Genomic DNA, 126,677 nt, shown 5'->3' with positions numbered 1-126,677 from the left:
TCATGATTCAGCTTCTTGAAATAGACTCATGCAGGTTCAGGAGACTCATGTGACAGCTGGAGGCAGCTTCCTCCTCTGAGACTTCACCCAGCCAACCACAACCCATGTGGCATTGCGTCTCTTTAACCCCCTCAGCCATTCATTAAGTCTCATTCTCCCAGCTTGGACAAAGAGCTGCAAATTTGTCTTTTCTTTTGCTACAAATTACTGCATTTTACATCACAAACCAGAAATTGCTCTTTGATGTTTGGCTTCACAAGCTGTTTGCTGTTATTGGATATGTGAACGCAGACACACAACAGATTGCTGGGTACATAAATGTTCGTAAAGGTGATCATTCATGTTGAAACAAGTTGCCTGCATACATCATTTAAGCAGTGTCTTTGTTTGAAATTCAGCTGTACCACTGCTATATACCCAAATCAGTGTAGTGCAGTACTGCTGTACAGAACAGTTTGTGTAGCTGCTCAGATCATTGGCAGAGGTCGACTGAGGCACAGTGCCACGTGGCTCATAGTGGGCTAATTAAAGTGCTGCAGTCTCAGAGCAGGCACCATGGCATGCTCACTTTCTGTGTTTCTTCTTAAATCAGTGGTTCACAAATGCAGTCTTTGTGGGTGTTGATCTCTTTCCAGAGGCTCCTTGTTTCTGAAGATGTGTTTGAACAGAACCTTTAGCAGTGCTGATCTGATGTTTGTTGTCAGTATCATAAATACTTGAGCCTTGTTTGTTTCTTAGTGTTGTTTGAAATAAATTTCATCGTGTGTTTTAAGTGTTTTTATGGACACAAGGGCAGAATATAAAGCAAGGAATATCAGTGAGAGAAATACTGTTTTGTTTCATGGGGGAGGTATTAAAAAACAGTTACTGTAGTATCAGATGTTATAGTTTTTATTCATGCTGTTACAACAATATGTAATTATGGTAACTTACTAGGAAGTGAAATGTAAAGGAAACTATGCCAAGATGTTATATGATAAAATGATTTTTCATTTTGTTGTGATTTTTAATGTTGTTTTACTTTCATGACGTCGTACTAAGTGATTGTGTGATTTGACTCCTCACTCATACTAACTGTCATACTCATTCATGGACATTTATGCGTACCCCTGTGAAGAGCAAAGGAAAAGAGTTTGAGAAAGTCAACAACAGAGTGATACTGCGTCTGTTCATTTTGTTCCGTCTCAGGTTCAGCTTTTTGTGTCATGGTTCTGCTTTCACCAAAATCCCTTTTAAAGGCAAAAAGATAAACACAAAATGCCACGTGTGTTGATTTGTGATCTATGAATTCCTTTACTTGTTCTTCCCACTTATTGTAGTGTTTTTTTAAACTGTTCAAACCAGGTCTCAGCTGGTCTCAGTGCACGCGTGACTTTCTCTTTCCTAACCACTTAGATGACTTCCCCTGTGGAATACAACCAAATGTGAACAAGTTTTCATAGTGAGTGTGCCAGAACAGAAGTGGACCTCCCTGCGTTCTGTTGTTCTTGCAGCTGAACTACATATACAGCCTGTAGCCGCTCTTCACCATCATCGTGTGAGATCTGAGCCCTGCCTATAATCTCATGCTTTGCTGCGGCTTCACGAGGGGGTGATGTGCCGCAGAGCAGCCTGCTGGGTGCCTCACACACAATCATTAGATTAACTACACAAACACAAACCACTGCTGTGCAAGTAGTGGTTCCAAGTGCCAACTCTGCCTGAGATGTGTTGCTCAGAAACACTGTTGTGCCACAGAGCGAATGAAATGGGAGGCATGGTCTAAATGAAGGAATAATCTAAAGTCCCACCAAAATAAAAGACTGGCAGTGTCAGGTAGAGCACCACAATATGTTTTTTAAGATGATAATTCCCACTTGTAAGTTTTGAGTGACAGTCTTTCTCTCACAAATGAAAAGCTGAATTAGTATGTAATTTAACCTCAAGTGCCTTACTTAGTCTGGTGTGACCATTGCTTATGGTGGCTAATGTTAGTGAACTTCAGGTAAATATTGCTGTCTTATGGACATGGCTTGCTGACCTTATGACTCTTGCTGCTGTTGTTATAATGGTATAGAATTTTAGCCAACACTAACTTAGCATTATTCCATTTTGGTCACTCATGTTTGACGATAATGATTTGAAGCAGGTGCAGGTGCTGACCAACAGCAGCCTGTAACAGCCAACGGCCAGTGTCACCAAACAAGCTTCGATCACGTTCTTCTCGTGTGTTTTGTATTACTCATGTGATTTGAATGAACGTGAAAATTCTGCTCATGTCATAAAAGGGGGGAAAAAAAAAGGCGAAAGTCAGTCACATATTTAAAGTATATGCTATGTAATGTGACAAGGGGCAGCTGTGAGAGTTTCCAGTGTTTGTATGTGTTCATCAGTGGGAATGAGGTTGGAAACAACCATAAAACATGGGTTAGCTCAGGCTCCCTGGGAAAAGATGGGAAACCCAGTTGGTGTGTAATCTTTTTAGATCTTTTTTAAATCGACTGAGGGAAGCAATGGAGTCTACATGCTTTTGGGATCAGACTCTCAGACTTGCGTACGGCACTGTAAACTGCTTGAATTGTTGTTGAGTCATTTGTCATTTTGTTTTTATTTTTATGGGAAATATGAAAAATAATCTCATCTTTTTATAATCTTATTAACTATATAGTCGGTTAAATAAGGGAATCTCGTTTAACAAGTTAGCACATTCCCCAAATCCTCTGCAGAGACTGTAACATTAATCTTTATCTTTGGTCTACAATAGAAAAATCTGCTGTCAAATAACCATGCCTCAAATAACCATACAGTTTGTCAGTCTGACGTTTATTCTTTAACTACCATTACCAAGTACTGTTAAAGGCGCAATACCGTGATACAACCAGATTTCATCTGATGTTACCGATGTTAAACAGGTAAAGAACAAACAAGTGGAAATATTTTTCATAATAACATTAACAATACAAAACACAGCCACACAGGGACAAGTTTCAATTCAAAAGTACATTAAAATTCTGCATAAATTAGAGACCTAAAGAACAATATTCCAGAGAGGTAATATAAAACTGTACATGACAATACATTTGCAATACATTACAATATTTATTCAAAAAAGTGAAATAGCACCATGAAATAAAAAATTCTCATTCAAGACCAAAAACCGCACAGTTGTAACAGGAAATACTGCATTCGTAATGTGAACAGTGAAAGCACAGGAAGCACGCACAGCGTTTTGTTGACAGTCTATTTCCTGGGTTGATATTATATGAATGACAGCCTGGTGGTGTGCTGTAATAGCAAAGAGTTGTTGTTCTCACGTGCCTTCATGTCATTACTTTCTCAACTGTGGTTACATTTTGATCAAGGCAATTAAATTTGTTACAAAATTTAAGACACATTTGTAAAATTGTTAACTACTCTATGTTTTGTCATGGTGACAAGTTTCTTGAGATGGCCTCCTTTGTTTTTTTTTTCTACTTTTTGTCTTCTCTTTATACATTTGTCCTTAAATCTCTCTTCTATTTTTGATTTTCTATCAGGAACAGTCACTGCTGATGACAATCAGTCCTGGGATCCTAATCAATCATATTTGCATGAAGTCCCTCCCATAACATCCCAGTTTCCCACCCTCCTCCCTCTGACCCTCGTCTTTCTATTTACTGGCATGTCATTGTCATTCAACCTCCTTCCCCTGCCATGTTGAGGTGTGGTGAGGAGTTGTACAGTTGCTCTGTCATTAAATCTATGTGTTCCTTAATTCACAGGAAGTTGTTGGAGATCTGGCGTTGGTGGTCAAACAAGTCCTCCACCTCTGCGCTGTAAGCATCACCTGATGGAGGTAGACAAAGAGGAGATGTTGAAAACATGGCTACAAAAACAGGAAGTATTGAGATTTAGAAACAGAGAGGAAGTATGTGCACTGAAAACGTCTCCACACTCTACCTGCGTGGCATCCAAACATGTAAACTCGTGCTCCATCGTACTTGCACCGACAGCGCATCACATTGTTCTGGAAATCAGACTCAGCCATGTCTAAGGAAGGATTGACCTCCACCTGTGAACGAGAAGGGACTCGAGATGAGATGCTGCAGCATTCAAGTCACATCAATCAAGTCCTCATCACGGTTGCACATAGTCCCCAGCTGATCAGACAGGCTTTATTTAAGGACTTTCAACAAATGTAAAGACTGCTAAATAAACTGTCATGATAAATGTCATGAAATGTACTCCAGTTCTACTGCTGTTCTTTTGCTATGTGGAAAAGTACCCATGTATTGATAGATGCACTGTCTTCGCCATCTCCATTTCAAGGCTTGTGCAGACAAGTCTGCCCCCATCTCCACACCTTCATCCTGGCAATTGAACCACTTGCAGAAGCAGCTATAGCATCCCAGCTTGTCTTACCTGATGTAATCTATGGCCACATACATTGTATTTCCTTGTATGCAGATGATATTCTATTATATTTGTCAACAGGAAAAGTTTCCTTTAAGCATATACTTATCCTTTTAAAGCATTCTAAAGACATCTCTAGATATAAAATCATTGTTCAGCATCCAATCAAATACCCCTCAACACTACAGCCAAATGCATCCCCCCTCCAGCTGAACTGTCAATGATTCCTTTACCTATCTGGGAATAAAGATTCATCCCACCACACAAAAATCTATTTGAGAAAAATTTGAAAATACCATCTATAATTATCAACTAGTATGTTAGCAGGGTTGGATATCAACCATAATAGTTCAACTTGCTGTTGTTTCCATAGAAGTCATTTGGAGTTCAAAGAAATGTGGTCTATCATAAATATGACACAACTATGTGGCTCAACAACTGTGGTTATAACCACAAGGTTAATCACAGAACTTATTTTACACCTTACAAACGCGATAAAATCTGCTTGACCACTAACCATTGCTGTGGTAATATGTGAGAATATTCTTCCAGATGTTTTGGGAGTGCCCCATTGTCTCACTTTTTTGGAAATTCGTTCATTCCACATTGAAAGATTTACTACAACATGACTGTGTTTCAGACCTGACTATGTGTCGATATCAATCTCCTGTCTGAATGCTAAATATTATGTCAGAGCCAGGAGATGGTTATCTTGGAAACAGGAGAAAACTGCATCTGTCCAAAGTAGGAAAAATCAGCCTACAGGCAGCTCTACGGGGGGTTACTGTGCACAGGAGTATTGCATGGTTGGGAGGCCGGAGTCTTCGCTGGTTAAGTTGACAAAGTTTGTGTTTAAGTCTAGACCATGAATTCTGCAAGACGTGTATTTTAATAAAGTAAGGGAACAAATGAGAAAGTAACACTTCACTTCAGACAGCTGGGAAACAACTGGTTTACCACCGGGCCAACTGAGAAGCCACAGGATTATTGTCCTCTCCTTTTCTATACAGATCATAATGTATAAATTTGGGGTTCAAGTGATGCATGACATCACTTTCCACTGTTATCTCCATGCAGGAGAAAAGAGGGCCAGAGATGCAGATGACAGTTTTGGGTTTGGACTTAAGTTGCAGCCTATCATTAGACTGTAGCCACGGTTGGTTGCCATGGTTTGTTGTTTTCCACCCTGTCTGCCTGCCTGCACCATATATAAGAAAAGCACACAAATGAATTTTCCTGATGCACACATCAAACAGATAACCTGACCACATATTCAACAAAGCAGCCCCATTTAATTTTTTTAAGTACAGTATAAATTTTGTGGTTTCAATTTTATTTACAGTCAAAGGTCCAAGATGTAAAATATTCATAAATCACCATTCATTTTCATTATATTTTCAGCCAGATAGTGTGTCCAGAACTTCATATATTTTTAATATTGCATGTTCAGTGCAGCCAATGATTTCAACACATATTTTATAGTCCCGGTGTAAAACACCATATTAACTTGGTGGCAGCTGATGTCCTTTTAAAAACCCTTGTAATAATGTGAAACAAAGGGCCCACAGCCTGTTTTACAGAACAATGAAAGGTCGTCACTGTCATGTAAAAGACTGCAAGGTCGTGCATGTGATTTTTAAATGGCAGAGCAATCAGGAGCAATCAAGCTGAGGTGACTCAATGGCTTAAATGTATGGTCTTAAAAATGGCTGCCACCCTGCGATCCTTGGTGAAGACTCAAAGAAACACCCAGCTGCATGAAAGGCGAGCGAGCATCTGCGCCCTCCCTCCATCTCTCACTTCTTACACAAATTTATGAGCAGCTCAACTACTGTTGAACCACAACCCTGACCACAAAGTGCTGCTGGGTCACGTTGTCGTGGTAACAGTGGATCTCTGCTTTATGACATGTGTGTGGCTTTATCTCTTAAGACGTGGCTTGTCACATGCATCCAGGCTCATAGAGCGCTGACGGACCACACCTGCATGCACGCACGCATGCAAGGCAAACTGATTTTATGTAAACACTCAAAAAATAATTACACACTGTAAACATCATTGCAGCTTGTTGCCACTAAGCTGTCAGGAAAAAATAGAACAAATGACACAGAGGATAGATGAGTAGGTCCCCACAGAAGATTGGATGTCTAGAAACAGATGAGACACTTGATGTCGAACCAACAAACTCAGCTTTTAAACATAAAACTGGGTCTGTACAAATGTAAAATGCTGACAGAGCTGCTCCACTGCCAATTAGCCTGTACTCTCTGAAAGGGTGGACTAATAGCAGGTCTACTTTCTATATAAATCCAGACTAAATTCACTTTCCTTAAATAGACACACACCCTTGAAACTGCATACATGCTGTACACCTGAAACAGCCAAGACCCATTTACTGAAATTATAGTCTTTTATCACATCTTTTATCTCATGTGTGCCTTCAGATGTTGAAACACCAATCCCTGTGTTTGCTCTGTTTTTTCTTTCTTTCTTTTTTTTTCCACTTTCAGGCCTGATCCAAGAGGTTGTGTAAACGATTAAGATGATGCCACTTCACCATGAAGATTGAAGGGCGGATTATTTTTTTTCTCTGCATTTTTATTGAACTAGCCATTTCACAATTAACTCTACAGACATCTGCAGCTGTTTGTGATAGAATCAGGTGGAATTTCCTTAGTTAGAAAATAAGCCTCCTTACCTGGAAGATGTATTCACCGGGTCGTATGTCTGTAATGTCGATCCACTGGCAGTCAATATCGTGGCGGTAGGTGTCCCAGCATCCCACTGAGATACCCTGCTGTCCCATGTTATAACAGGCATACCGCTTATGGATACCTGGTAGAAAAACAGTTGCAAACACATGAAGAGAGAGATAAAAAGAGAAGACTCTGATGTGTAAATTTTCTTGACTGTCAGTCGTTGTGGACTGACAGCCTGAAATTATAACAAAATGATTTAAAAACCAGATCTTTTTTAAGGAACTTTCAAGTGAACAGAAAGGATCTAAACTGCATAAAGCTGTCTGGGTTTTGTGAAGCCAAGATCAATTTAGGCTTGGCCTCTGATCTTACAGCCTGCCACTGACTTTGAATGCTCATTATGGGATTTCAGCTTTGCACTTTTATGTATTCTTGATTCCGTTGTTTGTCACGAATCTGCTCCCCTTTCCAGATTTCCCTCAAAAAGCCCACTTATGTAGCATTAATCTCTAATTTGTCTTACCGTCAGGGCAGTAGGTGTCCTCCAGACAGAAGCTGGCTTTGTGACCCTCAGCCACCTTGGACCCATTGAGGGTCAGCAGATCATAGTGGGTGAACACCTCAATGCTGTGGTAGTGCCTGAGGATTGGATCAGGATGGCAAGGTTAAAGGCAAGACATGTTGAATTTGCTGCTCTTTTTGTTGTTTACAAATTCTCACCAACATCATGCTGTGAAAAAAAAAGGTTTATTTGAAATACAGCAGCCATAAATCTGACTGCTTTTTTTTGAAGGCGTCAAACTGACATGGACAACATCTGTAAAAACACAAGTGGGCAGATAGATATCAGTGTGGTGTCACTCTTTCTCTCATTACAGAACCATTCACAGAACAGACTCTACCAAAAGCTAAAGGTCAAACCATGTGTTTGCTGGTTGGGGAGGTAGTGATTGAGTTGCGGCTAAGAGAGACACCAAGCTGTGCCTCCCGTTTTGGGACACAGAACCACAACCGCTGAGATAAGAAGCCAGGCTGCATGAGTGCAGTCATGGCTCTAACTGTAACAACTGGGTGACCAGTGAGGAGATGTTTATTGTAAACATCATTTTGGAGGAGAGAAAAAAAAAAAGATTGTGTTTATTGCGTTAAATAACAGACTTTTGTATGTGTTTGGTTATTTATAGTCCATGTTTCAAAAATATCACTGCACTGTGCTGCACCCAGTGATCACATTGCACTTGCAGTTCGTCTTTGCTTGCAGACTTTGAATTTTTTGCAGCAACTTTCTTAAAGGCTTCTTTTTCTTGTGCCAGCTCCTAACGATGCCCAGTCCTGTGCCATGGAGGAGACTATGCAGCTTTTCTGTTCCAACCAAACCCTGCAGCAGCTAAAATCACCACATAGTTACTCCCTACCTGGTTGCAGGCGTAAAGTGAGCAGCTGCTGTTGCAAATTAAACCCTGAAAGCATCCTGTGAGTGACACAGCTGCTGGGAGCAAACACTGTTATGGGGCCTTCCTCCTCCCAGTCTTACCTGTGACACTGGTGCCACGTCCAGCTCTCTCTAGTGGCTCGGGGTCGGAAGTCAGCGCGGCCCAAGTTCATGATACGGGAGGAGAAGCGCAGCAGGCGGCGGTGTCCATACGGCCAGTTCATCCTGGCGGCAGAGGAGGACAGGCAATTCTCCTCATTAGCACAGGTGAGCAGGTGGAGGGGTCGGTCCTCCAGGTAGGCCGTCTCTTGGACAAGCTGGGCATCCAGGACAAGGTCAGGAGCAGCTATGAGAGGTCAATACTCAGAGTTAATTTCACTCCCACTGCGCAAAATATGCGATTGTGCTGAAATGTTTCTGTTTTTGGACTCACTTTCTACACACGTGACTCCTGCAGCTCTACCATCTCCTCCTCTGGGACAGTACACATTTGTGTTTCTGCGACACTGCTGGATGGACATCTCTGTGCCGATGCAGTGAGTTCCACTCAGAACCACGTCAGCAGCATCTGTAGAACCAGGCCAGTACCAGGTCTCCTGCACAGAGACAAGAAGAGAACAAATTCACACAACAAATCATTAGAGCTCATTTGTGCAGCTGTGGAATAACGACCGCAGGACATGACAAATGTCACAGCTGAAGGTCCATAGCAGCCTCTGCTATAAACTAAGAAACCCCATTTTTTTATAGGAACTATCAGTACACATTATCACATTTTCCACTCTTTTTCACAATTTTGAAAGTGCCTGTTAAATGTTCCCAGAAGCCCCCCTCAAAACACACTCACGCTGCCCTTTCCATGCACAGTTCTATTTTCAGTTTGTTTGCTCTGTGAATTTCTTCCGATCTCTCCTCGCCTCACTTTCCCTCTTTTATTTTCGGTGTGCTGGAAGTGGACGTTTGAGAAGCCTGTAATTACCTCAGGCCTCGGTAATAACACAGCACAGACACACAAACAGCAGGACGGAGAGAGAGAGCGAGTGAGAGGAGAAAATATAGACGCACACTGAACAAAAGTCTCGAGAATGAGAGGATGAAGCAGAAACTTGCAAAAAACACCAACAGACCTGTTTCTGCTGTTTACCTGATGAGCTCTTGAGGCGAAACCCAAGCCCAGCTGTCGGCAGACCACCATGGCCTCGTTGATGCCCCAGTTCTCACTGCAGACGGCTCCCCAACGCCTCACACCCCCAACCTCCATTAGCACCTCCACACGGCCCTCTGATGGCTCTCTGCCTCCTGCCAGACGCACCTGAAGGTTCAGGGAGGAGACAGTGTTTTCTTGTCAGTCCAGAAATACTGTTAAATGCCCGTCTGTGGATAGGTGTGCATGTTTCCATGTGTTTCTCACCGTGGCCTGCATGCCGGTGTTGGGGACATTGCAGCGGACCGCTACATCCTGGGTATGTTTGCAGGTGTAAAGTGGCACCGGTCTGTGGGGACAGTCTGTGATTGACTTCTCCCTGCCTGTACACTGCACACTGTTCATGTGGATGGGACCAGTACCTACAAGGGCATGGAGCTTCAGTTGAGTGATTCACATATGTTTTACCAACCATAAGCCACATGCAAAAAGACAGCCTACTCACACACATACGGTACATAAAAGATTCTAAAACCTGATGGCTCTTTAGCCACAGATGTCCACAGAGTGGGATTAAGAGCCCAGACATGTTCGGGGCCTGTGATGTGGCTCTGAAACTGAGCTTAGCCAGAGAGCTCTCTCTACGCTGAACACCAGGGCCACACTTTATGAACAAAAATAGATACCAAAAATTGCAAAATGGAAGAAAATCTTTGAACACATCTATGTTTGCGTAGGTGTGTGAGGCGCAGGCTAAAGCCTTAAAAAACCCTGTAATTTGGCCTTAAATAGCTAATGATGTCATCAAGTCTAGCTGCACTACCCACAAGCCTTCACATTACTCCTGCAACACACAGATTCATCTCCTCTATGCTATGTATTCACACAACTCTGGTAGACTGGCCTGAGGCATTAAAAGCCACAATGCTTCATTTTGCCATTTAACCATGTTCATTATTCAGACACAACAGCAGAATAGCACCTACTTTAACAGAGCCCTAAAAGTAACACTCCAGCGGTTTCCATGAATTACATCATTAAGTAAAATAGAATGAAGGAAATGCACCCACCATTATAGGACATGCTATGTGCTCATTTGGGCAGAAAGATAATGGGAGGAAATTAACGTGATTACAGAGTCAGTGCAGGAAAAAAAAAACAAAACAAAAAAAAAACGAGTGTGTGAAAGTGGGGTCTTTGTCCCAGAAAAATGTTTAACTCTGTTACTGCTAGATGGTTTAGCCGCTATTTTTTCGTGGCCACAACAAAAGCAGTGCCAAAGTAATCACAATCTTTCAGAGCGTTTGGTCCTGCTCAGCGCTGATTGCCTGACATCCTGGTTTCAAAGCTGCGCTGACTTTTCACATACAGCAGGTTTATTTTGACAGCAGCACATGCCATTGTTTTGTCGCTGGAACCTCCAAGCATAGTTTACACTCGTGTAATTGGTCATGGGTAGAGTTCCTCAACAATCAGCATCTGCGATAGAAGTAGACGTCAGGGTGTAAACATTTTCTCTGGGTTTATTTGTGTGCTCGGACCCATGGTTCTTGGAGTGCTGCGTTTTGCTGAGTGTTTAGTCTAAAGGGTCGCTCAGCTGAAGTGATCATGCTCAGAATGCATGATGAACCCTGATACAGAGTCTGGAACAGTCAATATCAGATCAGTAGCCAGGGGTCTTTTTTATACTTATTATAAAATTATTAAAGATGTCCATGAGGGCAAGAGGACGAATAAAAACCCAGTTATAGCTTTGTTTAAACATGACCTCACTTCACGGTGAATAAAGCTACATAAATACATCACTGGAAAGCAGCACAAAGATTACAAAGTGCAGTTTGACATTATGTACACATGTTTATGTGTCCTGTCTTACCCTGTCCCAGCTGAGCCTTGGTGAGGGCCTCTTTGGCAGTGCCAAAGCCAAGCTCTCTGCACACCACACTGGCTGCGTTGATGTCCCACAGGTGGTCACAAATGGTACCCCACTTCCCCTCCCTGAGCACCTCAACACGGCCCTCCCCAAGACGGGACCCTGCCTTCAGGCGCACGACGGGCTGGAAAGAGAAAGGGAAAGTTACACCTTTAAAGCCTGTCTGCACTTTCAGCTGCATTTCCAGATTTAACAGCTGTACCAGTAAAACAGATTTCAGCCTAATAATGAAATTCATTTCACATATTTTTGTTCATTGTTATTTTCTAATAATGATAATAATGAACTTTATTTGTATTGCACCCTTCATACAAGAAATGCTGCTCGAAGTGCTTTACAACAAAGAAACCACAGTAAAGTTAGAAACAGAGTACATAGAATACATAAAATCAACTAAAATAGAACATTTGAAATAAAGTGCAGCAGTGCATAAGCTTGAAGCAAAGCCAAAGGTTTCAGGCCTGTAACAGGAAGTCTTCAGCAGTCAAAGGCTAAAGTAAAGAGATAAATTTTGAAAATATTCAGGGAGCTGGTTTCCCTGATATTTATAGGCAGCGCGTTCAAGAGCTAAGAGTGTAATTGACAATGGCTGCATCTCTGATGTTCTTTTGGCTGTTGCTCTAAACCTGATGATCGCAGTGTTCTTGAAGGCAAATAGTGATCAAGGGAGTTAGCAATGTAGCTTGGTCCTAGACCATTAAGGGCTTTGTATACAGCAGGAGGAACTTAAAATCAACTGTGAATGTTACAGGAAGCCAGTGCGAGACAACTTTTTAGTCTTATTTGCTTTTCTTGCTGAGAGTTCAATGAAAAGATCTTCTTAGCTTATCTTAGCATAGCAAATAGACCAGGAGCAGAGTGAAACAGCTAGCCGAGCTAATCACAAAACAAAGTAACAAAACCCACCTTCCAGCACCTTCCATGATATCTAATTGATTTAATTTATACTCAAACAGATGTAAGCTGTGTGTCTTTAGGTGTCACTTTTTCCCTTTGGTTATTCCTTATAGAATTGAGGGTGTAAGAGCAGATGGTGTAATAAGCTGTACAGTTTTTAAAGCCCCTTGAGGGCTTGTAATTGTGTTTTGCAATTCTGGGCCACATAAATAACACTGACTTGACTGGACTTGATCTTTATACTATAGATAATTGTTCAACTATTCTTCAACTATTTAGCTTACACGCATATTTGAGTGTGGTGTCAACTGTCTCATCTAACTCTCTGCAAGAAAACAAATTATAGCTCCTAAGATATCAAACTATTTCTTTCATTTTCACACATTTGTTCACAATTTGTATTTTTTCAACTCCCCCTCCACACTCACCGGCACAGCAGGTGGTGCTGGTGCTCTGCCATAGCGTGTGAACTGGGATCCAGGGATACAGCGGACCACAGCGTGCATGCCACCGCTGCATGGGACGTCACTCCTGGGGATTGACAGCTGTGCCTGGCACTGTGCCAGAGAGACCTCCACACCCTGACACTGCACCTTCTCCACCCAGTAGCCCTTCTTACTGATCTGGGTCCTCAGCCTGGGGCAGAGAGATGTTTGTGATCTGTTACTTCTGATCTTTGATGCACAAGTTATGAAGTCCTTCAAAGTGCAGATTTTACCTGGAGGATGGATCGGCTAACTTGGAGTCCCACAGTTTCCTGAGAGAAAGAGGACATTACATTATTGATTTGTTTTAAATTACATTACATCTGTGCATCTTTACATCCAACAAACCAAACAACCAGGCATCCTACAGTATTCCCTCCTCCTGTGCTCCTCCCTCCTCAGCCATCCTTTCTTCTCTTCCTTGACATCCCTACTCTGTCTATCAAACCTTGAATAAACAAATTGAAAGCTATGAAGGAGACACAACATGCCGGAAAGGGCATGTGTGTCTTTGGATAAACATAGCCCTTGTGTAAGTGATGGCACTGAGAAAGAGAGAGCAAGATTGACAATAATGGATCACATAATTTCCTCTTTCTTCCTGTCTTTCCTCTAAAACCACCACTTTCTTGTCATGATTTTTTTTTTGTATCTATTTTTTTTAAGATCTATTCATGGGTATTTCTGTTTCAGTGTTTGTCTATATGTCTACAGCGAGTGTCTGGTTTGGCGGATCCATGGGGAAAAAAACTAAAAATATGAATAAGCCACCATACATTAATCCCTGCAGGAAGTCTTATTGAGGTCTGCCAACTGCAACAGGCTTTTCTAGACTGTGTCTAGTTTCATGGGTATTACTTTAACCTAAAGTCAAATCCTAAAGGGAAACAGTGTCCATATACAAAATGAGCCCTCTTCACCTTCACACACACACACACACACACACACACACACACACACACACACACACACACACACACACACACACACACACACCATGCTAAAGCCTAAAAAAAAAAGAAAAAAGAAGAAGTGAGAATTCAATAAAAAGAATGATTCACACACCAGGCACAGTCTGGGAAGTGTCCCTCTGAGACATACACACACACACACACACACACACACACACACACACACACACACACACACACACACGCACACACACACACACACACACACACACACATTAGAGCTGACCACTTGCATTGGCCAACGTGACCACAGACAGGTGCAGCGTGACTGACGCCCTTCATGAGTGTGCCTGAATTACATGAGTCAGAACACCGAGTATAGACAGGAGGAGAGTTTACTGAACAACCAGATTCATGATGCAATTAAATATTTGGCAAACTAAAACAGGAGATGTTCCCTCTCCAGGAGAACCCCAGTATCCTGGTATTCCACAGGTTATCCTGCACACTCCCATCGTGAGATGAGAAATGTGTTTGAGGCTGGAAGGGCCTACAAGGAAACCCGCAAAAGGAACCCTGAATCAGACAGACTACTGTATGGAACATGTGCACAACAAATAATTTACAATCAGGCCAGACAGTGAGGGGCAAACTGTGTATATATGATTTCTCTCACAATAATAGAAATTTCCGTCCACAGATAAACTTACATATCATTATTTTGTGATGTTTGCTGCAGTCTAGCAGTGAGCAGTGGAGAAATGTAATTTAGACAGCCAGTCTGGTCCAGACAAATGGTTTCCTCTGGTAGATACATTTGTTTCTTTTCCTCTTCCACAATGAGTGCACACAAAGTAGTGAAATCCGCAAAGAACCACTAAATCCTTGACTCTGTCTTTGCTGTAGCTGCACTGGAAATATCTTAAACCTGCAGAAACAGTTTATTTCATGGCCACTTGTGTTGTCAGCACAGCACTGACAGCGTGACCTTTTAAACTGATATGACAAGCTAGCAGTTAACTAACTAACAGTTGCTTAATTACGCATCTAGAAGACATGAAGCAACTTAATCATTCATCTGGAATCATGTTTCTATCCACCTGATGGATATGAGCGCAGCGTTAACTCTATTCTGGCTCTCTTTCTGGTCACCACCAACTTCTGAGGGCAATATTTGGCTTTTTAGTTGCTAAATGCTGCACTATGTTAACCAACTAGTCGCTGACTGTATCTGTGAGCTGAGCTTGCAGCACACAGTCAATTTGTAGGAGTTTTTTGAAGAAAACAATTATGCTGCTGCTGATGGTTGATGTGATCAGTGAGGGTGAACCTAAATGTTAAAGATGCTAAAACAGCCTGTGGAGCTGAGGAGAACTGCAGTTTTTAGTGACGGTCTCTGTGGGACTTTCACTATGAGCTATTAATATAACATTTCATTTTCGTAATATATTCATTTAAAAATATTGATTAGCGCAGCTTTGAATACACTTGTCAGGCACTACATGTTAGAGGAAAACATTCTACTTTTTACTCCAGCTGGAGTTACTAGTTGCTATTTAGTTGCCACTAAATTTTACATAATATTGCAGCTAGTATCTCTCTTAATATCTGTTTTTTTTTTTTACTTCATTCATGTCTCCCTTCAAATATTTCCTTCCTTCTTTCCTACTTTCCCTCTGTTCTTTCTCTCTCTCTCTTTTCTCTTTTTTGCGTCTTTTCTCTCTCACTGTTTTCTTCATTCTTCCATTTTTCTTCCCTGCCTTCCTTCTATTGCCCTTGCCTTGTCTCTAAAACTGGAGATACCACCTCTGTGAGGGAACAAGTGATAAATCTTCACGACAGAATGGATGTCTGTGTTTCAGGGTAAATTTCGCTTGTGCTGATGAGATGTGAGAGATCCTTCATGCATACATATGTAATGTATGTATATGTGAGTTATATATGAGTGTGTATTTGTTTGTGTCTTGTATATGTGCGTATGCGAGCCCTATCTGTGCATGTTTGCACATTTTAAAATGTTTCATAACTTGGTGATAAATCAAAATGAGAGAGACAGACTCTGAGGGGGTGTTAGTTCATGGTTTGGAGGAGGTGGAGGGGGGGAGTGAATACTACCCATATAATTGCCTGCTCTGCTTGGCAGTGTCTGCTGTGCGGTCGAGCAGTATCATGTTGGTTCACACACACCAGACATGGAAATATGCACGTACATATCAACTTTCCCTGCCTTGCCTCTGTAAAAACAGAGCTCTTTAAAACCCCAGCATTGTTACCAAACGTTATGACTGCATGCTGGGAAACAAGGCAGTGATGTAAGACTGGAGCCTCTGTGCACTGGGCAACTTTTATGAGCATCTCCTAACTTCACAGGAAGAGGAAAAGCATGTTTGTTTGGCTTTCACTGACACATTTCAGTTGTCCTGCTGAGAGTCAGATCACAGTGGATGTAGCTGTTTGGTTGAGTTGAGGCTCGCTCACTCTTACGAGGAGATTTAAAGGAAGGGAATCACAGCATCAAGCTTCAGGCGCAACATTCAGGTTGACCGCAGCGCTGCTGAATCCTTCAGCCAGGAGAGGACTTTCTTACTTCTCAGGATCTTCAGCTCAATGCCAGTTTTTTTTTTATGCAACCCTGACCACACAATGCCATAAGCCACACTGGAGAGAGGAGCTGACTGTCAGGAAAGCACAGATAACCTGTTATTATACTGCATGAATGCAAAGCTGCCTAACTGGAACGGTTGGCTCACTCAGGAGAGAGCAGGTTGCCACACTGACTCCACAACACCCTCTAGACAATCCCATCAACCTCCATGGAACGAAAACTCAAAGGGGTCATAATGATGTACTTTCCATGAAATGTGGGTCTTAGTATAATTGCCACAAAGGCATAACAAGTCTTTTAAAAAAGCTGTAACTGAGGAGGGGAGACGGAGCGGGGGGTTAAAGTAATTGAGCTGAAGACGTTAGTGTCAGCCTCAAAGAGAGTGTAGATGTGATGAAACAAGGGAGCTGGAAAATGGCTTTAGCACTTGCTTTTTGTAAGCACGGCAAAGTGGGGGAGTATTTAAACATCTGTAAAAATGCGCTGAGCAACTTAACAGGCTGAAACAAAGCCAGTCGCACCAAAAAAACAACCACATGGCCAGAGAGGGAAGTGCTGACACAGCGATGGGTGTGCAGCAGGTTCAGTCAAGAGAATATTCTAGATTAGAGGATCTCTCGGGCCGTAATTACAGCTCTTCTAGTGGCCACAAACCCCAAAGAAGAGCAGGCATGGGACACTGCCAGCACAGTGGGTAGCAGCAGTAAGATGCTATGTGACTGTTATCATGTGTGGATCAATATAGGCCCAAACATGAGTGTACAGCCACGCTATGTGGCTCTGTGAGGCTGTACTTAGGCACAGCAGCGCTTTCAGCAGAATCATGCTCGCATGCTCACAGTGACAATGCTAAAATGCTGATGTTTAGCTTTTAGAATGTTTACCATATTCACCATTGTATGTTGCTCAGAGTCCAGCTGAGGCTGATGGGAATGGCAGCAGGTATCTTGTTGCAAACCAAAGTATTGGACAAAGTTCAATTTTGACCTGATGATGGCACTGGATGAAAAGTGAGGGGAGTTATTACAATTCACCCTGAGGAGAACAAGAACGTCTGTACCATATTTCATGGCACTCCATCCAATAGTTGTTGAGATATTTCACTCAAAAACAGAAACATCAACCTCAAATTTTGAGTCCATCTGTCCAAGAAATGTTGAGATGTGAATGGGCTTTATCCTCTGGGGACCACGAACATCCAAACAAAACCAAAACAGACATCACCATCCCGAGAGGCGTGCTGCTCGCATGGCTAAAAATGGCGAGTATCACTAAGTACATACAACACAATTTCAACCTCACGAACATTTTCAAAAGGACTCCAACATAACTATCTGCTTTGAAATACATGATCCCATGCGGCACCAAAGATCCACCTCTTGTTGCTGGTTATTTCTGTTAAAAAACACCCATCAGCTGTTTACTGCTGGACGAAAATGACTGCTGCATTCGTCTCCCACGTACCAGGGTGGAGGTTGACAAAAAACAAACAACATTCTCTGGCCTGGTCCAGTCTTTACACAGGCTGCTGCTTGGGTTCTTGGCACAGAAACATGGTGCTTCTCCACACAACTCTGAGGTGTTTTTTCAGCGTTGTTGTCCACATTAGCATTAGATTTAGAAAGTTGGCAGGACGGACAAGCAGACTTGGCCCGATTCTTGATCAAATCTTTGCTCCGTCTGTGACTTTAAAGGGCTCCTGTTTTGAGCAAAAGGATGTGAGGACAAATAGGGTCAAAGTTTCTCACATCACTGCAGCTGAATATCACGGCTCCAAAGAAGCTTTAAGAGATAAGATAATACGAGAGAGAGTTATTCATTGCTAGGCTGTGGCTGTGGTGGTGAACAGGGCAGCTGAGGAGAGGCAGTCTGTATGCTGCTGCCGAGCAGAGCATAACACAAGGGGTAATTATTGGCGACATGGAGAGACAGATGGTGCAGGGCAGGCTAGCGGTCAGTACAGTCGTCCTGTTAGCCAAGCCATAAAAAGACCTCTGTGGGCAGACAGACGGACACACAGAGGGTTGTGTTCACGTGTGCACAAGTATGTGTGTGTTTGCGTGTTTATTTGCGTATGCTTGTGGATCTTGTACATTGTTTATGCAAGGGCTCGTAAGAGGCTGCGCGATGAGGTTCGACGGAGGGACCTATTAGCGTGTGTGTGAGTGAGGTATTGGGGTTTTGATGGTATGTTTGTAATGGCTTTGAAGGTTTGTGTAGGTGCTCCAGTGGGTATTTATGGCTAAAGTTGGACGGATGAGTTGGATTTATGGAGACAAAATAAGCACGACAACCTGACATTATTAGTTGAGTAAATGATTTGTGTTTGAGGGACAATAAAAGAGCTCTGAAAACATATAACAAATAGAAAGCTGAAGTTTCTTTTCCGACCGGGCCTCTAGCTTTTATAACTCAATGAATTTTTTGTCTATATGCTAAACTATGACTGGAGTACAGAGCACAATATTAGCACATTGTAAATTAACAAAAAACACACAATGATTGTTTTGTTGGGATTCAACAGCTGCAGCTCACATGCAGCTGTAGCATTAGCACTTTTTTGCACATCTGGCAGATGTGGAGAAACTGTCTAATTCATTTAGAGTCATGTCTCTATCCACCTGATGAATCCCAGTCAAATATTCCAGTATGGTTTGGGCTCCACCAACTCCAGAGGGAAATATCTGGCTGTTTAGCAGTGAATGCTTCACGATGTTCACCAGCGTCATGTCGCTGCTAACTTTGTCTATCTACTCTTTGGTTTTGAAAGGTTGTCTAAAGTGAGGTTTTTGAGTGAGATTTTGCTGAAAAGAATAGAGAAAAGAGGTGATGATTATCTGCAGGTTTTGTTGCAACACAAATATATTGAGCTATTGATGCTAGCCAAGGTCTGTTCTACTTAACTACAAGACATGTCACTGCTTAGACCTAATCACAATGATGCTAAGGTATAAAACCTATGAATTTATTTTGTGATTTAATGATATTGATATTGATATTGATATTGATATTGATAGAGACATGCAAAGAGATTAAATTGCCTCAATAAGAAGTGAGTCCTCAGACTTTCAAAGATTCCACTGTGCAACAGAAAGTGCTGCTGCATGCAGGTTTCAGTGGGGGTTTCTTAATTATATAAGATTAGAAACCATGTAAGGGAGGTTTCATGTAAAGACACACACCATAATGATGATGATAATCTTGTAGTCTGGATCTGACATTAATAACATACTCTCTGAGACTATTTTAAAGGTCTGCATTGAGGCCCACTCAGCCAATGGGGCAGACAGACCTGGCGGACGGCCGGACTCGGCCAATGCCACACTGGACATGTCAGGCCAAGTGTGGTTGTACTAATGACAGTAGTTGTGGTTAACCTCTACTACAGGGGGTTAGGGGTGGGGTTGGGGGAATGGAACAGCAATCCAAGCATGGGGCCACCTAATCTGTGAAGGGATGTGCATGCCACCACACTTTTCCATCCCTTTCATAATACACACACACACACACACACACACACACACACACACACACACACACACACACACACACACACACACACACACACACACACACACACAGAGTCATCTGTTATGCACTTTTAGGGACATTACATAGACTTATATTCATTTCTTTGAGACTTACCCTAACCATAACCTACCCTAACCTCTCCTTTCCAAACCCTAACCCCTAACCCTAACCCTTAGCGTAACCTTAACCTAAACCTAAACCTAAACCTTTGCCCTAACCTCAACCAAATATTTGATGATTTATGTTATGGGGACTTGTTTGGTCCCCATAAGGAGGGCAGGTCCCCACAATATAACTGTGTACACAGATTTATGTCCCCACAACATGTGTAATGCACACACACACACGCACGCACGCACGCACGCACGCACGCACGCACGCACGCACGCACGCACGCACGCACGCACGCACACACACACACACACACACACACGCACACACACAGTGTTTCTGTCTGCTTTCTCCTCTGTTACTCTGCCATGGCCGCTCTCACATACTCACCTGTAAGCATTTCGGTCAAACGCTTCTGCAGCTGGAAATCCTAACATGCCACAGGCGACACGGCTGCTGCTGAGGTCCCAGCCATGGCTGCACACATGACGCCACCTCCCAGCATGCTTCACTTCCAGCACGCCTTCTGTCACCAGACCGCCATGGTTGCTGGACAGCACAGGCCGTAGACGGATCTCCTCCAAGTGAACTGATCCCTGTCCATGACAAAACAAAAAATGTAAAAGTGATTAATAATTCAGTATGGCACTGCTTTATCCTGGAAAAAAAAGCTTTTTCAATGCCAGAAGACAGAGATGGATCCTTGTCACACTTTCTGAAGGCTTCACCCTCAACCCACATGAACCAAGCTTTTGTCATGCACACTAAAACAGAATTAACTTATGTCAATAAACAAGACATTGTTTAACTATATATCTGCAGACAGCACGCAATCGAGAGAAGAATAACATGGTAAGATGACATGCTATGTCTCTAATCATCACACTCTCTAATCATCCACATTATGTACTGCAGGCAGCAGGAAGGAAACCAACAGAAAACAGAGTTTGTTTAATGTGTCAGAATATGTGTCATGATGATTACAAAATGGTAAAGAAAGTGTAAACTCTGCAAGTTGAAAGGAAAGTAAGGTAAACACAAGTGATAAATGTCTTGCAGTTTGCTTTCATCTGAGTTTCTTGCACGTTTGAAGAGTCTGGGCTGTAGATCTTCTGGTGGTTGGGTGCTAAACTTAAAGTCCTGCTGCTGCATAAGAACTGGATCTGGAGAAGGTCTGGTTTTAGGTTTGTCTCTAATTATACATGTCCACTGGCCTGTGGCTCCACAAATGACATGTATGGGACTCTGTATAAAGCTAGATTGGGCCACTTTTTTGGTGTGTACTAGAGGTTGTGTGTGTCTGTGTGTGTGTGTGTTATTACCTGCGTGAAGTGCGCATCAGTCTCCACTCCCATGTCTGGATAAACAGGCTCTGGTTCAACATGGTTCCCACTGAGCTGCTGATTCCTGTCACTCCTCCGCTCTGACTGGAGTTGAGAATGAGGCTGGGACCGCCTGTCTACCTGTCCCCCTGCCTCTCGTCCTGCTGCTTGTGGACTGTTCCTTGCTGCCTCCTGTCTCTGCCTGTAGGACCCACCATTTGCCAGACGTGGAGGTAGTGAGTGCCCTTGTGGCAGAGCTGAGCTAATCTGCGGGACTACTCTGGAACCGCCGCGACCCCGTCGCAAGATCTGGATCTCATGGCCGTTTTCCTGTGGGGAGATGTTGTTGCGACGGGAAGATGTTGGGTTGCGATGGAGGGCGATCTCATGGCCTCTTGCAGAGGAAGCTGGGACTGAAGGTGGAGCTGGAGGGGACACAGACTGTGGTGGGTTTCTCGGTCTTGGCTGGCTTGGCTGTTGCCTGGAGGATGGAGCCCCCTCCAAGGAGACCTGTGGGTAACCAGGTCTCCTTTCTGGGCTGCAAATGACCCCCAGGTCCTCAGCATGGGTGCAGTCATTGATTCCCCAACCATTGGAGCGACAGTCTGCAATGGAGAACTCTGTGCCCTTGCAGCGCACATTGTCCAACCAGATCAAACCTAACAGCAAGAAAGGTGGTAAGTGATTGAATTAAAAGAAATAAAAACTTTCTAAGTGACGTGTTGAAGACTAACGGCCATTGGTTGGACATACCTCGGCCCTCGCCAAACTTAGCACTGTGCGCCCAGGTAAAGCCTCGCTTGAAGCCCATCTGTCTGCACACTACGTTGGCCAGGTTAAGATCCACCTCGTCATCACACACCGTGCCCCATGCGCCATTATAGAACACTTCAACGCGTCCCTCATTTGCATTGCGCCGGCCCACGCCTGCAAGACGCACAAGCACCTCCTGGGCAGACAGCTGAGGGGGGTAGTGGAGTAGCAGGAAGAGGAGTGTGGACAGGGAGCTGAGGAACAGCATCCTGGAGGGAAAAAAAGCAGGATGATGGGAATGAAATATAAGTGGTGTGGGAAATGAGCAGCAAAGCAGTACAGAGAATAGAGATGATGTACATATAAAGCTTGAGCACCTAAATATATATGCACATGTTGCCACAAAAATCCCAAAAATCACGCAAAGTCATGAAACTCACATTCCATACTCTGACAAAACATGTAATTAGAAAATTCTCTTCTAACCCTAATGGGACATTCCACTGTAAAATGAAAGATTGATAGGTGTTTTTTATCTTCTTAAATAATCAGAGTCATTTAAAGGACAGTCAGATGCTTGAGAAACACTGTGAAAACGGAGCCCAGTCAGGGCACAGGGAGCAATAACCAAAGCTAAAAGTAGCCTCTGCATCCAGCCAACGGAAACTTTGGCTTTCCACAAACCCTCAAGCTTAGCTGCATGCATTTAGCCAACAGACACAAAAGCAAATAAACACCATCATAAAAATGTTCTCACACATAAATAAAGCAGAAGGTCTGTGCCTGTGAGAGACGTTTTGGTTAATGAGCAATGATTAATTCATCCTCGGACCACCCCTACAATGTTCTCTTCTAACAGAGGGGAAGAAACTGGAGAGATAAGCAGATCTGAGAGGTGAACCTTATAGTCAATTCAAGCACCCATGGGTGACAGTCAAATTCCATTCCTTTCCATGTCTACACACAATACAAGAAAACATGTGTAAATAAAAGCAATAATTCAGATTGTTGGATGAGATCAGGCAGCTGCAGGGATGAAATTAATGATGAATTATGGAGAAAAAATGGACTGAGGCAAAGGATGAAGTAAGGAGAAGAAAGAAAATTGCTGCTGTAGAACTCACCTATCTGTTGATCTCAGCTTGGAGTCACCAGGAGAAAGAAGGGAGCGAGCACTGGAGGAAAGGAAGGCAGTGCGTTCGCTCCTGCTGTCTCTCTATTCTCCTTTTCCCTCCCTCCTTCGTTTTCTGTCACTCCCTCAGATCTGCCACTTCATTCAACCCTCCCATTTTCTTTATTTATACAACTTTTTTTCTCCTTTTCATGGGGTCACGTTTGTCCTTTCCATCATATATCAAAGAAAATGTGCAAAATGAAAAGCAACCATGGGAATCAATGAAAACACAGAGGAGAGGCATTCAAAACATAATATGTGATTTTTTTCTTTCTCCAATTGTCAAATCAGACAACAGAGATTGGGATGATTTGGGGATAATTTGCGCATCCAGACACAGACTTGTTAACACTTGTTTTTTCACACACAACGTGTCGCCATTCTGCAGCAGGTAGTTCAAATCAGCCTCTTTCTCACGGGACGGTCACATGGTCTGGATACCACAAGACACGTGAGCTCAACTTATAAAAGACAGTGATTTGACTGAGGGATCTCTCTCTTTTCTCTCGCCATATGTCTCACACTTGGTCCAGTCAATGCATATTTGTTTTATTGTTTGGGTATGGAAAGCTGTGTATCCACGTTTTACCCAATCCTCAGTCTCCTCTTATTGTACCCTTAATGTAAAAATGGAAAAATCACTTTCCCCTCTGATGTCTGAAAGACTGAGGGCGTGCATTATCCCACACAATGGTAAAATCATATGCTCACATACACATACAGACACATAGACACACACACACACACACACACACAGCGCTGGCACCATCCCATGCCCACAGTTAGTGGTGTCATGAAATAAATACTATGTAAGGACAGAGCTGCCTGTCTGAACTCTTTCTCTTTGCATAAAGTTCAGTTTCATAACAACCTCAGTCGTGGCACCTCCTCACTTGCAGGGAGCTCTCTCTAAGAATAGAGCCGGATGGAGGCTCCATGCTGAAATGAAGAAGAGCACACATTGCTAAAGATGAAGCTACAGTGCTTTTACACTCAATGAACTGAAGCTGAATATGTAATAAAGAAAAAGCCCCAGTAAGTTAGGTCAGGCTGTGTTTCCATTGCTCTGTGGTTGGAATGCTTATTGATCTCTACCTTCTTCTTCAGAGAAAACACAAATAGACAGCTGGTATTCAAAACTAATTTCATATTCATATCAATATCTAGGCAACAAATATGAAACTTAGTGTAAAGTCTTGATGTGTGAGTGTGTAAGTGTTTACGTATCAAATATTCCACACTAGATTTTTATGCTGCTTTTGTTGTGAAGACAGCTCACTGTCATCAGACCATGAGAGGAGTTACTGAAGCTCAACAGCTTCCTCTAGTGGAGTAAATCATCACATTACACACACCACATGACATACAGATGGAACAGATAGGCACAAGACAGAGACATGCTGAACATCATCATACAAGTTCAGAGAGTGCTCCAGCACTTTGCTCTGTTGGTGCTCCTTTGTAAAGGTGATGGACTTGTGAGAAAGAGATTATGGCAAATTATGAAAGGTACAATTTGATGCAGCAGAGGCAGAATTACTCTGAGTTTTAGTTCATGAAAAAATCAGGGTCATGCAAACATGTAGCTAATGTGACACTAACAGTTACATTGAACAACATTTTGTGAAGGTATTTGTGATAATTGTTTGAGTCCATTTATTGAATTTATTCATCCTTTAATTCATGAATAATGAAAATGAATTTTACTTTATTTTTTTAATCTTGTTATTTTTTCTTTTTTCACATTTCCAACTAAAATCATTTTGATTACTCATCAGTAACGACGACAGGCTCCTCACATCTGAGGAATTAAAAATGAAAAATTCTCAATACACACTTTTTGGAATATCTACATATCAGAAAGAAGACGTCAGAAGAGGTAATGCTATTTGGGAAGAAATACGAAAGGCAGAGTGGAAACATTTGTGGTTACGGTCCCAAGTTTTACCAAGTTTGTTCAAACTGGTGTGATCTTTGTTTGTACCCCAAACTATATTTACTTTATGTATTTCCTGCTCTATGTATGAGAAAAAAATGATGGTATATTTTTGTTATCTGCATGCCGAACATATAACTGTGTTCTAGAGCCATCTGCCAGCCAGTCTAAGGAGACTCTCAAGATTGATATCTGCGGAACAAATCAACATTTGTATTAAAAGGAAAATCCAAGTAATTTGAGAAGATGTGGGAGCCATTCATGGATTTCCTGGAAAATAATCCAGGAAATACAATGTAATGACTTAAATAGGTTTGGACAAACTGTGCACTCTCATTAGTCTTCTTTCATGTATTTGTTTAATTAGTTATCTATTTATATTTTGCTCTTTAAGTAATTTTACTTATGAATCTATACATAAACACACACACACACACACACACACACACACACACACACACACACACACACACACACACACACACACACACACACACACACACACACACACACACACACACACAAATGCATAAATGAGAGATGATATCTTCATGCTGTTAGCTATAACACCCACATGTAGGTGTAATATTAACCCCAACTAGCAGCGGCTGTACTTCTACACTTGCTTGCAGTAACATGAAGATGCGGGGCCTTCAGAGCCTGCTGTTCATCCTGTTCAGCAGTAAGTTCTGAATCCTATGACAAGTACCTGTGTAAGAATGACTGAGGCTACGATGATGTTCTCACTAACACGAGAGAAGCAAAGAAGAACAAATGCTTCATCCACGATGAAAGAGAGACACACAGAGAGAAACACGTCTTCACAGCCACCATCTCTAATCTGAGTCGCACAGATGCTGTGAACTGATCAGTGACCAGACTCATAAAGGATATCAAGACTGAACTGAAACTGGATGTAGTACCTGGTAAATTATTACATACATAAATACTGATGGACATGTTCCAAGATGGCTGACCTGCTGCATTGCCTTCTGCTGCAAATTATTATTTCCCAAAGCTGCCTCACTGTGACTATTAGTTGAAAGACTAGTAAATATTAAATGATCAACACTCTGGTTTCAGAATGAGAATCAGATCACAGTTCATATATCATCTCATATGCAACAATGACGATCCTCAGGTACACACAAACACACACATGCACAGACAGCACACACACACAAAGATACTGGTTTGCCATTTGTTTTTTTTCTGTGCTGCTTCAGGATCTCAAGTCAGCATGAACAGAAACACAAAATTCATGTTTTGTCAATCAAACTAATCAATGTGAATTAAGTTTATAACTGTGAAACCATAAACATGCTCAGTAAATGTTACTGCAGTGTGCCAAAAAAGTTTTGAACACACTTTTTTTAAAATAGCATGGCTCTATAGACGGCAATGTGGGCCAATCACTTGCCAAGTCTCATGCTTTTGGCGTCAGACACCCGCTGTCATCATGCTCTGTCTCGCGCTGTGTCATCACAGACAGCACATGTAATGCCATGCTTTTCTCCACATGTCAGCACTGACACTGGTCCATAAACATTACATAGTGCTGTTGTGCCTAAGTACAGCCTTTGAAAGATTATTGCACACATGGTCGAATGCCTTTTCAGAAGATCATGAAAAATGTGCCACGTTACTTCAGCATGAGAACATGAGTCGCTTCGCATCAGTGTAACCGTTCTCTCATATTTCTCTCATATCTGCTGTCATCAGAGACACAGAGCCCAGATTAATTGAGCAGTGTGCATGACTGTGGTCAAACTTTGTATTTTTACAGTCACATTTGTCCCTTAAAATATCCTGTTTGTATCATTTCAATTAATCATCAGCCAGCACTTTTTAATGTATCAGATGTGCAGTATGCATGTAAGCTGTATGCTGTGCTGGTGTTGGATTAACAGCTCATTTAACACACTGTTTGTAAGAAGCTTTGGATAAATGCTTTTTTAACCGTTTGATTGACCTTTTCATTAAGCATCAAAGCATGAAGGGGGATGTGATGCATGAAGGGGGATGTGAAAATGACTTTAGCACGCTGTCATTGGCTGTAAATTTTTAACCATTTGATGAATTAAAATGCCATTAAAGACATTATTAACAACGAGTTTCACATAATATCTTATTGATCCTTACATCACAGCACGACAAAGAGGCAAAACAATGCAGGATTTTAAACTTAGTAAAACAGCAAAACCAAGTCTAATTCCACACAAATGCTCAGAGTCAGCGTCTTCAGTATCCTGATAGTGTGGAGATCGTGGGGTATCGTTCACGGTGAGTCATGCATTTCTCCCTCTCGATGAACAGGGAGTGGGTTTTACAGTTAATGTCCTTCTCAAGAGTAATGCGTGACTCCTCCAGGTGGGACAGGGAGCCTCTGGCCTCACTCAGCTGCTGGTGCAGGGACTCCAGAGTGGCATCAATCTGCCTCACCTCCCCTTCCAAACTGCAGACACAGGAAGCAAAGAAAATGAAGAGAGAGAACGGAGGTAGAGTGATAGGCTAAGATGGGACAGGGTGTACCTGAGCTGGGGTTGATCTCTGCAGAGCTCCATGTTGGGTCTGAGGGAGCGGAGGTAAAGTCTGGACTGAGCGACTCTCAGAGGAGCCTCTTTGTTGTGGATGGCCTGCTGCAGAGCCACAATGTTCCTCTCCTGGGCCCCGATCTGCTCCAAGATCTGAACACATGACCATACAATAGATAATCAATCAGCCACTCTGCCCGCAGGGGTGGAATGTAAGTAAGTAGTTTTACTTGAGTACTTCCTGTTCATGCTATTTTCTGCTTCTAGGTCTCAGAGGGAAATATTGTAGATTTCACTGCACTGTGGTTATCTGACCGTTTTAGTTACTAGTTACTTTACAAATTAGGATTTTTACATAAAAAACACATGAGCTTCTAAAATATGATGTGTTGTTATACCTAACAATATATATAAGCAGAGCTGAAATGATTAGTTCATTAATTGATTAGCTGATTGACAGAAGCTATTTAAGTCCTTGATATAATAAGAGTCACAGGTGACATTTGTCTGCCTGGAGTACTTTCCCTAATGCAGAACTCTAACTTGTAACAGAGCATTTTCACAGCGTGGCATTTGTACTTTTACTGAAGTAAAGGACCTGAGTACTTCCTGTTTGTCGGTCTGTCTGTCTACCTGTGCGAGCTTCATCTCCAGCTGCGTCTTGGCCTCGATCAGCTCTGCACAGCGCTGGCTGAAGGCTCGGTCCACACAGGAGCACTGGGCTCTCAGGTCCTCAGTGGTGTCCTGCAGCACTCGCTCCACCAGCAGTCTGATACACACACATGGTATCACTATATTCACTGAAAACTTTTCAGTTGTCACATTGTCGTGTTTAGCCTCCATCACCCAGAGCTCAGCCTGGTTCTGACCTGAGGCTGTTGGTTGCCTGTTCTTCCTGCATGGCTTTGGACAGGTTGTCCTGTGTGAACTTTGTCCACAATGTGCTGTTACACACCCTGCAGCAGACCAGAGGTTAATGGTAAGTTGATTTAATGTATTTCAAAATTTTGAAAAACACACACTCACTGGTCCTGCACGGCGGCTGAGCTGGCGTGGTGCTGTGTGTCTGGGCTCATGTTACTGTATCTTCCACTGTGGACATCAAAGTTGTAGGCCAGGTATTTATCAGACCAGTCCAACTCCAAGGTCTGCTTGGCCTCTCTGTTCATCCTGACACACACACACACACACACACACACACACACACACACACACACACACACACACACACACACACACACACACACACACACACACACACACACAGTTCTGGGATGTCAGAGCTTCACGCTAAACAGATTTTACTTGCAGGTTTTGACACTCACTTGATCTGACTGACAACCTGAGCTGTAGTCCTCTTCAGAAGAGCCTGGACGCTCCTGATCAGGTCCACTTCCTACAAAACACTCAATCAAGCTTTGTGTTATTCGTCACATTGAGCCCTCTGCTGGTGCTGCTTTACTGTTACACTGAATCCACTATGAGACGCTTGATTCTGAGAATATTACTGTAAGAGTTCAACTGAATCATCAGCTCATTGGGCTGCGGTTAATGATTAGTTTCATGATCTGCATATGCAGATTTTTTTTTTTTTTAATTAATTGGAAAAGATGCAAATTCTCACATTTGAGAAGGTGAAAAAATAGTTGGTATTTTTTGCTTGAAAATGGATTTGAAATGATTTATTATCAACGTTGTTAAAATAATGATTTTCATTTGACTGACTGATCAATTGATCAACTTCTTGTTGGAGCTTTTTCATTTTAATCTGAAAAAGTACAGTTCCATTAATACGTTTTGATGTGTCCATTCCCAGAGCTGATGAGTATCAGTGGGTCAACACTGTCAACCCCTGAAACCATAATTAACTTGTTCATTTTGTCAACTTTACTGCAGAAATTGACTTTTATCTTCAGACCTTACTTTTATTCTGTGAAAATATTTGCTGTATATTCTATATCCTATCAATTAGGCTGACTATTATTTTATGCATACGTCGTTGACCATTAACATCTGAAATTATTATATTTGAATCAGTGATGTTTTGTCGCCATAGACTTTCACAAAGTTTGAGTGTAACTGTATTATAAAGCCAGTGGTTACCTTCAACAGTTCGACCTCCACCGCGTCCCGGACCAGGTCTGGTCCCAGTCTTCTGGCCCTGCAGTTCAGATTATCAGTGGAGATGGTGTACGGAGTCTCGGTGGCGTCCAGCGCCTTCTCCAGCCTCTTCTTCAGCGCCAGCAGGGACTCTGTGTCGGCCAGCAGCCGCTCGATGTGCCGCCGCAGCTCAGACCTCCAGAAGTGGATCTCTTGTAGTCTCTCTCCCAGAAGGCATGTCCCGTTGGCCTGAGTCTTCAAAGTGACCTCCTCGGTGTCTTGGTACAGAGTTTTAGACTCTCGCTGGATGCTCCGGGCTGCGTGGAGGTCGGTGCCGGCCTGTTGGAGGATGCTGTGGTAGTTGGAGAACCACTCAGCCGGGGTGTATTTAGCGGAGCGGTAACCCGCTGTGGCTGAGCCCGAGGACGGCTGCGGGACCTCCGGCTCGACGTGAGGCTCTCTCTCCGGGACCCCCTGAGCCACAGCTCTGCTGTCATAATGTGGCCTTGACACTAAAACCTCTGAGCTCATTTTCCAGCAGGTACGAGGACAAATAAACGTAAACGTAGCAGATAAGAGCCTAAATGAAAAGCAGCATCAGTGATGCACAGTTTTCACCGCAGGTGTGTGTTTGTTTGGTGTTGCCTGGTGACACATGTTGACAGGAGCCGTTCCAGCATCAGCTCCGGTGACTGATCATCAAATGAGCTGAGCTGAAGCCATTTCAGTCCTTAAACAGCGTAAAACACACTACAGAATATAAAACGATGAGATCAATAACAGGAGAGAACTCACACTGCCAGTATGAGGGTGGCATGGAGGCTTAAGGGTGGCAGAAACGTGGATTTAATCACAACGAGTCATCTATATGAACATTTGGTTGGAAAAGCCTCCAAACTACAATATTTTTTATTCAAAAACATGACTTTATTGTGGACTGTGAATAACACATTGAATAGAAACATCTAAATGTGGCATTAGAAATTAATACACTGTTTTATTTCCAAGTCTTGTGGCCATCATTAGATTACATACCACATATACTACACACTATATGTAATGCATCACTTACACTCTGTAAAGCCACACATTCAGTTTGTCCAGTAATGCTGATTAAACAGCACGAGTCCTTTTGTCTGAGCTTCAGTTTGAAAATGTGGTGAAAGTGCAGACTCTCAGGTCCTGACTGTCACTGCATTGCTGACTAATGTGACTTTCTGTGTGGGCCTTGGATCGAGTGATTTTTGTGTTTTTTAAACTGTGTGTGTTTGTATGTGGCACTTGCATCATTGTGTTACGACTGCTAATAGTATTACCTCAATCTGTAAATGTCACTGTCACAGTGAGGCAGAAGATCTCAATCCCAGCTCTTCTCTGAACTTCACTTGCTAAGGACTCATGCATTAGGCTACCTCATGCCAATGCATGTTTTCCTCCTGTCAGGGGAAACGTAGCACTGAGAGCTGGATTGTAGTCATTTGTACATGGCTTTGGACACAACTGTCTGCCCAGTGATTGCAAGTAAAATTTATTATCAGCAAAATAAACTTAAATTATCAAAACTGATGTATTATTATAGATGGCATCATTACATTGTTAGCACAGATGAATCAGCGTGTAAGAACCTTTTAACTGTTGCAGCTGGTCATGGTGGAGCTAGTTTTAGCCACCTTATATACTGTCAATCTTTACAGCATTTTAGAAACGTATCATATGTATTTAATGTAAAATTTCAATCTGAAAATAGCCAGTATCTTTATTTGTCAAGCAGGCCAAATGTAGTGGAATAAAATGTCTAATATTTCCCTCTGAAATGTAGTGGAGTGGAATAAAATTACATCAGACTTCAGTACAGTGCTTGAGTAAACCTATTCAGTTACTTTATTTAAGCTCATCAGAAGTACGGAACTTACAGCTGCTTACAATGTGGTTATATTTTGTTTACATCCCATTTATATAGAGCAAAAACAATACAAACAAAGAAAGACTGGTCTATAAAGCCTGGCTTTTCTGGGTTTTGTCTATTTATTCATTACTTTACTTTTATTATTACATTATTTTACTGAAGGTACATAGAGTAAATAAATCATCATTTTTAGCTGAAATGGTTGTCCTCCAGTTCTTGTAAGGGGGGCAGATGTGTTAAAAGGTCTATTTAATTAACAATAAGTATTCATAGAGAGTGGAAAGGTAAAAGCAAATCTGTACAAACAATCATATTCCTGTAGTGTTCAGCCAGAGTGGTTCATGGGTATGTGTTGGTCAGCTGTTAACTGAGACACACTTTTTAAATAAAAGTGTGACTAAAAAATACAAGGTGTGATCACAGATATTCATGCCGCTCATCTATTAGTTTTAGTGCTAATTTGATTGCAGTAGATGTCTTCTGTTGGGGACAAGTTTTGGTACACACTGTCTTCATCTTCATCATCATAGTGGTCATTGGTGCACTGCCGTTTGGAGGTCTGCTGCTTTGACCTCACTACAACGTCATGATTTTCATAAATCTGAAAAAAAAAAAAAAAAAATCAACAAAAAGACATGGATACGAGGGCAGCGTTACACAGAGCAGAATTCATGTTGTTAAGCTCATCTCTTGAAATCCACTTTGCTCAGCACTTTGGTCCAGAGCATCACATCTTTGCGCTGTCAGGTCAGACGCTGTGAAGTTTGTTCAAAGTAATTCATGTTTTCAAGGGTAGAAAGCCTTCAGTTTTTGATGATCCCACGCCCTTCCAGAAGTGCTTCCCTATAAACAAACTTGAATATTCATCCCCACTCATCTCGAAACCATCCGTTAGTCCTACACGTTTGTAATGTGGAGAGTTGTGAACATTGCGGCCTCTTGTGTCCACTAGCAAGTCTTTGGACATTTATTTTCACTTACATCTGCGACACTCATCACTTCCTCTGCTTCTGCAGCCTTGCTTTGGTTTCTGTTCATGTTGACTTCAGCTCCTGGAAACATGCAGCAAAGAAATGGTTACACTATTTGTTTGGATGCATATATGTATGTGTGCGTGTGTGTGTGTGTGTGTGTGTGTATGTGTGCGTGTGTGTGTGTGTGTGTGTGTGTGTGTGTGTGTGTGTGTGTGTGTGTGTGTGTGTGTGCACATGGTTCTGTGCATGAATTTATTCTGAAAAACATACCTCGCACGTTGTGACACTTGTATCTATAAATAAACCTGCGTATGGTATGCACTGAGAGATCAGCAGCATGTCTGCTGCCCCTTCAGAGGAAAGATCCCGTGATGGAGTTTCTCCGCCCGGTGGTAAAGGCAGTGTTAGGCCTGGATCCAAGGTCAAGAAGAAGACGTGCTCTCCTGACTTAACTTTTCCACCTCTATGCCCGGAGCCGCCTTCTCTCTCAGCAGCCTTTGTCGCCAGGCCTCCTCTCAGCCATACCTCCATCCTCCGAAGCGTCTCATCTGAGAGACCGTTATCGGTGCTGCAGCTCCCTCGTCTCATAGCCCGAGTAGGACCTGAGAGAGCCACAGATGACGCAAAGCGGAGAGAAGAACCTCGACTAATGGCCTCAGCATCAGGGACCCACATCCCTTTAAGAACGGCTGATGAGTCAACGGGACTGAGGTACATGGAGAGACTTGATTTTGACTTAAATTTGTTCTTACAGAGTTTTTAAAGTGTTGAGTGTGAATGTTCTTCTGAATTTTTCTTATGCAAACTGTTATGATCACAGCACAGCACAGTACTGTTATCACACTACTTGGTAACAGACTGGCATGATGAAATATGAAATGGGTATGTGATAGGACGAGGCGTGTCTTCACAGGCCTTGGACACAATGAAATACATATTTTCCAGGCACAGTTTTATCCCAGTTTAAGGTCTCCACTGTGAGTCTGAACCACACCAGTATGTCGCAGCATCACCTGCTTCCATCTCTGTGATCATCACCAAGAAAGAGCTGAGAGAGACGTCATCCTGCAGCGTGAACCTGCTTTGACTCTTCACCATGTCTGTGCAGTTGTTGCGGTGGTCTCCCTTGCAGAGGAACTTCCTGTTCTCCCTGTGTTGACGTGGATAGGGGCACTTCATAGTTACTGGACTTCCCACAATGCCGCTCTGTTTGACTGACTTCACACAGCACCACTCTGTCAAACAGAAGGAGGCTTCAGCAAAATAATTCAAACTGCCATCATCCAATGTTTGGACCTCTTTAATCTTTTTCTGCCTTTAAATCACAGTGGAGAGAAGAGAGATGACAAGACATGAGGGGAGAGAGAGATGTGGATTTACATGCAAAAGGTACATGCGTGGTTCATACTTGGTCACCCACCAAAACTGGAAGTCTTTTCAAAACTTTGTCAGCAGTTTTTTGCACAAACAATACACTCACATCCTCCTAAACCTCCCGTGACTTTGGTCATAGATGTCAGCAAAAGAATGTCTATAACAGTGGGTAGTGGATTAAACCTTCCCCATATGAAACTGTACATAATGTACTTTTAACGTACATTATGTACATATACATAGTTGATTTTCTATTCCATATCCTGTATACTCTTTATCTTGACCCTTCTGTGCCATTGTTTTTGCTTTTTGTAAGACTTGCTGGCTATAGTGACTTCATTTCCACAGTGTGGGATCAATAAAGTCTTATCTTCTCTTATATTATCTTTTCTTATTGTTTATACGGTCACTTGAAGTAGATTAATGTAAGACAGCCTTCCCACGGGTGCAACTTTTGAGTTATTGGACATTTTGTTATTTTCTCCTATTATTGCCTTTGCATTATTTCCCCAAAGGACACAAACAGCAAATATGATATTAACAGTGATGCGACTAGAACATTTATAAAAGTTGTTCATTGTAATAAAAGTAATGTTGCTCAGCACAGGAAGACATCAGACGCATGTTTATCCTTTGGAGAAAAACATTACACAGAGCTCGCTGCTGTTCTTCAATCAACTTCAACTTCAATCAACTTGTTTCACCATTTAGCATTTGCGCGATTACACTTTTCACATTGACTAGCTTGTTTGTCAGGAATAGCTTGTGCCACATTTCAGTGCGGTCATCATTAGCTTCACACCCTGGAGCCACTCTTCAAAGAAAGTCTTTTCTTTCGCTCTGGTTTGGACTGACATTTCTTTGTAGGTGGAGGAACACCAAAGCAGCTGCTGAATGACTGTTGACTGACTCTTTCTCAACAACTGTAACAGTATGTTACTTCATTTGGTCAAACGTGTCGACAAGGAACACGTGTAGACGAGAAATGTGTGTTGATGAACAATGACAGCTGCTGCCTTCTTCTTCTTCTGTTGAGTTTTATGGAGGGAGGCATCCATAAGTGTTGTATTACTGCTGGATTGTAACAATCACACAGTGCAAAGTATTTACAGTGTCCACCCAAAGTGATCCCATTCATGATTTCACAGATCCAATTCAACTTTTACACACCTTGAATCGGCTCAGACACAGTGTGTCCTGTTCACAGGTCGAAGAGATTGACACAGCACTGTGTCTGCATGAGATGGAGACAAGGGAGGACGTATCACTACCATCAGCCCTGCCTTATGACAAGCTATGATGAGATCAGATAACACTCCTCGTGAGCAATTGGGATGAAAGGAAAAAGATGGAGCAAGCATCGGAACAAATATTATAAATATGGGCAAAATTATATACCTGTAAACAAAATAAATCTAATCTATACCGATACAAAAAAGCAATCAGTAAGTAGAGGTTAAACTGTAAAACAAATAGAAATAAAAAAGCTTTGTACAGCATTGTATCGGACAGAAGTGTGCTCAGTGTGTAGTTATGAGGCATATGTGTTAGACTCCAAGAGTGAGGTCAAGATCGTGATGGAAACCAATACGATCTGATCATTTGAATTCTAGCTAACAGTCCAGAATGATTGGTAAACTTATCTATCACATTATGTAGCGATGTGACATACAACAATACAGCATGGATATTCACAGAAGGCATGAAGAAATTATGCAGATTTCCTTGTTTACTTACCTGGCTGTACTTCCACTTCGATTTTAGCTGGATAGTGATCAACACCAAACACGCTCACCCCACACCAGTATATCCCAGCATCCGTATTATAAAGATCAGAGATGGTCACTGTGAAGATGTTTTTCTCCTTCTGATCATTGATGGAGTATTTGTTCCTCCTTGCCTCTGTAGTCTTGAGCAGAACATCGTTGTCTCCACACTCATGCTTGCACAGGTACTTCTCATTAGACTTATAATTGTTTGCATAGGGGCAGGAAAAAGTTACCTGTCTCCCTTCATATCCAGACACACGGATCACCGTTGCTTCGTGCCTCACACATCTCAGAATGACTGCAGAGAGACGATAATATGAATAACGGTTAATTTAAGATTGATTTAAGTCTGTTGTTATTTCGTCATTCATGGCAATTTTCAATCTTTTAAACTTTCATTTGAAAGAGAATTGAACAGAAATGAACCACATCTTTGAATCCCAGCGCACACTGATTATTATATATGATGATTGTTTTTATTTTTATTTTTACATGTAGACATTAATGCCAGCTGTGTTAGAGAAAAGGATCATCACAGAGCATTTCCAAGTTAATCCAGACCTCTCACATTTGTATTTAGATGATTTTCATAAAAGCAAATAAACTTACTGCAAAGGATGAACAGCAGGTTTTGAAGGCTCCACATCTTCATCTTCATGTTACTGTAAAGACAAATTTAGACTGCAGCTAATGTCTCTTTAAACAACTTATGCAACACATTCTCACTCCTGACTTGTTAGATATGACACCTGGTCAGCAACCCTGTGAGAAGGTGTGAATTCTTTATTTCACATGAACAGCGGTGTACTGTTCGAAATACTTTATCTTATACCCACAGTATGTGTCAGCAGGATGCCCCAGCCCAGCGACCCTGCAAGACCACTAAGTTTGAATGTGTGTGTGTGTGCGTGCATGCGTGCGTCTCTGCGTGTGTGTGCGTGTGTGGTTTCTCTCTATCTTTGCAGAGACCTCTTAATTACCTACTGTGCTCTTTCTCTGTGTATACACCTCTCTGTCCTTCTCTGTCTCTCCATGTGCCAAAACAAAATATCAGTTGCTAAGGACTCATGTATTAAGCTCCTGCTACTGCCCATTGTTCCAGTGACCCATGTGTTAGAGTTACATATTCACTCTCATTTCTTTATAAGCTACATACACATGGTAACACAACCAACATGCCCTCCAGTAACTTTAAGCTACACACACATAGCCACACAGGCAATATGACCTTTAGTAACCTCAGAAAGCACAGAAAACGAAACTTAACATATCTCGTATCAGATAACACATAATTTACATATAGAGGGGGGTCTAGCTATCTTCTCTTTCAGGGTCCTGTCTCTTATGGATTGGATGGGTCGTGTGCCACGAGGCTGGGACCAGCCTGTGGACCAAGGAGAGAGCACTAAAGTCTAAACCACTATGATCACCACCTGTTTTGACCAATCAGATAGCTGCACATTTCTTTTTAAAACTCTGTGTAATCGTAAGTCAGGCATTCTCATTCTGGCGGGTGGTTGCAGCTAATTGCTTGCAAAATGCGATTTCCCAAAAGGCTGAGATCCATGTACATGTGCTCTATTTTATCAGTGTGTTAATAAATATCCTCAACTGAAGACAGAATATCTCCTGACCTCTTTCTGCTAAAAATCGACCACGCTCACAACAGCCTGGTTAGGGTTAGTGGTTAGATGATGAGGGTTAGAAAAAAATGTCAGGGTCAGAGCCAATCAGAGGCAGAGTAGCACAGGTTTTGCAGAATATGGGTGGGCAAAACAATAACTGAGGGAATCAGCATAGATGTGTTAAACAGTCTGTTTAATTAACAATAAGTATTCATAGTGAGTGTAAAGGTTAAAGAAAATCTGTACAAATAATGATATTCCTGTAGTGTTCAGCCGGACAAAGAATGACAAAACAAACAGGGAAATTTGAATAAAAGCGTGACTTAAAAATACAAGGTGTGATCACAGATATTCACGCTGCTCATCTTTTAGCTTTAGTGCTAATTTGATTGCAGTAGATGTCTTCTGTTGTGCTGAAGTTTTCGTACACACAGTCTTCATCTTCATCATCATAGTGGTCATTGGTGCACTGCCGTTTGGAGGTCTGCTGCTTTGACCTCACTACAACGTCATGATTTTCATAAACCTGAAAAAAAAAAGACATGGATACGAGGGCAGCGTTACACAGAGCAGAATTCATGTTGTTAAGCTCATCTCTTGAAATCCACTTTGCTCAGCACTTTGGTCCAGAGCATCACATCTTTGCGCTGTCAGGTCAGACGCTGTGAAGTTTGTTCAAAGTAATTCATGTTTTCAAGGGTAGAAAGCCTTCAGTTTTTGATGATCCCACGCCCTTCCAGAAGTGCTTCCCTATAAACAAACTTGAATATTCATCCCCACTCATCTCGAAACCATCCGTTAGTCCTACACGTTTGTAATGTGGAGAGTTGTGAACATTGCGGCCTCTTGTGTCCACTAGCAAGTCTTTGGACATTTATTTTCACTTACATCTGCGACACTCATCACTTCCTCTGCTTCTGCAGCCTTGCTTTGGTTTCTGTTCATGTTGACTTCAGCTCCTGGAAACATGCAGCAAAGAAATGGTTACACTATTTGTTTGGATGCATATATGTATGTGTGTGTGTGTGTGTGTGTGTGTGTGTGTGTGTGTGTGTGTGTGTGTGTGTGTGTGTGTGTGTGTGTGCACATGGTTCTGTGCATGAATTTATTCTGAAAAACATACCTCGCACGTTGTGACACTTGTATCTATAAACTATGACCAGAGCAAATGTCAGTATGAGCAGCAGAGCAGGCACAATGAAAACCACAGAGTGAAATGGTGCTGCATCTGGACACACACGCACACACACACACAAAAAAAACCTGGGTAAAAATACACACTTCCTCTGAACACACATCAGCAGCATTTGCCTCACATTTCTCTTCTCACAAATTTGAAGAAGTAGCACTAAAAATCCAAACTGTGGCCTCAAATCATTTGGTGTATTCATGTTCCCTTTTCACGACCGTCCGGTTTGTGTTTTAAAACACACACACACACACACACACACACACACACACACACACACACACACACACACACACACACACGTGCACGTACCTTTGACATGTTTGCCAGGCATATGTGTTGACTGTGAGGCAGCAGGTTCACTGATGGGAGACATCACAGTGCTGATCTGCTGTGGAAAGACTGTCAGAGAAAAGGTTGCTTAGTACACTTATTCAATAAATATTCATATATTTAGCCCGGCTAGCCGTGACCCTCTGTGTGCCCTCTCAGTGCTGTTGGTCAGTTGGTCAGTCCACCATCTTGGCCCATATCTCACCAACTATTGGATGGATTACTCTGACATTTAAAGATTTTCGTGGTTCTCAGAGCCAACAGGTCAAAAATGTCACACATGCAGCGAAATATCTCAGAATCTGGCACAACATTTTTAAAAAGACATTTGTTATGGCTGTGGTTCCAGGCTATGTTTTGTTTTCTCCTTTTTCCCTGATGTGCATCTAGGGCCGGAGCGTGGCAGGGGCGGAGCTGATCTCCTCCGCGGTGAGCGGCGAGTCGACACACCTGTCTCTAATCTCCCTCATTAGGGTCCGCCTTCTTAAGCAGGCTTCTCCCATACTCTGGTGCCAGATGATCCTTTGTTCTAGCCTTTGTGTCTCGCCAGAATCGATCTCTCGGCCTCTGCCACGTGTCCTGTTGCCTGGGCGTCCGCACGCTGTTCTCCTGTGTTTTCTTGTGAATTTCTGTTTCAGCCTGTGAGCTTTTTCCGTTTGGAGTTTTTTGTTACTTACCTGAGTCTGTTGAGTTTCTCCAGTACTTGTCGTTTTTGGTTTGCCTGAGAGCTTTTTCCCCGAAGAGGAGTTTTGTGTTTCGTCCTGCGCTGACCGGCTCACTCCTGCTTCAGCCTCTCTCAGGAAGACAAGTGACTCTACCCGGTGACTGTTGAGTTTTCCCTCCAGCACCTGCGGATTGCTATAGCCTGAGTGCTTTCCCGTTTAACGGTGTTTTTGTTCTTTCTCCAGAAGCTGTCGAGGGATCTCCAGCTAGACTGCCACCTTTGGTTCTGATTTTCGCCATCAGGCTGATTATCATCTTTGCCTTACTTGTTCAATAAACTGTTATCTCTGTTCTCCGCATCTGAGTCCAGTTTCTCAGCCCCGGCCTTAACAACATTTATGGTTTGATGTACCTTCATCATTTTGATAATCCCTGTGATTTTACGTCTGGTGCCACCTTGAGGCTCACTTTTGTTTTTTTTCATATGTCTCAAAAGCTGTTGGAGGATGCAATTTTGCAGACATTGATCTTCCCCTCAGGATAAAATATAACTTCACTGATCCCATGACTTTTTATCTAGCATCATTATCGGGTCAAATTTTCTATTTGCTTGCTTTTCTTTGGTTCATGACCAAATACCTACCACACTAATGACATGCCCCAAGCATATTTGTGTGTGTTGTGTGTTTCATGCAAATATTAGAACGCTACACTACAGTGATGAACAATATAAACATCACAGCTGCTAACCACACACTCTGCAAACCACACTTTGCAGAATGTTGCATTGAGTTTGCATTGAAAAAAGTGATGTTTAAAAACACTGTGTACAGTGTGCTGGATGGGGTATACAGGCAGCTTTGCTGTGATTTGAATTGTAATAATTTCAGACTTAGTGTCACATGCTGAGCTGTATTCACCATCTGCTGCTCTTTTCATAATCTTACCGACTGACAGATGAATCTTGGTGTAGTTTCCAGGTCTCCACTGTGAGTCTGAACCACACCAGTATGTCGCAGCATCACCTGCTTCCATCTCTGTGATCATCACCAAGAAAGAGCTGAGAGAGACGTCATCCTGCAGCGTGAACCTGCTTTGACTCTTCACCATGTCTGTGCAGTTGTTGCGGTGGTCTCCCTTGCAGAGGAACTTCCTGTTCTCCCTGTGTTGACGTGGATAGGGGCACTTCATAGTTACTGGACGTCCCACAATGCCGCTCTGTTTGACTGACTTCACACAGCACCACTCTGTCAAACAGAAGGAGGCTTCAGCAAACGTTTTAAAGTGAACTGAGTTACACTGCAGCCTGTTTTCAGGTCAGATTAGAAATGGATGTGCATGTTTAGGCTTTCCCTCAAAGGTCTAATACATTTACATTTGAGGGCTACATATATTTATGTTTACCACATTATGATAAGGTAGAACTATGATCTCTCACCTTTGACTTCCAGTTCAACAGCAGAGAAAACATCCAGGCCAGTGTGCTGGACACCACAAAGGTACAACCCAGAGTCTTTCATGGTCAACCTGCTAATGGTCACTGTGAATTTTCTCGAGCTCTTGTCATCAGTAAGGCTGAACTGTCCTTTTTGTTGGCTGTCAGAGGTGATGACTGCCTGCTGCAGACATGTGGAGGTCTGATTTCCTCTGCAGATGTACTTCAGGCTGTTCTCGTCCTGAGACTCATATAAACAACTGAAAGACACTAAACCCTCCTCATAGCTTTGGACCTGGGTGGATTGGTCACAGCACGTGTCTGCCAGTAGGATAAACATTAGAGACTGTCACAAACAGACAAAGAGTAAGCATTCAGATTCTTTACTGGAGTGAAAGAGGCATTATGGGGACAACCAGCAGCAATTAAACATCAAGGTCTATGTTAGTATAATGATGCAATGAATTTTATTTGACAATGTGGAAATTCAGCACTGGGGCTTGTTTATTTATTCATTTACCTTCTCCTACGTCCAGTCTTACTTCAGTGTAGATATCCTTTCCATTCCTGGTCACTCCACACCAGTACTTCCCAGCATCCGCACGCCTCAGATCAGAGATGGTCGTTGTGACGACTCGTTTCTGTCTGTCATCATGGATGGAGTACTTGTTCTTCTTCCCTTCTGTTGTCGTAATGAGAACATCCTCGTAACCACAGTCATTCTTGCACAGGTACTTCTCATAGGACTCATATCCCCCTTCATAGGGACAAGAAACGTTAACTTGTCCCCTTTCGTATCCTGACGCCTGGATCAAGCCTGCTGCACTGGTCACACAGCTCAGAGGAACTACAAGGAGAAGACAACGTGAAAAGCAGAAAAAATAAACTAACAAAACATGCAAATGACCTGTCCGCACAACTTTCCATGACTTATTCTTAACTTCACATTTCTGTAGTTTCCTCTTTGTCACTGAGCATATACAGTCTGTACATTGGAATCTGTTGTGATGTGTACCATATCAGTTTTTTATCTTATGTAGACATAAATGCTGTCAGCTGTAATCATGAAACTTACTGCACAGCGCAAACAGCAGGTTTGGAAGGCTCCACATCTTCATTCTACTGCAATGAAACAGAAAGTCGACAAAATTAATGTGTCTAAAATTGTTACACCCACTACATGTTCCTGCCCATCATGCAGATGTTGACCCCTCTCACTTCTGCATTTAGAGCACTGATGTCTTATCAGCCTCCACAAAGTCACATCACTTATGACACATTAATTTTTGCCTTGTGAAAACTTTGGAATGACTGACTTGTTTATGTGGGTGTGAACTGATAATTACATGAATTCAATTTCTCCATTAAGCATCAATTACAAACTGTTCCATTTGGTTTATGTACAGTGTTAATTTGCAACGGAAATTCAGTCATCAAGTGTTTGCATTGTGGCCACAGAGGGGCGCTTTATCCTGTGCTTTGGTGCACCTTCATGGTACATGGTGCACAAATAAATCTAAAACTGAACATTTATCCTCCTCTGATGTCAATCATAATATGGTATCTGCCCTGTGCTAAAATAATTTATTATTTTGTCTTGTTTGATAGAAATATTTCTCTCATTTTCGCTTATTTACATCTATTACTGGCACTTTCAAAATATAAGCGATTCAACACACATGAATATGTCTGATTCCTAATACACAAGAATACAGTGGTGACCACCTCGTTTTCAACAGTTCAGAGACTTACTCATCAAATAATACAAGTTCAAATACACAAAAAAATACACTGCTTATGTTTTCACAACAATTTCAGTCTTCTCTGCTGTTTCAAGCTGCTTAATTTATTTATTTTTTTGAAAAAACATGAAAAATATACTTATGATCCTTCAGTAGAGTTGCACAGCTTTAAATTCTGAAATCAGTACAAACAACTAACATCGAGAGCTCAAGCTGCAAACATTTTAAAAGTCATCTTATGAACTGGAGCACTGAGACTTGTATTTAGTCACTTAATAAAACATTTTGCTCTGCACACTGCAAATGTCATGATTATTACAGTTATTGTTCCAGTAGTAAAGACTAAAAGGGATACAAGATTTGTTTGTTTGTTTTCCTTTGGACCCCCTGTGGAACAAAGACATACTTACAACCTAAAATATTGTGCCACCGCTTAAATCCACAAACCCCACCCTGGCCGGTGCATTATAAAATGCCAGTGGTAGTATATGTGGGTGAAAGCATGCCTGTATTTTCCCTGAGCTCAGCCATTCCCTCGACTCCAGCTGACCACTCAGCTGTGCCTCTCGCATACTGCGGCACAAACTGTTTCCATATCCCACACACTCTCGCACTGAAAGGTTAACATTAAGACCCCTGTGCAGAGGGATAAGTGTGTCCCGAATTAGCGAGGATGCCAAGGCGAGCTGAGCTGTTGCCAGGTTAGGTTGCCAAGGGGTTTTGGGTGTTCCTGCGGTGGGTTGGGTTTCTGCAGTGTGGCCTGTTTGCATGTCGGCAGTGTGCAGGACGCGTGTGTTGTGGTCTTCTCAAGCTACAACCCAAGACAAACACACACACACACACACACACATAAGCCTTAGTGCATATGGGGGAGGAACTGTTATATATAGGTGACCCTCTCAAGTCTTGGGTCTATCTTAAACCTTCAAGCTATGTGTTAATATCTCCCTCTATGTCTTACTCTCTCACCCTCTCTTTCTCACTTGTGCATGTGAATTCTTAAGCTTTATTCACTTTAGAGAAATTAATTTTGCATCTCAAAACTGACTGACTACTACTTCACAACAAACGTTACAACTGAAAGTAAGGAGCCCGAAAGGTGGTTGGTGTTTGGTTCTGACAAAATACACAAATTAGTTTATTATGTGAAGTGTAGGATTCAGTGGTTCTGGATCTCGACCCATACTCAGAGACTAAAGTCGCGTTTAGACAGACAGTGAAGTGAATTTTCGTGTCAGTAACACATATTTGACCACTGGTCAACACGTTAGCTGCAAGCTAGCTACATACACACCGGCTGTGTGTTTGGGAGTGTGCCCATGCGTTTTCGTTCAGCTCAGCCAGTGCCTGAACCCAGAAGTCTTCTTCTTTCAGTTATTTCCCAACAGCATCTGTACATCTATGAACATTTGTAATATTTCCAGACTCATCTTTTTGTCGAGTCCTGCTTCGCTGGCTGAATTCAGGCCCGCTCTTATCAGGACATCTCAGCCTCTGCTACTTTGATTTTGACAACCTTTATTCAGTCTGACTCTTTTGAGTCCCCCAACTTTAAACAAGTGCAACACTGAATTCCTCTAATGTCCCATTAAGCGCTTGGCAGCGTGTTTGCAGACGTGCTGAGTGTTCATATGTTCAGCTTCATTTCCGCTGCACACTGCTGCTCAGCTCATCTGGACTCACTTCGAACTGTTTTGGGTTTTTTTTCGGTTTTGGCAAAAGCTGTGGATAGTAGCTGGTACGTGGTACTTTTTGGTTTCACCTCTCTTTAGGTTCCAAGAGAGCTGCGCAGATACTAAAACAAGGAGTTAAAACATTGCAGACTGCTGATTGGTCAGAGAGAATGATGTAGAATTTCCCACTCTCTCCTCTCTTTTTTGTCTTTTGTCTTGCTGCATTAAAGCCTTTTCTGAAAAAAAGTTTGTCTCCTCAAGAATCCTGCCTGTGCCGAGGGGGTATTGTCTGCAGAAAACAAAATGGAGAAAAGCACCTGGTACCAAAAGCAAGTAGTGACCAGCTGAGCTGGTCACACATGCATGTTGAAAATGATACTTGTTAGCTATAAAGAAAGAAGAAAGGATGACTGTTGATTCTGTAGTAGTTTGTCTCTGCAGATGGAGGTGTGTGTGTGTGTGTGTGTGTGTGTGTGTGTGTGTGTGTGTGTGTGTGTGTGTGTGTGTGTGTGTGGGAGGGGACATTCCACACATTCTTGGTCTTCCTGAGGAAAGAGGGAAAGCGTCACACACACGACTGCTGACAGCAGGCGGAGGGAGAGGTGCACATACACCCCTCTAAGGTCATTCACACATCCGCCTCTTCTTTCAGCTCCCCACCCATCAAGCCCTCATATAGTCTCAGTCACCCGTCCAACAGTAGCTTTCATTTTGACTGGGAGATGACAACACCGTTTGTCCTGAAGTCAGTGTACGAAACATTGCTTCAGCTAAGTTGGAGCACTAAATCTGCTGCTTCATTTATGCCTCACCAGCAGTGCAGCTGCTTGACTACCAGCTGACTACTGACACCCAATTACATTCATGTAGGTGTACATAGTAGCCTTTACAATGTGACTGACATTAGAGCCTCTACAGCTGCAAATGCCTCCATGAAAAACAGTTAAGTTGGAGTTTGTGCTCATAGTTTTAACTGGTATGATAATAGAGGCCTCAGGAGTCCGCTTTCATGAGACTGAAGGGGAAAAAACAGGAACACACTGAATAGCTATTGAATTGGACCTGGTTGGCAATGTTGGAAAACATAATTGCTGCTCTTGCTTTTCTCTCTCTTTCAGCTATGAATGCATGAACACACACACACACACACACACACACACACACACAGAGGCAAAGAAGATGCCAAGCAGAACGGTGGCTCGTCAAAGCTCCACGGGGATAGCTACGCCAGCAGTGACGCACTGCTGCTCTCCTGCCAGCTAATGGTCACTGAACGCTCATAATGGTTTTCTCTTTGGGGTGGTTTGGTGGACAATATCTCTTTGTTTACATCCATATGGGCCAACTGAGAGGCTGGTAACTGTTGGTCCATCAATTTTTTTGGTCCGGCTATTAAGCTATTAAGTCCGGCCATTTGGTTTTAATTATCTGCACCTCCACCACACTGTGCATCAGAGTGCCATAGAGTGAGTGGCATGGAGACAGGATTCATACTAAGCTGCACATGGAATTAAACTGAAAGACAAGCTGATGGATGGCCTTTTATTTTCTGTAAATATATAGACCCTTTGAACTCAATAGCAAAACACACACACACACACACACACACACACACACACACACACACACTTAGTACATAGAGACTCACAGAGCTGCATACTGTTCACTTCTGTCAGAAGACTCCTAAATTTTACAGAAAGCTTTTTACAAAGCAAACTTTCATTTCAAGAATGATCGCACAAGCGGTATCGTCATGAGAATTACAAACGTTTGGCAAAAAATTAATTTAAGCTAATTATTCATTCGTTCGCTCACTCATGCACAAACTCATTTACACACACAGCATACGAGTACAGTCAAATGGGGACATTTTAGTTCAGACAGGGCATTGGCTACTAAAATGTTCAAACTGTCCAGCTGTGTTTTCTGCTGCAAGACAACAATACGTTGCACAGCACTGAGAAGAGCCTGCAGAAAAAGCCTTTATGATGGCCAGAGGACCATAACTCAGCTCATCTCTCTGGTCCTCTTTGTGTCTTTCTCACTGACTTTCTGAGAAGCACTCCACCCTGGTTTACCAAGAGCCATGAAGAAATCTCTCAGTCAGTGTCTATTTGACAGGGGTTTGTTCCTGCTTTCTCTGCTCTGATGTACAGCTTCATGAAGTCCTTGTAGCGAGGCGCACAGCCAAGCCAGGCTTCGCCGAAATGAACAGAGCCAGTGAAAAGGTACTCATCCCCTCCAGGATGCACACCGCACCGTGCAGAAACATTGATCCGCCCACTCCAACGCCGCCCTCTGGCTCCACTCCAAGCAAACACCCTGCTCTTCTGTCGGAACAGACGACTCAGAGTCACCACAATAGGTGAGTGGTCGTTAGCGCCTGACGCCACACTTCGGAAGACGCCACTGCCGGCTACAGAGATGGGAACAGGAGAGGAAAAGAGAAGGTGATCAAATCAATCAACCAAGGATAGTTCAAGGTGAATGTGTGTGACTATGTAACTGTTGAAAACAGACATTACAAATCAAAAGTTGAACTAAGGAATAGTTTCTCTTTTTGGGAAATACTTTATTGTCAAGGGTCAGATGAGATGCTACCACTTTCTTTGCTGGATGGTAAATATGTTGCTGGAGCCAGCTGCCAGTTAGCTTAGCATGAAAATTGAAAACAGCGACTTCTTGATGACTCCAGTGGTTATCTGGCAACTGGTCCAAGAAATAGTCTGACATATTACATGCTACTTAGTGACTGCTTTTGTTTCCTTTGGACAGAGCCAGGCTAGCTGTTTCCCCCTGTTTCCAGTATGTATGCTAAGCTATGCTAACAATCTTCTGGCAGTAGCCTCAGAAAGGGGATGAGCACATTTCCAAAAACTATTCCTTAACTGTGTGTGTGTGTGTGTGTGTGCGTGTGTGTGTGCGTGTGTGTGTGTGTGTGTGTGTGTGTGTGTGTGTGTGTGTGTGCATTTACCAAAGTCACTGGTACACACAGCCATAAGGACCTCTTCTTCCGAGCAGGGTTTACAGGTGACTAAAATGGAAAACATAAAAACATGAGATACGTTCGCATAGGAAACCACATATGTTCTTATTTTTTCATGACTCATTTTCTTTCCTCGTTAGCTTTTGTATCATCCTGTGAGTCGTTTCACACTTAGTCTGTTTCCTGTTCTCGCTTTTTCTCTGTCTTGGTGGGCGCTTACCGGACCAAAGAGACATCAAGAGAGTATGTGAATGAGAACAGCAGGTGAGGGAGGAGACGTAATCACACAATTACCCTGTGACCCTGTCAGCTATAAAAACAGCTATAAAATGTCCAGACACACACACACACACACACACACACACACACACACACACACACACACACACACACACACACACACACACACACACACACGCTCTTGGACAGCCTGTCTTCTGTCTCATTAGGACAGCAGCTTCCTCTCCATCCACTGTCCCTCTCTTCTACCAGACCAAACCGCCTTAGTGGGCTACCCAAAATTCCCTGTTCGTATGGAAAGGGAATCTGTGCTTGATTGACAGCTGAGAGACGATTGGCTGACCCTTGTGCTTGACCCTAACGTGACCTTTTGATTGGCCTGTTTGTTTTCATAAGTCTGGCTGAGAAAGGAGAGTGTGGGAGCGAGGAAGTGGGGGAGGAGAGGGCGTCAGAGCATGTAGGTGAGATGAAGATTGAGACGGCAATGAGGCCTTTCATCACCTTCACTTCATGTCAGCGTGAAGACGGCCCGTGTCAGGCATAAGGAGCTTAACGGACCATTTCAACCGATTAAATCCATTTACAAAACAACAGTGTAAAAAACAACTTCAAGGGAACTGAACCTTCCCTGAGAAAGTCCATCCATTGCTGTGAACATGTCTTAGTTCTTCTGCTGATGAAGGTGTAAGCATGCAAGGCTTTGGAAACATTTGCTTGTTGGTGGGTTTAAGTTCACTAAACTTTTTCCATTACAGTACAAGTCCAGCATTTTTACTTGAGTAAAAGTATTAGCAACAAAATCAAGTATCAAAAGTTAAAGTACTCATTAAGCAGAATAGACCTTATTAATGTTACATTAATATACCATTGGACCATTATCATTGATGGATTAATATGTAACTGGTACTACTGTCATGGTATAGTTGGTCATGTGGAGTAAATTTTATTACATGTTTTGTATGTAAAATCTTTAGCTGAAAAGTAACTCAGTAACTATGGCTATCAGTACATGTGGTGGAATAAAAACTACAACCTTTCCCTCCGAAATGTGGTGGTTTAGAAATATAAAACAGCATACAGTACAACGGAAATACTCCAGTAAAGTACAAATATCTTAAAGTCTTACTTAAATACAATACTTTTGTAAATGTACTTGTTTATTTTCAACACCTGGCTGCAGCATTTTCAATGCAACACCTTTTTGGAATTATGTTCATCAACCCTATTTGCTAAAAAATGTAGCCTCTAGATATGATTTTCCAACAGACAGTGAATGCAATGCAATAGCCAGCATTCAGAAAACTGGATCTACAAATGAAAACTTTGGAAAAAGGCCATAAGTACTGTAAAAACTAATCGAAGTCATCTTCATGATTGAGCAGTATGTGGGCTGAGAATTGAGCCAAGATAAAATAAAACGTCCAAAAACTAGCATGAGGCAGGAAGAAAACAAGGCATGAAAAATATCCCATATACTGCAGAATGGATGCATTCTCTTACCTGAACCAGGGTGCAGGTACGGGTACATGTGTGCCCCGGGCCCCTGAGCGGGCACCAGCTCATACTGGAAAGCAGTGATCTTCCGGCTGATGTCTGTCTGAGGGACAGCCTCCACAAAGAGGGCCCCCTCTGCCAGGCTGAAACAGTGCACGGTGCCCTGAGCTTGGTCCTCCTCTGCCAGCAGCAGGGTCAGATCCCCGGCACGCTCCAGATACACATGAGAGCCCTGAACGTGGAGGACCAGGAGGACACATAATGAGCTCCGTCCATCTGACACAGGGTGATATTCTGATTGTCGAGCCTGCAAATACTCTACCTGGGAGTACGTGTGGGGTTTGACGCACACGTGGAGACCTGCCATGTGTCCTGATGAGGCCTCTGTGTTTGGCCGCAGGTTGACGATGATGGCTCCTGTCGGGTAGAGCCACTCCAGAGACCCCTGAGAGCAGCGTAGGTAGACCTGCTCCACATCCCTGCGATGAGACTCGTGGCTCAAACCGCTGCAGATGAGAGGACAGATTTCTTCTCACATTTTCCACATCAGGCATGTAGTTTACTCTCAGAAGGTTAGAATCAAGAGTCTACGATCATCAAGCAACCAACGAGAAGGAAACTTGGATCCAGGACTTCAGTATGCTAAAAATGTTCCTGAATGCACAAAAATCTAGAATGGAGTTATGGAAACATACAGAAGGGATTTAATGATATACTGCAACATTCATTAAGAGCGACTCTGATGCAGCCGTCTGCCAAGCAGTCTTTCACTCTGGACAGATGCGGTCGCTTGTCTCTGTCGTGCTAAAACTACCTCAACACCAGGAACTGATTGGGCTGTTAAGTTGTTCGAAGTTTGAGGAGGCAAACTTTACAACTGAGTGCTGAAGTCATTTTTTATGACCTGGGGACTTGGTAGACTGATCAAAGGGGCCATATAGCTGTATTTGCTTCAGATAGGCACTGAGAGCAGAGCCATTCCTCTGATCATGAGTACATTTCCAGAATCTTAAATTTCCGATGTTGCACTCTGGATAACCTTCTCAAAACAGCCCCCCAAAGTTAAATCAAAGCACCTCCTTTCCACATAAAATTGGCTTTATTTGCTTTGAGTGTTATTTTCCCTCTGAGAAGACTGATTATGTAAAAAGATTTTAATTAAGATGTTTGATTTACTGAGATCTGACATCAGAACATTTCTGAGCTGTGACCACAAGTAATGTTGCAAAGCCGCCAAAAGCATCCTTAATAGTTTCCATTGTGGATCTACACCAGAATATGAAAGTGACTTATTTTACTCTGACCTTCCAGTGCCCTTCCTGTGGATTAAATGAAAGTCTTAATCAAACATCCATGTGTCTAATTACCCCTTTCAGCCCACTGAAATCTCGGCTAATGCACAACAGAGCCAGTTCAGAGAGACAACCTCCGTCTCACACACGACTGACGCTCTCTTCATGACTCCCAAACAATTTAATATCCATAGATTAAAAGCCAGAGTAGACCGACATAAAAGTGCAAGACCACTGAACAAAACTGACCCATTTCTTTCTGGGTTTCTTTAAGAAAATGACTTTAACACGTTGACAACATTCATGAATTATGTGCTGGTGTCTTCTCCCATGCTGACCGTTCAATCTATCGCACAGTCAGTCTCTAACCATACTGCTTGTTGTGCTGCTCCTGAACTGAGATGACCACACAGTCAGTCTTTCATCCAGCTTCATCCTCACCTTCCTCGCCAGCTACACTGGTCGCTGGAGTACTGTGCCACCGCCCCGCACAGGAGCACAGCTGTGATCCAGTGCGCAGCCCACGGCCGGAGCATGGTGGCCTGTCCGCCCGGGCGGTCACCGGATCCCGCACACCAGCGCAGCAAGCCACGCGCTCCGCTGCTCCCGAACCGCAAGATCCAGCGAAATATCCCCCAGAGCTCCGCTCAGCGCGCGCAGGCTACATGGCGGGTTCAGCCGAGGCAAAGGTTGCGTCTGAGGAAGAAAAACAAGGGTTTGTAAAAGGAGCTGAGTGCGCGCGCTGCAGGACAACAGACCGTTTTTTAAAAAAACTGCCGCTGCGTGCGCTCCGCTTCACGTCACCCGGGGCGCGTGCCAGCAGCTGAGTTGACTTGAGTGACACGCGAGCGCTCGCTCCAAAACACTCCCCCCGCACACACACACCCCTGAGGGATGTGTGTACCCTGGAGCTCTCTTTCCAGCATAAAAAAACACCATCAGACTTTTACATAAATGACATTGGATCTGCTTTCTGCTGCACTCGCCAGAGCTCGTGATACTGGTAATTAGTGAATAGCATACTGTTTTGAAACGTAAACAATAAAGAACAATAGAAGAAAAAATTGAATAAACATAGCCCAGAAACGGCCAAATGCACCAGAAGCTTAACAAGAAAGGGCGCAAATAAAAACGGCATTCAAGTTAAAACAAACTCGTAAAGGTTTGTGAAAAGAAACAAAGACAATGACCTGCTTTTTAAACATTTGACTTTGAGCCCCGACAGCCATGTCCACATCTATCTGCCAAACTAACTTCGATCATTTCTGTTCACTTCAGCCCCCAATGCCAGAGACAAACAGTGCGAGCCTGTGTGAGTGTGTTGGCTCTGCAAACAGATGGATCACATTATCGCAGAGAAAATGGGAGCAGCCTGCAGGTCTGGAACAGCAGCATCCTCTGACTTCTACAGCTCCCCTCAAACCAGCACCTAAGCTCTGCAGCCGCCCCGCACACACACACATACACAAAGCCACGTTGCCTGACTCACTCGTCAATGGGAGTTCATAGTGACTTATTTATTGTAGGGTATTTTTGTGCTAGAACTCATATTCCTGTGTTATTTCAACGCTCGCGCTGCTTGGAAAAAGAAAGGCCTTGACGCAACAAGAAGTCACACACGTGCTCTGAACGCCTGTTCGCCTCTCGGCGGGTTTCCCGTGAGAAAACAGGCGGAACAGCAAGCATGTTACTGAGTCGTCACATTCCCCCGCACAGCCAGAGCTATGGAACGCATTTCGACAAATACCGACTCTCCTACACACCCCGACCCCGCCTCCTCCATCACACACACACACACACACACACACACACACACACACACACACACACACACACACACACACACACACACACACACACACACACACACACACACACACTGTGATGGGATAGCCTGCCTGTTACTTATTCGAGGAGATTTTATATGAATCCCATTTTTTAGAATACAAATCAAATCATATTCGTTTTCCACTTCCCTTTTTAAATTTCCATTGATAATATTGTGTTACAAGCCAACAACCTTTAAAAATAGTGTACGCCATATCACCTTGTATGCCTACGTCCTGAAAAAGGTCTGCAGAGGATGCAGACCAATAACTATGAATAACTTACTGAGCATTTCTCAATGGATTACCAACATGTATACCTGCATCACTACCAAATAAACACCAGCAAGCAATTTTGTTACAACCTGGCAACCCCAAATTTGTTCTACTTGATGTTTTAGAATTGATCTATAAGACATCAACATTTGCTACAGCTGATAACCCCTTCATAAAAGCTGACTTTGTAGGCAGTGATACCACAAATGATAATGTTTAACTTACACAAATCATCCGGGGTACTTTTTCTGCTATCAAACAAAAACTATGACAACATGTTCCTATGAACGTTTATTCCAGAAAAGAAAAGCAAAGGACTGAAGCAGACGGCCACAATACCTCCACTGAATGACCCAACAGGTAGGCTGATTTGCTACATTCCCCCTCTGTCTCTCAGCTTAAAGGACAACATAGTATCTGTACCACCAATGCTTTTCCCCCAGTCCATGGACCAGAAAAAGATGCAATTTCGCCATTAACATAATTGCAGATCTGGAGCTGCAGTGGGAGTCAGACTTGAGTCTAATCTTGTCACCACAGTGGAGGAAGTCTGAGCTGCTGATGTGCCGTTTGACCCCATGTGCTCCTTCACCATGTGAAGTATTTACAGAGCAGCAGAGCCTCTGACCTGCTCCCTTATCCCCCCCGCCATCACCTGGCTCTTCTCAGGCAGCCTGACAGGAGGAACGCTCCGTCTGTCTGCACACTGCTTCCTCATGGAGCCACACACACATTCCTCTATCTCTAATTTCAGTCTTCATGACCTTTGTTTCCTCACTACTCACACACAGCGCACTCCTCTCTCTTTTTTAAAGCTTTTATATACTCACGAGGGGCCAACGGAGTAGCTCTCAACTGGATCTGTTGGGAGGTTAAGTGCCTTGCTCAAGGGAAGCTCGTAGGTTGAAGATCATCTTTCACGCTGCTCACAGCACTGACAACTTCATACTGAAGAGAGCAGTAACTACAGAAACAGTGAAACTGCAAACTGGTTTTCAGGCTGACTGGCTGCTGCTCCGAGCTTCAATACATGAGGGAAGGCAGAGGGAAATGTTGGCACACCAAAGGGGATTTTTTTTCAATTACAGATTACAATTTGAGAAGCTAATTAGCTTTAGCAAAGGCTGGCCTTCGGCTATCTCACACTTAAAGGTCCAGTGTGTGGGATTTAGTGGCATCTGGCATTGAGTTTGCAGACGGCCTCACTCTTCCCTATAGTGCAAAAAACACAACAGGCACTTTGCGGTCAGTTTTTGATTTGTTCGTTCTGGCTTACCGTAGAAACACGGCAGAATAGAGGAGCCACTCCATCAGTAGATATAAGGCTCATTCTAAGGTAACAAAAACACAATGATTCTTGTTTTCAGTTATTATACAGCAATGAAAACATAACTATGAACATCATGTTCCATTCTGCCGATAAAAATCCTCCACAATGGACCTTTAATGTGGTTAGCTGTCCTGCTTTAGCTGTTTAGTTGACCTTCTCTCTGTGATATTACATGCTGTTCTTAAAAATCATAAGAGTGTATGGTACAATACGTGTTTATATGAGAAATCAGATGCCAAGAAGTAAGATTCTGGTCTTAATTCAACTTTGACAAAATATGCAGTTAATGTACTTGGCATTTGGCAGACAGTGTCTCCTTTCAGTGAGAGATACTCACATATTTTACCCGTAGAAAGAGAGAGATGTTGAAACTAAGGAATGTGGTTAAGTTCCAGGTGAACGAAAAAGCCTTCAGTGTCTGACCTCTGTCAGCTCTCTTCACCCTAACACACCCAACTCTTATCTCTCTCTCTTATCAGCTGCACTTCCAGAGAACATGCAGCTGTGTCGGCGCAAGCGTGTGTGTGTGCATTTTGTTTCTACACACGTGCAGGTTTATTTGACCAACCAGGGCAAGCAGGCTCCAGGGTCAGGGTCATACATTTTGTGAGTGTGTGTGTGTGTGCTATCAGGTCTGATGTCTGCAGAGAGACTAAGTGTAAACATTGAGTAAAGCTCTGTTTACTCTCTTTCTGAGTCTCTTTCACAGATTCTCCATTAGAGCTTGCTCTGATCATCTACCAAGTGCTTCATCATGAGGGCAGAGTGGGTAAGGGAGACAGGATCTATTTAGACAGAGCGTGGTCTTACTTAAACAAATCACTAAAGTTCCATACATTCTCAAATATATGGCCTCCATTTGGTAGACATTTATCCAAAGCACCTTATCGCTCCGTGACTGCATACACGTTGAATACGAGTGGCCACAAATAACTGTCAAGCCTGCAGCTCACTCAAATCTTCAGCAGCAGGCATGATGACGAGAGGTGTGAAGTGTAGGTATTCAGCACAGGTCCAATAAAAGATATGATAAGGGATTAAAAAGCCCCAAAAATACACTTAAGCATAGCAGTGATTTGAGTTCAATGCTAATGTTGGCATGCTAACATCCTCACTATGAAAATGTTAACATGCTGATGTTTGACAGTTGTATCATCTTCAGTTGGGTATTAAACAAAGGCGCTGGACAAATGAACATTTTGACTTGATAACGGTGCTGCAGTAAAAGTCAGAGGGTTACAAATATTATTAGAATTCATCCACTGGGAACCATGAATGCCTGCACAAACTGATGTCCCAGTTGTATGATATTTCACAGGATAATAGTTAACTTGCAGGTGGAGGATCACCAAAGTCATCAGGATAATCCTCGGGGGAGCACGAACGTCTCTCCAAATTGCATGACAATCCATCCAATAGTTGTTGGGATCTTTCAGTCTTTCAGTCAGGAATGAGTATTCTGTGTTATTGTGGGCCTTTAAAGAGATAAAACAGGTCATTTTTGAGGAAACTAATGATCAACAATGATCATTGGCTGCAGCCCCACTGCAAAGACTCCCATCTCTGAGGAAAAGCCCATCTTGTTTAAATGTTTGTGTAGAGAAATGCAGAGGGGGAACGGGGTCTACATGGAGACTGAGTGCTAAGTGGATGTGATAGTTTTCTCAGCCTCTACAAAGCCCTGTTCCGTGGGTGGCAGAGGCCTGGTGTTTTCACCTCAAACCCCAGGCTGAATCAGGCCCAAACAATCCTGCTATTATCAAAAACAATGAATTCAAGCCTAACTTCTAATATGGTACAGTGATTGTGTGCATTCACACCACTGTGCAACTACATGCTCAGTCTGTGATAACAAACAAAGGTAGTGAAAATAAAACTTTGGCAGAGTTAAAGACCCCTTTCAGTGTTTTTTACCGACACCACTGTTTCCCTACAAACTGCTGCGGCCAGATTTACAGTAAGGCAGACCGCGTCGCCGACCCAGGAAACACCGCGGGAGATTTTGTGGGGAAAGGTCTGTTTACCTCTGGGCAGAAAAACTCCACACTCTGTGAGGTAAAATAAACTTTGTGTGTATGTGTTTACGCATCAGAACTGCGCTCTCTTAAAGAGGTTATTGTTCTTTAGATTTCATAATAGACCAAAGGAAAGAAAAACAAATATGCAGTATCCATGTTTGTACATTTGTAGCAGATGTGTGCGTGCATCTGATTTTGCATGGCTGCATTAGAAAAGACTGTTAAGAAATCAGTGAAGGATTCTGGTTAGAAAACATCCCATGGTTTATAACTTGAACCGTCTGTGATGATGCGCTCCCATCACTTCCTTCAAGTTCAACATGAGTCCAAGAATCCAGGTTAGCAAAACGACAAGCCGCAGTCAATCTGTAGGGAACAAAGTCTCACAAATTAAAATGTTTTATCTGCTGTAGTTTATTTCATCTGAACAACCAAAGAGTAAAAATGAGCAAAAACCTGGAGTAACTGCACTCAGCAAAGAGAGAATCCAGCACATAGCCTGTACCTTTTCTGTACACATTCAACAAATGTGCCACATAAATAACCTTGTGTTGCCTCAAAAAATATAATGTAATGTGTTAATTAGTGAGCTTTAGAGGTGCTGGTGGGCTGATTTTGCTGCCTTTGGACAGAGCCAAGATTGCTGTTTCCCTCTGTTTCCAGTCTTTGTGCTTAGCCAAGTGTCTTCTGGCTATGGCCTCATAATGGACAGACATGAGGTTGGTATGGCTGTTCTCATTTAACAACAGTAATGATCCCTGTGCTGGGGTCCAGGTGTGAGGCAGAGAAAACAGGGCTGGGATGTACTGTTGTGCCTTTATCAGCCACCCCGATGACTCTGCCAAGTAAAACTTTGAAAACATTTTCACATTCTTTCGAACACACGAGACACGTCTTTTGACACTCAAAACACATTAGAAACATATCTTTCCTTTGTCTTGATATTGTCTCTGTCCCAGAGTTCGGTTCATCCTGTTATGTCACCTGCCTATTCCTCAGTCCTCTGCGTTCCTCTGAGCAGCCTCGTAACGCTGCAGGGCTCCTCGCCCTCGTCTCCGTCATCCTGAGCGGTCAGTTGAAATGGTAGTAATCTGTTCCTTCCTTTAGCTGCAAAGAGTTGAGGTTTTCCTCCAGAACACCTTCAGTCATGTCCTGCAGATGAAAACCCCCACACGGGCACGCACACACACGCACGCACGCACGCACGCACGCACGCACGCACGCACGCACGCACGCACGCACGCACGCACGCACACACACACACACACACACACACACACACACACACACACACACACACACACACACATTATAAGAAGAATCAGTAAACTCTGCTTCATCTTTTTAATGAAAGTACTGCTTCACTTCAGGTTTAATAATGGAAAATGCACAAAGTTCATCAATGCATAAAAAAAGACTTGTGATTGTCTCCAGGTGTTTGTGTGTGTGTCATAGAGAATGAGAGAGAGAGAGAGGGAGAGAATGATTGAGTCCAGGTCTCCGTGTCCTCTGACTATGATTACGTCTCCCAATTCCCATAATTGAGCAATTAGCAGCCCCTGTAGGTGGGGTCACTGGATTTGATGTCTGAGTCCGGCGAGGTGGTAAATAGGCAATCAGTGATCTGGCTGCCAGAACACCTATATGTCTGTCAGTGTGCGTGTTATTGCACCTTAAGAGAAAATAAAAAGAGTGTCATAATGTTAAGAAAAGGCTGAGCAACAGATATGAGTTTTGGAGTACAAAATGTGCAAAGAACAACTCTGGCAAAAACATGAGATGTTTGTACAAGTACCATGTGATCAAAGATCAGGCCACTGTCTCTACCCATTTCCTGATTGCCTCCTGTGTGTGTGTGTGTGTGTGTGTGTGTGTGTGTGTGTTATGTCCTGTGCCGGGCACACGCCCTTGATCATTATGTCGTTAACTTAGATTACAGACCTGAGGGACAGGCGGTCAGAAACAGCAAACATACAACACACAAACACGCGTTCTGCTCACCAGTTTAACACAGATAATGAAAGGGGCGGAGGCGACTTTGTAGTGCAGAACTGGGATTTTTGGCTTAGGTCTTTGCTGGAGGGATATCAACAGAGAGAGACACACACAAACCACACTGTTGGTCACAGCTTCACAGAAATCCAGTTCACTGGAAGCCAGTTGAATCATATCTCATAAAGGTTACAAGGCTCATATTCTTGGCTTGACGGCCTTGCAGCCCTCATTGCATTGAAGCACAGTAAACCTGTTTTATTTTGTTTCCAGGATGCTCGATCTCACCTTGGATTCCTCGTATGTGTAAAAGCCTTTCTGGATCTTGTTCTCATCGACATCACAGAAAGCCTTCACCTGATAAATGAATCACAATGACAATGAAGGAGAAGGAGACTTTTTCCACCACTTCTATTCACCAACAGGCAGAAAACAGTAAAAAACAAAAATCATTTGGCTGGAGTCTCACATCCAGCTGCAAGAGCTAGAGGAAATGCACCTTCTTCTGATTGGTTGGGCTGAGGCACCGGTACAGCTTCCGGCCCTGTTTCCCAGCGTTCCATATGGTGAAGCTGTCCCATTGGCTGAGAACTCGCTCCTGCAGAAAGTCCACTCGCAGCTTCCAAATGGTTTCCCTGGAAACACGGGAGATGAGAGGAAGATGGACACAGAGGCAGGAGACGTACAATCTGAAAATCAAAGATGCTGTCTGTAAACCTCAGTCAGGATTGTTTGTGACACTTTGGTTTGGAAACACTGATTTGTTTGATCTGAGGAGTTCCTCAGGACGCAGTGACAGACGCTCTCATGTATGCAGGTGACTTGTGTGGAAATGGGGTCTAAATTAATCCCACAGACACATACTGTGTGGGGATATTTAAGAAAACATTTTGAGGAGTACGCAGAGTCGCTCTCTTGCTGAGAGTTCGATGAGAACGCTGAATCCACTCTCAGATCTGTGCGTTAATATGTACAGCCATGAGATCTTAGCTTAGCGTAAAGACTGGGAAAAAAACCCTGTAAAACAGTTAGTCTGGCTCTGTCCACAAGTAACACTATCCACCGACCAGCATCTCTGTAAAAATTAAAATTTCTTGGCTGGGAACGGTGATTTCCTGGAGTCTCTGCTGGTTGCCTGGCAACCTCTAATCGACGACAAGGCTACAGGGACTAAGTGCTTACAGATATGAGAACGGTATCGATCCAACTATTGGCAAGAAATCATGAAATTTCCCAAAACTATTTCTTTAAAGGATGATTGCAGTTCATTACAATATGGGTTTTAGTTTTGGCCATAATTTCTCTCAGTAACAAGACTGTACCTGCCAAGTAAATTCTCTAAAAAGATGCCTGACAAGGACATTTGGACAGTCCTTGACAGTTGGACAAACTTATTTGGAAGAGAAAATGAAGCCAAAAGTTGAAATTAGTACCCAAACTGTCCACCGTAACCTTGCTTCAGCTTAACGTGGCCCTGTGGTTTAACTTCGACTGAGTAGTTAGTGGTGGCACAGTGGACCAAGTGGTACCACTGTCGCCTCACAGCTAGAAGGTCCCGGTGGCGTGTCCTCTGCCATGCCTCCAGTGCCTGCTCGAGGAAAAAAGGGGCCTTTCTGTGTGGAGTTTGCATGTTCTCCCCGTGTTCACCTGGGGTATCCTCCATAAAAATACCCCCACTAAAAACATGCAAGGAGATCACCACCTGACCAATGGTGACGAAGAAAGTTGGGTCCCGGGCGCCGCTGTCGGCTGGCAGCCTACCGCTCCTGGTCTGCCGCGGAGGAGACGGAGAAAATAATTCACGGAAGCATGGCGTGTGTGCATGTAGTGTGCAACTAACTGTGTGTGATAAATAAAGTACATTTCTTCATCTTCTTCTTCTACACTTGCTATAGTTACTATTGTTATATTGTATACTTTGTTGTGCATGTACTGTTTTCCTGAACAAAGAATGGTTATTACGCACATTTCAGGTGCTCTCACTTTCAGTTTGACCTTCAAATGAAGTAGTTTGAATAATTAGCCTAAATTGTTGGTTTGCTTACAGCCTGTCTGACCGTCTGCTCTGGATATCAGCAGCTGATGAGCATTAAGTTATCACAGCTGGGAGAAATGAAAGATATAACTGCAATAGTAATTCATCTGAAAAATCCTTTTCAGCATCAGATGATAATCTCCTCCTAAACAAAAGCGTTTACTGCATTTCTGAAAACTATAACTGAATTTTCATTAACTGCAGTCTGTTTTTTTTGTGCCTGTCTTAAATTAGCCTGTTTTCCTCTTGCCTGCACCTTGACTGATATGCACAGCTGTACACAGGCCTCTCTCTCTCTCTCTCTCACACACACACACACACACACACACACACACACACACACACACACACACACACACACACACACACACACACACACACACACACACACCTTTACACTCAGATATATGTCTTCATGCTCTACTCATGCTCATAACTCCTTCCTCCTCCCTCCATCACACGCACACACAGGCATGCAGTGATATTGAGTAATTATATGGACACATGGACAGGAGGTGCTCCACTCTCATCTCCTGACATCAGTGTCTTACTGGGTCTCACAGTGGGCCTCACACGACAAACAAACCCAAACCCACCACCACCGTGGAGCGCGGGTGGTCTCTACATTGCGTTTCTGTACATTCACTATACAGGCTTTGATTCTAAGACATGGCAGAAACATGGCGGAGATTTACTGTAAACTCGGTCTGTATACACACACTGAAGCCTTCATCCTCCTAATACCCTGCAGATCAAAAGGCAAACACACTTTCACGCACCCTGGTGTAGACTCACATACACACACTCACATTTATAAACACAGCCTTTGTGTGTTGAGAAGCCTCTCTGCTCAGTTACTCTTTGGCACCATCTTAACTCTTTTTAAAACACACTTCTCACCTCACTGACAGAGCTGCTACAATTACATATATGTGTGTGTGCGCGTGTTGTATGTGTGTGAGGGAGGGAGAAAGAAAGAAGATGACGGTTTCATCTGACTGAAGAGAGGAAGTAGGTAGGCTGTGATGGGAAGGGGTGATAAGAAATGGGGGAGAGTGGAAAGTAGGCAAGGCGAGCTTGAAATAGGCCTCCAAAAATAGAGAGATGATAGATGAAGACAGAGAGGAGGATGATGGGTGAAGGAGTGCGTCAGTGTGGCCAGATATACGAGTAGTGGACAGACGCAGGGGAGGAAGGAAGGAAGGAAGGAAGGTAGGAGGAAAGGAAGGAGGGACGACAGGAAAGAGAGGTTGAAAGAGAGGTGGTGTGGGAGGGAGGCAGGAAAAGACCTTCTCCTTTGGTGTTTTACATTTTGAGGCGTGCACGCGCACACACACACACACACACACACACACACACACACACACACACACACACACACACACACACACACACACACTTACACACACACACACACACACACACCTGCAGACACCACATGACCTTGAATAAACACAGGCAGCAGGGGTGTCAGATCCTTCAGACACACAGACACACACACAGACACACACACAGACACACACACAGACACACACACACACACACACACACACACACACACACATCATCTTAAACACGGGATCTGACGGCCTCCCGACAACGAGATACTGGACATTCCACAGAGAGAAGAAAACAAGTTGAAATTCCTGATTCATTTGCTGGGAAAGTTTCTGGAATTCACGAAACATTCTGAAAATCTCATGATTACGAAAACATGCGTCTGTGTGTGTTTTTGTGTGTGTATATTAGTGTGTGAGAGTAGTGAGGCCTGAGAAAATCTGGGATGCCAGTGGGCAGCTGTGAGTAGGTGGTGGATCAACACTGTGTCCAAGTATGTGTGTGTGTGTGTGTGCGTGCGCATCTGTGTGGGACTGACTCTGTTACAGAGTGTGTGGTGGCCTTCTCGTGGTAACGGTACACCAGCAGGCACTGATCGACTCTGTCCACACCCCCTCCTTGACGAATACTCTGGTAGAAGAAGAGCAGGTCCTCCGGGACTCCCTGGAGAGGAGGAGGTGGAATAATGGTTGTAGTTGACGATCAATAACTGTAATACATTTATATATTAGATGTTTTAGTGGCTGACTGCTCGGGTGAGTTCAGACAGGATTTTATCAGCCTACAGTTGGGTCTGGTTCAGTGTTTGCTGTTCAGACGTTAACCCTCACCTTGCCTCCCTCGTCAAACGCGCCAACCTTCAGGAACCAGCTCCTTGAGCAGAACCATGTCGGCATGATGACTGTGGGCCCATGAGACGTGTACACCTGAGACACACCAGTTCAGATTATAAAGCAGAACATTTGAACACACGCAATCCAGAAATCACATCGTCAGTCATATAATGCTGTGGACACAAAGCGAGTGTCCATTGTGGTCACTGTGAATGGCCAAGTTTGTAAGAAAATGTGTTCATGTTTAACGCAAACACACAAACAAGTGTGCACTCAGGCTTCCACAATCAAATCCTGAAGAGTTATCAGGATATGTAATTAGATTCACTTATTCAAGCTCTCTCTCTCACACACACTCACACACACTCACACATACACACATGGTGCAGGAAACTTTTCAGCTTCTTCTTTCAGCTGGACTATAAAGAAAAAGGAACTTTTAGTCTTGTTGGAGAACATAACATCTGTATCAGCTAAAACCTGTCCGAGATTTGGTGGAAATTTCCCATTTGGATTTGAGGAGCAAACAGCCGAATGGAGAAGGACTCTGAATAAGTTAACTTCTAATCCTGCGAACAAAGCAGGTTAGAGTGCAGCCACATGTGCGCTCGTCCAGAAGTGTGCGCTTCCTGGAGTGTGCAGGGGAAGGATGCACACTTCCATCCTCTCGCAGATGATCTTTGACTAATGAGTGTGTTTTGGCCTGTCCTTCTTTTTTTAACCACAACTTCGTTAATGCACAAGGACCACATTACAACCTTTATTCTGTCTCTTTTTACTCCCGCCTCATGCCCGCTCCTCTCTCCGGACACCCACCCCTCCTTGTTCCTCCTTTCCTCTGTATGTGTGTGTGTGTGTGTGTGTGTGTGTGTGTGAGGGTGTGTTTTGTACAGCAGTGTTTTTGCATTTTCAATCTGAGGGTCATTCCAGGTTGATCTGTCCAACTACGTCACTGTGTGTCACATGCTGTGTGTACATGTGTTTGTGCGTGTGCATGAGGATGCGATTGTTCTTGGTTGAAGTGGAATACTACTGCATAACTGAAATGCATCGCAGATGAAGAAAATTGTGAAAAACATCTGGATTCAGCCAGTCAAACAGCTGGACAGAATCTTGTGTGTGTGTGTGTGTGTGTGTGTGTGTGTGTGTGTGTGTGTGTGTGTGTGTGTGTGTGTGCGTCCGCCTACGTACAACTCCTCTCCCTTCTGTTGTAATATTGCAACATTTTGCAGATGTAAGCTGTGGCCAAAAGCATGAATAAGAGGAATAAGAATGAGTTCTGGGAAACCAGGGGACAGCGAGAGGGAGAGAGCCGGTGTGGATGTCAGAAATCAGCGGGGTCAGGCAGGTTTGGGATGACCATATCTAATGTGATACAGATGAGCGCTCAGGTTCCAGCTCTGGATCAAGTTAAACGAGCTCCACCCTGTAAATCTCTGGTTTTAACTCAGTTAGATTCTGTTTCTTTTACCTAGAAACTGAAAGTAAAGGCCGATAAAGTGAAGAAAGAGAAGGGGAAGGAAACGGAGCCTGCAGAATCAATGCATGATCTCATTCTCATGCTCCATGAAACTTAATATCATATAAATATCCTGGAATGTCTGCTAAGGAGTTATGCAGACTCTGTGTGCGTGTGTGTGTGTGTGTGTGTGTGTGTGTTAGAGTGAGAGTGGGTCCAGGTTGTCTTGTATCCATGGTGACAGTATGTTTTGTTCAGACAGGAACAGTTGACTTCCATCTCTACATAAATAGAAATGCTGCCACTGGTTTCATGTTTATTTCAGGGCTCTGTTAACATTTAATGACTAATGTGTCGACTTAATATGGTCAAAGTAAACAGATAAGCTGTAAAAGAGGAATAAAAAGATTTTCACTCAAGAACACCTTTAACTAGTTTTTGTGGTGTGTAAAATGTCTAAACCTCATCAACATCAGTCTCGCTGAATGATGTGTCATACTGCAGTGTATTATTGACTGTCGCACCGCATTAGCAAGGCAACACAACGGCAATGTAGGAGAATGTTATCAGTCATTTTTGGGCCATAAAACGATTTCTTCTGAAATCCAGTCTGGTGGAGTGCAGACGCTAAAAATGAGCCTGTAAATTCTGCACGTGGATTCGTTCACAGTAACTATACTGCTGTTTTCAGTGATGTTAAGAACGTTCCAGAACAACAGGGACTATTCTGTATGTAAAAATGTCTACTGCAGGATCAGCTGAAACAGAAACAGTCTTCAAAATGTGCTTTTCCATTGCCAACAGTTTCCAGTATGGACTACCCTGAGCAGACAGCTGCCAGTGCGACCTGCTTCCTCTGGTGGGACTGAGATGGACAGAGAGGTCGGGAGTGATGCTGCATCCTACTTCCAGTCTACTGCCACATTTCCGTGGAAAGTGCGGACGGCAGGTACGTATCCTGTTTCTGTCTGACCTGGTGGCTGCCTGGCACATGACCTCTCCCATCCCAACACAACACATTCACAGACACAGCATGTGTGTCAAAACAAACACTCTGTACCAGGCGGTGGGTATTTACCTGTGTGCTGAGCTGATCCTGAGTTATTGTGTTGATCCAGCGAGTGTAACGCTCTGTGGACCCCTCTGGAAGCCTCCGAACTTTACAGCCAATCAGCTATCACGAAAGCACACATACACCATACGTGTCAGCTTTGGCTCTGGTAACTCATGGGAACTTTCTTGAAATTTTACATGCAATTCACAATTAATCATCATCGTCATTAATCATCATATAGCCCTTTTTTTTTTTTTTTCCATGTTTGACACATACAGGGGCTTACATAAAGAGGAGAGAGCTTACACAGAACTGAATAACAAACCAGACGGCCTCATTTTTATCCAGAATCATAAACAATTACAGCCATCACAGAGAGAGGCAGGTTGTTTGTGCAGGGCAGCAGGCCTGCTGTCTCCATGCTGTCTCCCTCACTTCCCTCACACACAACCTTTAACCTCTGACCTGGCAGGCCACAGAAAGCATCAACACCGGATACTACTCACACTGCTCTGCATGCCAACTGCATGGAAAAACACACACACACACACACACACACACACACACACACACACACACACACACACACACACACACACACACACACACACACACACACACACACACACACACACGTGCGCTAACTGTTGCAAACAACATGAATATTTTTTTATTTTTAGGGAGGGAGCAGTCAGAGAGAAAGAGAGAAAGGGAAGCAGGGGGGAGAAAAGTGAGGAGAAAAGAAAGGGAGGAGGGGTGAAGGCAGAGAGCAACAGAGAGGGAAGGAAGTGAGTAAGCAAATGCTTGAGGGAGAACTTACTGAGTTTGGGTGGAGGAGAGATGCCTCATACTGCAGGCGAACTCTTTCAGGCAACATAACATCATCCTGGAGAACAAAAATATAAATTGAAAGTTAACAATAGTCAGTACTCAACATCATGTGACATCAGGATCAGTATAAATGTCCTATAAAGGTCTCATGTCAGCTTTGTGTATGCCATCATTAAAAATGGAAAAAAATGTGTTTTTATGGCTAGGAGGTCTATTTCTCTGTCAAGCTCTCCATCTATTGACAGATATCTAGCAAGATAACTTCATTAAACTGACAGGAAAATAGCAGCAGCTACTTCATACAAATCACAAAAAACAAATGAGGTGAGTGAGAAAACAAGTGCAATTAAAATGCCAAATTACAAGAAAAATAGCCAAAATATACAAAATAAAATCAGAAAATTTCGAATAGAGACATAAAAACATGACTAAAGAGAGATAACTTACAGTTGTAATACTCTTCAACTTACACCATACAAAGCTGGTAAAAACAACATTATTTTCGTGGGCTTTGTGGGAATAAAGAGGGCAGAAAGAGTATTTAAATGGGAAGTTAAAAGTTAAAATGTAAATTTAAGGTTTCAGAGGAAAAAGCGTGGCGGGATATGATCAGTGTGGAGCAGCACAACACAAACAAATGTAAGAGAAGAAATGTCAGAAGTTGATTGTTTTCTGAGAAAGCAATCTTATTTCCATCAAGTCTTTCATTCTGGCAACAACCCATTAGCAGAAACGAGCCTTTGATACGCTGCATGACTCTGAACAGAGATCGCAAATTTAGATGTTGCGGCCTTTGATTCGTAGTTTTGACAATTTGAGCCTTCAAACAAGCAGCTACAAAGCACTGTTTCAAAGACAGAGCTGCCATTCATATGAACATGCACACATAAAGCATGTATACATCAAACGCGGCTCTGAGCTCATTAGTTATGTGTTCTGACAGGTCTGTCAAACAGTCACTGAGCTGCTGAGCTCTGCGTGTGAATGTGCAGCCTGTGTATTTAGACAAACCAATATGAACGAATTACTTTTGACTCACTACTGTATGTGTTATGGGAGACATCTGGAAAATGAAATGAAACATGCTCTGACACACACACACACACACACACACACACACACACACACACACACACACACACACACACACACACACACACACACACACACACAACTTACCGCATCCTGAAAGCACAAGTATTGTCCACAACTCTGAGATATTGCCTGATTCTTTGCATATCCCACTGAAAGACAAAAGAACATTGTATGTTTATGTGTGTGTGTGTGTGTGTGTGTGTGTGTGTGTGTGTGTGTGTGTGTGTGTGTGTGTGCCCGTACATTTGTATATGCCTCTGTGTGCTAACTATTTCCATTTGGCTATGTTAGTAATTCAACCATTAAACATGTGGCAACATTAAAAATGTCATTTTCAAAATGACAAAGCCAATTAATGTAACATGACACTGTGAGGCCATGCCAGTCACACACAGGAGAGAGGAAGTCCACCACAGTGATTATCATGCTGCATTATCTTTGTCAAACATAACTGTTCCCTGATTGATCAGAAGAATGTAAAACTACACCATGAACTATTAAAACTAAACACAAAGCTTCTTAATTTTGCTCCCCGGCAAAACATTTTCCCAGTCTTGTTGATCCAGTGACAAATTGATCCAGTGACAATCATTAGTAACTCTGTGGTGTCCAGCTGAGGGTTTCCTACAGCTGTGGCAGTGTGGCCACTTCATGTAATGTGTTACTGTGTTGGTAATGAGTACCAACACAGTTATTAGAGACCAAGAAGAATATGTCACATGTTAATAATAATAAGAACTCTTATTTGTATAGCACTTGCATGTTGCAAAGTGTCTTACAGAAAAAAAGATTAAAATAGTAGAAATGATTCAGACAATATAAAAAGGTTAAACATGACGCAGAAGCAACAACTACTGCAGAAAAGCAAGCTTAGAAAAATGTGTGTTTAGTAGAGATTTACACATATTCTTTAGACTGTATATTACAATACAAAATGGTGTCGTTCTCTTTGTTTCAATTTATTTTTTTATTTTTATATTATTACTCTGAGTTCCTTTTGTGGGAAAATCTACTGTTGCAGGATCTGGGGTTGGCTGCAGGTATATACTGTATGGGCACAAATGCTCACAAATGTATGCTGGAGCCAAACCAAAAAAGTGTTTTGAAAGTAATCAGGAAAAGTTTAAAATCATATTGAAAATCTCCTGCTGATTTTTGAAATGATTTGTTGAGCCAAAAGAAAAGAGGCAATGCAAATATGTCACATTTCACTCACTGAATTACAAGTATTTTTGACAATCTAAGCTTTTAACTTCAAGCTCAAATTATTGGCAAAGTGCAGAGTTCATGGCCAGTTTTCCCCTAAAAATAACTATCTGATCAATTCCTTCTGTTTGTCTATTACTTCACTCAGCCAATCTGGCTTCACATATAAAATGAACTGCCAAAGTCATTGTTCGACAAGATAATCCAACATAAAGATCTATTGACCTCCTCTGGGTTGTGCAGAGTTGTGGCCAGTGATCAATAGTGAAATGCCCCTGGCCTCCAGCCTCTCCCTCCAACCCTCCACCACTTTCCTAGAGTCATCCTAAAGAACACACACACACACACACACACACACACACACACACACACACACACACACACACACACACACACACACACAGAGAGAGAGAGAGAGAGAGAGAGAGAGAGAGAGAGAGAGAGAGAGAGAGAGAGAGAGAGAGAGAGAGAGAGAGATGCGACTGAACTCATATTCTCAAATAAATGACATACTCACATGTGTAAATGGGCAAACAAGCAAACAAACTCACAGTGCTTGCGTCATCAAACACGGAGAGCTCCATGGTTCCAGTGAAGTCTTGGTGTAGTACAGCCTGCAGACACTCATCCAGCCAGCAGGATGCATTGTACATTGGCATGACAATACTCTGAGCCCAGAAAGCACAGAGAGGGATTTTACAGTCAGTGCAGCTAATTTACGTACAAACAAGCAGCCAAGAATAACTAATAGGATCCTATACAGTACACAATCAATTCTGGAGTTAATTTGCGAAAATGTGTAAAACTGCTGCAGTGACACGTCTTAAAGATGATCTGTGATAGATCGGTGGGGAAAAATGTTTACACTAGGGTGCACAGAAATAAATCATCAAGCTAATTCAATAATAGATAAACTAACAGTGTGTCAGTGTTTTGAAGAACACCTCATTTCCATGTGCAGCATCCAAAAGCTGCCCCTTCTGCTGATCACACAACTTCAGATCAGTACATCACTGTTAGCTGTGTTCGGGCGTGTCAGCCAACCACCCACCACATCCACTGCTCTCCTCTCATCCTCCTGCTCACTCAACGGCGTCTCCGTTTCATTTCCCGTGGCACGGAGCCGCTTCGGTGGGTTCATGTCACGCCTCCGAGCCCCCGGTCCCTCTGCTACTAGAGTCCGCTTCTTATGTGGGCAACGAAACAGAAGTTAGACGACGTCTAAACTCGGTTCAGCCGATTAAATATGTCACATAAGTATGGTTGAAAACGATGGCGGTAAAATCAGTAGGTGACGAGAAGTGACAAACGGGAGCTACACGTGAATAACTAATGTCCGTTCAGACATTTTTAACTATTCTCTATATGAAATGGATCCACGTCAACAAAGGATGTCTCTTGAGAGGTGCTGTGTACATTTAATGACGATAAAAATAACAATTTTAGCAAAACGTGTAGTAAGACCTTGCTGCGTGGAGAACAGTCACAACTTCCGCAAACAATGAATTCCAGACAGCCATTGGCTCGTGTAAAACACGGACAGACACCGGATTCGCTATAGCTCACTGTCAATCATGTGGAATAGTGACGTCGCCCACAGCATGGCAAACAGCTTTCTTGCTCGTCTGTTTGCGCTAGAAAAAAAAGCTGTTTACGCTTTCAATAAAAAAAAAAAAATCAAACATAATGTAGAATATTAACATCTGACAACATATGATAAATCATCATTAATGCTTAATTAAGATTTATATATCCTTTGAAATATATTTATGTTTTGTCTGGAATTTCATGAAACTTTGTATTTTGGTTGTCAATATTCATTATTTGGACAAAAAGAATCTTAGTATAAGGGTCACTGGGAGGAAATTTTCTAAAGCTTTCAGCCACATCTCATGGCCTTCATCAGCGGGTGGAGTTTTCTCAGTTGTTAAGTGACCTAATTATGGTATTTCATTTATGTGGTAACGTGGTGGTATGACTATTATTTCCAGGGTCGGTTATGAACCTTCAAGCTCAAGTGTTCATTATTATTTGTTAAATGAATTCCATCGTATATAAATTTTCCTTTTTACAACCCAACGTGGTAACAGCATGAAATGTATTGAGGGGTTTTACAGAATCACATTGTTTCTTGTGAAACATTTGTAAAACACTTTTAAAAGACTAAACAATTACAGTTTAAAAAACACAATTTATAATTGCTTAAACCAGAGTTTCAATAATGAGTTGCCTTATTCCCAAGGATGACTACACTGTGATTCCTTTTTTTTTCCATTTTCACATGAATATCAGGAGTTTTCTTTTCTCTCTTTCCTTGTTTAGTTTGACACAGTGCAGCTCCGTGTGTTAATGTTGGCAGCATGCAGCATGGGAGGTTTGTCTTGGTGAGCAGACAGAAAAACAGGATGGGCTGAAATATTGTTTTTGACCATCGTTTTCATTTTCTCTCGAAAAGGAAAGTCAGTCAATTATGAGTGTGTGTGTGTGTGTGTGTGTGTGTGTGTGTGTACCCATGCATTACTCACATTGTGGGGACATAAATCTGTTTACACAGTCACGTGTGGGGACAAAATGCAGGTCCCCATAATGTAAATAATAAAATTTTTTGGGTGAAGAAGTTTAGGTTAGGGTAAGGTTAGGGGTAGCAAGTAGTGGTTATGGTTATGGATAGGGTAAGTTTCCAGGAAATAAATGTAAGTCTATGTAAGGTCCCAAAAAGTGATGGAAACACAACTTTGTGTGTATGTGTGTGTGTGTGTGTGTGTGTGTGTGTGTGTGTGTGGTTAAGTACAGTCTTTTTAACAGTATGTTTGTACTACTGTACCAGGTCCAGGTTTTGTGTCAGTAAGTGTGAGTCATTCTGAGTGATGTATTTAAATTTACTATGACTGTGGTTACTATAACAACTAACTGAAATAAACATCAGAGCAGCTGCACAGATGTAGTACAGATAATCCAACAGCTGAAGTCATGACCTGAGTCATCAAACATCAGTCATCAGCGGTTATACAATATATGAAATCCATTATACCCATTAGATCTATGGTACTTTCAGAGGACAGAAGGCCAACCCCTCCATTACTGTCATATTAATCCTCATTTGGTTTTTTTGTTAAATAGCTATAATACGATTCACAAGCAATTAAAAAGACAAAAGCCTGGAGGAACATAAGCTGCTTAACTTCTATGTTGCCCACTTTAGAAACACATAAACTCTCATACCTCTGGCTAAAGTCCCAAGATATTTTTAATGAAGTGCTGAATTTTACTACACAGACACACAATCCTCCTTAATCAGGGCACCACTCAGACAGGATGGAGTGTAGAGAGTGAGCTGCAGAATAATTGTTCCCACATTGCAGCAGCATCTCGATCAGACTAAGGTTAATTTATCACTTTGAATGCATCTTTAAATTGGACGAATGCCTCACTGCAGGCCAGGAACAACAGCTCCGGGGGGGAGGGGGTAGACCAGGACCAAGTTCAGGGATTATTCTCTCAAGCCTGAGTGCAGATAAACAATATCAAGAGGGAGTCTGGCCTGATGGTACAGATGCAACAGTGCTTACATGCTAAGCGGGATAGCCAGGAGAAAGACTGTATGTTTGTGTTACTGTCTGCTGAAACACTGTGAGACTCCAGAGAAACCATCCATTTATCCTTGCAGGAGTATTGCACTGAGTCTGTGAAGCAAGCCAGATATTAATTTCTGACTCATAGAGACTGATGGTTGCAGACAGCCGTTCATGATTAACTAAAAGTTAATTATATTACTCAGACGTTTCAATCTTACAGGTTCAGGACGAGGTTATGAATCCCTCTGAGTCTGTTCTGACTGTGACTGTGAAGTTCGTCCAGTTCCTTGCATAGCAGCTTCACAGGGTCTCTGAACTGCTTTTGCAATAAAAAGTATTCTGCACTCGCTCTCACAACTGGTCTCACTATCAATCACTGCTGCCTGTTTACATCCCTTCCTCCACCAAATCAACACCACATGGCGATGGTGCATTTCAAATGTGCACACAAGTTGAGTTACTGTATCTGGAGGTCGAGACCGCAGCTGTTGTCTGTTGTCTGATCTGTGATCAGACTGCACATGATTTTGTTTGGACAGAAATGCCAGACATTAAAGAGGGGAAGTGCGCGAGTGTATCTTGAGGTATGGGCATGATTGGATGTCCCTCATTTGTTTAGTTTTGCTTTGGTAATTGCCCATATTTGACCTTTTGAGAGTGGTTTTAATTTATCTTGAGCGGCAGCACATGCAGACACGCACAGATAGGAGACATACAGTGGGTTGACAGCTGAGGATGGCTTTAACAGAGGCCACAGCAGGGCCTAAGGATGGTGAAATCAGTCTTTCTATCATTTCAATACTTTGTCAAGGGCAAGAAATCTCCTCAACAACTGGCTGTACTGAACATTTCCCCTTTGCAAGACTTCAGTGCATGACAACGTATCTGGAAAACTATATTTCCATGGTCCAAGGGATGGACGCATTAGTTTGATAATTACTGTGGCACAGATGTTGTTTACAGTACTACGGCTTGGCACCTTAAGTGTGTGCTGTCTGCTGGTTTACGTCACTAACACACATGCAACTGTATACATTTAGAATCCCAGGTGTAAAGTATTATTAGGGTTAATGATATAATTAGGAGTGAATAGCAGGAGCAAAAGCCTGCAGTGTCAAAGCAGTACACTGCGTCAATAACCCCACCTAGTGGCTAAAGAGCAGAACTGCTCATATCAACTCCATCCTCTCCTCAGCACTAACAATACATATGACAATGTGAAAGGGGTCACTAATAGAGACAAAGCTGCAGAGAATTATCGGATGTATTTGCAGCTCACTTCCACTTAATACTTTACTTGCACCAGACAGACACAGTCAGCGACAAGCTAGTGGACATAATTGAGTGTTTAGCAGCTAGAGAGTCAGATGTTTGTCTCAGGAGTTGCTAGAAACCAAAAATAGCTATGAATGTTTATGTTTCTCTGTAACAACAGGTGGAGGAGTGCCATTTATTTCGGACACTCAATCTCATTTTTTGACTCATGCCTATGCACACATTTCACTGCTAAATAAACAGTTTACTGAGGGCTGAGGCTCACTGTCATATGGTGAGTTAACACTGCTGGCTGTCGCTTACTTTGTGACACAGCGTATTTGTTCACGCTACTGCGTAAGAATCAAACACATGGACAACCAGATTGGCTACTTATGCTCCATCATGTCCCACATAGCAATGGCATCAACAGCGCACACTTTCAGAGAGTCCGAGACGGAGGCAGTTGTGTGAAGGATGAAATGAGAGAGAAGTTTAGTGAACGCTGAAATGTAGTGTAACAGTAGCATAAGTCAGCAATTGGACTCAGTAATGAACACATATTACTGTCTAACTGTATGTGGCAGTTATCTGTAAGAGATGAAATGAACGAGTAACTCATCAATCAATCATATGAACACTTTAGAAACTATAATGCAAACACCATTCATTTATTGGTATAATATTCCATAATACTTTATAGGTATCATTCTGTTAAATACATATGTACTAAGCCTGTGTGTATCTATAGGCAGGCATTTCACATTCAGGTCCAGGTTCAGTGCAGTGATCACCAAACATCTCGTCTTGTCAGACTCTTTAGTGAACGAGGAGCTGAGGAGAGGAGCTGCTGCTCAACACATCAGTCAATCATCCGTAATCATTTTACCTTATTTCGCTTCAACTTTTCTTTACTTCTCACCTATCTCTTCATATCTCATTTTTATGCTAGTGTCTGAAATAAAGTCAGTGATCTCCCTGTTGTTTTTCTCTGTAGAAATGCCTTTCCATTCACCTAAGGTTGACTCTCATTGGAGGAGGGACAGAGCGGTCTCCCTGAGGTCCTCCTCCATGACGCCAATAACAACCAGCCAGGAATGCATTGTGGGTCAGCTGTAGAGACAGGCACACGGGTCCGATAGGATACAATCAGTGATCAGTTTAAGTCCAGATTGAGAGTTAGGTCTAGCTTAGGTTTGTTCAGTCCAGTTTTAAAATCCACCTGGATCTTGTTGGGGCTGCTTGCCTTAAAGGACAAACAACATAACTAACTTAGGACAAGGTGCTATTGAGTTTGCAAGGTAACAAGGCAATGCAAAATAGATATCATTATGTTGATGTAGGAAGGGATGCCTGAGTCAATTAGTTCTTGAACAGTGCTGAATGCTGTTTTGAATCTTACAGTGACACTGTCTCCAGTGATTCAGTTGTGCCAATAAAGCTCAAGATACTATTTGACTCATGAGAAAAAGAGGATTTATTTGAAGAACTCATCTGAGGTGCTCAGTAGAATAGATTAGTTTGGAGTCTCAGGAGGTGGGGGGCGGGATGCATTCATGCTTTCGTCGGTGAAGCAGCAGCGGTAAGGATCCTTGTGAATCTTGGTGGACAATCAAAGTAAGTATGTGGCTTCATCCCAATCTTCTAATGGAATAGTTCTGTCTGTGTGGTCAGAGGGTGCTCGGAGTCATCACTGTTCACGGGGAAAAGGCATCGAAGGGGCTGCTGAGATACACCCTGTTAGTTTGGTGGTGTGTGCATGTCTGTGTCTGTGCACCCTCAAGTGCGCCTGAGTGCATGTGTGTGTGTGAGTTAGCTTTTCTTCAAGAGTTCAGGTTAGATAGCAGCTGATGTGTCTTTAGACAGACACACCTACATCCAGTCCAAGACTGATCCGCTTCAAGTGTGCACGATGACATCAAGTCAGGATCCGCAGTCCAGTTCAGGCTCATTTTAAACTAGTCTCATTGCAGTCGGCATAGATGAATCCAGAAAGAGTCTGTTCTGTCGCCTCCCTCTGCAGACCGGAGTGTGAAAGATGCAGGCGACTCAGAGGAAGGGGTTGTGGCTGTGTGTCTGTGTCTGTGACTGAGCCCGGGGAGCTGGTCGCGGAGAAAGGGGGAGCAGGGGCTGCGGGAGGTTGGAGGGAAGGTCCAGGAGTCCGGCGGGAGGTTGTGTGAGAGAGGAGGGCAGGATGGGTGGCTGGTGGTGCAGAGGGAGGGGCAGCGACGGACTGTAGGAAAGCATGTGTGGGGGCAGTGGGGATGTAGAGGATGGTCGCATTTGGTTGAGGGTGAGACGAGGCTGGTCGCAGTGGAAGGGGTTGGTTGGAGATGGAGCACTCAGACCTAAGAAGACAGAATTGGGTAAAAACCTTACCATAATAATGTTTTTGTAAGAACAGAATGTGAGTTCTCGAAAGGTTCTTTGTTACCTGAGAGGAAGGGGTTATTGTGTGCCTTGCTAGGTGGGTTGGAGGGTATCAGAGCGTCTAAATTGACCAGCGATGCCCCTGTAGGTCCCAGGAAGGCCTCTGGGGTTCGACACACACGAGTAGGCGGGGCACTGAGTGGGGGTGCAAGCCGGGACAGGTCAAACATCTCTGGGCTGGCCGACTCTCGTCCATTTACCTGGGGTTTCACCGGAGGGTCAGTCCCAAATGGATCTGGTTTGGAATCCGCTTCGGCAAATGGGTCAGAGTTTGCTTTTACCCCAAACAGCTCTGCATCTGCATTAGGACAAGAAAAATCCTTTTTAGACACCACAGTAGGCTACTGTTGGTCTTCCTGTCAATGCAGGAAACTTATGGCTTCTGTATTTGAAGTCCACAGAACTTCTGTCTATCTCACGACCTGTGGGACTAGCAGGTTGAGGGGACGACACTTGAGGAACCTCTTGTTTAGGCTTCTCCTCTTCCTGTGCAGTGAACGGATCTGCCCCTTCACCACCTGCATGCCAAATTCAACACAGTAAAATCTTACATTTTTGGACAAACATCGAAAACTTGATGACATCAGAGTTTATGAAAGGTACCTCCATCTGTTGGGCTGTCCCACGCTTGATCGACAGGACTGGAGGAGACAGGTGCAGCTTCCCAAGGGTCTGTGCGTGAGGGAGCCCAAGGATTGGAGGTGTTGGAGGACGGGGGAGGGGCCGTCCAAGGGCTACCAATCACAGGAGTGCTGGAGTGGACCGCTGTGGAGCATTAAAAACATACTAACTCAGAATCTGAGAAAACACAAAGAGCTGGTACAATAGGTCTAGCATCATTTTGGCCTTTGCGTGTTTCTGATGAACCACCCACCTACAGAGTCCCAGGGGTCAGAGGTGACGTCACAGGTGGGCTGCGCAGAGTTCCAAGGGTCACTAGGCGGAGGTGGGGCCTCAGATGAGGGGCCAAATATGTCCACCAGGTCCAGCATGGCTGACTACAGAGGGAGCAAAAACACCTTTCTGTAAATTTGTGCCAGATACTCTCAGGTTTGTGTTGCAGGGCGGATATTTGAATCATGCAAGACTCTTAATTAGAAAACTTGTTTGGAGGAGAGTATGGGGACCGACACAGTTACTGAGATTGTGAGATACACGTAACGTTTACTTTAAAACACGATTTAGACATTCAGCTTGGCGGATCTTAGCTGAGTGAAGCAGTTGATTAAGAAGTCATGGAGTCTGAAATGTTTCCCTGATGCTGTTCCAATGAAAACCATGTATTGCCAGATTTGATCAGAGTAGGATGGTGTTTCTTTATGCTTCGAGAAAATTCAACTAAATACATTGTTTATAATTGTTTGTAAAAACTCACTCAAAGTTGATGTTTTAGAGATACGTGGTTTTGACAGAGCAGTGCAGTCTTTATTCACTTACCAGGAAACAGCTGACTCACTTTAAAAAGAAACACTATGTTGTTTCCTTTAAGCATGAATAAGCACTTGTGTTTCACTGGCACTCGACTGAAAACACACATTTCTAATAGCAGGAGCATTTAAGCATCCTTGTGAGTTATACTGTAGAGTCTGATTCACACAATGCAGTGGGTATTGTTAACTGTACGTTATGAGATGCAGTACATTACATGATGTAATGCAGTGAAAAGTGATTGAGGGAGTTAACAAACTGCATCTGGGCTCCACTGTTTATTCTGCAGCAGTTGGCTGAGCAGCGTCTCACAGCAGAGCAGACAGCAGTGCAGTCTGCTCACAGCATTTTATTTACTGCTCAACTTCATGTAACAAAGTGCTACAGACTGGATGTGCATTAAGATGACACGTTAAGTGGGCATTTGGAAACGTGATACCATAAGAACTGCTCATGTGGAGGCTTCTGCAGCACGTAATTTCGTTTTAGCAAATAACTCAGTACATGGAAAATATAAGCCCATGATATTTTTTTAGCTATTGTTAATTGAAATGGCATTTTCTACACATCAGCATCATGATTATAACAATGTGCATAAATCAATTGTATCATTTAGACATTTGTCTCTGTTTAACATCTGCGATTATAATTTTGACAGTTCAAATATGTTAATATTGGTTATTTACATGTGAAACCTAAAAGTTTTACAACTACTACACAACAAACCTCTAATGCATACACTGAGAATCATGTGTCCAGTGGTTACATTTCAGAAATGACAAATGTTGCTGCATGTTTAAATGATGGAGAAGGAGCAGATGTAATTTTAAGAATGTGTAACGAAGCATTGACACAAACTATTATTCCAGGTGTCTTCTTTTTAGATTTTATAGTTTAATTTGTCTTAAACCATGTCTGAAGGGTGTCTTGAAGAATTTAATCTCACTACAGCCATTGTAAATCGTGCTTAATCACAGCATCAGATAAACGAAAATTAAATGTCATTTTTGACCGTCTGATGATACAAGACATGATGATATATGACATGTATCTGACCTTGTGAATATGTCAGGAATTCAGAGAACAGATGAGACGTTCATTATTACCATTTTTTCCCTGCACTTTACTTCCATGCTTTTTTTTTTAAGGAGCACCTGAAAGTAATGGGACTTTCACAACAAGCTATGTGATATAACCAATTGCAAGCCTTGGGGACCTTTACATGAGACAGCTGGTAACTCCGATACTCCCTCTGACAGGCCAGTGAGTAAAAGAGCTGCTGTGCTACAAGATAAGGAGCATGCTTTCAAGGAAATGTCATGCTGAGCTCAAGGTTAGACAAGACGAAGTCATTATCATTCAGCAGACATCTCTCTCTCGTCTCTCTCTGGCATTTCTCTTTCAAACCTCCCTCGTTGTGCTGATCTCTGTCTTTTTGTCTCGTTTCCCTCCCTGTCCCACAGTCCGCACTATAAACTCCACTTCATTCTCTAAATGTCTGCCAACATCCACCTACAAACGCATCCGCCCACTTCTCCATCCAAACACATTTGTGTGGCACGCATGCACCCACACACATACTGTGCAGCTCACACACACACACACACACACACACACACACACACACACACACACACACACACACACACACACACACACACACACACACTGAGCTTAAACTCACCTCCTGTGTCCCTGACTGGCTCTCTCTCCTGCTCTCATCCAGGGCCTTCTGTAACAGAGACTCGTCTCCTTGACGACAGCACTGCTCCTGCAGGGGCGGCATCGTGACATCATCAACATTATCGCCACGGCAATGAGCACGCACTTGCACACACCACGGCATTAGTGAGACTGTCTTTGGGTTCAGCTTGTGACTTTTGTGTGCTGTTGAAATATTCAGCTGACAAAGAGCAGAGGCTAGTTCAGAGCAGAGCAGAAGACAGAGCAAAGACGATGTTTTGTATGTAGAAGTTTAAACATTTAAACAGAGTGTGAACAGTTTGAGAGGCACGCAGCAGAGGTCCTGGAAAGAAGCGAGCTGGATGAGGAAGGAAGGAGTTGGGAAGAAAGTCATTATAGACGCATTTCAGTTCAGATCTGAAAACCATATCATCAAATACACACATGAGAGGATTACTGAATGTGGACACTGCATGGTGAGGAGTGAGGTGTGTGTCTGCCTGTGTGTACCTGCTCGTGCTCCTTTTGGCTAAGGTTTAAGGCAATCTGTAGTTGTGTGTCTTCATCCATCTCTATGGTAACAGGGAAAGGAAGGGCTGGCTAGATGAAGGTGGGCGAATGTTCAGATTTTTTGTAACAAAATTTTCATTACTGAAATCATCAAGGGGCAACGAGACGTGTGGCTCGAGTACAGAGGAGGAGTGTGTATGTGTGTGTGTATGTGTGTGTGTGTGTGTGCGTGTGTTTGTGTGTGTGTGAGTGTGTGATTGTGTTGTTTTACCTTCTGACTCTCCTCCCTGCTCATGGCTAAGGCCAGCTGGAGCTGCAACTCCTCCTCGCCGCTGGTCTGGGGTCGGGCCTGCTCCAGGTCTGAGGCAGCGCGAGGAGACGAGGACGAGGCTGCAGATGGGGACGGGTGAGGGAGTTAGAGGGAGGATGATGGTGGGTGAGGAGAAATGGTCAGATTGATGTGGGGATGCATGAGACATGGAGCACAGGAAGTGTGGAACTTGATTTTTTTCAGTCCTGTGCTGCGGTATTGATAATCTATGTGTTGGATTGTTGGAAGTGCTGGACAACAAGCACAACAAATACACAACATGCATTTCACTTGGGATCAGCCTGAAGACAAGTGTGTATTTTTAATGCCCGTCTTTCAAAAGCGCAGGAAAGCGCCTGAACACTGCTCACTAGCAGAGGTGGTGGTGAGGCACATTTGCGAAACAGTACAGATCATCCAGCTACACTCACCAGCTGTCAAAAAGCAGTGGCTGTTTGTGACTGTCTGGCCTCAGAGGGCAGCAAAGAGCCCATTTTGCCTCACTGTGATATGGCACACCACATTGAGGCAAAGAAGATGCCACACAACAAAACTTAATTGGACACAAAGGTGAGATTTTTGCTCTGTCAGACGTGTTTTCAAATAGTGTTTCTGGATTTGTGGTTTTCAACTTTCTCCCATGCAGTAGAAGAGACAGTCATGAATTGCGCTATAAAAAACTCGCTGTACATGACCTGCTCATCACCAAAAGGCAGACAGACAAAGTCAGGAAGTAGCTGGTGAACATAGTGGAGCATTGAGCAGCTAAAGAGATAAACGACAACATTGTTTTACAACTGATGGGTGGTGATGATATGTGTTCACAGCTGAAAACACTGGCCACAACACTCACAGTTAAAGGAGGATGGAGAGCCTCTGGAGCGGCTGAACTCCTCTCCGTACAGAACAGCCATGCTGGGCTGGCTTGTTCGCCTTCCCGGGTGGTAAGAGGGGGGTATACCTCCGTAAACACCCCCGCCCCCTCCGCTGCCTCCCCCAGCCATTCGCTCCTTGGTCTTCAGAGCTTGGCTCCTCTCCTGACGGAGCCGCTCCTCGTCCCGGAGGAGACACACCAGTTGGCGTGCTTTTTCTCTCACGTTGGCGCCCTGGTCTCTACCATCGCGGTCCACGTATTGGAAGTCACGTAGCGTCTGAACCGCACATAAACACGAATTCATGAATTCATCGAAAATAATAACTTATATCTTTATCTGACTTTTATCTCAGGAATCCAATAAATAAAGGAAGACAGGCCTGCACAAAACATGTAAAGCGTGTATTCACTGACTATGACTGGAGACTATTGGTTGATTGTTCTCTTCTGCGTTTGAATGTAATGTTACTGTGTTGGGTGATTGTTTTTTCTACATTATGCAGTGTAACATTAACTGAAGGTAACAACTAGTGATGACTCAGACAATAAACAATGAGCCAGCTGTACTCCTGAGGCTCTCCTCTTGCTGCAGTCCAGTACCTGAATAGTGAATGCGTTCTCACGGCACTGTTGGGCCACTCTCTCTGATCCTGTCTTCAGCAGGTAATCCAACAGAGTCAGGGCCTGGAGGGAAATGCTAATTACCACACTGATGCAGCAAAAAGAATATTTCTTCACATCTCCACTCTCCATATTATAGTTGTAGAAAAATACATAAATATTCTTAAATAGAAGTACTTTACAGGGATGTAAGCATTGAGATGGAAACAGGAGGCAACGGTATAACAAAACTTGGAGTCGGTAGCCATGCTAGCAGCTCTGAGAGGCTGCACTTGAGCTAAATGCTAATGTCATCATGCTAATGCTAGGGTGTCAATATTTAATATTTACCATGTTCGCTGTGCTGGTTTAGCATGTTAGCATGCAATATTTGCTAAATGGAATTATCAATCCATTTTTAGTCATGACAGAGAGGGTCAAAAGAAGACAGAGAGGAGACAGAAGTGTGAAGGTGAAGTATGTTTGCGGAGGGAGAGACGGAAGTTGAATAAATTATTTGAGAGGGAAAGGTGCAGGGAGAGAAGAGATGAAAGTAAAGTAAGCTAGCAGAAAGGAAGAGAAGCATGTGCACAGAGAGCATTTATAATCCAACTGAGAAGTCAAATCTGACAGAAACTCATTAATGAGCTTCACCTTGTAGACATGTCTCCAGTTCTTGCCGCTGTCATTGAGGCGTTTCCACACCATGCCCATGACTTCAGCAAACGCCACCACGTTGAAGGTCAAGTCAGCGATCTCTGACATGAGAGACGAGGACGGGCCCCATGGGTCGTTGGAAGTGGCCTCACGTACCTAAACACATCACCAGCAGATGGGAAATGATGTCCATTTGTTTGTCATAAAAAAGTGAGGGATTAAAAGAGTCAAAGCACATTTTATTTAAGTTTTAAGTCAAGAGTTTGTTCTGATGTGTTCTGATCTGATGACTAAACGTAAATGTTAATGCAAAGGAGTTGTTCCTTCTTTGGAGTCCAACACATAAAAGCTACTACCCATCAGTGACACTTGAAGAAGGTGCAGCATGATACCTTGATCTCCGCTTCTGAATAGTTGTGCACAATGTTCTTCACCTGCCGTCGCAGAGCTGAGGTTGTCATGGTGACAGGTGATGGAGGATGTGGAGGGTTAGAAAGTGAAAAACAAACACTCAACAGGTGAAGAGAGGGGGTGGAAGGAAGAATGTGGACTGGATCAGGAGAGGAGCAGCAGCAATGGCAATGAAGGCTCCTCTTCTCTGTCAGGAGTTACAGGACGCCCCTGGAACAAAGAGACAGAGACAACAAATCACGGAGATGTTCACTCTTTTAAGGTTGATTTAATTTAAAAAAAAAAAGTCAGTTCAGGGGTTTCCAAAACCTGACATTGTGGCCTGTCCCAGTCTGAGCCTCAGTAATGATTAGAACTATAGTTCCCATAATGCTCTGGGATACAAACGGTAAGCACGGTGTTGCTATGGATTCAGTGAGTAATGCTGTTTTTCCCATGATTTCTAACTCACAGTGACAATACTAACATGCGGATGTTAGGGAAGACTCATCATTTCATCATCCTCATCAGCCTATCAGTCAACAGAGTCATCAGCCACCACCACCAGTGTCTGGACTCCATGGGGGGATGCTCAGGGCGATGCCCCTCCTCCTAAGCACCAGAGACTTAATCATAACATATTTTCTCTCATAATAAACAAATATCTTGTCTCCTGGTAGGCATGCCATTAGTTTTACAGGTATTTGCACATAAACCAAAGTGTTGGATAGTGTTGACAAGTTTACTTCAATTTGACAACACTGAGCAGCAGAAACAGGACTGATGATAGTGACTGAATGAGAGGCTCGTAGCTGCTGCCCAGCCAGGAAGTAGGTCATACAGAAGCTCTGGCACTCAGGTGTCTGATGAAGCTTCCTGGTGGCTTATTTTATTCAGGCCAACTCACACACATACACACAAATGCCTGTGTGCACACAGACACACACACACAACCCAGTTTTCTCTTCCGAATTCATATTTCAGAGAGGACACGGGGGAATTGATCATTAAGGATTCCTCCCTCTGCCTGCGACTAAGCTGTGACTGACACAGAACATATTTAAACCATTAGACCAAAGCTGAGTCCTTATGACGACACCATCCCTCTGAACAGTTTGCCTTTTTTTCCTGGAGATATGAATATTTTGAATCATGAGGTAAAGCTGATGTGTTGCCTTTCTTAACATTGTCTACCTGTGTGAGATTTGTCAAGAAACTCCACATACTTTATTACGTGTTTCTGTGTTTCAACAGCAACAAAAATGTCAGTATGTATGAGTTACAGTATGAATGCATTTCTTTCAATTGATAATTGTGTGCGTTCGATTCCCGGGTCGGGCCTTTCTGTGTGAAGTTTGCATGTTCTTCCCGTGCATGCGTGGGTTCTCCCCGGGTACTCCGGCTTCCTCCCACAGAGCAAAAACATGCTCATTAGGTTGATTGGTGACTCCAAATTGCCCCTAGGTGTGAGTGTGAGTGTGAATGGTTGTGTGTTTGTGCCCTGTGACCGGTCCGGGGTGTACCCCGCCTCCCGCCCGTTGACAGCCGAGATAGGCTCCGGCCCCCCCGCGACCCTGAAAGGGATAAGCGGCATAGAAAATGGATGGATGGATGGATAATCGTGTGCATACAAACACAAACATTCATTTACTTTAAAGCGTTTCATTCAAGACTAAAGCACTAAGTCTGCAGCAATGAATAGTGTCATGCTTTCTAGAGTATCCAAACCAATATATCAGCTAATATTAGCATCACATGTATCTGTGTATATGCTGGCCACTCAGGTTCCTCACTCCGGTCCCTTTTTCAGCAACATTTTGAAGGTTAACCAGAATTTAAAAAGTGATTCTGCACCTGAAATTCAGATCTTGTTTGTCTTCCCAAGAAAAAGTTAATAGCAGCACTCCATTCAAGGGCTTACGGGCCCCTGACATAGCAGGCCCTTGAGCTTGTGCCTGACAAGCAAGTTCATACCTTTGACTATGAATATAAGAACATTATTAACAGACTGCTACTGCTAGAATCACTACCAACAAAAATAACTGTATTTAAGAAGGACTTCTTAAGAACTCTTGTTCATCACTGTCCACTGCTGCCCCATAGCAGTTCACAAAAGGCTGCCATAGTGAAACAAGTCATGGGATGCCTCATCCTGCTGAAAAGCAAACATCAGCAGAAGCACAGGGCAACTGAGATGCACACAGCAGGGACACGGAGAGAAAACTCTGAGAGGAGGACATGTCTGAGAGTGTTTGTGCAAGGGAGACAGAGAGGGACAGAGACAATGAAGGGCATAAAGAAGAAAGTGAAGCTCAGCAACTGCAACCGCTATCACCTTTCTGCATAATCATCTGCACATACACACACACACAAGTCACTGAAGGCTGGCGCTGTCTACTGACTGAGGTGTTTGATGTTTTTCTTTTTATCACACCACAACAGATCATTTCTATTGTGGGAGCAGTATGATCTTTCTCTTTGTGCATGAAAACTCTGAAAACTCATGAAAACAGTGTGTGAGTGTTTTGTTGTTTGTTCGTAACCCAAATCCAGAATCTATCCACCATTGTAACATATTAAGCTGTGCATTATTGTGAGCCCTGGACCAGCTAAGTGCTGCTGGCCCCCACACTGCTAAAACTCACTATTTGACGCTGGTGTAGGAAGAATTCAAATGGTCTACCAAAGTAAATCTCACACTATAAAAATACTCCATTAGAAAAAAATTGCTTTCTAAATGTACTTAGTTACTTTCCATCATTGCTCTTTTACTTGAATGATCTCTACAATGAGCCTCTTCCACCTGTCCTATTAGGAATCTGACCAGTCCAGGCCACATCCCATCAGACAGAAGACAACACTAAATTCATTTTAATGACATCATCTGACAGGCCAATACGCTACTTAAGAAAACATACAGATATTACAATAAACTGAACCACAATGAACATGTAAGGAATTTTATATGTGACCTTTAACCAGAAGTTCAAGAGTGAAATCCATCCTGAACCATACAGCAATTAACAAGATACACACACACACACACACACACACACACACACACACACACACACACACACACACACACACACACACACACACACAGGCAGACAGTGGTGATGAAGCCATCCAGGGACAATCTGTGGAGCTGCTCTGTGAATAATCCAGCAGCTCCTTGGCCACAGAGACAGCAGCTGTGGTGGTTTTACTGGGACATGGGCACATTTTCTGACTCACAGCTACAAGCTCTACACTCAAATGACTCATCTGCGTGTAATAAGTCCAGTTCCCTCTGAGCCACGGTCGCTCATTCACCTGATGAAATCAGCAACTCGGAGTCGTGATGCTCATCTCCACAGAGAGTCTGGCTGTACATCACATGATCAACACGATGCAAAAACTCAGCTGGCTCTGAATTTCACTTCAAAATATTACACCTCCATCATGACACACTGAAGCGAGTCAGGGAGGGCGGTTAAGTTCATGAGCTCACGAGCTCCGGTCGCATGCGTCAATTTGCTCCAACTCAGAGGCCTTACGTCACCCCGTCGTCCACGTTTATGGATGCGCATGCGTGCTGTGGCAGCAGGTGTACCGTATTTTTCAGGTGGCGATGGAGAAGAGGAGGGGGGACGGCGCCCATGGTGGGTCTGCATTACCCAACCTCCCCCTCTCTCACACACACGCACGCACACACTCCTGCGGTGGATTCCCTGTGCGGGCTACCATGTGCAGCACAGATTCCCGTACAAGGCCAACTACCAGCAGAGTGACATGTAGGTCGGTAACATAGCTCAGCGCACTGTAGACTGCATGTATATACCCTCTAAAACGATCATTACTGACCCAAAACAGCAAGGAACTAACCAGCGCGGTCATTTCAGCAACATGCAGCTTACCTTTACCCATTGCTCATCTCCCGCCTTGTCCGCTCAGCATCCTCGCCTCCCTGCTACCCCCCCTCCAAGCCCCCGATAATATCCCTCTCCGCGAGGATCGGCTTTGCAGGGCAACCACAATTATCCCGCACCTATATCCAGAAAACGTGAGGGAGCGAGAGAGGAGGCGAGCAGTGCGTGTTTCAGGAACCTTTGAATGGGGATGTCCGCGTCTAAATCCCGGCCTACCCTGGGTGACGCGAGCCGCACGGGCAGGCAGTCAGCGGTGAAATCCGCATAGGACAAGGATAAAGCGCGGCACACGGCAGCTCCCTCACTCCCTCTCTCACTCAGGCAGCCCCCATACACACACGCACACGGCACCGGCAGGCCACGCACGCACAGCACGGCGCACAGCGGCGGAGGAGAGGCAGGGACAGCCGCGTCGTTTGCACAGTCAGCGGTGGGATGTAACTAAGTACAGTTAAAGTATTGTGCCAAAGTCCAAATTCGAGGCGCTTTTTACTGCACTACATTTGTATGACAGCTTTGGTTACAAGTTACTTTACATATTACTGTTTTCATACCCTTAGCGTCCAGTGACAACCACGTATCTCCAAATTTGGTGATTATGAAGAATGTTTATCAATATTTTGCTGATAAACTTAAGGATTAAGTTTTCCTATATGGGTTAAGGGAATTCTTTGACTTCTTAATATGAACTTACATTAAACAAACAAACAGGAAACAGGATTGTTGTCCTTGTAACACAGTGACAGGGGCCACTTCACTGCACAGGGAGTACTTTCAATTTTGATACTTTAAGTACATTTTGCTGATAATATTTACATACTTTCTCTAACGGTTTTAAATGAAGGACGTTTACTTGTTGTGGAGTGTTTTCATAGCATGGTATTAGTACTTAAGTAAAGGATCTGAATACTTCTGCCGTCACTGATGAACCCACTACCACATGCTGATGATGAGTGTAAAAGTGTGAATGAGACAGAATGACTGTTGTTCTAGATCCACTGTGCCAGAGGAACTGAGGGTTTATTGATTTTGCAACAACATATGCTACAGAAACACAGATACCTGTCTATATGACACATTTCATGACACTTAGTAGGGCATATATTCAGTGGGCTTCTGTGCCTGACTCTCATGTGGAAAAAGTATGTGCGTGTCCTGTTCATCTCCCTCATTAAGATCATCCATCAGGTCACACAGACTGTCCACCAAGTCCTCCATCAGAGCATAAACCTGCCGATAGATAAAAACATAGATTAATGTCTTCACAGGATGTGATAGGACTGCTGAAGAATTCAGAATCAAGTGACTGAGCGCTGGGAGCTTGCGATATCCTGACTTTTAATTCCTACAATGGGTCAAGCTTCAAAGACACAGGATCCTACATTTCCCATAATGCATCCACCCCCAAAATCCCACACCTCTTGTTTGTTAGGCAGGTTTTCTGTTAAACTTTTTAAGTCTCAAGCACAGCGTGCACTAACCCCTGATTACGTCATCAATGTTGTATCTGACCACTGTTTTCACAGGTACTCCCCAAGACGAGTAAACTGAACTCGTGTAAAATCAGTGGTGTCCCTTTCAACCTAAAAAAAAAACAATTGAAAAGATAATTAAAAGACTTGCCTTTTTATGCAGGAGCTTTGTGTAAATGTCCATCGTGTCCGGCTCTGCATTTTGGTCATCAGGAGGTTGCTGACTGACGCTCTCTGGATGGGTGTCAGTCAGTGAGGCTGATTCCTTCCCTCGCTTTTCCCTAGTGCGTTTCCCCGCTTCATCCCTTCTCTTCCCTTTCTTTCTGCTGTCCTGCTCACAGGATGAACAGATAGTAAACACACAGTTAGACAGTCGCTGATAGATGGGAATGGAGTTTTCGCTAAGCATGCAGCAGGGTCGAATTTCTACGCTGAGTTGGCTGATAGGTGGTTGTCTGCGTTCTACATCATGAAAAACGGCCTCCCACATCCTTCATGGTGTTTAACATGTCCTGTGCTGTTAGAGTTAATGTATAGCTGTGTGTGTGTGTGTGTGTGTACCACAGATGGCTGGGCCTGGTCCAGGTGTTATTAATTCACACCCTGGGCACACAGTTGGAGAGCAGGTGCACATTTTCGCGCCGTGCTCCGTTTCCATGGTACCCTGTGAGTAATACGCTGTACCTTACCTATGACTCAACCATCACACAAAGGAGAAAATCACTCAGCAAAATACACAGTCCCACTGACAAAACTGTGTCTCTAGTCTATTTCTACATTCAATGTTAAGTCTTTTTTTTTTAATGGCTGACAGCGGAGACATGAACCACAAGAAGAGAGAAGTAACAGGCTGTGGCCACAAGCAGAGGGTTTACGTGTCGACCAGCTGAGCCAGCAGGACTCACCACGGTCAGCATCCTCATTAACGTTTGATGGGATGATGCTGAAATTCAGATTTGTGAATAGGATGATGCAAAGTGGCTGGGTATAATGAGGATGAGTGCAGGAAAAACAATCATCTGCATTGAAATGAATGGGTGCAAAGTGGCATTTTTGTTGTTTATTATCTCACCCGACCAGTCACACTGTTAAAGTATGAATGGCCACACCATATTCTTTTGCTAAGCTACTATAACGATTTCTCTGGCGAACAAAACACTGGATGGAGAGCATTAATTTCCTACATTTAGTGGGAAGACTGGATGCGGAATGTCTGGTTTAACGCAACATATTATGTACCCACACACACAAAGGAACACACACATGTTTTCACAAATGTAAATGAATTATCCATTCATCCATTTTCTATACCGCCTATCCCTTTCGGGGTTGCGGATGGGGCTGGAGCCTATTCCAGCTGTCAACGGACGAGAGGTGGGGTACACCCTGGACAGGTCGCCAGTTGATCGCAGGGCAACACACAAGACAGACAACCAGAAAATCACACTCACACTCACACTCACACTCACACTCACACTCACACTCACACCTACGGACAATTTAGAGTCACCAATTAATCTAATGAGCATGTTTTTGGTCTGTAGGAGGAAGCCGGAGTGCCCAGAGAGAACCCACGCATGCACGGGAATAACATGCAAACTTCACACAGAAAGGCCCCGCCTGACCCGGGAGCAGTACCTGCTGCCCACCGTGCCGCCCAGGTAAATGAATTAGTCACATGAATTAGTCAAGAACACTAAGTTGTACTTTGGCAGAGGCACTCCTACTCTAAATTAAACCAAGATGCAGTCGAAAGGACAATAAAAACCTCTGGTGTTATGAACAGACTCCAGCATATACACACACACACACACACACACACACACACACACACACACACACACACACACACACACACACACACATACACACACACACACACACACACACACACACACACACACACACACACACACACACACACACACACACTATGACATAATTTCAGAAAACAAGCCTATAGGAGATAATGTTGTGGGTATATGCATTATTGAGAGTAGGCAGTAGGTGTCTGGGTTGTGTGGAAGCAGTCAATAGTGACAAAAATCAAGAGTTGCCTTGTTAAACAGCAGATGAATGAATGATGACATGACAGCTTGTTTGAATTGGTGATGCTGACTCATGGTTGGATCAGCTGGAAGCCAGCTGAAGTGATGTGCCATGTCTTACAAAACATGATACTTCATTCAGTCTGATAGTTAAAATACTTGTGAATGTGCTGCCACTAAGTGGCAAAACATTTTATAGTACCCCATCTCTGTAGTGATGAAGGAGAGAGTCAGCCTACACAAACTCATCTACCAAATTTTCCCCTCACCTCCACTGATTTTTCAGTTGTTGCTGACTTGGATTCTCCTTTGTTGACATCTTTAAGTGTGGACCTCACACCACTCCTCTCCTCTTTAGCACCAGCTTGTCCTCTTTTCTCACTCTTGTCATCTCTGTTGTCAGCTGTATCTGTGATGTAATAACACAGTAGTAAGCATCCAGTATCCTCCAGTGTCTGAGTGAACGTCTCTGAGTCTTACCGGCATCACAGATTAGGGATTCCTCCTTTTTATCGAACCACGTGTCTCTCTCTGGAAGGCCCAGCAGGTTTCTGAGCCACATGGCCTCAATAACCATCATGTCCAGCAGCTTCCTCCACAGCTGCTGCCTGCAGGGGGCAACACACACCACCATAACATTCAGGTTTACCACACTGGCTGTGTGGGTGTGGAGCGGGGGTGTATATGACAGAGATAAGGTGCTAGAATAGAGATGCTCCACTGACTCTTGTGTTTATGCCTCACCCAATAGCTGCTGCTGTTAGATGATATTTCAGCTCAGAGGGTTCAGAAAGCTGCAGAAGCAGAGAGTTGAGCTGGGCCAGGCTTCTTTCCTGAGCTGACTCTGGCTCAGGCAGAGACAGCACAGCCTTAAGAAGAGCAACATATGAATGGTTTAATATGTTATGTCTCTGATGCATCATTGTGGTATAAAAAATGACAGAAGGGTATGCAGTGCATTCAAAGAGGCCGCTGAGAAGATAAACTGCAAAATGGATCAATCTCCTACATCTTGTTATGTACAATAACAATACATAATGTCGCCACCTGTCTGAGTGTATCAACAGAGAGGTCCCAGGGGTGTCCTAGGATCACCTCTTTCCACAGTTTCTTTAGGTCCTCCACTGGTTGATCATGGTACTGCAACTAAAATGGAGCAGGAATAAACGTTTAAACACGAGACCACAAGACTCCATTGAAGCAGAAATTACTGTCACGCTACAGGATGATAATTGCTACTCATAGATATCCTCCTCTAACAACTTTGATTCATGTCATCATGTTTATTCACTCCTCAAAGAAAGGAACCATGTGTGCCGCTTTTCGTGGTAACAAAATGCGAGCATGTGAGCAGCCAAGAGAGATGTAATTATTCTAATATTTGGTAATGACAGACGCGTTTTGGTTGCCATGTGGCAGCCATAATGGGCTGATCATAGCCTTGCCTACAGTGAGTGAAATATCAAAAAGAACATCACAATGAATGGATCTATTAACTGGTCATCTCACACTGAATGAGGTGGTGTGACTCAGATTCAGATGGAATTACACATGAACAACAAACAAATCTGACACATCAGTGATACATGAAATTAGGCCACCCTGATGTATGATAAACAAGGTGTTACAAATTTTATAGGATTATTCTCTGTGGGCAAAACTGATTAAATTTATATTTTCTATAAACCTTAAGGTGGATTTATACAAAATACAACCACAGTTTCAGTGACCTCAAAGAAAGGTGTTTGAAACTCTAAGGAAACCGCTTCCACATTTACCTTTGGGTTTTTGCTTAAAAACTCTTGCTCTTCAGTGATGTAGAGTTCTGCAGGAGAGCTGGGTCTCTCTGGAGTGTGGACCCCCTGCAGCACCTCGTATGCAATCGACCGACACAGTTTTACCATCACTATCTTTTCCAGCTTCTTCTGCTCGTGCACACACAACAGAAACACAGACAAAAAGACATATAGATTGTGTTTATGAAAATTACTGGAGACACAGTTTGATTGTTGACCACCTCAATGAAAAGCCTCTGGTCTGCCGTTTTGTCCTGGTACAGAGCCACTCCCCTCAGTGTGACTTGCATGGAGGCTCCCTGCATCAGCATGGGGTGGGTGTTCAGCTGCCACAGTTCAGTTTTGATGCCTGGCTCTTTTGATTTAAATACGAATTCCATCCGCTGGGTGTCACCCGGAAGGATCACACCTTGGATGGGAGTGGAACCAAAATGGAAAACAGAAAGGGGGTGGGGGTGAGAACTGGTTGAAAGATCCAGTATGATGGGCTGTCACAGGGACAAATAGTGCATGATTTAAGAGTGGTGGCAGCAGGTGTCAGATTGTGTTTGTTTGTACCAGAGGAGGAGTTGAAGTAGAAGACCGGACTCTTTGTTTGTGATCGCAGGTGTGGAAAGCTTTGTGGCGTGAGCAGTGGCTGCCAGCTGTAGAAGAGGGCTGTGCTGCCCTCATTGTGCAGCTCCAGGTGGGATGAGGCTCTTTCTCCAGTCAGGGCCTCGAAGGTTATTGTGGCACTGATCCCTATTTCTCCCTGGTCAGTGAGTGTCAGAGAGCGAGAGGGTGAAGTCAAAGCAAAGCAAATAAGACATTACCTAGCTATCGGTTTAAAGATGTGTGTGCAGTATGTTTGCTACATAATACAAGCATGGGTCACTTGTAAGACACAGACTGTAGACTCTCATATAATAGCTGGTATTCACTAACTAACTAATAACTGATAGAATTAGTTTTGTGGAAATGCACATTATGCTGAATTTCTCAAGACAACAGGTAAACATGGAGAAAATGTTGCATTAACACTTAAAATGGGAAATAAGAAATAAAACCATGTATCTATTATAAGCCTGGTTTGGTCTGAGTTAAGTAATAATATTTGAGAATTTACATGGATTGAAAATGAATCGCTGAACTGTTCGAAGGCCACGCTGTACCTGCTTAGTGGCAGAGTTTCCAGTCCAGCTGGCCAGCTGACCACAGAACCTCAGAGCAGGTATGGACAGAGCATCTGACCGGACATCATCATACTGGGCCAGGGGATCACTTTAGAAGACAATGAGACAGCAACACCATTATGTCCGTGAGTTTGACAATTAGGGAATGAGTACGTTCGTCTTTAGCTGTCTCAAAATTCAGGGGTTGGATCCTTCAAACAACATAGCCCTCAAGCTAAAAACCAGACCTCTCCACATTCCTAAATGAGATGATCTTCTTACTTCAGGAAACCATCCTTAAATGGACAAATATGTGTAAAGACGAGGGACAATTTCCATGACATGAATTTTTGGTACATGTTGGGACATTTAACTTCAACACACTGAATCCTACATCAATTGAAAATATGTCCATGTAATTTGTTTCTCCAGCACTACTGGCCAGATTTTGACTTATTCAGTCTAGAAAAAGTTCGTTGGAAATAAAGCAATAGCTAATGAATCAGCGAAGTTTTTTTCCTCACAGGTTCTCCTTCTTGATCTCCATGTGGTCCTCCTCCTCTTCTTTCTCCTCCAGTAAGGGACTACGACATATCGTGACAAAAGTGGATGGCTTGCCAGAGCCAATCACCTCCAGTCCGTCCATGTCCTGTAAAAAAAAGGACACAGAGTGGTCGTTCTGAAGGAAGGGGTCTGCTTTGCATGTCCATTCAACATCCTGGTTCCTGTAACTGAAAATCAATATCCACAGTCCTTCTCAGTCAAATTTCAATAAATATGCATACTCACTCACATCCAGAAAGCACAGCCCGAGAAGACAAAATTGGGTTATGAAACTGGCAACAGGACAGGACAAAGTGTTGTGGAACACACTGTCCAGTTGTCAGTGGCTAAACTGAAGCAGATGGAGGTGGACCTACTGGACACTGTCCTTCAGACTCTTCCAACTCAACTGTTTGAGTCAAACATTTACACTCATATTTGCTCTGCACTCTGTTGTAACTGCTTTACCTTCCTTCCCCTAACTATATTACACATCTAAATGTTTTGTCTGAATGAACTTATCAGTGAGGACAGAGCTCTATCACTATATTATAACACTGTAAATGCAATAAAAGCCCTGTAGTTCAAACTTCCTCATAACAGTGGAGGCTTGAGCTTTCTCTCCTTCCACCCTTACTACTTATCTTCCTGTCTCTTTTTTCCCTCTCTTAATAACCCCCTCCCACATCATCATCTCTGTCCCTTTGCACAGATGTCACACAGACATAGACAAGTCAGCTGCTGACAGGACAATCTGTCTCTGTCTGTGTGTTAGTCAAAGGGTACTTCAGGCCCTAAATCACTTCAGCATTAGCCACCAGCAAGACAGAACACACTGCTATCATGTCCTCTTACAGTATGTCATAGATGTGTGTGTGTGTGTGTGTGTGTAGGATAACAAGTGTGACCAGAAAAAAAGGAATTTGAATAAACCTTCCCACAATTTGCACCTGTTACTTACTGTGTTAATAAGACTAAAAGGGAACTGGCTGTGCAAGGAAGTGTTTACCCCAGAACTTCCTGCCTCTGCTGATAGAGTCATTGTAATGCACAGAGGGCAGTACAGCACGTTTGATCCGTTCTCTTGGATTTTATTACACCACAGATCTCAACAGTGCTATGCTATGAATGGATGCGGTCCAGATTTCAGAACTGCGTTAGCATAACAGACGAGTATTTATGGCATGGCTGTGGTGCTTCATTAATCTCCTAATGCATTTGCATGTTTGACGGGTAAAAAAACACATCATCAGATATTTGGACAACAGTATCTAACAGTTTTGAGTGGGTGTATGTGTGTGCATGTGTGTGTTTACGCCCTTGTGCTGCGTGCAAATGCGTATTTGTGTGGCTGTGTGCACATTTTCTTGTCTGCCTTGCCTGTGTGCTGTAGGATGTTCCTTGTGCAGAAAAGCAAGAACAGTATGCCCAAGATTGGGAGTTGACAAGCTGTTCGTGAAGAGACTGATCATGAGCAGCTTGCAGCTCCAGCAGTGTGAGACAGAGTGTTCTGAGGGTGTGAGCAGCTTCAGCGGGATGTGTGGTTGGACAACTGGTCCAGTAATTAATAATTAAGTTGTTTGTGTCAACACAAACCATGTGCAATCTAGACCTGCGCTGTGCCTATGAAATTATGTGCTTATTGTTGTTAGGGAGAACAGAAAAAGGTGTAATGTGAATAGTCTTTGTGATTGTGGTCTGACAACTTTCAGGTGCAACTAGTGGTTTTCACGGTGAGGCTGTGAAGGCTGGAGTGACAAGTGCATCATGGGCGGTCTGAAAATAAGGGGAAGGTTGTTGCAGTTTGAACACATAGACTTGATGCACGTATCCCAAACTTGCCTGAGAATCATGATATTCTTTAGTTTTCTTCATTAAAGAAATTGTAGTCTGTACATGGTTGCATTGCAAACAGGAAACAGGAACAGCTAATAGCCAATTGAGCACACTTTCAATGGTGCCAGTTTGTCAAATTCTAAACAAATGTAGGCTGAAAAAGGTGGGGTGCAGTTGGTTCTCTTGAACTCATAATTTGCCATGCTTTAGGGTATAATTCTATAGCTATATAACTTTCTATCATTTCAACCTGTTGTCTACTGTAAAATATATGACACATCAGATATAATAAATATGAGCAAATACAGTCCCACCAACACATCCTCATACCTACATGACTGAACAGGTCGACTGCCATTGATAAATTTCATAATTTATACTCAAATTTAAAACAGCAAATCACCAGGAGCAAGGCCCTATCGTGAATGTACAATAGGGCCAATGGTACTAATTTGTGCCCGTGTTACCGGCTTTTTGATTTCCATGTCCAGGAGGACCTCTCTGAGCTCCTGGCACTGGTGCTGCAGGTATGCACTCTGGTCCCAATTCCGGGAGGCTGGACGCAGAGTGTCAGCACAAATTATTCCTACAGGATGAAAATTTTCACAAAGAGAGAGAACACAGTTTAGAGTAGTCCCCAAAAAGAGGCTCTTCATCATCTTCTGCAACCAGTCACATCCAGGTTGTGATGCATTACCTCTCTTTACAACTCATTTTCTTTGCTGAACTTATTTGAAGATGTTTTCAGATTTCCAAGTCTGGTTATTAAAAATTTCTCATCAGAGGAGGAAGTGGACAGCTTAACCGTCACTTCACAGAAGAACGGTTTCAGGTGAAATCAGGACCAGAAAGCTGAAGGGAAATATTGGCACAGTGTGTCTCGTCTGTCTGTGCCGGTGTGTACCTGATTCCTGGCGTATGCTGCTGGGTTGCGCTATGCGTGTGACAGGTTCCCATCTGCCCTGCTCTGTCTGAGTCAGAGTGGCTGTGATGCCACTCACTTCGTCTCCATAATGCTGGGGGAGCCTCCAAAACTCACTGCCCACACGGTAACCCTAAGACATGGAAGTAAAGACACACAACTGAAGACACTGTAGAGAAAATGAAAGCAGAGTTTTAGAGATTTTAGTTATTGCAGAACTATAACAGACATGTCTGAAAGACGACTACAGACACAGTAGAGCAGACAAATGTGTGTCATACATATCCAGAGTGGATGAGTGGCATGACTTGGTTTAGAAGTTCCCTCTGCTCCTGAGTTTCTCTGAAACGGTTCGCTTGGTTCATCAGTAAGCATTCGACGGGCGTGTTGAGCGAGTCTTGAAAGAGTTGGAAAGACATTTTTTTAAAATAGGCAGATTGCTCTTTTATTTGATTAAAATGAGAAACCTCATTTGAGATTATGCATGAATGAGGTTTGTTAATTCATTAACACCTGACTCAGGTCTAAGTGTGTTTTCTTTAATGCCTGCTGTTGTTCTGGTATACCGTTAATTTTAATATAAATGCAGGTAAGCCAGTTTACTGTGGTTTCTCTCACATCTGCAGTTGTATACAGGTTAAAGCTGTAATTTTGATCTCTCTCTTGTTCTAATCAGCTCACCAGATAAAAACTGCTGCTGCCGCCTGCGCTGCCTCATATGTGTCTGCCAGTGCTGCAGAGCATTACTCTGGATGTTTCTGCAGCCTGAGGGCAGTCCACCCCCATTCTCCACAGCCTCAGAGTGATGCCTCCCCCGGGCCTCACATAGGGGATCTTCCTGGGCCTTTGGTATTTGCTTCACCAACTGGACGGTGGAGGGAGGATAGAAGGAACCAGAGGAGACCAACCAAGAATTTCTATTGCTTTTTTAAGTTTACTGATGTTGGTTGCTAGGTTTTAAATACTGTATGTAAAAAATGTATTTTCTTTTCATATTTACTCTGAATGTACCTCAGTCTCCCCTTTGTCCTCCAGATAACCTCTGAAATCCTCTAAACTACCCAGGATGCTATGTGGAAGAATCATCCCTTGGGCATCAAACCGAAGCCCTTCAAACCCTGAAAAGAGAAGATTATGGCCAGAAAAAAATAGCAATTTTAGCCATAAGGATGCATATTATGACTGGGATAAAAAGGTTAATTTTTCTATATGTATTATACCACACAGTTTGTTATTATCTATGACGGAAAATGAATACAGCCAACCTGTGTAGTCCACAGACTGAGAGTCAGGGTCTTGGTTCACTGGATGAGCCACCGCTGCCCCTTGCATAGCACTTTGAACTTCATCAGCTGGCTGTGTCTTACGCACACAAGCTATCAACGCTGGTTTCTGAAGGCCCTTGGGTGGCCTTGGTACATAAAGCTGCAGTCATAATAACATGCTCAGTTAACATACACAGCTGCTTGGGAATGAGAGTGCCTCACACACGTGTGATGTGTATTTCATTTGGGGGAGTCACTTCCCTACTAATGGTTAATCCTGTGTATAGATGAAGTGGATTTACTTTATTGGTGTCCCGTGGGTGGATGTCCAGACCCTGGATAAGAGTGGAGGGCTTGGACTGGTCATCACTCAAGCTGCACAACTCCTCCAATGTTTTTAGCCTCTTGTGTTCTGGAGGAGATGAAGGAAATGACAACAGGATGTGTGTTTGTGTGTGTGTGAGTGTTTGCGTAATAGGTCAAACAGGTATACTCTCTTTCTGTAATCTCTGTGCACACAGATTAGAATGATTCATGTTGTTTATTAGTGACCTGATTTTAACATTTCAAAAAGTGTCAGGAGGTTTTACTTCATTGTGTGTAAAGTACTTCAGTGCTCTCTCTCTCTCTCTCTCTCTCTCTCACACACACACACACTCACAGACAAACAAAGAGATTACCCTGGAAAACTGTTATGGTTATGCAATTCTGTTAATTTCACTTTCTCCAACTGTGCTTGATTTATAGTTTCCATGGCCACAACAACAATTATGAGTCCATGGCCCTTGTAAGTATTTTTGCTTTGCTTCCTCTGCATGTTCTTTCACAGACTCAGTTTGACTCCCTTGATACACAGTACCGTGCAAACGTTTTACACAGGTGTGGAAAAATGCTGTAAACTAAGAATGCTTTCAAAAATATAAATAAGAATTGTATATATATGTATTTTTTATCAATCTACAAAATGCAAAGTGAGCAAACACAAGAAAAATCTAAATCATATCAATATTTGTTGTGAATACAGCATCAATTCTTGTAGGTACACTTGCACAAAGTCAGGGATTTTGTAGGATTATGGTCAGATGTATGATCGACCAATTATACCAAACAGGTGCTCACGATTAGCAATTTCACATGTTGGTTGAACAGTCATTACCAGCTGTGAAGGAGGCTTAAAACTGGGTGAAGAACAACCAAACTCTGCTACCAAGGTGAGGTTGTGGAGGAGGAGGAGGACAGTTTCATGCCACAGGTCAAACAGCATGGCGAGACTGAGCACAGCAACAAGACACCAGGCAGTTATACTGATCAGCAAGGCCTCTTTTTAAGAAGCGCAGAGAAACAGGCAGCGATGAGGGCCGTAGATACAGCCAATGCCATTAAGAACTATCTTCAGCGTGAAGAAGTCCTGGAAGTGATGGCATGACCCCCACAAAGCCATGATCTCAACATCACCGAGTCTGTCTGGGATTACACAGAGAGACAGAAGCATGTCCTCCAGAGAGGAGAGACAGACAGACTGACGTGAACCAGACACGCGGTGTTGCAGCTCACCTGAGTGACTAAGAGGTGGCAACTCCTTCGATGACACACGGCGGCTCATTTGGTCAAACTGCCTTAAAGCATCAGACACGAACAACTAACTAATGGACAACTTAGCGATAGCTAGCCGTGCTGTGCTTCAGCGGCTGGCCGTCACCATGGCAACGGACGCTTCAAAACAGAGTCTCTCTCTCTCTCTCTCTCTCTCTCTCTCTCTCTCTCTCTCTCTCTCTCTCTCTCTCTCTCTCTCTCTCTCTCAATAACAACAATAATAATAATTATTGTGTTATCATTACTTTAATATGAGCAGCTATGTTCAGGTTTTTTTCTTTCTTTTTATGATAGACAAATATCACAAAGTGTACAAATATTTGGAATAAAAAACTAACTGATAATAAGTTTACTGAATGTAGCCTATGGCCTGCTAGGATTATAATAGGCTAATGACAATAATATGTTGTGGGTCTATATAAACATGTTGGACGCACGCTTATGAAGGAGCATTGTGTGGATAAACTCAGTTTTCAGCTACAGCCAGCATTAAGTTTCCTCTGTGCTCTCCTGAAGAACACAACTATCCCTTCTGTCAATTAGCATGACGCGGATGAACCACGGGGTTGAGAGCAGCCTATATAAAGGCAGCTGACATCAGCCACAGACGCGCTCTGCCAGGCATATAAAACGTCAGATCACTGATTCAGCCCACTTTGATGCGCTGAGCCACGAGCCGATAGCATCTTACGACCATGGAAATGGGCAGCATCTCCACCGGCGCAAAGCTCACCTCCATCCCCGTTTCGCACCAGCTCAGCTGCTCCTCCATAGACGGTCCCCAGTTTCACGGCGATATGGACGCGCAGAGCGCCGGGTCCTCCAAAATCTTGCTGGCTTACAAAAACGCGTCGCAGCACCTGACTTCATCGGGACTTAAAGCGGGCTTGGGGTTACTTAAAGTGGCCAAATCTCAGTGGAAACAGGAAAAGAACACGCGCTCAGGGGCAGCCGGAAGACAACTGTCCAGCGCCAACAGCAGCCACCCCTGCAAAAGATCCCCACTGGATCAGCTGGCAGCTCTGGTTCTCCACGGTCAAACCCGGCAGCGCCAAGTTGGTCAGCACCGACAGGACCCCCTCTACTCCAAGCCGCAGAACTGTAAGCGCATCGTGGTCCTTGGTGCGCCACGGGTCGGCAAGACCTCCATCCTGAGAAGATACCTTCGGGACGGATTTGTGGAAGAGTACAATCCCACCTCCGAGGATTTCCTCAGGAAACTGTTTCGCATCCGCGGAGAGACCTACCAAATTGATATCTTGGATGCGTCCAGGGAAAGGGATTTCCCAGCCAAGCGGCGGCTGTCTATCCTCACTGGTGCGTAATGGCTCAGTCATAATCTCTGTCCTGCAAAGAACACGCAATTGCTTGCAAGTTTTTTACTTGTACAAAATAGATTAATTCGTGCAAGAAATGGGTGCATGCGTAAATGCTCGATTCTTTCTTTCGAGCAGTGCGTGTTTATGATTAGACATATCACCAATTAGAGGGAAATTATCGATTCTTTTTGTTTTGTTTTGCAGGGGACATTTTTCTTCTGGTCTTCAGTCTTGATGATCGGAGCTCTTTCGAGGAGGTTTGCGCCCTGCGAACGGAGATTCTGGCTGCTAAATCCAAGCTCACCAAATCCTCCGTGCCAGAGCAGTGCGCACAGCCTCGGGTTCCTCTGGTGGTCTGCGCCAACAAGGTGGATCTCCTGGAGTCGGAGAGAGGAATATCGAGGGCAGAGGTGCTCCGAGCCCTGGGGGACGATTGTGCATATTTTGAAACGTCTGCAAAGGAGAGCACAAATCTAGAGAAAGTCTTCGAGACTTTGGCAAAGAGAGGCGGGCTTCCGACTGAAACTGGTCCGTCTCAGCACCGCAAAGTCTCCCTCCGTTCGTACCAGGCACTGCGGACGGGCCGTGTGCCGGGGAGGGGGAGCCAGACCCCGGGGCGCGATGATCCCTGCGGCGCCATGCAGCCACTGGCCCGTCGACCGAGTTTTAGCACTGATCTCCGAAAGGTCATTGGGCCACATGCGCAAAGAAAGCCCGGCAAAGCACTTGAAACATGTCAGATTCAGTGAAAGACGCACAGAGTATGAGACTAAGTGTTACAGAGCGAATAAAACAACGAATAAAGCACCGATATTGATTTAAATAAAAGGCATTCTCGCTGTGTAATTACATGAAATGGAGATGAATGTTTTCAAAATAAAGTATTTTTAATAGCACAATGGCTCGCTTATTAATACAAGAGGCTGTGTAGTGCGCATGTGTGAGACACCCAAAATTAATTCACAGCAAAAGATAATTCTTCATTTTCTATCTATCTATCTATCTATCTATCTATCTATCTATCTATCTATCTATCTATCTATCTATCTATCTATCTATCTATCTATCTATCTATCTATCTATCTATCTATCTATCTATCTATCTATCTATCTATCTATCTATCTATCTATCTATCTATCTATCTAGCCTGTTGCAGTCGCTCCTGTTTCTTTTCTTAGTTTTTACAATTCTTTTGCTCTATTCTTTATTATTAATATATTGCAACGTAAGGACCGTCATTTAAAGCTGTGCCCTCTCCAAACATGTTGGCTGAGAGAGTTCTGGTTTGTTTTTTCACTTTGAAATTACTACTCTCACTGGGACACAGCACCGATGTGCAGCGCATTGTTTACGCCAGAGATCAGCTGATCGCGCTGAGGCCGGCCGGCTTGTCGGCTAGAACAACAGAGATCCCCGCTGAAATCTGGAGAAAAACACACAGAGGATGCAGGGGAGGACGGAAACAGCGGAGGAAAAGAGCTGTTAATTAAACAATTTCCCCTCGGGGATCAATAAAGGAATCCTGATTCTGATTCTGAATTCTGATCTATCTATCTATCTATCTATCTATCTATCTATCTATCTATCTATCTATCTATCTATCTATCTATCTATCTATCTATCTATCTATCTATCTATCTATCTATCTATCTATCTATCTATCTATCTATCTGTGTGTGTGTGTGTGTGTGTGTGTGTGTGTGTGTGTGTGTGTGTGTGTATGTGTTTGTGCCAGCGCTACCTCTTCACACAGCTGAAGGAGAAAGTGGGCGGATGTTGAGTCAGGAACTTGATCATTTGATTATGGTATGACTATTGCATAACCTATAGTCAGAAATCTATTAGACAGCAACTCTCTCTCGCCCACTATGTTTTTTACCTTCCTGTTTGCGCAGTGTGTGTGTGTGTGTGTGTGTGTGTGTGTGTGTGTGTGTGTGTGTGTGTGTGTGTGTGTGTGTGTTACGCATGCAATCGTGATTGCCAGAGGTCCATGACCTGAATCCCACACACCCCAAACAACCAGATTATAGCTGGGGTTTTCCAGTTGGCATATACCTTCCCAGCCTACACTGCTCTATAAATGACTCCTCAGATAGGCCGTCACTCTGTGGGCCCTTCATGCAAATAGACTATGAGTCCATACAAGTTATTCCGCTTTCACGTCCATGATGATTGTCAGCTCATTCTCTATATTGAGGAGCTGAGGAGGCTTCTGTGACAGGCACAGAGAATGGATGTGAGGCTGGGTGCTTGTCTACTCACGTCTCATCTCACACTAAGACGTGACAACCAGGATGCAGCTCCATTCACCAAACTGCATGAAATTTTGTGTGAGAAACGACAGTTGCAACTTGTAGTGACTGTCACCACAATACAGTTTCACTGACTGATGTTAATAACAAATACATCGTGCACACATCCGTCTCTTTGTAGTTGAGATTAAGCTGCGTGATTTTGCTTTGTGTGCTGCTCCGAGCGAAGGTCGGCCGTCCCTCATGCTGGAGCTTCTGCAGTTGTGTGGGCACTGCTTTTGAGCTCATCTTAAGAATCATTTGTGCAGCAAAACGCAGACCACTCAGACTTTATATTTACAACAGACCTCACATGTGCCCTACAGAGGAGCAATTCTTTTTTTTCTGTAACAAGCAAAATAAAATGACACTGCTTCTCATGTGCTGTGATAAATGGACTAATAACACTCTTCCCACGCTGGCATCGAAAAGTAGTGATAAAAGTGTTAACTCTCAGAACCTCTACGCAGTAAATGTGGTAATCACACTTTGTCAATGCTCAGCTCCTTTATGTATTTTCTCAAAAAAGGAATCAGATGAGAGTCGTTTATTTACTCAGGGAGCTCTAATTGGGTACCATTGTAAAGATGTGCGGTGTGGATATGTGAGTCATGCCACCTGAAAGCCTCAGAACAATGTCTGTGCTGAGGTCGGGCAGAGAAAACCTTTTTTTTTTAAGTGCGCCTAATAACGTTTGTAGAGAAGAATCAGGCTAATATACACTCTACTTAAATGTAATATTCAGCAGACTAATAAAATATGTAGTTATCTCGGCTCCCCATACCTGCTGCTCCTCAAAACACAGTTCACCTGGACCAAAGCTGCAAGCTTACTCATCACCTGCTCCAAGAAAAGCCTCTATTTCTTGCCAACATCAGTGTGAATCATCCTTCTTTCTTATGACTCACCTTAAAGTAAAACAGCAATATTCTTGGTAAAAACAGCCTTCTCATTTCAAGCAGACGACCCTGAATTTCGATGGTTGAATGACGGAGGTCACTGGCAGGATATATTTACTAGTTAATCACGCTCGGGTTAACTGAAAAGGCCTGTCACAGGTGACTTTTCAGTGTTTCCAGATTCTTGATTTAAAATGAGAAAACTCCAAACGTGGTCATAAATATGCAACTGGTGGCGTCATGATACCGTACCAAAAGACTGAGGCTAAAGCAAAGGCCAAAAGTGAGCATCCTCACCAGCTAATGATCCATACATGGGTCAGACATGGATAGAAAATAAGATTGCTGTTCTTGTATTGCTCTGCAGAGCTCATTAGTCCTGTAATATACAGAGAAATGAATGCTTTGTGTGCTGTCAAACTTTGTAGTTCTGAAGTAAGTTTTGTGAAGATGTAAACTTCCCCAAATTCAATAACGAGAAGGACAAAGCTCTGTTGTTAGCCTGCACTCTGAAAGCATCCAGGACCAGCTTCCATATGAAGGGGAAAGTCATCACAGTGCTGAGTTATAAGCACACAAAACAATGATGTGCTCTGTCCTTGGAACTAGTTCTTGGTTCCTACTGCAAAAAGCAAAGACCTGTGCTATTTTTTGTCTCCTTCAAGTTTTCCTAGGTGTAGTCAAGTAGTCCAGAAGAGTTTCACTTGAGTAATAGAATAATACTCAAATATACTTAAAGTATAAATTGTATGCCAAACTTCAAGTGTATTGAATTACAAAATCTTTCATTTTCATCAACAGAATCACTATATCCATTTTTACTACATTACTACAACTTAACAACATCTACTTAGAAGTACACTTTAAAAGTACATGTCAAACATACGAACATAAATTAAATTAAGCACAAAAAGTAAAAGTGTACTTGTAATGTCTTTCCTTAATATATTTGTAATACACTAAAGTATACAACTTTTTGACCTGGGTAAGCTAATTAGTTAGCTAATGACCACAGCAGCAGATACACACATTGTTTATTCAGTTGCTTACACTTTTGCTTTTGTACTGTTGGTTTTGAAAGAGGCTAAAGAAAGACACCACCCTCCAAACTCTCTGCATACAGTGTGTCGCTCTCATTACAGCTGCACATGACTTCAACATATGGAGAAAACCACAGGCCTCTTCTACTCACAGTTACAGTTAAGAAATGATCGAACCATTGCTAACTGTTTATCTGTCTCATACAGTGTGGTTGAGGTTGTTATCCTTCATCATGTTGAAATGTGATGTTTTGGCAACAGTGCTCATATGATTCATATCAGTGCAGCAAATAAATAATAACATCTGTTATTCCATGCAAATGATTTGGTGGATCGACTTGTTTAATGAACACTGGTTGGTTGGTTGATTTGTGTTTGGTGACTGTACGTTCCTGCTTTCTGTTTCTGCAGTGAGGCAGTGTGAGCCTGGCCTTTCTGCTGTCGCGTGCTGGGAAGTTCACATTGCAGGAAACTGCAGCCATTTTCACTCCTGTGTGGCCCCAACGCCTTCAGTGCACGTGCAGTGGCACTTGTCATCTTGTTCTTTGTTATAGCAATCACTGCACACACAAAGATGCACACAGGTACAGCCAAATGCTCCTGCCTCTGTTTGCACGTGGGGAGATTTCTCATATGTTCCTGCTGCTCTGTCTGTCTGTGGACCTCTCTGACACACACACACACACACACACACACACACACACACACACACACACACACACACACACACACACACACACACACACACACACACACACGATAACAGGCTTGTGTCTGAACATTGACGACTGAAACGTGATGCTGTTTTTCTACTCAGTCCTGTCCTTCACTGGATCAATTGCTCTGCTGAGGCTGCTCACAGTTTGAAGGCCTTTGTTCTACTAGCCTGATGCACAGCTTTGCATTTATATTGACAGAGTGCGGATGCTTGGTGTTCCACACACTGAATGGTTTATAGGCCATTTCAGTTGGTCAGTAAGCAGAGTTTGAAGGGCCTGTGTTAGATGCTCAAGAGGAGGATTCGTTGTAAATTGATATTGTATTGATAGTAGTGAGAATATATTTTGCAAATGTACAGTAGAATAATTTACATCTATTTATTTCCCCATAATCTGCTTCTCATCTGGAACCAGGCTTGTCTCCAAATGTGTAAACATCTCGTCATCTCCTCCTCTACAATGAATGAACACAACCGGCACATCAGAACATCTATTATCCTCACATCATTTCCTCACTTCCCATGGCTTCAAAGGTGAGATGGGAGCATGTCTACACCTAGTGTACGCAGAGCTGTGTTTGTCAACAGTCCAATCAGTCACTAGTTCACAGCAGCAGGGGTGAGATCATGTCACAGAGATAAAGACGGAGGGAGGCAGTTGGTTTGTCACGCATTTGGATGACAGAAATGAAATGGAAAATATAGTTAGATAGTTGTAAAAGAAAATATTGCCATGTAATCATGACCATGTTAGTATATCAGCAAGAAACTTCATGTTGGATCTTTGTTACGCAGCATCATTGCAGATGATAAAAACAGAATGACTGAGATAATATAAAAAGGCTGGCCTGGCCTTACTCCAGACTCGCTTGAGTTCACTGGGAGACAAGAACAAATGGCAAACTGAAAAGCGTTCTGTATGTTGAAGGCCATCCATTATAGGGTGTTTTTATTGGACTCAGAGGCTCACTCAATAAACGCTGAGTGATGTCTGTTTACTGTCTGTATGAGATGATTTGGCGGTGAGTGAGTTTCCTTACCGAAGGCTTAATAAAGTGGTCTACTCTAGTCTAAAACTAACATTTGTTTTATGAGGAAAACATCACAACCATTTGATATTGTTCCACAAAGTGGCAGGAAAGTTCCTGCAGTCTAGAAAGTAGGCATAATGCTTGCATTGTATATACAACTAACACAAATTTGGAGTAAATACGCCTTTATATTATTATAACATTATTATAATACTTATATTCAATAGATGTTCATCGCATAGACTCACAAACAATTCAATATAAAAGCAGCACACATAATTATTAGACATGTGCGGACATCGTTAACAAGAGGCAGAGAGAGACAGTGTGTATCATGTTATTGCTGTACCACACTAAAAGTAAGCATAAGAATATGTAAAGAATGTAAATGTAAAGAATACAGCTAACTCAATATACTGTTGTATTATGATCTGGTTTATTTGGTTGCGTTACATCCTGTTTTATGTTGAAGGTGCACCTCGTGTGTCTTTCGTGTGTGTTTACTTCCTGTGTTTTCCCACCTGTGTCTCATTAGTTCGCCTCCCCTGTGTCTTTGGGCCTAACTTTACACGTAGCTGGGTATTTTGAAAAACGGATATTTTGGCCCCTCCGTTTTCAAAAATAACATCGTGCACACAACATCGTTTTCGAAAATGTTGTCGTTTACATGGACCCGGATAAATTCGCCGTCGAGCGCATCGTAACTACGCCAAACCTATGGGCGCGAGTGTAAACATAGGTCGCTCACATGACATTTTCAGTCGCATGTTGTGACTTTTCGGAACCTAAAACGCCGTTTAATCCAGTTTAGACGCCGACAAATAACCGGCGTTTTCAGAAATCTCCACTTTGGCTGGAGTTTTTAAAAATGATCGTTTTCCGTGAAACAAACAAACAAACAAACAAACAAACAAACAAACAAACAAACAAACAAACAAACAAACCAAAAACGTTTGCGTGTAAACGAGAGGCCAAACCGCATGAAAACATATGCGTTTTCCCTAAGTGTAAACGGGGTATAAGTCCGTTTGTTCCCTCCAGTCTTTGCCAGTTTGTTGTCATCTCTTTTGTGCAAAGCAGATCTGTCAGTATCTATCCTATCTATCCTATGACACTATCCTGTCATTTTGGTCTTTGCTGCAGCACCTGTGCCAATCAAATCAATCCACTAAACTTGATCTATCCACTGGCATCTCCCAGGGTCTGAGATGTTGATGATGATATTAAACCTGAAGTATTAGCTTGCTAACAGATCAACATAATTTTATGTTTCTGTAAAGCTCTCTCATGGGACATTTAAAGCACTCCTGGGGGGCATATGGGAGCCAGGTGGGCCCTAAGCAGGTATTTAGTTCGCTTATGTGTCGGGCTGCCTGGTCTCTGTGAGCCATAAGATAGGACTTTGTGCTGAAAGGGAAACTTAAGATAAACAGACCAACAAATTGGCAATTTTCCATTTCACAAACAGACCTACTGTGAAGACATTGGAAAGAAGAGTTTGATAGCACGCTGGAATAATTCCCTTTGACGTTGCACACTTCTGTCACCTTCGTTACTGGAAGCGTTGTTGTGTTTATGAGTGTAGCCAGTTTAGCCATCTGTCCAAAATAAAAGTTCCCTACTAATTATACTTTGCCCCCTCCTCAGTATTTATTTATATAGCTGAAAACTATGTCAACATGAGAATAAAGGAATCACATATGGATGCACTTTGCTTTCTTATTTTACTGTTAATGTTACTCAACATCTTCTGTGCATACACTATTACTATTTATTACTATTAGGAAGTCACTACTACAGTACAGTTAACATCTTGACTTCCACAAATTCTGTGAGAGACGATTGTCTAAGTGCATCTGTGGCCTCACAGGACAGCTGTTGGCAGCGCCATCGCATTTAAAGTGGAGCAAATCCCACAAGTTTACTGGAAAACAAAAGTGAAAGTGAAACCTCAGTTTGTTCAAGTTCACTCAGCTGGAAGAAGGCATTCTGCTACCAGGGAGCTGAACATCCGAAGTGAGGAGCGAGAGGAAGTTGCTGTAGCATTTTGAGTAAGTTGCATTTTTTAGATCAGTAAATGTGAAGGCTGCGTGTGTGTGGATGATACGTATGTGTGTGCGCGCGCGGAGCCTCCGCGTGTTCACAGTCACCGGTAGCTGTGCTGAGTGCAGCCGAGTGTCACTTCTGAACTGACGGGTCCACAAAGTGTAATCTACTTTGAAGCGTTACCTCTTCAGTATGTTTCATGTACTGCAGTGAGTTCGAGTTTCCTGAGCTTAAACGACTTGGTGCTTGACAGTAATATGAGAGAGTGAGAGCGTTATTATGGCAAATTGAGCTGGGTGTGTGTACTTTCCACAGCAAAGAGATATTCACAATGCCTGATCATATGACCAAACAATGCAGGGCAATTTTATTTCATTGATTTCACCCTAATTGTGATATTTAATCGTAATCTGATTGAAAAGATTGTTGACATCATTTGATTGACATTTCGAGGTAAACTTTTAACTTGTCATTTTTATCTTTTAATAAGGTGCTGGCAGAGAGGACAGTTGCAGAGATGCTGCGCACCTTGCTGCTGTTCGTAGCATGTGCTCATACCCTGAGTGCTCACAGCCATAAACAGTACAAAGGTACAGTAAAATATGTATACATCATGGATAATGAAGATTTTGTTTTCACGCTGCCATGCTTGCTGATGTCCACTAGAGGGCAGACAGGGCACATAGAGTTAGATCAGTCAAAGTTTGTGTGACAGCGCAGAGGCACCTGACATAAAGGAAACAAAGTCACTGACACTGCACGTTTGACACAAGAGCAGAATTATTATATGGTGCCACCAAACTGACCAAATCTAGTAAAAGGTTCGGAGGCAAGTGCAAAAATACATCAGCTAAAATGCTTCAGCTGCTGTCACAAAAACATATAGAGTGATGCTACAGCAATATGCAGCCCAGCATGTGAGTGAAAACATGCACTGGCTGCTGAAGTTTAATGATGAACGTTAGCTGAAAAGGTTGGTGCTCAGTGCAAAGCTAGCAATGTATGGGGGCTCCCTCAAACACATACTGGTCCTGAAAGGAAGTGGTGTAATTATTGACACCAGCATTTTATGTATTGTCCACAGGTTCTGTTATGTGAGTACACACACCAAGACCAGAGGAAGGTGAACTCTCAGGGATGGCTTGAGAGAGTACAAACTAAGGCAGGTAAATTCAAACAGAAGGTTTATTAACAAAAGGTGTCCACAAAAACGGGTAACGAAAAGCGAGAGCACAAAAACACTCTGCAACGTCCAACTACAGGTGTCCTCCAAAACGGGAAAAACTAAAGGCGAGAGCAAACAAACACTCTGCTGGAAGCTCCAACTCCTCTCACGACCGAGGCTAGGCTGGGCTGAGGGCTTATCCACAGGGCAAAAGGCTCCTGGAAGAGGGCAGAAAAAAAACACAGGTCAGAATGGACCGGACGCACACAGAAGAAAAAGTCTACGGACAGAGGAACGACAGACTACCACGGAGGTAAGCAGACGATCTGACGACTACTGGAGGGAAAAGCCTGGGTTAAATGCAGCTGCTGATGAGCTGACGATCTGCAGGTGTGAGAGGAGGCAGGCAGGTGGAGCTTGACTGGCAGGTGCAGCCTTACTGCACGGTCCTGGACAGACAGGGGGAGACAAACAGACAAAACACACTGGGGAAAACAGGGGAAAATGACACAAAAGGGAGAGACACACTGCCAGGTCCTAACAGGTTCAACACATGGGAGAGACCTGATACTCATGACAGTTGGAAAAACTGGATCAGGAAAGAGCGCTTCTGGAAACACCATCCTGGGGCGTGATGCCTTTAAAGAGGAAATGTCACCTGAGTCTGTGACCAGAAGCTGTCAGAGAGAGGAGGGAAATGATGGTGGCAGAAACATCGTTGTCATCGACAGCCCAGGCCTGTTTGACACCAGAAGAACAGAAGAAGAAGTGAAATTGAAAATTGAAGAGTGTGTTTACCAATCAGTTCCTGGACCCCATGCTTTTCTGTTAATGATCAGTCTGAAGACCAGATTCACAGAAGAGGAGAAGGCAGCTGTGAAGTGGATCCAGGATCACTTTGGCCCGGATGCTTCCATGTATACCATTGTCCTGTTCACACATGCTGACTTGCTAGTGGGTAAATCTGTGGAAGACTATGTGGCGGAGAGCAAACCTTTACAACGACTGATAAACCAGTGCGGAGGAAGATACCATTCACTCATCAATGACAAGAGACAAAGCCGATCTCAGGTCAGAGAACTCCTGGGGAAGATAGAGAGCATGGTGACAGCCAACGGAGGAAGCCCCTACACCAACGACATGTACCAGAGAGTCCAGAGGAAACTTGAGGAGGAGAGGAAGAAGAGGGAGGAGGAGGAGGAGCGAAGGAAGAAGCAGGAGGAAGAGAGGATCAGACAGGAGGAGAGGAAAAAGAGTGAGGAGAGGATCAGAGAGGAGAAGGCAAAGCTCTCAGTCAGTGATATGATAAATATTGCTAAACTGATTTCGTTAGGCGTAGAAGTTTACAACAGTCACCCTCAACTTGTCAAGGAAATGGATAAAGGACTCGCTCAAGGTTTTAAATACGTTAAAGACAAGTTCATTCAGTTGTGGAAGCAGTAAGATAATATTCCAGAGTTACCAAATTGTGGCTATATCTGAGACCAGCCCTTGCCTCCAGTGTTGGGAGTAACCCTTTACAAAAAGGCATGACTGTGATTCCTCTAGTTTTGGTGGTAACCAGGAATGCCGCCAATTAAATTTTCAAAATACAGTTACATTGTGACAGATAAGATATGATCAGAATTTTGATTTAAAACATTTTAAAAATGAATTAACATTCTCAACAGAATGTGAAGAATTAAGAGTTCGGATGTTAGCTCAAAGATATCTGTGTTTTGTATTGAGATATCTCCGTAAGTTAGCATGCTACCTTTTCACAGGTGTTTTCAGTGTTTTAAGTCCAACAATCTTCTGGTGCTTCAAGCTCTTGGTCGGGGTGGACTCCAGTCAGGGCTGCAACTACATGGCTAACTGAGCTAAATAGCTAATCGCAGCTACAAGGTGCAGCCAAAATACCTAAAGAGCAGCAGTTAGTGGTCACTCTTGATATGCTGGCCCTTATTTGTTTGGGGAAACCTTTGACAGCAGGGCAATTCTTACATGCTGTACCTCTAAATAATGCCATTACAATAATTAATCTCTCATTTTGTTTTATGTAAACAGTGGACAGCTGCAGAGGATAGCAGTTGTTGCCTGTTAAGCAGATTTTAGATGTCAGTGTGCATGCTGTGTTTGTTATTGGGACTAAGGAATGAGCTACAAAAATCTGTTTTTCCATATGTGATTGCGTGGGGGGAAAATTGTCAATAAAGTTTGAAGTTGAGTTTAATTTGACATTCATTCCTAATTTCATTTATGTACTGTGTTTACATTGTAGCTTTGATGGCTTTTTGTATGTTGACCATTTATTAATACAGTGTGCGAGATGGCTTCACAGAGAGAAATGTGTAGATGCATCATTCTCATTTTCAACATACAAAGTGATATTTTTAAGTAAGATTGGGACTCACTCAGGACACCAAATCTCAACCACAATAGAACCATCTACGTTTTAAAAAGAAAAAAAATCACATTGGTGTTAGGGCAGATGGTTTACCTGTTTCTAAAGGCTAGTCATTGTTTTGGTATGTTTGATGGAACTGTTCAGATCTATTTAAGAGACATCAACAATGGAAGGATGTGATGCCCTTCACAGCTTTTCTTGTTTCCTCCCTTTTTAAACAACTAGGCCTCATTATATGGTTTTAGTGAGATAACCTAATGTTGATCAGTGTAACAGCTTGAATGCTGTTCTTGTGTTTTTAAAACGCATCAGCCTTGCCTACACTCAAACCTGTTCAGCGTATTCAGAGAGCTGTAAAAAAAAGCCATTAAGGGATGCACATTTTCAGAAGTAAACTAAAGACAATACAAGGAAATAGGAGGCCCCCTGTGCGCAGGCCAGGAGAAGTTCCAGAAGTTTCCCAGAAAACTAATGTGAAAGTCAAGCCGCAGAGCTTGTCTGAGTTCACCACTCAGGCCTGGATCGACGTATTTGGCCACCTGGGGACTGGAAAAGGAAAATCCGAAGCAATGGCTGAAGGTAAGACACCTGAGATTTAATGATCTGATTTAATGTTAAAACAAACAAACAACATAGATCCTTTAACTGCTGTAAGATATAACAATGTGATACTGTGACACTGGAGAGAGCCCAAGAGGGAAATCAAGTAACTGTACACCTTGATAATGACGACAGTGACTAATAGTCTCTTCCCTTTTGTGTCTCTATGGTGTAATTTCAAATTTCACAGCAATACCTCTACGAGAAAAGAAGCAGAAAACTCTGCCTCGGTCTGATGGGTGTGGTCTGAAAAACTTTGACGGTATGCTAATTCATTGTCTCTCTAATCCTCTCTGCCTTCTGCAATTAGAACACACATATATCTGTATGCTACTTTATTAATGTTTATTATTGCTTTTAGATCAGTGACAAACTTGAGGTTGCCTGGTTGTGAAAAATCCCTTCGTCTGGTCTTTATTCTTCTCTAGTATTCCCAACTCTGTCTTTGTAGCTGCTTTTTAGTACATTTTGATGGTGTAGAAATGAGAAAAATGCAGGACTCATCCTTAACTCATGATTTTCTAACATCTATAACTGTACACCTAATCAATTATTAGTCATTTATTGACTTAAGAGTTCTTGCACCTTATAATAAGAGGATCATTATCATTGTCACTTAGTCATGAGTTTTTCCACTGCAAGAAAACATAAGCGTCTGCAGTCGTAAATCTAATAAATGGTTTAGAAACAGATTTAGCTTCCAGCTGCCCTACGAGTCCTCTGCAGACAGGATGGTTGGTGGTTGGATGCTCTTCCTGAGGGATTAAGTCTTTCTCACCAAAGCACACTGTGGTTGAGGTCTAGCAGATGTTTTGAATATATTTCCTTTCTCAAAAAAAAAACACTTGATTTTCATAATATTTGAAGTAGCACAGTGTTATGCATTATAAGAACTGGACTGCAGTTTCCAGGTTTGCTTTCGCATTGTGCGGCCCACAGCGCATGACCGTTAGCTTTTCTTCCGCCCGCATGGTCTCTCTCAGCCCACACACTTTCAACTGGGATGATGTCACCAACTACAAATTCCTTTTCAAGGCTCTCCACAGTTTAAAAATGCATCATAGAAAGTACTAATCTCCTGTATTTGCTGTGAGCGGTGTCCTGTGAACATTTTTACGGATATCTCTTTTAAAATGCCTTTTGGGCCGTAGGGTATGCCAGTGTACTTCTTGGCTCCTTATTGCCAACAATTGTTGGTGTGTGGAACAGTGTTGATGTGCATTCTCATGCATTTGCACAGCACAAGCAAAACAGGAACCCATTTGTCAGGGTGCCTTTAAAGAGATAGTTAAAAAGATAAGCAAGCCATACTAGAGGGACCATCCAAAGAGGTCTTCCACAAGCCAGGCAATCCAAGTAGTGCTGCCAACTAATGAGCCAAAAAAAGAAGAAAGGATTCACTTTTACCTTGTGGTCAACGTTAACTTTGCTTCTGTTACAGGTCTGGATTTGTCTGAAGGGTTGAGGATTGTCCTGGTGGGCAAGACTGGGTCAGGGAAGAGTGCAACAGGAAACACCATTCTTGGGAAAGCTGCCTTTAAAGAGGACCCGAGCTCTGTTTCTGTGACCAGGCACTGTGAGACAGAGAGCGGGGAGGTGGATGGGACTATAGTCCAGGTGATTGACACTCCGGGCCTGTTTGATACAGGCATCACAGAGGTAGAATTAAAAACCAGAATAGAGGAGTGCGTCAAGATGTCGGTGCCTGGCCCCCATGCCTTCCTACTGGTGATCAGGCTCGGAGTAAGGTTCACCGAGGAGGAAAGGAATGCTGTAAAGTGGATCCAGGATAACTTTGGAGACGATGCCTCCATGTACACTATCATGCTGTTTACATGCAAAGACCAGGCGAAAGCTGACAGTGCTTTGAAGGAGTGCAAGGAGCTGCGGAGACTCTCAATTACATTTGGACGCAGATACCACGCCTTCAACAACAATGACGCAGATGACAAAGTGCAAGTCAAAGAGCTGATCACCATGATCAAGGAAATGGTACAAGATAACGGAGGGAAACACTACACTAACGAGATGTATGAGACCGCCCAGAGGAAGCTGAGAGAGGAGGAGGAGCAGAGGAGACTAGAGGAGGAAGAGAAGGAAAAGGAAGAGAGAAAAATGTGGGAGGAGGAGAGAGAGAAGAAAGACAGAGAGAAAGAAAAGGAGAAAAGGGCAAGGAGAAACAACATACGCGTGGCCTCGGCCACAGCTGTTGTGTTGATGGTAGCTGGGGTGGCTATAGCAGTGGGAGCTAACACCACAGTGGCTCTGGCTCTGGGAGCTCCTGTGCTCGTCATGGGAGTGTTATGTGGTTTAGCTGCCATCTGCATATGGAAGGGCATTAAATGCAAAGCCAAAGCAGATGTTCCAGTATAACTAGGCAGAAGCTTGTGACAAGGACATGTTGACCGTGTTGCAGTATGCGACACCGAATGGACAGTATTAGCATTGCACAAATTACTATTTGCTGTTTAGAACTACTCAGTGATGATGTTTCGGCCTTTTCTGCGTTCGGCTTCCAAAATGATTAAGATTTGACGCCACATTACAATGACAGAAGTATCTGAATTTAATGCTGACAGTAAACAAACGGTATGAAATGCAACGCTTGTTCTCTGTTTGTGTTGTTTTCTCTCATTTATTGTCTGGCGCTCATAAAACCCCCATCATGAGTTATATTTGAACAGATGTATTCTGGCTTATGAGAAACAGTTTCAATTCCAGTGAATAATGGCAGAACTTACTGACACATTGAGCTGATGGTTTCAGCACAGTTTATGCTTTCATAATTTTTGAAATAAAACATATTCTTAAATGTTAATTACTGTTCATGATGTGCTGCTGCCCTCGCTTTATTATTAGTAACATTACGAGCTCACTTCCCAAAAGGAAATGAGAGACAATGGGAAACGTCCGCTGACCGATCGTGTTCAAGTGAGGAAACAGTCTTAGCAGAGCAACCCCTCACTATGCTGCCACCACGTCACTGCCGGCGCACATCTGCAACAGAATGACCAAGAAAGGCCCCACAGTGATGAAGTTGTTCACAAAATGGAGAGTTAAATGTGAGTTCAGACAAATCCCCAAACAACATGTTTTCATATTTATCCAGTGGTATCTAACCATGCTCATTATAAGTATTGGTTGCCAATCATTTGTAATAAATTTCTGCTCGTACCCCAATACAATGGATAGGGTAGCTTTGTTTGTGGTGCTCTTTCAAAATAATGAAGATCATGACAATGGTGAAGAGTGGTTGACAGGAAGTAATTACGGCTGGCATCACGCAGTGTAATTCTATTGGACAGTATGACCAAAGCTAGAAGTTTGGGGAGAGATGGGCTGAGTCCAACACAGCATTTTATGAAACTGCTGGGATTTATTTGAAAAAGATCATATTGTTTGTCTACACTGGTGGGACACAGATAATAATAAAATGAGGATGGGCTAACTGCATAGTTCCATGGGATACATTTATGTTTTTACTTTAGACTGAACAGAGGTCCAGAGTAAAGAGTATTGTCAGGAACATATTGCAGGCCTATTGTCTACATTTTATGTTACTGCGTATGTAACCTGGCCTTGCTATGGGGTACAGCATTGCACCTATAGCCTCCTGACTACCAGGAAAAAAAATATTGTCCAATCACAATTTATTTATATTTTTTAAATTCCCCACTTTTTGTAAGGTAATTAGAATACTGAAAACATTTTTGAAAAAATAAATAAATAAATAAACAAAAAAAATTTGGACACTTTTTAAACACTTAAATACTATGCTAAAATACAGTTAAAATAATTCAGACAATGTTTTAATGTGTTAGCTTCAGGGCATTTAATCATTCGCAACTGGAATGCCCTGAAGCTTACAATGACCTGGATGAATGAGAATATTCACAGGCATGTTTTAATGTGTTGTTAAGAGACTTATCTAAAATATGCCAACAACATTTCAAGCCAAAGTTTGCTTAATAAAAGTATTAATAAGAGTATTGGGTAGCCCGGTGGCACAAGTGGTAACACAGTTGCCTCATGGTTCTGTCCCCGGTTCGAGTCCCCGGTTCTAATCCCGCTGTGGGCGCTGGGGGCGTGTCCTCCACCATGCCCTTAGCGCCTGCTGCTCGAAGAAAAAGGGGGGCCTTTCTGTGTGGAGTTTACATGTTCTCCCCGTGTTTACCCGGGGTTTCCTCCATAAATAACCCCCACTAAAAACATGCAAGAAGATCACCGCCTGACCAATGGTGATGAAGGAGGATGGGTCCCCGGGCGCGGGCACCGGCGTTGGCAGGCGGCTGGCAGCCCACCGCTCCTGGTCTGCCGTGGAGGATCAACAGACTGAAGATGGGTCAAATGCGGAGAAAATAATTTCACGGAAGCATGGCGTGTGTGCATGTAGTGTGTGCAACTAACGTGTGATAAATAAAAGTACATTTCTTCTTCTTCTTCTTCTTCTTCTTCTTCTTCTTCTGTATTATACACTTACTTTTCCTCTTCCCATAAAATGCGCTTGCACTGATGGACTCCATTTCCCTTAATGAGGTATCATTAGGTATCATTGATAAGCCCTTAATGTTCTCTGGAGATAGTAAAAGGAGTTAATTCAGGAGTATGCAGGGGGTGGGAGATATTCAGGTTTACAAATGTCCTCCACAGAGGACAAATTTGAACATCTGGCAGTCAGGAGGATATGGGACTTAAGCGGCCTGATGTGCTTCAGGTTCAGGTTCACTCTCTTGTGACCTGCGTGCAGCTCTTGAGGATGGTCATGCTCATATGAAGTTGCCACACTGTTACCGCCTTATTCCCTAATTTCACATCTTGTTCTCCTAATTCCTGCACACATATGTATCAGTAAGCACTGCAATGGCACACAGCTAGTACAAAAAATTATGCAGTAAAGAGGAATTATGGCATACATTGCAGGCTGTGATTTTTTAAAGCATTACCAAATTGACTTTGTGGGAAATAGTTCACTGTCAGTCATTCCTGTATTCTCTGATGTGAATGTGATACATGTGTTCCTGAAGAGCTAGTTTTTCCCACTTTGACTTCTTCTTTCACCACAGCTGTGGTTCTGTTTCCTCTTTGCTGCACATTTAAAATATCTCTCCTTACTTAACAAGTATTTAAATGCGGTTACCAGGATCACCTGATGACAGAAAGTACCATGATGTTCAGAAAACGCAAAGATCTTTCATGTGAAACAGACCTTGCAAAGTATTATAATCATACTCATCATGCTATGGGAGTGTTGTTAGAAGGATTTGTTATGCATTCATTATAATGCATCATGTAGTTCAGTTTTCTTGCTAAGAGTTACATGAGCAGATCACTACCACACTCGTCTGTTTGTTAAATATGACACTACAGCCAGCAGCCAGTTATCTTAGCAGATTGGAACGAGCAAGCCTGGCTCTGTCCATAGGAAACAAAATCTGTCTACTGGCTCTGAAACTCCCTAACTAACATGTTGTATCACATTTATAGTATGGTATAAAAGCATAAAAGTGTAAAGAATAATCAAGTGTAAAAAGTTTTTTAAAAAGTATAAAATGACTCATTGTTACATGCCAGATTATTTCTTGGCTTGGCTGAGAAGTCTTGTCATTATTGTGAGCTTGCCAGGCAACCAGTGGAGCCCTGTTCATTGTTGTTGCAGACATGAGACACACAAGCTGAGCTTTAGAGGTGCTGGTAGTTACATTTTGTTGCCATTACAGAACCAGACAAGCTGTTTCACCCTGTTTCCAGTCTTTAAACTAAGCCACCATAAACTAATCAGCCGCTGACTGTAGCCTCATATACTGTACGGACATGACAGCAAACTCACTTCAAGAATGCAAACAATTGTTCTTTTTTTTTTTCTTAGCTAAACTCTTGTGTTAGATCGTTTGACAAACCAGCTAACATCATGTTCTATTTATGTCTACCAGGTGAATGTAGGTCCAATATTAACTCGCCTTTCAGCTTTGTTTTAGTCTCCACTTAGTCCTGAGGAAAGTATCTGTCTGTTTTTTGTGTGTAGATAAGACCCTCAGTGGTTCTGTAAGTGCTAGCTGCCTCTGAATCCACCCTGGAAATTTTCACTTTCATACCAGAAATTTTCATGGAACAAAGTTCTCGGTATACCAAACAAAAGCTTTTTGAGATTGTTGTCATATTGCTTTATTCTACTGTTACAAACCAAACAGAAAAATTACAAAATGCTTTCAGGATAACACTATACAGCATCAACATTTACAAGATTTGTCATAACAGGTTCATTTATCGTTTAAAGCAGGCAAGCTGTGACTAATATGTCTGAATGTACGTTAATGAAATGAAGACATGCAATAATATCATGGATTTACATGCTTACTGTATAAAAAAGCAGACTTCAGAAGTGTGCAGAAAGGGTCATGGCTTGACATGACTTAGTTGTCTTTCACTTTGGGTTTCATCCACCACCCGATGGCTTTAGAAATCCCTGCACCAGCGAACATCAACAATGACCCCACGGATACTGCTGCTGGACCTGCGGGGCGGTTAACTGCAGCTGTGACTGTTGCTGCCACAAGCAACTGATTACTTGTTTTGTCGAAATAGTTCCCATATTTGCTCCACCATTCATCAGAATTCATTTTTCTCTTGGCCTCTTCGTATATGCTGCTGGTGTAATGGCTACCATTGAACTGCACTATCTCGTCTATCTTTTCAAACAGATCAGCCACCTGAGTGCGATTTTCCATGCATTTGTTGTCAAACACGATGTACCCAGCTGTGTGGTACCTGATGAGGTCCCTGACTTCAGAGCTTTGGTTTAAATAACTTTCAATTGATTTCTCAAGCTCATCACCCCTTGTGAAAACCACAAATGTATACTTGGAGGCTTCCTCACCAAAGTTGTCCTTGATCCACTTGATGGCATTCTTCTCCTCTTCTGTGAACCGTGCATCCAGTCTGATCACCAGCAGGAATATATGGGGTCCTGGCACAGACAGCATGATGCATTTCTCGATTTCTCTTTTCAACTCGACCTCCAGAATTGACGTGTCAAAGATCCCAGGGGTGTCGATGACACTCACAGTTCTTTCATCAAAGTGGCAGGACACTTTTTGACATGTCTTTGTCACAGAAGACAGAGACATGCCTGTAGTAAAACGGTTGTGTCCCAGGATGGTGTTCGCTGTTGCACTCTTTCCTGATCCGGTCTTCCCCAGGAGGACAATCCGCAGGTCTCTGATAACTGGAGAGCAGGAGTCTGTGGACAAAAAGACAGCTTGTGTGAATTCTTGGATTTTGGGTCAGCTCACGAGTGTAAAAAGCCTGCATATGTGCCTACACACACACAAGTAAAGATGCTCACCTTCATTTGAGCTTAAACCCATCATGTTATAGGGAAAGAAAACCCAGGAAACGCAGATCAGACACAACTCTGTTACTTAGCCTCTTTTTCCAGATCAGAGTGTGTGTAGTGTGTGCAAATATCCCTCCCTCCCTTCCTGCCTTTGCTCTGCAGGACGGAGGTTTCCCGGAAAATGAAACTCTCTCTCGTTCTCTCTCTCGCTCTCTCTCCACCACAGTGGTTTCAAAGAAAACAAAACTACTTTCAGAAAGTTGTTGACATGAGCTTCAAAATAGTTTAGCTAATCTAATCTCAGCTTTGGCACACACTCTTAAAAGAGGCTTGGCATCACAACTCATTTGCATCACTTTTTTGTAGACAAAAAGCTTTTTTTGTAGACAAACATCAGAGTTAACTAACTTTTCTTTTGGTATGTCCCATTCAGTGCTATACAAGGTTTAAGGTTCATTTCTGTTGGAATTACACAGCACAGGTTACACGGTGAAATGCAGCTTTGCCCCTTCATGATACACACAGAAAAATTTAAAAAATGACACATCTTAGAAAGCTAATTACCAGCAGGCCTCTTTCTGCAATGAGCAAAGTACAAATAATGAGCACACTGCACCCAAGTGTCGAAAACAAGGAGAATTTTGAAGCCGGTGTGGGAATGGTGGAAGTCACTCTAATGCCATCTAGTGGCTCTAAAGGGCAACTTTTCATTTATCCACCTGCATGCCGTCCAAGCGTCCACACAATTCAAGCACTCAATACTGTAGTCAATACATTTCTTCCCAGCATAATATGTTATACACCAAGAGGCCATTTCATTTCTTTTGGCATTTTTGCATGATAATATGACTCCAATCTGCTCATCCTTGCCCCCATCCATTGAGTTCAATCTGGCTACTCCAACTCCAAGAAATGACAACATGGCAGCGATCAACAATGTCTGCAACAAAGTGTCCTTGTGCTGTCATTTTTTGCATAACCAGCTGTGTGTGTGTATTTAGTATGCAGTATTACACACTGCTGCCCTCCTACACCCCTGTGTATGAGATCCAGAGGGACAAGCTGACCAGTCATAACAGAAGAAAGACACTCACATCACACAGCTACACCACCAAGAAACACACAAAGGATCATCAACACGCTGTCTGTGGACATCTGGCTGCTTGATGACTGATTGAAATGTAAGTTTTCTAGAGCTCGTATGATTTTGCCTGAACTGTGGAATGAAGTGTTGACTTGCTTGAATTCATGGCAGCAGGTCCGGATGGAGCAAATTTAGTGCTCTTGTTTTTACTTTACTGTAATATTGCATAATCATATGCTATACTACTCTTTTGTCCTTTTAACTCTCATGCTGTTAGCACAGATGCACAATCATCAGTGTGATGATGCTTTAATAAAGAAAATTTGCTGAAATCTGTGTCATCCTAACAGTACATGCAAAAGTGTTTCTGAGCGGAAGACGGGGACTCTGAACTCACCATTACTTGACATCTTACTGAATGACTGTGAGGAGATTTGACTTTTATTAACTGAGCACTCTCAGCAACCTCCTTGTGAGAAAGACAAGAAAAATCAGGACGGAGCCTGGTCCATCAAATCTTTTTTGACATTGAGAGTGCTCCAAAGTTTTTTCAGCGGCCATGGCATCGACAGGTCTTCAGCTGCTGGGCTTGGTGCTGGCTGTGCTGGGCTGGGTGTGTGGGGCGTTGGTGTGTGCGGCTCCTCTGTGGCGCGTGTCCGCCTTCGTGGGCGGAGAGCTGGTGATTGCTCAGGTGTTGTGGGAGGGACTCTGGATGAACTGCTTGTCTCAGACCACAGGCCAGATCCAGTGCAAGACCTATGACTCCACCCTGGCCCTCCCCATGTCCGCCCAAGCTGCTAGGGGCCTCACTGTTCTCTCCCTGCTACTCTGTCTTTTGGCCCTCATCCTTGGGGTGGCAGGGGCCAAGTGTACTCGTTGCATGGGTGATGGCAACCAGGACTCCAAGGCCAGGCTGGGTCGGATAGCCGGCGTGCTCTACCTTGTGGCTGGCCTAGCCTACTTGATACCCATCTGTTGGACTGCCCATGCAATCATCCGGGACTTCTACGACCCCAATGTTGCAGCACCTTTAAAGAGAGAGCTGGGCCCGGCGCTGTACTTGGGCTGGGGGGCCTGCGTGCTGCTCCTGGTGGGGGGAGCTCTGCTGCATGTCGGCTCCTCTGCACCAGGAGGAAGAACGCTGCCCGTTTTTGGAGGAGCAGCGAAGGACAACTTACATGCAGGCGCAGCAGGAGAGGGAAAGCAACAGGAAAAATCTTTTGTATGAGATCATTTTTATTGGACATGTGAGGTACAAGCAAACACAGTGTCGTCAGGCAAGCATCTGGAAACTGCAAGGTCACAAATTATTGCAGGATATTCATCATTTACTGTGTTTTTTATTTTCAAAAGCAGGGTTAGTATACGTTTCATAAGTTATAATATGGGTTTCATTATACATTGGTAAATGATGGTTTTACATTTATTAATATGTTTACATAATAAACTTGACAGTAAAAGGTTTCTAATAGAATTTACATGATTGAATAGCTTTTCTGTCAGAGTGGGAGCTGACATGAATTGTGGGAGGATTTTAGATGTTTAGAGGTTTACTAATGTGTGTGACTACATTTCTCAAATTCCACTGTGTGTGTGTGTGGGTGGTCTGTGTACAGAAGGCCAGTGTACATTGTATATCTGCGTGTGCTGGTGTGTTCACTGAAAACACGTGTGGGCAGTCAGAGCCGATGCTTCTTTATTTACTTTTAATGGGTGTTTCTAAGTATTTGGGGGTTTTTCAAGCAAATTTATTTTTCATATTTTAGTTTACCTTTTTCATTTATTTCTTGTTTGCATTTATTTTTTACTGTGGTTCTATAATAGGTGTTTTTACTGTACCTTTTGATTGATGTCAGTTTAAACAGCCCTCTTATCCAATTTTTTGAGCTTGTTTTGTTTGCCTACATATGAGAAATAGTAAGTAATAGTAAGTAGTAAGTAATAATTATGTACTATCATATCCAGTTGTAGTGATTTTGTTCATTTAGTTTAACAAAACAAAATGTGTTGCTGATCAAAACAAAATGATTTAATTTTTTTATCTTGTGCTCTCTGATTTTATGTTAGTATTTATAGAAAAGTATTCTTTGGGCGCTCACTTCATCTAGCTTTTAGCTTAGCCACCTCACAGCTGATTTGATAACATAATATACACTATTCAGTACATCGGTGTGACTTTACATTTTGCACATTTACATTTTGTATTTAGTGTCTTTTGTATAATTTATAACTGCTTATGCACAATAAATATACATGTTTGCATTCCACTACAACTGTGTCTTTTTAATATATATGTGTGTGTGTGTGTGTGTGTGTGTGTGTGTGTGTGTGTGTGTGTGTGTGTGTGTGTGTGTGTGTGTGTGTGTGTCAGCCCCCTGTGATGGAATGACTGTGTGTATATGTGCAGAATAAATATCATTTCTTAATTACCGCCTGTCTTTTTTTCAGGGACTACAGTATAAATCACACATAGATCACACACATCATCTATCAGAGATGTATTTGCTGGCAGACGTTCACCTTGCTGGAATGAGTAAAAACAATAAAATAAACATATGAGATACAAGTGGGTGGAAGGCTAATGGAAATCAGCAAGGCCTGCACACTCACTCCAAATCACATATTAACTTAAACGGCCAGCAGTCCCAGACCCCAAACCATTACTTAACCTCAAGGAGTGGTGATGTCAGACATAATACACTAGGGGGCAGTAAACACTGAGCGAATGATGCACTCTCCTGCATGAACTGCCACATATTCTAAGACCCATTGCAACAATGATTGTGTCTGTACTATACAGGTAGTGGACAAGATGATGTAAACACTGTATTTGAATTAAATTTGCAATGGATACATGGATACCAATATGGGGACCATCAGTTTGAGTGCCAGTTTGCAGTTTTTTTTTTTCAGCCTGTTTCTCTGTTTTCCTGTCATAAAGTGTTTGATATTATGACTGTTTCACTCTCTGCTAAAACACATTGCATTTTTATTTCTTTTCATATGCCCTATGGCCATAGCTGATGTGGCCTCTAAAGAGACCTGTGAGTTGCCTCATAGGACACATCTTTCAAAATTTAACAACATGACCCACCAATGTTGCATGTTTGTAATTGTGATTAAGGTCAGGGTTTAACTGACTCAGCATTGTGCCAACAGTCAGCCAAGTAAAGGAACAGATATAACAGATATGTAACAGTGTCTCCATGTAGTCTTGTCTTCAGGCAACAGATTTAATCTTGTTTTAAGGTCATAACGGACTACATGCTACGACCTGTGGCTCTCTGGACTGTACTAAAAGCTCCTCTTGCTTAGAAATGAACAAAGTCTGTTTGTTTTCCTGTTCAAGGCTTTTGTAAGTTAAACATTACAAGTATATTTCTATTGTGTGGATGGTCTTCCTCCTTTTCTAGATAAACTGAGACAATATATATATTGATTACAAAGCAATTTCTCACCTCTTAGTTCTTGCCATCCCTCTAATATCATCTTAACCCTAAAGATAAAACCCTGTGCCTCACCTAAGAAAAATCCAGTTAAAAAAAACAACAGGAAGAAAGTGGCTGATGAAGACCAAACTGCTGTGATGGGTGTTATTCCACTGCTGAACACAGGGGGCAGCAACCCGCCCATTCAAGCCATTCGTGCTCATAAATCAGAATAAGGTGAAAAAGATGGTGCACTTGAAAACATGCAACTTTAAGTACTTTCAGACATCATGTTCCATTTTTGAAAGAGTAAAAAACTTCAAATATGATGGCTGTGTATCTTGATAACTTAATAGTATCTGAGACTGTTTCTTGATGCTAAGCTAACATCTATCAAAAAATAGATTGACTAACACAAAACTGAGGTATTAACAAGCTAAAAAAAAATGATGATGACTGATCTGCAAGAGTTTTAACTTAACTGTTGCCCACATGATGACGTCACAAACCGAGACTTCAGTGTCCATGGGCCAAATGGAGCCCTCCAACAATAATGTTTGGCACCCCAATAAAAGATGAAGTTCATGTAATTCCATAGTTTGCATCAAAAAGTCTTCATGATTTTCCAGATATCTAGAGAAGGTAACAATATAACAGGCCTATGCAAATTTCATAACATTTTATAAATCTGAGAAAATAATAAAATAATTGCTGACCTCTTTTATAGGCTATTGATCCATAACAGTAATGATTTTTTTTTAAACTTTCTTCAAATAATCTTGAAAAAGTAGGGTTATTTTTGTACCGTGTCTTAAATCTGTCCTTTAATCTTACTTTCCTAATGACACAATTGATTTATTTACAAAAACCTTTATGTCCTTACTTAAAACCCTGCAGACTTGATTACACGACATTGTTAACTCGCTGTAACAACCCCGGTGTGTGTGCGTGTGTGTGAGCCTTGTAAAAACTTTCACACGAACAGACACGTTACGCTCAACCATGCCAAAACTTCTTTTTTTTTTCCCATGCTAAACAGACTGAAGTTTCTGCCCGGTTGGGAAAGTCGACTATTGTCCTCTTAAAGAGACAGGCGGACTGTGTGGCCTGTACAGCTGCAGAAAGGGTGCGTACCACTTTAAGAAGCCAGAGGACAGTTCGCAGTGGTGAACGTGGTCTGTGTGAGCGTGAGCTGTTCGGGGCTTTAGCATTCTCATACCCCGCTGTGGACCTTTGGATCTGGGTGCCCGGGGCGGGTAGGCAGTTCCGCCTTGCACTGTGGCAATTGGCTGCGCTCTTCTCCTCTGTCCTCAGCTGCGTCCTATTGCACATCGTGGACGATACACGGTAGACAGTGCGCGCGCACATACACACGCTGTTACATGCATACACTCAGGCTATCTGGCGCGAGTGTGCGCGATGCAGCTGGAGCCCAAAGTCCTCCACCGGTTCGTGGCGCAGTCGCTTATCGAAATGTTTGAAGATTAACGAGGTTACTCGCTCTCTGTAGAGCACAAGCCACTGCCAGCTGCAACCTGCAGGCCTGGAAGCCGACAGAGCAGGCGGACAGCGTGTCAAGGCGCACTGGGAGGAGGGAAGGAAGGAAGTCACCGCTATAGCTGCATCGGACCGCCGCAGAGTACGGAGCCATGACCGAGAAACGGATGTCGCGGTGGTATTTCGGAGGGCTGGCGTCCTGCGGAGCCGCCTGCTGCACGCATCCTCTGGATCTCATCAAGGTGAGGGGGGCCGAAGTCAGTGTAACCCTCCGCTGGTGTGTAGCGGAGCGCAGGCCTTAACACCAGGCCACAGCTGTTTCCAGCAGGAGTCAAACAAGACACGCTGTCACTAAACTCATGGCCAGTCATCGAATTACTGTATGTCTGTAAGATGTCTTTGTGCGCGTGCTACAACTGTAGCGAGCTTGTCATGGCCATGTCAAACTCGGGGGTATCACATGTCTTCCATGGCATCACAGGAATGTGTCTCTGTACGTGCAGATTTAGGGCACAGGATGGGGCACGCGAGGCTTGGTTAGACTACAATTATTTGTGAACGAAAGTCATTGTAGGATTCATTTTAAGGTTCACAGAATGGCACAATGTGACCTGAGTTTGACATGGAATAGTTAGATTGCGTGAGATAAATATGACATGGTCATTGTAAGACCTCACTGGCCAGAGGGACAAGGTTTTTTCCTCTTAGTAAGCAGCCCATCATGCCTGACAGCAGAGGTGTGTGTGTGTGTGTGTGTGTGTGTGTGTGTGTGTGTGTGTGTGTGTGTGTGTGTGTGCGTGCGTGTGCGTGTGTGTGTGTGTGTGTGTGTCTCTCACTGTGTTCATACATGTCCATTCTTGTTAATCTTTGCCTCTCTGCGCTGCACACAGCAGTCGATCAATGCATCTCTACCCAATGCCCAAATCCTTCCTCACTTTTCTTGTACCTCTCTTATTTGGTTGTGCTGGAAACAGCAGCACATGACCTGATTACACTAACTGGTGCTCAGGAAGTCATGCAGTGTGTAATTATGCAGACAGCGCCAGTAATCGCCACATTGCAGTAAAACTCAGGCCTTCAGTTCTGCCCGAATTGCGTGTTAGCTGGTGATGCCATATGAAATTATAGTCTCGTAAGACTGAAGTTGCTTCAGTCTGCATGAGTTTCTTACTGTTCTTTCTTTTTCATGTACTATGCACATCACGTCTATCCCTGCAGCGGTAGTACAGCTCTGCTTGCAGTATTGCAATATTACTATGCAATATTTTGGCATATGGAAACAACTAATCACTTATGCAGTACAATTAACAAAAGTGTGTTCTTATCAGTATTTTCTACATCTCTCCCTTCAGATTAACAACAAAAAGACCCAATGACCTGAAACCTTTTCATAAGTGTTGTTACTGGTTTAAGGTGAGCAGCTCTTCCAGTGTTTGCCTTTTATGAGGACTCAATATCCAGATGATGTGGGTCAACAGGTGGGAATTCTTTGAAGAACCACTAAGACCTGCAAGGTGTTTTTCATGTAAGACGCTAGAGTGAGTGTGGGGGTCTTCAATAATCTGCAAAATGTAATAGTTTCTCTCCTGGATTCCCAATCCCAGACACAATAGGTGTCTGTTCTGGTTTTGATAGTATCTTTTCAGTTGTAAAAGAAAAAAGAAA

General features: G+C 43.1%; 13 protein-coding genes across 13 annotated transcripts in view; 5 read left to right on the top strand and 8 right to left on the bottom strand.

Moving 5' to 3' along the window:
- Window positions 1–3,627: 3,627 nt before the first annotated feature.
- Window positions 3,628–23,368, bottom strand: LOC139344369 (lysyl oxidase homolog 4-like). The gene is made up of 15 exons (XM_070982474.1): window positions 23,319–23,368; window positions 22,195–22,463; window positions 21,442–22,100; window positions 20,510–20,715; window positions 13,195–13,233; window positions 12,905–13,112; window positions 11,523–11,703; window positions 9,914–10,068; window positions 9,647–9,814; window positions 8,936–9,098; window positions 8,605–8,848; window positions 7,594–7,709; window positions 7,070–7,206; window positions 3,919–4,030; window positions 3,628–3,805 (listed from the first exon to the last, which is right to left on the bottom strand). The coding sequence occupies exons 2-15, from the start codon at window positions 22,460–22,462 to the stop codon at window positions 3,735–3,737; spliced, it is 2,727 nt and encodes a 908-aa protein (XP_070838575.1). The 5' UTR covers window position 22,463; window positions 23,319–23,368; the 3' UTR covers window positions 3,628–3,734.
- Window positions 23,369–26,516: 3,148 nt separating this feature from the next.
- tekt4 (tektin 4) lies at window positions 26,517–30,497 on the bottom strand. Its single transcript, XM_070985145.1, has 7 exons — window positions 29,942–30,497; window positions 29,164–29,234; window positions 28,865–29,008; window positions 28,708–28,794; window positions 28,472–28,607; window positions 27,837–27,991; window positions 26,517–27,759 (listed from the first exon to the last, which is right to left on the bottom strand). The coding sequence occupies exons 1-7, from the start codon at window positions 30,467–30,469 to the stop codon at window positions 27,546–27,548; spliced, it is 1,335 nt and encodes a 444-aa protein (XP_070841246.1). The 5' UTR covers window positions 30,470–30,497; the 3' UTR covers window positions 26,517–27,545.
- A 7,381-nt stretch (window positions 30,498–37,878) lies between these two features.
- LOC139337262 (polymeric immunoglobulin receptor-like) lies at window positions 37,879–42,318 on the bottom strand. Its single transcript, XM_070971779.1, has 8 exons — window positions 42,282–42,318; window positions 41,727–42,053; window positions 41,210–41,527; window positions 40,719–41,018; window positions 39,088–39,177; window positions 38,710–38,814; window positions 38,475–38,545; window positions 37,879–38,112 (listed from the first exon to the last, which is right to left on the bottom strand). The coding sequence occupies exons 1-8, from the start codon at window positions 42,316–42,318 to the stop codon at window positions 37,948–37,950; spliced, it is 1,413 nt and encodes a 470-aa protein (XP_070827880.1). The 3' UTR covers window positions 37,879–37,947.
- A 3,831-nt stretch (window positions 42,319–46,149) lies between these two features.
- metrnlb (meteorin like, glial cell differentiation regulator b) lies at window positions 46,150–51,406 on the bottom strand. Its single transcript, XM_070988988.1, has 5 exons — window positions 51,075–51,406; window positions 49,664–49,847; window positions 49,348–49,573; window positions 47,596–47,655; window positions 46,150–47,037 (listed from the first exon to the last, which is right to left on the bottom strand). Exons 1-5 carry the CDS (start codon window positions 51,167–51,169, stop codon window positions 46,721–46,723), a joined length of 882 nt encoding a protein of 293 aa, XP_070845089.1. The 5' UTR covers window positions 51,170–51,406; the 3' UTR covers window positions 46,150–46,720.
- A 5,142-nt stretch (window positions 51,407–56,548) lies between these two features.
- Window positions 56,549–69,403, bottom strand: b3gntl1 (UDP-GlcNAc:betaGal beta-1,3-N-acetylglucosaminyltransferase-like 1). Its single transcript, XM_070988977.1, has 12 exons — window positions 68,978–69,403; window positions 68,478–68,594; window positions 68,152–68,251; window positions 66,805–66,869; window positions 65,615–65,680; window positions 64,819–64,914; window positions 62,279–62,374; window positions 61,987–62,111; window positions 58,575–58,710; window positions 58,364–58,432; window positions 58,085–58,159; window positions 56,549–57,235 (listed from the first exon to the last, which is right to left on the bottom strand). The coding sequence occupies exons 1-12, from the start codon at window positions 69,065–69,067 to the stop codon at window positions 57,155–57,157; spliced, it is 1,116 nt and encodes a 371-aa protein (XP_070845078.1). The 5' UTR covers window positions 69,068–69,403; the 3' UTR covers window positions 56,549–57,154.
- A 4,002-nt stretch (window positions 69,404–73,405) lies between these two features.
- epn3b (epsin 3b) lies at window positions 73,406–85,947 on the bottom strand. Its single transcript, XM_070978133.1, has 12 exons — window positions 85,537–85,947; window positions 81,640–81,868; window positions 81,245–81,403; window positions 80,591–80,674; window positions 79,970–80,267; window positions 79,078–79,196; window positions 78,298–78,384; window positions 76,060–76,183; window positions 75,789–75,950; window positions 75,608–75,703; window positions 75,190–75,483; window positions 73,406–75,103 (listed from the first exon to the last, which is right to left on the bottom strand). Exons 2-12 carry the CDS (start codon window positions 81,706–81,708, stop codon window positions 74,805–74,807), a joined length of 1,791 nt encoding a protein of 596 aa, XP_070834234.1. The 5' UTR covers window positions 81,709–81,868; window positions 85,537–85,947; the 3' UTR covers window positions 73,406–74,804.
- A 602-nt stretch (window positions 85,948–86,549) lies between these two features.
- On the bottom strand, window positions 86,550–98,278 carry mycbpap (mycbp associated protein). Its single transcript, XM_070978111.1, has 19 exons — window positions 98,136–98,278; window positions 96,884–96,993; window positions 96,582–96,741; window positions 96,328–96,434; window positions 95,998–96,181; window positions 95,598–95,713; window positions 95,299–95,449; window positions 94,862–94,980; window positions 92,540–92,664; window positions 92,016–92,124; window positions 91,423–91,615; window positions 91,086–91,273; window positions 90,847–90,993; window positions 90,116–90,214; window positions 89,813–89,937; window positions 89,549–89,676; window positions 89,338–89,477; window positions 87,172–87,351; window positions 86,550–86,778 (listed from the first exon to the last, which is right to left on the bottom strand). Exons 1-19 carry the CDS (start codon window positions 98,182–98,184, stop codon window positions 86,638–86,640), a joined length of 2,571 nt encoding a protein of 856 aa, XP_070834212.1. The 5' UTR covers window positions 98,185–98,278; the 3' UTR covers window positions 86,550–86,637.
- Window positions 98,279–98,717: 439 nt separating this feature from the next.
- Window positions 98,718–100,392, top strand: rasd2b (RASD family member 2b). The gene is made up of 2 exons (XM_070978122.1): window positions 98,718–99,491; window positions 99,698–100,392. Exons 1-2 carry the CDS (start codon window positions 98,870–98,872, stop codon window positions 100,240–100,242), a joined length of 1,167 nt encoding a protein of 388 aa, XP_070834223.1. The 5' UTR covers window positions 98,718–98,869; the 3' UTR covers window positions 100,243–100,392.
- An 8,823-nt stretch (window positions 100,393–109,215) lies between these two features.
- Window positions 109,216–110,453, top strand: LOC139344950 (GTPase IMAP family member 7-like). The gene has a single exon (XM_070983397.1). The coding sequence runs from the start codon at window positions 109,258–109,260 to the stop codon at window positions 110,125–110,127; it is 870 nt and encodes a 289-aa protein (XP_070839498.1). The 5' UTR covers window positions 109,216–109,257; the 3' UTR covers window positions 110,128–110,453.
- A 1,074-nt stretch (window positions 110,454–111,527) lies between these two features.
- On the top strand, window positions 111,528–114,486 carry LOC139343678 (GTPase IMAP family member 7-like). Its single transcript, XM_070981436.1, has 3 exons — window positions 111,528–111,649; window positions 111,861–111,932; window positions 113,112–114,486. The coding sequence occupies exons 1-3, from the start codon at window positions 111,640–111,642 to the stop codon at window positions 114,041–114,043; spliced, it is 1,014 nt and encodes a 337-aa protein (XP_070837537.1). The 5' UTR covers window positions 111,528–111,639; the 3' UTR covers window positions 114,044–114,486.
- Window positions 114,487–117,813: 3,327 nt separating this feature from the next.
- LOC139340318 (GTPase IMAP family member 9-like) lies at window positions 117,814–119,151 on the bottom strand. Its single transcript, XM_070976096.1, has 2 exons — window positions 119,013–119,151; window positions 117,814–118,907 (listed from the first exon to the last, which is right to left on the bottom strand). Exons 1-2 carry the CDS (start codon window positions 119,035–119,037, stop codon window positions 118,081–118,083), a joined length of 852 nt encoding a protein of 283 aa, XP_070832197.1. The 5' UTR covers window positions 119,038–119,151; the 3' UTR covers window positions 117,814–118,080.
- Window positions 119,152–120,646: 1,495 nt separating this feature from the next.
- On the top strand, window positions 120,647–121,315 carry LOC139340328 (claudin-9-like). The gene has a single exon (XM_070976108.1). It carries the CDS (start codon window positions 120,647–120,649, stop codon window positions 121,313–121,315), a length of 669 nt encoding a protein of 222 aa, XP_070832209.1.
- A 3,355-nt stretch (window positions 121,316–124,670) lies between these two features.
- Window positions 124,671–126,677, top strand: part of slc25a10b (solute carrier family 25 member 10b) — a 14,778-nt gene continuing 12,771 nt past the window's right edge. Inside the window, exon 1 of the mRNA XM_070976084.1 lies at window positions 124,671–125,254. Within this exon, the coding sequence (XP_070832185.1) occupies window positions 125,165–125,254 (90 nt within the window). The 5' untranslated portion in view covers window positions 124,671–125,164. The remainder of the gene's footprint in view (window positions 125,255–126,677) is intronic.

This window comes from Chaetodon trifascialis, chromosome 2 (assembly GCF_039877785.1).
Source record: "Chaetodon trifascialis isolate fChaTrf1 chromosome 2, fChaTrf1.hap1, whole genome shotgun sequence".
In the NCBI taxonomy this organism is placed as follows: Eukaryota; Metazoa; Chordata; class Actinopteri; order Chaetodontiformes; family Chaetodontidae; genus Chaetodon; species Chaetodon trifascialis.
Note: the sequence above shows the minus strand (reverse complement) of the source record. Positions and strands in the feature narration are given on the sequence as shown.

Coding starts and splice junctions, on each gene's coding strand:
- LOC139344369 (XM_070982474.1), bottom strand. CDS start 22,462: ATGCTGTTCCTCAGCTCCCTGTCCACACTCCTCTTCCTGCTACTCCAC. Junction 7,710..8,604: donor ACGTGGCACCAGTGTCACAG/GTAAGACTGGGA, acceptor TCCAATCCTCAG/GCACTACCACAGCATTGAGG. Junction 4,031..7,069: donor CCGGTGAATACATCTTCCAG/GTAAGGAGGCTT, acceptor TCTCGTTCACAG/GTGGAGGTCAATCCTTCCTT.
- tekt4 (XM_070985145.1), bottom strand. CDS start 30,469: ATGAGCTCAGAGGTTTTAGTGTCAAGGCCACATTATGACAGCAGAGCT. Junction 28,795..28,864: donor TCAGCCGCCGTGCAGGACCA/GTGAGTGTGTGT, acceptor GGTCTGCTGCAG/GGTGTGTAACAGCACATTGT. Junction 28,608..28,707: donor CAGGCAACCAACAGCCTCAG/GTCAGAACCAGG, acceptor TGTGTGTATCAG/ACTGCTGGTGGAGCGAGTGC.
- LOC139337262 (XM_070971779.1), bottom strand. CDS start 42,318: ATGTGGAGCCTTCCAAACCTGCTGTTTGCGCTGTGCA. Junction 39,178..40,718: donor CAAGATTCATCTGTCAGTCG/GTAAGATTATGA, acceptor TTTCTCTGACAG/TCTTTCCACAGCAGATCAGC. Junction 38,546..38,709: donor CAAGTGTCACAACGTGCGAG/GTATGTTTTTCA, acceptor GCATGTTTCCAG/GAGCTGAAGTCAACATGAAC.
- metrnlb (XM_070988988.1), bottom strand. CDS start 51,169: ATGCTCCGGCCGTGGGCTGCGCACTGGATCACAGCTGTGCTCCTGTGC. Junction 49,848..51,074: donor CAGTGTAGCTGGCGAGGAAG/GTGAGGATGAAG, acceptor TCTCATCTGCAG/CGGTTTGAGCCACGAGTCTC. Junction 47,038..47,595: donor TGTGTGTACCAGTGACTTTG/GTAAATGCACAC, acceptor CCATCTCTGTAG/CCGGCAGTGGCGTCTTCCGA.
- b3gntl1 (XM_070988977.1), bottom strand. CDS start 69,067: ATGAACCCACCGAAGCGGCTCCGTGCCACGGGAAATGAAACGGAGACG. Junction 65,681..66,804: donor ACTTGTGCTTTCAGGATGCG/GTAAGTTGTGTG, acceptor TTTGTTCTCCAG/GATGATGTTATGTTGCCTGA. Junction 62,112..62,278: donor CGTTTGACGAGGGAGGCAAG/GTGAGGGTTAAC, acceptor CCTCCTCTCCAG/GGAGTCCCGGAGGACCTGCT.
- epn3b (XM_070978133.1), bottom strand. CDS start 81,708: ATGACAACCTCAGCTCTGCGACGGCAGGTGAAGAACATTGTGCACAAC. Junction 80,675..81,244: donor ACTGGAGACATGTCTACAAG/GTGAAGCTCATT, acceptor ATTTCCCTCCAG/GCCCTGACTCTGTTGGATTA. Junction 75,704..75,788: donor GGACAGCCCAACAGATGGAG/GTACCTTTCATA, acceptor TTTGGCATGCAG/GTGGTGAAGGGGCAGATCCG.
- mycbpap (XM_070978111.1), bottom strand. CDS start 98,184: ATGAGCCGCCGTGTGTCATCGAAGGAGTTGCCACCTCTTAGTCACTCA. Junction 87,352..89,337: donor CAACTGAAAAATCAGTGGAG/GTGAGGGGAAAA, acceptor TCCTGTGAGCAG/GACAGCAGAAAGAAAGGGAA. Junction 86,779..87,171: donor CAAAGCTCCTGCATAAAAAG/GCAAGTCTTTTA, acceptor ATCTATCGGCAG/GTTTATGCTCTGATGGAGGA.
- rasd2b (XM_070978122.1), top strand. CDS start 98,870: ATGGAAATGGGCAGCATCTCCACCGGCGCAAAGCTCACCTCCATCCCC. Junction 99,492..99,697: donor GCGGCTGTCTATCCTCACTG/GTGCGTAATGGC, acceptor TTTGTTTTGCAG/GGGACATTTTTCTTCTGGTC.
- LOC139344950 (XM_070983397.1), top strand. CDS start 109,258: ATGACAGTTGGAAAAACTGGATCAGGAAAGAGCGCTTCTGGAAACACC.
- LOC139343678 (XM_070981436.1), top strand. Junction 111,933..113,111: donor TGGTCTGAAAAACTTTGACG/GTATGCTAATTC, acceptor CTTCTGTTACAG/GTCTGGATTTGTCTGAAGGG.
- LOC139340318 (XM_070976096.1), bottom strand. CDS start 119,037: ATGATGGGTTTAAGCTCAAATGAAG. Junction 118,908..119,012: donor GGGTTTAAGCTCAAATGAAG/GTGAGCATCTTT, acceptor TTTTGTCCACAG/ACTCCTGCTCTCCAGTTATC.
- LOC139340328 (XM_070976108.1), top strand. CDS start 120,647: ATGGCATCGACAGGTCTTCAGCTGCTGGGCTTGGTGCTGGCTGTGCTG.